Source organism: Cajanus cajan, chromosome 10 (assembly GCF_000230855.2).
Source record: "Cajanus cajan strain Asha chromosome 10, NIPB_CcT2T_4, whole genome shotgun sequence".
Classification (NCBI taxonomy): Eukaryota; Viridiplantae; Streptophyta; class Magnoliopsida; order Fabales; family Fabaceae; genus Cajanus; species Cajanus cajan.
The window spans coordinates 3,412,038-3,556,216 of NC_138526.1; the positions used below are offsets into that span (position 1 = coordinate 3,412,038).

General features: G+C 34.2%; 7 protein-coding genes across 16 annotated transcripts; 3 read left to right on the forward strand and 4 right to left on the reverse strand.

Annotated features, from left to right (window-relative positions):
• The first annotated feature begins 18,522 nt into the window (after window positions 1-18,522).
• Window positions 18,523-27,808, forward strand: LOC109806357 (uncharacterized). Of its 4 annotated transcripts, none has more exons than XM_020368727.3 (13): window positions 18,523-18,680; window positions 20,111-20,312; window positions 21,471-21,540; window positions 22,009-22,205; window positions 22,663-22,738; window positions 23,118-23,201; window positions 23,286-23,365; window positions 23,769-23,895; window positions 24,123-24,182; window positions 24,293-24,343; window positions 24,445-24,603; window positions 26,523-26,655; window positions 27,331-27,808. In XM_020368727.3, exons 2-13 carry the CDS (start codon window positions 20,149-20,151, stop codon window positions 27,495-27,497), a joined length of 1,368 nt encoding a protein of 455 aa, XP_020224316.1. In that variant the 5' UTR covers window positions 18,523-18,680; window positions 20,111-20,148; the 3' UTR covers window positions 27,498-27,808. The 4 variants fall into 4 exon arrangements, with proteins under 4 accessions (XP_020224316.1, XP_020224317.1, XP_029128769.1 ...); XM_020368728.3 differs by lacking the exon at window positions 18,523-18,680 and adding an exon at window positions 18,696-18,868; XM_029272936.2 differs by lacking the exon at window positions 18,523-18,680 and adding an exon at window positions 18,970-19,946.
• A 7,961-nt stretch (window positions 27,809-35,769) lies between these two features.
• LOC109806521 (uncharacterized) lies at window positions 35,770-36,778 on the reverse strand. Its single transcript, XM_020368953.3, has one exon. The coding sequence runs from the start codon at window positions 36,570-36,572 to the stop codon at window positions 36,093-36,095; it is 480 nt and encodes a 159-aa protein (XP_020224542.1). The 5' UTR covers window positions 36,573-36,778; the 3' UTR covers window positions 35,770-36,092.
• An 18,083-nt stretch (window positions 36,779-54,861) lies between these two features.
• LOC145952273 (uncharacterized) lies at window positions 54,862-55,290 on the reverse strand. The gene has a single exon (XM_083064608.1). It carries the CDS (start codon window positions 55,288-55,290, stop codon window positions 54,862-54,864), a length of 429 nt encoding a protein of 142 aa, XP_082920734.1.
• A 15,239-nt stretch (window positions 55,291-70,529) lies between these two features.
• LOC145952274 (uncharacterized) lies at window positions 70,530-72,516 on the forward strand. Its single transcript, XM_083064609.1, has 2 exons — window positions 70,530-71,304; window positions 71,675-72,516. Exons 1-2 carry the CDS (start codon window positions 70,530-70,532, stop codon window positions 72,514-72,516), a joined length of 1,617 nt encoding a protein of 538 aa, XP_082920735.1.
• A 1,734-nt stretch (window positions 72,517-74,250) lies between these two features.
• LOC109806011 (elongation factor 1-delta, putative (DUF936)) lies at window positions 74,251-78,330 on the forward strand. Its single transcript, XM_020368337.3, has 4 exons — window positions 74,251-74,831; window positions 76,418-76,684; window positions 76,778-76,869; window positions 77,243-78,330. The coding sequence occupies exons 1-4, from the start codon at window positions 74,349-74,351 to the stop codon at window positions 78,015-78,017; spliced, it is 1,617 nt and encodes a 538-aa protein (XP_020223926.2). The 5' UTR covers window positions 74,251-74,348; the 3' UTR covers window positions 78,018-78,330.
• Window positions 78,331-78,450: 120 nt separating this feature from the next.
• Window positions 78,451-106,431, reverse strand: LOC109806013 (UPSTREAM OF FLC protein (DUF966)). Of its 7 annotated transcripts, none has more exons than XM_020368340.3 (10): window positions 106,112-106,431; window positions 105,951-106,030; window positions 95,921-96,117; window positions 83,705-83,815; window positions 81,224-81,393; window positions 80,698-80,767; window positions 80,470-80,579; window positions 79,613-80,309; window positions 79,412-79,510; window positions 78,451-78,831 (listed from the first exon to the last, which is right to left on the reverse strand). In XM_020368340.3, the coding sequence occupies exons 4-10, from the start codon at window positions 83,776-83,778 to the stop codon at window positions 78,675-78,677; spliced, it is 1,377 nt and encodes a 458-aa protein (XP_020223929.1). In that variant the 5' UTR covers window positions 83,779-83,815; window positions 95,921-96,117; window positions 105,951-106,030; window positions 106,112-106,431; the 3' UTR covers window positions 78,451-78,674. The 7 variants fall into 7 exon arrangements, with proteins under 7 accessions (XP_020223929.1, XP_082920664.1, XP_029128783.1 ...); XM_083064538.1 differs by having other exon boundaries at window positions 80,470-80,582; window positions 83,705-83,809; window positions 106,112-106,416; XM_029272950.2 differs by having other exon boundaries at window positions 80,470-80,582; window positions 106,112-106,416.
• Window positions 106,432-111,273: 4,842 nt separating this feature from the next.
• On the reverse strand, window positions 111,274-112,153 carry LOC109806402 (uncharacterized). The gene has a single exon (XM_020368793.3). It carries the CDS (start codon window positions 112,059-112,061, stop codon window positions 111,522-111,524), a length of 540 nt encoding a protein of 179 aa, XP_020224382.1. The 5' UTR covers window positions 112,062-112,153; the 3' UTR covers window positions 111,274-111,521.
• Between the last annotated feature and the right edge of the window lie 32,026 nt (window positions 112,154-144,179).

Sequence of the window (144,179 nt, forward strand, 5' to 3'; positions counted from 1 at the left end):
TGCCAACCGCATCCCAGCTAGTAGGGCCTCGTATTCCGCTTGGTTATTGGAGGCACGAAAACCGAACCGAAGGGACTGCTCAATTGTGACGCCTGAGGGACTAGCCAGTATCACTCCTGCTCCGCTGCCTTGGGCGTTAGAAGACCCATCGACATGCAAGGTCCATGATTCGTCTTCAAAACGCCCCGAAGGGGTAAGCTCGTTAACAAAATCAGCCAAGTGCTGCGACTTGATTGGACCTCTCGGCTCAAAGGACAAATCGAACTCTGACAACTCGACCGACCATGCCATCATTCGGCCGGCAATCTCTAGTTTTCTTAATATTTTTGCCACTGGACAATCGGTCCGAATAATTATCTTGTGGCTATGAAAGTATTGTCTCAATCGACGAGCAGTGTAGATGAGTCCTAAGGCTACCTTTTCAATTAACTGGTATCGTCGTTCGGCCTCCTGCAAAGTCCGACTAATGAAATACACTAGTTGTTGCCCTTCTCGGTTTTCTTGTATTAGCGCAGCGCTAATTGAGCTGTCGGAAACCGCTAAGTATATGATCATGTCAACGTTGGCAACTGGTTTGGAAAGGACTGGGGGTGTACTAAGGCGCTCCTTGAAATGTTGGAATGATGTTTCACACTCCTGGGTCCATTGGAATCGCTCGGTCTTCTTGAGCAAAAGGAGGATGGGTCTAGCTATCTCAGCTAGGCAAGGAAGAAAACGGGAGAGCGAAGTGAGCCGGCCTGCCAACTTCTGAACTTCTTTCAGGGTACTTGGGCTTTTCATGCTTAGAATGGCTTGGCACTTGTCAGGATTTGCTTCAATGCCGCGACTGGACAACATAAACCCTAAAAACTTGCCGCCTGAGACCCCGAATACGCACTTGTCGGGGTTGAGTCTCATTTGGTGGTGCCGAAGCGCGTGAAACACATCAGTCAAGTCCTGTGCGTGTACAGATACGCTACTTGACTTTACTACCATGTCATCAACGTACACCTCCATACATCGGCCAATGTGGTCACTGAAAATTTTGTTCATCAACCGTTGGTAAGTGGCTCCGGCATTTTTCAGGCCGAAGGGCATAACTCGGTAACAGTAATTGGCTGTTTCGGTGATGAACGCCGTTTTCTCTTCATCCTGAGGGTGCATTCGGATTTGGTTATATCCGGAATATGCGTCTAGGAATGACAGGAATTTGTGGCCAGATGCCCCATCGACGAGCCGATCAATGTTTGGTAGCGGATAGGCATCCTTCGGACAGGCTTTGTTCAAATTAGTGTAGTCAGTACACATGCGCCATTTCCCATTCGGTTTCTTGACCATTACTACATTAGCTAGCCAAGTTGAGTAGTGTACCTCCCGGATGAACTTGGCTTCTAGCAACTTACTCACTTCGGCCTCTATTGCCGCCTTCCTGTCCTCCCCAGCCTTTCGACGCCGTTGAGCGATCGGTCTTGCTTCTTTGCTTATGGACAATTTGTGACAGAGGAAATTAGGATCAATGCCGGGCATGTCAGAGGGATGCCAAGCAAATAGGTCACTATTTTTGAGGATCACTTGGCTGACAGCCAATTGTTCCTGCTCGGACAGGTTGGCTCCTATATAAGTGACTTGTGACTCCAACACCCCTACTTGGATTGGTTGCTTGTCATCAACAGGTTCGACTCTTTCGTCCTGATCGATCCGGGGATCAAGGTCCACAGTCGAATGATGGGACACCGAGTGAACCCCACTCGGCCTCCTAGGTACCTCGTCTTTTATTCTTGCCAGTCGCAAACTAGCGAAGTAACATTCCCGCGCCGTCTTTTGGTCGGCATGAACCGTGACGACTCTTCCTGACTCGGCCGGAAATTTCATGGCCAAATGAGGGGTAGATACGACTGCTCCGAGCCGATTCAGCGATGGTCGTCCAAGGAGAATGTTGTAAGATGTGCTGGCGTGTACCACCACATATTTAACTGAAACATCTCGGTATTCGGCGCCTTCAAATCCAAACCGAGTCGACAACTTGATGTATCCCTTGGTCTTGACCCGTTCGCCGGAGAACCCGACCAAGGGTTCATCATACGGAACTAGCTCGGACTCCGGGATGCCCAACTGCTTGAACGTATTCCAGTAGAGGATGTCGGCCGAACTTCCTTGGTCGACCAGCGTCTTGCGTACAATACAATTGTGAATTTCGACGCTGATTACCATTGGATCATCCTGGTCCGGATCGATGCCTTTAAAATCAGCTTCTGTGAAAGTTATAGTGGGAAGGCGGCGACGAGCGGATTCGACGGCATGAACATGCCGGACAGCTCGCAGGTGTCTTTTTTGTGCAGATGAAGACGAGCCACCTCCAGCGAATCCCCCGGCAATGGTATTGATGACTCGCCGAGGCTGTGCCGAAGGCTCATCCTCTCTTCTATCTCTAGACCGACTACGTTCTCTACGAGAACGTGTTTCTGTCCTTTGTTCGAGTTGGTCGCGTCTCCGTGGCCGGTCTTCGTATCTCGATCGATTTGGACGCTCAACGAAACCTTGCAGCTGTCCCTGCTTGACTAAGTCTTCAATCTTATCCTTCAGAGCCAAACAATCGTCAGTTGAATGCCCACGGTTGCGATGATATCTGCATGACTTGGTTGTATCGGCCCGGGGAGGGGTTGATGCTCGTTTTGGGATGACCAGTATATCCGAGGCCAGTGCTTGTTCTAATACTGCTGACCGGCTAGTATTGAGGGGTGTGTATTGTGAGTACCTTGGTCCCCGAGGAGGCTTCTCGCGGGGAACCAACTCTTTCGGTCGACTCCGAAAACTCGGCTCGGCCAGCTTGTCAGGTTTAGTTGACACTTCTACTCGAGCTTGGTTCCGGAACTCGGCCAATTCCTCCATCTGCATATACTTGTCGGCTCGCCGACGCAAATCATCCATGTCTGTAGGGGGTTTCTTACAAATGCTGTTGGCAAATGGCCCTGGCTTCAAGGCAGTGGTAAGGTGGTGTAGAGCTACAGCAGGGTTTAAGTCTCGAATTTCGAGCGCCGCTTTGTTGAATCGGCTCATGAATGTCCGAAGAGATTCCTTCTTCTCCTGACGAATGCTGATTAGTGCCAACGAGGTCAATTGGTGAGGCCGACTGGTAGCAAATTGAATTGTGAACTGGGAAGCCAACGTACTGAACGAATCGATAGAGTTGGCCGGAAGCCGAGTAAACCAACTCAGTGCTCGTCCCTTTAAGGATGTTGGGAAGATTCGGCATAGAGCAGCATCATCGTTTGTGCTTAGAGTAACTTGAGTCAAGAACACATCCACGTGTTCGTCTGGATCGGTAGTGCCATCATACTTGTCTAAGGGCAAAGACTTTCAATGGTCAAGGAGTGCCATCTGCATGATGTTCGGGGTAAAAGGATGCCGATGTGCTCCGGCCGGCAAAGGTTGGATCGGTCGACCGACCGAAGCATGCGCAGCTGGAGCGGCGACGGAGGTGCGGGGAAGAGAAGAGTGAGGGCCCTGCGAGTGGAACGACCCCTGTGTGTGAGTTGTCTCAGATGGTTTCCATGTGGGATCCCGGTATTGATTTTTCAGCGCAGCATTCTCTTCTCTCAATGCAGCCATTTCGGCAGCATCTCTCTCTCGCTGTTGTTTCATGGCGATCATTTCTTCCTTCATCTGGCGCACCATATCGGTCAAGTTTGTCTCCTCAACCGTCTCGGCCTCGGACTGATGCTCGTCTTCAGACTGTTGCCCTTCGAAATCAGTATTCCTTGTCTTTACCATGATTCTTTTACTCGTAAACTTTCAGTGCTTCTGCAATGCTATCGGTTCGGCCCCACGGTGGGCGCCAAAATGTACCTGCTCAAGGATACACTCGTAGTCTTCTTGGTAAGAAGGGCCGAACGGATACTTCAAACGGATTCTTCAGAGGGGGGAGGCACCTGCAAAAGGCACTCCAACGCTCAAGTCAGGATAAGCACGATATTCTAGGATAATTAATGAACAGTGACATACCTTGTTACGTGTGACCTATTTATAGCATCTGACATGGGCCTGAGCGTGATGGGCCCTCTCAGATATTTACCAAATTAGGTAATACGGTACTAATTGGTCGTTTAGGCTTTAATCATGTACTTACCTTTCTTGATTGCGATTACTTGTTATGACTTGCTTAACCCTTCGGCAAGAGGCCGAGCCGGCTAATCAATACTAGTCGGAACGGCAAATGAACGAGCCGTCTAGTCCGTATACGGCAGCCTGTATACTTCCGGTATGTTCTATGTCGGAACGGTACCTGACCGAGCCGAATCGATGAGTGATGATGGTCCATATTTGCATTAACCAGACTGATGTCGGTTCTCGGCCTCATGCCGAGCCGACGTTGATGGTGATGCTTGTACGTGGCTATGCATGGGTGTCTGACGAAATGGCACGTGTTGGCCCACGTGACCGATACGGTCTCTCCGGTACAATATATATATATATATATATATATATATATATATATATATATGAGATTGTTAATATATTTTTATTTATACACCAAAATTTTAGGACAAGAAAATTACTCATTTATTTTTTATTTGATTAATTTGTATAAAGAATATTATAGTAATTTAATTTAATTTAAAAAATAAAATAAAATATTTTCTCTCTCTTATTAATTTTATTCTCTATCTCATTTTTCTTTTCTATTAAATTTTTTCTTCAACTCATTTCTCTTTCTTATTAAATTCTTTCTCTAACTCATTTATCTTTCTCCTATTACATTTTTTTTCTAACTCATTTCTCTCTCATCTTCCATGATATCCCTCTTCTCTCTCTGAATAAATAAAAATTAATTAATAAAAAAAGAGAAGGTGAAAATCCGATTCAATCAACCCATATAATCCGAAATTCGACTAATCCAAACTCAAATAATTTAAAGTACTGTCACGATAAAAAAAATGAGCCTATTTTTTCTAAATTGATTTGGGTTTGACCCAACATTTTCAACTAAAACCCGACCTATATTAGTTTTGCCCACCTTTCATTTTGATAAATTAAAACATAATAATGTTTCCTTGGTTTAAGGTATATTCTGCATGGTGTTCTGCAAGTACTAACTACTAAATGCTAACTACTAAATGATGGTTAGTTTAATTATGAATCTTATGATGCATCCACACAGACACAACTTGTAGCTGCACAACATGAAAGTTTGGAATGATACCTATATTCTTTATTTATTTATTTTGCTCAGTCCGTCAGACTCGTGTAATTTAGCATGTTTCAAATGTCTTTTCTGTTAGGGGAATATTCGCTTCATTATTTCAAAAGTTCTTTCATAAAATGGGTAAAAATTAAGCGATTATTTCTTATTTAAACCAAATATGCTAGGGGTGGGCATGGATCGGTTTTTTTTAAAAACCGATCCAAACCGATCCGATCCGCTTTTAAATGGATTGGTTTAATAGATTCCGATCCGATCCGGTTTATTGATCCGATTCTGAACCGAACTTAATTAATGGATCGGATAGTTGATCCAGATTTATGGATTAATCCATTTCCAAAATGGATCGGATAAAAACCGGTTTAAAACTGGTTTAAAACCGGTTTTTTGAAACCAGTTTTTTGAAACAGATTTTTAACCAGAATTTTTTAACCAGATTTTTAACCAGATTTTTTTAACCAGATTTTTAATCAGATTTTTTTAACCAGATTTTTTTTAACCAGATTTTCAACTTGTTATTCCTGCCGATGCAACGACTATTATATGTGGCTTTGAAGATTGTTTTGCTGTCACATTGAACACAAGCAAAATTTCATAGCATATCAAAGGCTAAAAATGTTGGCCCCATGACGCCTCAACCTTGAGATTCACTGATATGGCTATTGCGCATATCCATTTCCATTTTAGCAAGCTTGTTAGAGACAATTTTGAGTTTCAGGGAAATCCCAAGTCTCCAAAATGCTAGTCTTCCCTAGGACTATCCCATGAAACTAGTCAAAGCAGAACCTCAACCATATTTGATCAAATTGTGTTATGTAATACATACGGAAAGATCAGAAAGAAAAAAAGACTATCCCAGTATCTTCCTTGTTCTCCTCAAGATAATTGACAAGCCTCCTAGCACAAGTTGGGCCACGAACTTGTATATATAAATATTGTAAGTTTCTATGAAATCATGTGGCGTAAAATAAGCAATTACTGTAATAGTCATAAAATCAGAAACCAGAGAAAATAGCTACATACTGTTTAGCACGTTTTGTATCAGTTTCAGAGGCAGATATGATCATACCCACACCCTGCACCAAAAAAAATGCATGCAAAACAAAGATATATACTAATATGTAAAATGTATGACAAGAAACCCCTGAATTTTAACAATGAGGCAAACAGATAGAGGGAACGCATCACAAACCCCTTTTGGGAATTAAGGATTTAGCTAATTTTTGCCCTTCAGAATCGCGTGATGGAGTCGTGGACTCAGGGCTGGGTAAGGTAGGAGATTGCGTAACCCTTCACTTCAGAATCGCGTGGTGCCGTGGTGGAGTCGTGGACTCAGGGCTGGCCGGCTGGGTAGGAGATTGCGTAACTTCGTTCCGTGTTTCGGTATTTGGATAAAATGAACTTTCAAAAACCGTTTTTATCCGATCCGTTTTAAACAAAATGGTTCGGTTAATTAATTTTTTTAAAACCGGTTCGGTTCGGATATTTTTTGTTTGGATCGGTTATTTTTTGGATCAGTTCGGTTCAGTTTTAAATGGTTTGGTTTGGTTCAGTTTTTTTGCACACCCCTAAAATATGCAATGGTGAGTAACCGAGCAATGTTTGTTTGAGGAAAGGTGACGCATATTGTTCATTGAAGCCAACAATGGAAAATTCTTTAGCAAATCAACTGCCACACTATGGGATGGAGGTTATAAAAACAAGAATCTGAAGGGAATCTCGCCTTATTTTTTTTTTCATAGTGTGCACCAACATTGTCGCATCACATGCTCTTCTGGCCTAAGACAAGGAAAATACAAAATTAAGTTCGGTATACATGATCTAAGTGTGTTAGTAATAAATTTATAAGGTGGATCATCACTATCTCTACATTTAAAAGAAGTAATAAAGAATATATACATGTTTAAGTTCTTGTAATATTCTAATCCAATTACCAACATTACATAATTTGGATGAGTAAAATGATAGACAGGGAATGACACCTCATAATTATTAAATATGAGTTAATGATATGTTAAAATTTTTTAAATTATACTATTGCCCACTTAGTAATAGTTTGATCGAGAACTTTATTTGTCAAACTAAGAACTAATAAATAGAGACATAGAGAGGGAGACATGAAGGGGTCATCGTCCCTCATTTTTTAAAATTTTTTTATCAAAATTACTTTAAAATATTTTTTTAACCCCCTAATATTTATTAAAAAAAATAGTATAGGTTGATAGATGAAAATTATCATTGCCTTAATTTATACTTATGAAAGAAAAATAGAGAAATATATATATATATATATATATATATATATATATATATAGGGGTCATAATTATACTAGTGTAACTTTTACTATGTATTACACCGCTCAATAACTTTATATTAAATGTGAATTTTGTAAATCCAACTCTTAGATTGAAAGTTCATATCACTTTATATGTGTATATCAAATTTTGTTAAAATTGAACAACAACTTAAACGTAATCAAAGTGTTCATATTTGTATTTTGAAATGAATATATTACGTCAATTTTGTTTTATAAAAATGAAGTATCAAATCATCTTGGATTAATATAAAATTTTTTATATATGATCTAAGAGATATGAACTTTCAATCTAATGGTTGGATTTACAAAATTTATATTTAATGTAAAGTTATTAAGTTGTATAACACTTAGTAAAAGTTACACCGGTGTAATTATAACTCCCTCATATATATATATATATATATATATATATATATATATATATATATATATATATATATATATATATATATATATATATATATATATATATATAGAGTTGATATATAATGTGATGAAAAAAAAATTAAAAAAAAAAACATAAATGATAAAGAACTATTTATCCTTTAAAAAATAATAAACTATTTACAATCTTAAAAGTATTTATATATAAGTGTTAGAAAACAAAATCTTAGGCCCTACAAGACAAATTTCTAACTTCACTCCCACCCATAGAGGCTCACTATAATTTCACCTCTAATACTAAAAAAATTTCATTAATTAAGTATACTCACTAAAATAAAAATTTATGGCCAATAAATATTTTATAATCATAACATAACATATATATAACCGCATAAATTAAATATGTTAACCAATATTTTACGTATTTAAGATAAATATTTATTATATATAATTAAAAAATTTATCAAATAAATCACTTTAAATATATAACTTATATTACAATAAAAATAAAAGGTATTAATAATATGTAAATGTTTTAAATTTATGATAAACAATTGATTTCACAATACATAGTTAAGTTTAGTTAAAATAACTATTAAAAATTTAGAAATATTAAAATTTAATTTAATTCAAAAATAGAAATGAAAATGATAGATTAAAGAATAAAAGATCAAGAAAATTTTCTAAAAACGTTGATGAAATTGAAGATATTGTTACGATACGTTAAAATAAGATGGACTATCAAATTTATAAGCAATAATGCATGTTAAGGATAACAGAAAAAGATTAAAATCTGTTAGTTAGCAACAATTTAGATGGCTTTATAAATAGACTTTTATCATCTTAGATGTAACTTACTGATACAATAATATTTTCTCTTCCATAAGTTTTTCTCTAATCTCTCATTCATACAGAAACTTCAACATGGTATCCAGAGCGTAAACGGTTCAACATGACTTCTGCGACGCAATTCACCCCTCAAACTTTTGCAACGTCAATTGCGATCAAGCTCGACGATGAAAATTTCCTGGTATGGCAGCAACAGGCTCTTACAAGCATTCGTGGATGGAAACTTGAGAAATTTATCCGTGGGAATGAGGTTCCATCGCGATATGCATCCAAAGAAGATGAAGCCAAAGAAATTGAGAATTCAGAATACCTAAATTACGTACAGCAAGATCAATTGCTCGTTGCCTGGTTACTTGCTTCCATGTCTACCCCGATCTTGACGAAAATGGTGGGATTAAAGAACGCACATTAGATTTGGATGCGATTGGAAGTCTATTTTGCATCACATACTCGTGCAACGATCAAGAAACTCAAACTTCAACTCCGAATGATCAAGAAAGATAAAAGGGTAAGAAATAAAGAAAATTGTTGATTCTCTTCGGCTGTAGATACTGTACTCTCTGAGGAAGATCACATTGATGCAATTTTAGATGGTTTACCAGAAGATTTTGATGGATTTGTAACTTCGGTTACATCAAGACTAGACCCATATGATGTCGATGAGATTGAGGCTCTTTTACTAGCTCAAGAAGAAAGGATTGAGAAAAGAAAGCATTCTGATTCAGTTCTGATTCAAGCAAACACTGTTTCTGGACCCTCCCAATGGCAGAATTCAAATCAAAGTCGTGGGAGAAGTGATTCTAATTTTAGAGGAGTTTTTCGTGGTGGTAGATCAAACAACAGAAGTGGAAACTTTCATAATAGGGGTAGATTCACAAATGGTAGAGGCAATGGCAGATCCAACTGGAACGCCACAGGACATAATTCGTGGAACCAAGGTAAAGTTCCTTGTCAAATTTGTGGAAAAACTGGACATATTGCTATTGATTGTTGGCATAGGTACAATCAAGAATATCAGAATCAACCTCAGGCAAACAACACTCAATATACAAATCGTGGCAATGAAGTCTCCGAGTCTTTTTCTCTTGCCACACCCTCAACCGTGTTGGATCCTCTATGGTATCCTGACTCAGGTGCATCCCATCACATCACACATGATGAATCTAATCTTTCTACGAAAAGTACTTATACAGGAGCAAACTTAGTGAATATTGGTAATGGTACAAATTTACAAATTTCTCATGTTGGCCATTCTTATGTTCATACTCCACAATCATCAAAACAGTTTTTTCTGCATAATCTACTGCATGTACCTTCTATAACTAAAAATCTACTTAGTGTCTCAAAGTTTGCCCTTGACAGTGGTGTATTTTTTGAATTCTATCCTCACCATTGTAATGTAAAAACACAGGATACCAAGGAAATAATTCTTCAAGGACAGCTTAGAGGAGGCTTATATGTCTTTCCTCAACTACAAAAAGTTCAGCCAATTTCTGCCCATCCCACTCAAAGATCTTCACAACAACTTTTCCAGCTTTGGCACTCAAGGCTTGGTCACCCATCTCCTAGGATTGTTAGATTAGTTCTAAATAAAAGTAACATCACATGTAATCAAATTCCAGATTCTTTTCTTTGTGATTCCTGTTGTATGAGTAAAGCACATCAACTGCCCTTTACAGATTCAACAACTGAATATAATACACCTTTACAACTTGTTTTTTCTGATATTTGGGGTCCTTCTCCCGTGGCATCTAGTTCTGGTGCTAGATATTATATAATTTTCATTGATGCCTTTTCAAAATATTCTTGGATATTCCTTCTTCATACAAAGTCTCAAGCTTTTGATGCTTTCAATAAATTCAAAACTAATGTTGAATTACAATTAGGCTATAGATTAAAAGCTATTCAAACGGATAATGCAAAAGAATACTTAAAATTTACCAAATATCTCACTGAAAATGGAATACAACACAGGCTGTCTTGTCCTCACACACATGAACAAAATGGCAGACCAGAAAGAAAACATAGACATATAACTGAAACTAGCCTAACCTTACTTGCCAATGCCTCTCTTCCTCTCCATTTTTGGGGTGAAGCTTTTCTCACTGCAACAACTCTCATTAATCTCCTCCCAACACCTTCCTTGCAAAACATAAGCCCTTACCAAATTCTCTTTCATAAACCCCCTGACTACAACTTTTTGAAAACTTTTGGTTGTGGCTGTTATCCCCTTCTTCGACCGTATAACCAACATAAACTTGATTTCAAATCTCATCAATGTCTTTTCTTAGGGTATAGCAACCAACATAAGGGATACAAGTGCTTGTCTCCTACAGGCAAGTGCTATATATCCAGACATGTGAAATTTAATGAATCTTTTTTCCCTTATAAACATTCTCCTAATCCCTTCCTTTCATCTTCTATTTTAGACATATATACTTCTCATCCTAGTCCTCCACTCACTGTGCTCATTCCTACTGTTGACAATAATTCTCATGAAAATTGTAATATTGCTAGTACCACTAATGCTACTATAGTTGTTCCTAATGATGATGCAAATACTATTAATCCAATTGTTCCTGTTTCTAGTTCTATTACTGATACAGGCTCTACAGTTCTACAATCTCGAACTAATGCTCATTCAATGACAACTCACGCTAAGGCAGGCATTTTTAGGCCAAAAATATATACTGCAAAAGCTACAGACCATATATATGATAGCACAATTGAGCCACACACAGTGAAGGAAGCTCTTTCCAAACCAGAATGGTGTCAAGCTATGAAAGAAGAATATGAAGCTCTAATCAAGAACAATACATGGACCCTTGTGGATTTACCTCCTGGATGTAAAGAAATAGGGTGCAAATGGGTCTTTAAAAGCAAATTAATGCAGATGGTAGTTTTCAAAAACACAAAGCACGTCTTGTAGCCAAGGGCTATCATCAAAGAGAGGGTTTTGATTTTACAGACACATTCAGTCCTGTGGTAAAACCTACAACAGTAAGAGTTGTCTTAACCTTAGCTCTTTCAAAACAGTGGCATATGCATCAAATTGACATCAATAATGCATTTCTTCATGGTATTCTTAAAGAGATTGTGTATATGAATCAACCTCCTAGATTTGATTCCAGAGAGAAAGGGAAAGTGTGCAGGTTGCAAAAAGCAATTTATGGCCTTAAGTAGGCTCCGCGATCTTGGTTTCAAACTCTTAGTCACTTTGTCATCACAATGGGTTTTACAGCAGCAAAAAGTGACACTTTTTTATTCATTAAAATCACTCAAACATTCACTCTTTTGGTCCTAGTCTATGTGGATGATATAATAGTCACTGGCAGTTCCAAATCTGAGGTTGTTTCTTTGGTTACTAAACTCAATTCTATGTTTAAGCTTAATGACCTTGGACCTCTACACTATTTTCTGGGAATTGAAGTAAGTAACACTACAGATGGAGGACTCGTTCTTTCACAAGCAAAGTATATTAGAGATCTTCTTCATAGAGTCAAGATGACTGACTCCAAATCACAACCAACACCAATGGTTTCAGGCCTTAAACTTCAAGCAAATGGTTCAGCTGCCGTGACAGATCCAACCTTTTATAGATCAATTGTGGGTGGACTTCAATACATCACTATTACAAGACCTGAACTCTCGTTTTCCATCAATAGGGTCTGTCAATTCATGCACAATCCTCAAGAACATCACTGGAAAACAGTAAAAAGAATACTGAGGTATTTACAAGGAACAATTCACTATGGCCTACACCTCAAGAAATCTTCTCCGCTGAATTTAACTGCATACTCTGATTCAGATTGGGGATCAGATTTGGATGATAGAAAATCCACCACTGGATTTTGTGTTTATCTAGGGCAGAACCTAGTCTCTTGGTGTTCAAGAAAACAACAAGCTATCTCCAGAAGTAGCACTGAAGCAGAATATCGTGGAATCGCAGCTGTCACTACAGAGTTGGTTTGGTTAAAGTCACTACTTAGTGAACTACACATCTTTGTTCCTGTTCCAAAAACATATTGTGATAACCTTGGTGTAGTTCTATTGGCAGCCAATCCTATTTTGCACTCTCGCACCAAACATTTCGAACTTGATTTATATTTTGTTCGAGACAAAGTGATGAAAGGAGAAATTCAAGTCATTCATCTACCAGCAAGGTTTCAAGTTGCTGACATCCTCACAAAGTCTCTCTCCAGTTTCCAGTTTGAAGAATTTCGACACAAACTCATGGTTACCTCCAAGGACAACATGAGTTTGAGGGGGGATGTTAAGGATAACAGAAAAAGATTAAAATCTGTTAGTTAGTTACAGTTTAGATGACTTTATAAATAGACGTTTATCACCTTAGATGTAATTTACTGATACAATAATATTTTCTCTTCCATAAGTTTTTCTCTAATCTCTCATTCATACAGAAACTTCAACAATGCATAAGAATTTCTCAAGTAATAGTCATATCAATCAAGTAATTTCTCAACAAGAGCATGTTTAAGTTGAGAAAATGATTTTTTTAATATTTTAATAATAAAAATCACATTATTATAATTTTATTTGGTATTTCAATATATATACTGAAAATAGTTTATAAAAATAGTATTTTGATGGTATTTTGATATTTCTTTACATAAAATAGTGGTGCAAACGACTGGTGTCAAGGATTGAACCATCAGTACAATTGTTTTGGGCCATGATCTAGGTAGCCCACTCTGTGCTTCAATCCAGGTAGCCATAGTCTTAACTTTTTTTTTTTTTTTTGTAATTAAGTTGAGCCAATATGACTCATTTGGGTTATCCCATTACGGTTGGTGCAAAAAGTAATCTAATCTATTATTAATTAATGGAGATGATGGCCAAAGAAACATCATATGCAGTTTGAGGTACGCTTTTGTCGTATCATTAGTTTCCTTTTCATGGTTATTATTTGCATTTTTACGTCTTTTTCAACTTTCGAAAACTCATCATTTTTAAATTTTTATTTCTAATTTAAAAACTTTTACTGTTGTATCTGTATTTTGTAAATATCTAAATTTTTATCTCTTAGTCTAATTCTTTTGGTGATAAAGTGAAGAGACAAAATGTTAAAAAAAAAAAAATTAGAAGTCAGACAAAAATAAAAATTACTAATTTTAGAAACATGAAAATCATCATTAATACTTTTTTATTAACTTCAAGTTAGAATATCTTTATAAGTACTTTTTTTTTGGCACATGAACTATTCATCCCCATATATATATTTTTTAATACTTCTGCATCGGTTAAATTAAATTGTAACTAATATAAAAGGTGACATTTTTTTTAATATTTTCACCATACTTACTTCAATTTAATCCAAAACCCTCTATCTTAGGTTTTCTAAAGTTCCGTAATCACTTTTTGTCTCTCTTCGTGACATACAAGTCACGCATATTTTACTATTTAAACATTTTGGTACTTAATTTAAGCCTTAATTTTGAAGGCCCAACATGAAATATATTTCAATTGAATAGGCAATCTCCATGTGAATATTAATTTTATTTAATTATAATATAATTAGTTAAAGAGGAAGTTTTTAATTTAATTTTGATATGAAACATGGTAAAAACGCATGTTATAATATGATAAAGACACGTGATTATATAATTTCTAAGCATAAAAACTCAAATTTATAATATATATATATATAATAACTTTTTTTTTCTTTCAAAATGGCCAGATAAAAAAGAAACGTTGCACTCCCAAGTAGGGATGGCAATGGGCCCATAGGAGCGGGTAATAGTAAACTCGTCCCCACCCCGCTGAATGAAAATTGGTCTCATACTCACCTCATATCTGCCCGGGTATCCATTAAGTAGGTATCCATAAATTTCTTAAATACCCACGAATATCCATGGATATTTATAATTTCTTTAAGAAATTAAAAAAATTATATTATAAATAATTTTAAGTTTATATTTAATGTCATTGAAATATTAAAAATAAAAATTCAGTATTAATTTTGAACTTGTATTTAATGTTAATTTTGTTAAAATAATAATAAAAATGCAAGATAATCAATAACTTAAAATATATCAATCTCATGAGTAAGTTAGAGTCTCGTCACAAAGCTACAATAATTCAATCGCATAATTCCAAACAAAAGTAAACAACTTAAAATACATAAATTTTATTGGTCCAATCAAAGCTAGAAAATTAATCAAATTACATCCAACATAATTCTATAACATGCTTAACACATGTTGGTAACTTCATCAACCTCACTTTTGTAAGAAAATAAGATGAGAGAGTGTAGTTTTAGGGTTATGTAGTACAAGGATAATTAGGATATTTAAGAAATATTATTAAATGGATACCTGCGGGTATGAATATCATTATACCCGCCCCCCCCCACCCCGTTTATAAATGAGTAAAAAATTATCTGTTTCCATTATCCACGGGTACCCAATTAACCTATCCATTTATTATCCGTAGTAAATTTTACCCAAAGATAATTACAAGTACAGATATTTTTGTCATCCCTAATATCCATATAAATATATATTACTTTACAAGTACAAAAAGAAGTGATTTCCAACCTTCCTATTATGGCCTTTGTGCAATTTAATCTCCTAACTTCTGAATGTACAAATTTCAATCCCCACTTTCCTAAGCGTAAAAATTGAGTCCTCTAATTATTTGTTATCCAATTATCGACAAAAGGTGTGGATCATGATATGTCAAGTTATTGTCTGATGTGATGTGCAATACATTTAATAATATAAAAACAAAATAAACTAACAAAAATATCTTGCTTTGATAAATTGAAAATACAAATAAAATGTTTGGAGTATCGTAGAGGGAAAAGTTGCACTTGAGAATAGAAAAATAAAGAATATTTAGGGAATCTCTCAATCTCACCACACACACACACAAAAGGGGAATCTTTTGTACTAATAATAATTGATTGTGACGACCAAGTAGTATGAACAACATCAACGGTTTCAACTGTCTTGATCAAACCTTGAAGTAGTAGTATTTTCCCGTGTGATGTTGCACTAATGCGGTTAAGGTGTTTAATGTGGTAATTGACTATATGAATAAAATTCAACAAAAAAAAATATGAACAGTAAGATCCTTTTTTTTTTTTATTAGTGATAAATTATTAATAGTTCATGGAAGTGGATTAATAGTTCTGTTCCTGGTTGTTATTTTAGTTACACAAGTTAGTATTATAACCCGAGTTTGTATTTTTCATAGTTTATATTCTAGCTTTGATTCTAATTATGTCTCTGTGTCTCTTGCAACGGGTTGGAGTACCCCTTGTACTCCCTTTAATTTAAATTTCTTTTGCTTATCAAAAAAAAATTATTAAATTGTATTTTTTATCTGTAATTTTAATTTTTTATTTTAAAATAAAAATATGGCTTAAATATGTTTTTAGTCCCTCAAATTTAGGGTAAATTTGTTTTTGGTCTCTCAAATTTAAAATTGTTGTTTTTAGTCCCTGTAATTTTAAAAAAATATTATTTTAGTCCTTATACTCAAATTTTGTTAAGACATTTAGCAAACATTATTGCATAAAATTTACCTATTAGTAAAAATATCACATTAAATTCAATTAATATTATTTAATCATCTTAATTTGTCACTTTCAAATATGTTATTGGTGATCTAAGAGACTAAAACAAGATTTTTAAAAATTTCAGGAACTAAAAACAATAATTTTTAATTTGAGAGACCAAAAATAAATTTGTCTTAAATTTGAGGGACTAAAAACATATTTAAACCTAAAAATATTTAATCTCTGTATTTTTCAAAAGCAAAATTTTAATTCTATCAATGTTTGTTGGTCATTAAATTTCAATATTATTTGATAATCTATCATCATTTAAATGACTTAATATTTAGTGACATGTCATATAATAATAAAAATTAAAAAATAATGTATAAAAATTTCTTATTTATATCTAATTTTATTAATAAAAATATTATTTACATATTTTTTAATTTTTAAATATTATATTACAAAATATTATATCATTTAAATATGAATAAATATTAAAATTTAACGATTAATAGATATAAATTTAATAAAAGAATCAAAATTTCATAAAATTAAAAAGACTCAATATTTCTATTTTAAAACCAGAAAATTAATATTATAAATTAGTAAAAATAAAAATATAATTTAGCGTAAATTATAATAATCATATATATATAGAGGGAGTTAATCATCCATACATTACTAGCGTAAAGTTTTTTACACTGATAATTAATCAAACTTTTTAAATTATTTTATTTTATTAAATAAGTAACTGATTTGATACTATTAAAAGATATGATTGATTATTCGTGTAAAAAATATTTTATACTGATAGTGTATAAGTAATTAACTTTTATATATATATATATAGGGAGAGATAGATAGAGATGGTTCAAGTGGACTTTATGGTTCAAGTAGACTTTATGTGAATCCCAAGCTGGCTGCCTAGCTTTTTCCTTTCACTCAAAATAAGAAGTCGGTGTCAAACATGTGGATTGAATAAATACAATGGACCATTCATAATTCAGTTATATTTTAATACACTTTATATATTAAGAGTGCACTTTATAAATATCTTACATTACATAGCTACATGCAATTACTGTTATGCAGAGTATCTTCTGAAGTATTTCCAACATTCTAGTTCCAAGACCATACCCTGCTCTTGCCCCCCTCCCAGACTCTGCAAGAAGAAATCTCCATGCTATAAAATAATACTAACAGGGTTTAATTTCTAGATTTTATACTATTAAACTTTTTCTAAATAAATATATAAAATTGTTTTTATATTTTTATTTTAAAATAGGTTAAATTTTATTTTATTACTAATTTCATTAATCACAAATGTCACTCATACATATCAATTTAAAAGTGAAAAACAATAATAATGACTACGTGTCCGTTAAATTAGATTAATAAAATAAAGAATTATAGGTAATTTTTTTTAGAAAAAATAACCAACTATTTATAAAAAAAATTAAAAAATATATATAATTTCTTAAAATAATTATTATAAAATCCTAAATTTATATACGTATTTATTTGTTACCACTTACCATAGATAACAATGTAAAGTGTATAAATTATTTTATCTAATTAATATATATATATATATGTACAGTTTTTATATTTTTATTTAATTTCGAAATATTATATAATAATTAAAAAAAGATTTTTTAAAATTATAAGAATTACAAAAATAACTTTAAATTTAAGAGATTAAAAATAAATTTATCTTAAATTTGAGAAAAGAAAATATTTAAATATGTTTATTAATGTTTATAATAATTACTTTAATATTTATATTAGAGATAATTTCTTATTAGTCAAGGGTTTAATTTCTATCAATATACTTGACTAATTCAATTATCTAATTATATTAGACTTTCAAAGTATAAAGTTAACTTGTTTTATTTTTTTAATGTCTTAAATCCATGAAACTAACGATTTATTGATTTAAAAGAATATCTTGAGATTTTTTTTTGTTCTTGAAGTATTCATGGAAAAGTACTTCAAAAGATGGGATAATTGATCTCAAAATTTAACGTGGCTATGTACATAAAACAAAATTCGAATTCTTAATTTTATTTAAGCGTAATGATCGATGTATTTAGGGTTATATCTTAACATCTTATTTACATGCAAATGAGGCTCAAGTCTCAGCTCCCCGAAGTAGACCGTTAGATGGCACATGTCCTTTCCATGGTGACGTGGCCTTTGGAATTTAGATGAAGTATGTTACACGCCATCATGTTCATGGGGACATTATAGTCATTTCAAATACGTAGGATTTCAGTTCCTAGTTCCCACCAAACTTTGTTTACACACACGCGCACGCACCGTTCAACAGCACACAACAATGTTCAGCAAAGGCTCCTGAACACGACAAACTCCTCTTCACCCTAGCTTTTATCAATATTATATGTTTTTTTCTCCAACTTATATGGTAAGGTTACGTTGTGGATAATGGATATGTATCAAATGTCTTCTTTTAGCGATGTGTACATGTTTTTTTTTTCAAAATCACTATCTGGGGGTTCTTCATTCTGTTTTAGCCAACTTGGGTTGGATTGGAATTGGATCCTGTTGTGTGTCACAATGAAGTGCTTTTGCTAGCGTCACTTTTTGCTTCCTGTATGTGGTCAAAGTTCATCTCATCTCATGGAATTGTTTTCCTCTTTTGCTTTTTTGTTTTTGGTATGTTGTGAATTGTGTGTGGTTGAGTTTGATGGATTCTGGGTATTGGAAAAGGTGGGGTTTTGACTTTTGATGGGGTGTGTGGCTTTTGTTGCTGCTTGATCGCAAGTGGGTTTTTCTGGTGAAATCAGAGTGGTGTGAATGAATTTGATAGCATTGGTTGTGTTGTGTGACTTGGTTTTTTTAAGATATTTTGCTTTTCCCAGTAGAGATTGTTGGGTTGGGTTATGTGGTTCGCTTTCTATGTTTGGAGTTTTCTGCTATAATATGTGATGTGATGTGATGATTATGATCTGTTTCAACGTCTCTGCCATGAAGTGGTTTCTTAATATGTAAGGTGATTTATTTTAATTGATGGAGTGAATTTGGGGCAAAGTCTTCCTGTGATTTCACTGTTTTCTTTTTCGATTGGCCAATATGGCATTAAGAATTTAAGTTTCAACGAATAACTTGATTGAAAAGAAAATTGCTTCTATCTGGCTCAAATTTTAGCACCCTTCACGCATGGTTTCCTTGTCCTTTCTTTGCATTCTTGATTGGGATTCCAATCCATCCTTCTGTTTTTCATCTTGGTGTGATTGATAGCCATGCCCAATTTTGTTATCTTCTTAAAACTCAAATACACTGTATTGCTTGCCACAAGATCAGTGCACATTGTTGATCTGTTGGAAAAAAAAAAAAATAATTAAGCATCCTTTATGGACTGTAATGGCATATGACTTAGGGCTTTGCAGCTTCATGTTTGAAAATTTACTATCTTGTAGAGAAACTCTTTAAACTGTCTAAATTTTGAAAGATCAAATGAAATTTACTGTTAGAAATAGGATTCATTTCCCCATTTATGAGTAGGGAAAATTCCTTATGTAAATAGTATGATCTATCAGTATCATCCTTCCTATTGTGTGTAATGGATGATGTTTTTCTTTTATGCCTGAAACGTAGGTTACTTCGGCTTAGGTTTATCAAAGGGATGTTTTGTTTTGTTATACACTAAAAGAAGGTGGAGTCAAAATGTGTAATTTCCTTTCATTTTCTCCTTCTTGTATCCTTTTTCCCCCCACTTTTTAACTGTTTGGTTTGTGTTTCTACTTGTTCTATAGGAGATAATTTGTAAACAATACGAAATGAGACAAAAACAAAAAGGATTGCAAGCTGAAGTTTTTCATTTATTCTTTGCAGGTTTGTATTTGCTAATAGTTCTCATAAAAGGTGCTTCAATGAGTAATATCAACATCATTGAAGCAGATGACACATATACCAAGATCCTAGGAAGATGGCCAATCTTTTATTATGGCATGGGACACATGCTCAATGACATAACTGCTGCTTGTTGGTTCACCTATTTATTATTGTTCTTGACAGATATCGGACTCTCACCAAGGTGCATTTTATGATTTTATTTTTTCACTTATCAACTAGTTTAGCTAAGTTTTGCTTAATTTCTTGTTGCTTGGCGTAACTGAAAATTGAAAATTAGAAAGAATTGAAATGTCACTAAAGATTTGGTACAAATCCAATTGATATGTTAACTGGAAGCAGCCTGGGATGCTTTGGTCTTACTCGTGTAATAAAGACCTGACATATTTAAACCATTTTACAATATTTAAAAGATTGGTCGATAAGCATGTTATTTTTATAAACTGTAATAGCAATTATTCCACAAAGTAGATAATTTGTATAGATTCTTTAGTTGTGTTCAGTAGTGAATTTGTGAACATACTATGATAGAAACCTTGGGCTGAATTACGTAATAGTCTTGGAGAAGGGGACTAGGAGGAGCTGTGTTAGTAACCTAGTGGTGTGACTGAGAATATCTATGAGGATCTGGGCTTTGGTAAGAGAAATTGACGTTTCTCTGGTTTTTCTTACTATTCAGTATTCAATAATATTTTCCACTACCAATTTCTGTTATCTGCATTCTATAGATTTAGAATTCTACCATACTATGTCATTTTCTTCATATATCCTGCTATAGAAAATATTTTGCATGCTATTTTGTACTGCTAATGGTACAATGTTATGCAACAGAAAACAGAACTACAAACTAAAAGGAGAAAGAACAAGTCACTGGTATTTAACACTAAAACACCTCTGACAGCAAGGTAGTGAAAATACAACTCCAAGATCCCGAGGAGGGTGTCAATACACTATTCTTAAGACTTTAAAAATAACTGATTCTTCTTCTACGCCTCTGCCCCCTTCCTGAAAACCCATATTCCCCAAGACTAGCACCTGAAACAAATCCTAACTAACTTCCCGAGTTATGGATCACATTTTTTCTTCCTCCTCTCATACACCCCCATCCCCTTAGTCATATTTGGATGTACCACAACATTAGAAGGTCCATTTTGTTTAGCCCAACAAATGCCTCAATTTATTTTGGGCAAGCATGCAATAAATGATTTTTGAGTCTAGATATAAAACACATTCAATTTTGTACCACATTATCAAAAGCTTAATATTCTTAGATCTTAAATAAAAAACTGTTGGTTACTTTCACATTTCATGTTTTTGACATTTCTTTGTTCCCATTTCATAGGGATGCAGCTGCTGTAATGCTTTCAGGTCAAGTGGCTGATGGATTTGCCACTGTATTTGTTGGTGAACTGGTATTTAAGCCTTTTTGTCTTTATTTTTTGGGAAATATTTCACATCCATCTTGCCTTCTCTTCGTTTTTCTCCTTCTGTCTCTGTCTCCCTGTGGTGGGGGAGGGGTTGACCTTTGCTGTGTAAAGCTTTAACCTGTGTAATAACTGAGTTAGCAGATCTTTTTGTTTTGGAAACTAATCTGAGTTTACTTGATGGTTTTCTGCATACCTTATATGATCTCATAAACCTTCGTTGTAACATAAAACAGTTAATAAATTCACTTAAATTCTTCAATTATGTCATCCAAAAACCTTTAATCTTCATCTATTTGCTGATTTTATCTAGAAGTAACATGAAGTATAGTATCTAAGAAAATTGAAAATTTTCACTTGTCTTTTTCTTTGGTGCCACTCTTTTCCCTTATCTAATTCTGGGTTTTCAGACCTTATTTTGATTGACATGCTAATTTCTTTCGTCTTGCTTGATAGATAGACAGGTTTGGACACTTCAAGATATGGCATGGTGCCGGATCTTTATTGGTGGCTATTTCATTTTCTTCAGTTTTTGGTGGTTGTCTTCCTTGCAAAATGTTTAGTTCCAATTCATCTACTTTTGAAACTGTGAGTTACAGCGTGTTTGCAGCAATCTTCAATGTGGGCTGGGCTGCTACTCAGGTTTCACACATGTAATAATTTCCTCTTATTCATCTTTCCCATTTGATGCTGAAAAAACAACACTATTAAGATAGAATTTCAAATTGAAGTTGTTGGCTGGTTCAGTCACCTATGCAAAGGTTATCCCAACTTGTGCTCTTGGTAGCTCTTAAAATATAAATTTGAAGTATCTCAACATCATTGCCTTCTTGATAGTTATGTGGTATTTATCTTGGTGATGTTGGTGGAATATTCAATTTAACAATAATGTGTTATTTTTGTTATTTCATCTTTAATTGTTAGTGGTAATTACTACTTCAGTAACTAAGTCTCAAAATGATATGAAGCAATATTCATTTATAAATTAAGTAACACCAATGAACTCTATTTCTGATTTGGATAAAAGGAGAATCAAATGAAAAGACAAAGTTTCCTAGCCCTTCAATTTATATTATGTTTATCAGTATCTTTTTTATGGCTCTCTTGAAGGTCCATGGTGAGTTGCATCACGCTGAACTCTACAAGCAGAGTGGCACTGGCTAGCTGTCGCAATGCTTTTACCATGGTAAGCTTCTAGTGATCTTTCTGTGTAAATCAATAATATTTTTTGTGGAATAGTGAATATATTTCACTGATGAAATGGATACAATCAGGAGGTCTAAATAGGAATAGGAGATTAATTATGCACGCTAATCTAGGCCCAAAAGCCAGGGGAATTATTCTTCCCATAAATTCTATAGCTAAAAAACAGAAAGAAAGAAATACAACAAATTCTAATTACATCAAATCCTAATATTAACTGTTCAAATCAGGTTGTATTAATTCTGATTGATTTTTGTTGATCAAATCCCATGATACTGATTGATTAATTATCAATAATTTCAATTCAATATCCAAGAATTTTATTATGAATAACTAATGTATGTAATTACTTATCTTTAAAGGTTGCCAACCTGAGCCTGTATGCAGTTGCATTGATAATATTCAGTGTCATCTATGGAAAAACACATGCTGACATCGAAAATCAGGTATGTCTGCTAGTAATTATTTGGATCTATTTTAATCTGCTGTTTTTAAGCATAATCACTTTGTTACTCCTCCAAAATGAGCAGTACCGCTGGATTGCATATGTGTCAATTTTTATTGGATGTTGCTTTGTGGGCGTCTTTCATCTCGCAACCAAAGAGCCCAGGTGTGCTTCTAGGCTTACTGCTGTTATTGTCCAAGGATTATAGCTTTTTTTTTTTTTTGTTTGCATAGTACACATACTGTATGTTTGTAAAGATGATCTTGTGCATACTCTTTACAATATGAAGATGCTGTATGTGTCAGTGGTAAATGTGGGGGAAATTAATGTTTGAATAACCCTTCTGTAACCAGATTAAGCAAAAATAGTAAACATCTTGATGCCTACCTTGTAGAGAAATTGTTAAAGAAAATGTCAACTTGGTATAAGAGCGAGCTTATAATTGTAGAACTTAAAATAAACAAAGCGCTTGTCATTGTTCATGCAAGTAAATTATATCTCTCGAAACTATTGAGCAATTTCAGCTGATATTTTAGAAATGAGTGATTTTCTTTTGTTTTCTTCATAGATTGAAGGTGGGTGTGCATGGAAAGGTTCATGCAAGGATTTCATGGGATTACTGGTTCAAGAGAATTCTGTATTATCAGGTTGCTCTTGTTTATGTTCTCACAAGATTGGTTCTCAACGTTTCACAGGTTAGCACACTTGTTTCTTTCTTGCTTATTTGCATTTTTTATGTTGGAAGAGGATATGCTTGATATGTTTGGTTATGCTGTGTTTGACATAGTGCATGAAGAAGACACTCATTCATGAGCATAGTTAAAACTTAATGCTTGCATTTGAATTTCCAATGAAACATAACAATGATATATATGGTATATGAACATTTTTAATACCAAAATCAAAATGGCTTCTTTTTCAGGCATACCTTGCTTTCTTTGTCATCAATGACCTACAAATGGCCCAATCAGCCAAAGCTTTGGTACTTCACAAATTTTGTCCATTTTAATTTCATTGTAGTCCATTGAGCTTTAAATAATTTGAAGTTTGAATAATGGCATGGCTCACACTGTCTGATGATGATTGACATAGGTTCCTGCTCTCATATACATCTGCAGCTTCATTGTATCTGTAGCATTACAGGTTTCCTCCCTATAATTATCCTTGATGGATATCTTTCTATATTACATTTCCATATTTTCCAATCTCTGATTCTCGTCTGTTAAATTATCTAACCTTTGTAGGAGATTGCATGGACTGGCCGACTCCTCAAGGCCTACTACTCTGCTGGATGCATTCTTTGGATTTTTTGTGGTGCAGTGATCCTTCTATTAACCACAAACATGAGTTATGCCATGTACATAGTATCAGTATTTATTGGCATAGCAAATGCTCTCATGATGGTATGATGTCATCTTTACTTGATTAAATTGACAAAAGTAAACGAAATATATATCTTGTTTTCTGTTATTTGAAGCCTATTTCTCTTTGATGACATATTGGACATAGTTGCATTAGTGTATAGTTGTAAAACTATTTTACTTGTTCAATAGGCATGACAACATTAGTTGATAAGAGTAAACAAATGCTTAAATTTAACCCTATTATGTAGATCATCCACAAAAAAGAAAACAAAAAATTTTGAAATTAAGTTGCTTTGTAGTGTCAGTGATGCTTTACAAATAAACTTATGTTTCAATTCATAACACCCAAAATGAACAATATTATTCACAATCCTCCCTACTGGTGGAGACTTAATGCTTTCCCAATTTTCTTCCACACACACACACACACATATATATATATATATATAAATATGACAGAGAGGAGGGATCTACTTACTGTGTTAGTAAGTTTATTTAGATTTATTTCACTCAATAACTCATGTCTTATATCAAATTTTAACAATCTAACCATTGAATTAAAAGTCCTTAATGCATAAATCAAGTTTATAAATTTTTAAAAAATTTGAAAATTATTTGACACTCCATTTCATTAATTCAAATTTACGAATAATCATAAAATTTTCTTATACGTTGATTTGAATTAATGAAATAAAGTATTAAATATTTTTCAAAATTTTTAAAACATTTGCAGACTTGATCTATACCTTAAAATTTTTTAATTCAATAGTTGAATCATTGAAATTTGATGTAGATCATGAGTTATTAAGTGGAGTAAGTTTAGGTAGACTTATTCTTATGCTTTGTTTGAAAGAGAGGGAATAATTGAGGGAAATGGAAGAGAATAGATGAAAATTGATTTGATAGGAAATAGTGTAAAATTTGTAGTTGTTTGGTAGAGTTGAATTAGGTGAGAAATATAGAGAAAATGGCATTTTAAAAATGTATTTTGCATAGTTAAATTTTTATGTGAAAATATATTATTTAAACAATTACATTTTTATCCTTTACTAACTAACTATTTAGACAATAGTGCTGGGGTAGTCTTGTCCATGCATTTTTTTGTGGGAAATTTCACACAAATCCACCTTTAAAAGAGTGGAATTAAATCCACATGGGTCCCATCATAATGTCCTCACAAATCCACTTAAATTATCTTTTCCAAACATATATGTTTTTTTAATTCCTTGATAATCCTTTCCTTTTTGTTCCATTCCCTACTAAATCACATCCCTCAAACACACCATTAGAGTAAGTGGATTCCTCCAAACATACATGAGAGGACCAAAATCCCTTCCCTTCTATGTTTGTCTCCTCTCTAATATTAGGGGGGGAGAGAAGTTATTTATAATTTTTGGACTAAAATATTATTTTAACTCACATTGCCTCCATTAATAATTCTAATGGTATAGTATAATCATATATTATTTATATTTTTCCTTTCTCCCTTCTCCCCTTCCCTCCCTCCCTTCCATTAAAGTCCATCCCTCTCTTCCATACTTTGAACCAAAGACACTGTTAAGTTGATATTTTCTATTTGATGTTGATTTCTTAATACATTTCAAATTCAATTGGTTGAGTACAAGAGATGTGAGATGGTTTCTCAAGTTTTTTAACCTTCTTAACATAGTATTGTAAATTGAGTTAATCACGTATACACTGCCAGTGTAAAGTTTTTTTACACTGGCAACCAATTATATCTTTTAATAGTGTCATGTCAGTTGCTTATTTAATGAAATAAAAATAAAATAAAATAATTAAAAGATTTGATTGGTTGTCAGTGTAAAAAACTTTACACTGGCAGTGTATGAATGATTAACTCTTATAAATTTATCCTTCTTAAATTCCAGCATCTGCAGTTCAAACTACCTTGTATTATTTTTTTAATGTATGTACATATTTATTGGTTTTTACAACAGGTGACTGGAATAAGCATGCAGAATTTCCTCATTGGAGAGAACCTTAATGGGTGTGCATTTGTTGTTGGATCATTGAGCTTTTTGGACAAAATTTCATGCGGGCTTGCCTTATATTTTCTTCAGTCAAACCAAAGTAAGTTTCTTTAATTTCTTTTATCTGATCGTGAAGCTGAACATCGTCATATATCACTGTTGATGAGTGCATAATTTAGCTTTAACGACCAGTTCCTTCTTATATTTGGTTCTGTTCAGAAAGGCTTTCGTAGATTAATTTGTGACTACTCTATGGAATATGGATTATCTTAATATTTTTAATGTTCTAAACTCGTATCAGAACGGAAGTGCACTAAAAGATTCATGTTACACGTTTTCTCAACAAGTACATGGATGTTATTTTCAGTTTCTACTGTTAATTTGCAATCATCTTCTTTTGCTATTGTGACAAATTCTTGTCATGACGGCACAATGTCTCGAGAAAAGATTTGGGGTTGGGGTCTGTTTAGATAAACTTCTTTAGAAATACTATTGAGAGAAAATGAAATAGGTTTCTCTATAAGCTAATTTGTAATATTTTGGTGAAGTTATATGAGAGAACTTTTGCATATTAGTCTATGAATAAGCTAATTTTAGTTCATGGAAAAACTTATATTTCATTTTTCCTTCCTATCTTTTCATTTTAGAAGTGCTTCAAAAGTTTATCCAATGATGTCTTTATTAATAATCACATGGTTAATGAACCTCATTATGCCCTTGATACTAACTACTTCATTTTCATAATTATCTTATATTGTTGAAATCATCAATGCAGATCTCTCTCCACAGCTCCAGGTCCAGGGAACACATTTCCCCTTTTCAGTTACAAGGCTTGGTTTGGGTCTTCTTCCTGCATTTTGTGCACTAGTTGGTGTGGTAGTAACTTGCACCATGGATTTCCACAATCCTTCCAAATCTTTGACGGAACCACTATTAGTCTAGTTGTGTTGTTGAACACAATCATTCTCCTTTCTCTAACACACAAGGTAAAAGATTTTATCATACTTGGAGAAATTCCATTTCTTTTCTGACCCAATGGAAAATTCAAGCAGCAAGTAGTAATGTAGTATAGACAAAATGTTCACTTTATATAATCTTGTATATTTATTGAATTGTTCTTTATATTATAACAAATATCATGTCAAATGTATATAACGTGTCCACATTTTATTGAAATGTTGTACATTCACAGTTTCGGTAACTTCTCGTTGACGATCTGAAATGGAAAATAGTGACTCTGAATTATGTGGTGTGATGTGTTGTACTTAATTTCCTATGAAGTTCTGCATGACTAATTGGATTTATAGGGAAGACAGATTTCTTTCGGCATTATTTAAGTTAGAAGTTTTGGAAATTTTCTTGTTCAGCAAATCTCAATTCAAATTAGGAATATGAAACACATGGGTTTTACCTCTAGGGATGATAATGGGTAGGATTTAGATAGGGTTTCATAGTAATTGTTCTTATATTCGCATTTAAAAATAAAGTAAATAACTACATGAATAGAAATTTTAATTCTCTTTTTTCCTACTTGTTAGGTACTTATGTACTCAAATTTGCATTCACAACTTGCATTTTAGTTACAAATAAAGTAAATAAATTAATAAAAAAGATAGCATTTTACAAAAATAAATATAATATTAATTTATCATGTTTTTAACATTACAAAAATCTAACTTTAATAATTCTTATAAGTAAATATTATAAAAACATTCATTGTAAATAAACTTAAAACAAATTAATATAATTAAATTTGTAATTAAATTTTCAATATCATGATTATGTGTTAATAATATTTTTCAAGATTTATGAAAAAAAATTATATAAAAATTAATTAGATTAAAATTATAGGTTATATTATATATTATAATTTTTAAAAAATAAATATGTAAATATTTAATTCCATCATTAGAATTAACTTTTTCATATTTTTGTAAATGTTTATCTTTCAAGTCTATATATTGTTTTGGTCCAGTAATACTAATAGAAATTAGGGATGGCAAAACGGGCCAGCCCGGCCCGTTTTGGCCCGGCCCGCCATTGGCCCGCCAAAAACGGGGCGGGCCGGCCCGGCCCGCCAATGTAAAACGGGCTAGAGATGCTGGCCCGCCCCGCCTAAGGGTGGGCTGGCGGGCTGGCGGGCCAGCCCGCTTACAAAAATAAAAAATAAAAAAAAATGGAAAAAAAAAATTATTTTATGGTTAAATAAATTTTTTTTTGCTACAAATAAATAAATATAATCATATGAAATTAAAAATGCATACATATTGTACTTAATATATGTTCAACAAAAACAAATTATAAACTTAAAACAAAATCAAATAGAAATTAGTCCATTTACACCAAAATCAAAACTAAATTATAAACTTACAAATCATTTATACACTAAATTTTTTGATAGTCCACAAACAAGTTTAAATACAATTAATTAACTTTAAATTTTTATTCTAAGAATATTAGAAGCTCTCTTGAAAGAAGATGTCTCTACTTTTTTTCTTAATCATCTTCATCCTCATCTTCTACATCAAAATAAAATAAACATAAAAATAATTAAATTAAAAAATATATATATATGCGGGCCGGCGGGTTGTGGCGGGCCGGCCCGCTATTTGGCCCGGCGGGTTGGCGGGCTTGGCGGGGCGGGCTTGGCGGGTTGGCAGGTTGAAATGCTTGGCCCGCGGGCCATGGCCCACTTTGCCATCTCTAATAGAAATTATATAACAAGAAAATTAATGATTAAATAATTTAAATTAATAATTAAAATTAACAATAAAAATAACTTTTATTAAATAAACAAAGTTTAATTATTTATTATCTTATTGTTTGTGTTTTAACCGACTTTATGTCCACATAAGTGCTTCTAGAATGAATTCATGGAGCTTGGAATGCCGTGACTTAAAAATCTAACTCTTGTGCTAAATGTAAATTCTGAAATTATGCTTGAAATTATGATTAGCAAAACATCTTCGGTAATATTTTGTAAAATTGGATACATGATCTCATTTGTTTTTCATCATCCAAAAATGTCAAAAGTAACACCCTAGACAAAAAATTTTCTCTTCCAAGTAGAGTTCTATTTTAGACTTTATTTGTATTTTAATTGTGTCATTCACAAATGAGTCATAATCACTAAAAAAAAGATTATTCAAATTTGATTCATTAATATTTGCTCATGAAGTTGAATTTTTTCACTATTTCTTTAACTTTAATTTGATATTCTTCAAATAATGAATAACATAAATATGATTAAGTTTCCTAGGGGAATGGTTGGAGGGAAATTTTTTCATGCTCAAGAATAAATTTTAAATCCTAAGAATTATGATTTCTAAGAATAATAAAATTTATTTGATTAGTCATAATTTTTTTTAGAAATGTTTATAAATGTTGGAATAATTTTTTTTACTATATTAATTAGGTAAATTAAGCTAATTTGTTAACTTAGGAATCTCCCAATTCCTATAAGAACAATTTGGTGGGAGTATTGTATAAAAACATTTTTGAAAAATTATGTTTCTAGGAAAGCTATTTTTAAAATGAGAAACTTTAACATTTTTAACTTTAAATTTCTAGAAAAGTGAAAATATATCACATATCAAATACTCTCTAAATATAATAAGAAAAAATAGGTGATAAACTTATGTTCATTTAATCACAAATTACTATTTGTGATAATTTCATCGCCGTATCTAGGAATTTGAGGGTTTTAGGCAAAAATTAAGATAAGGACTTATGTTAATATAGCCTAATAATTTTTGTATCGAAAGGGTCTTATCGGTCACGTGGACCGACACGTGATGTCCTATCAGACATCGACACAGATCTCGGACACAGCTATGACCGTAATAACAAACCTACAAAGCCATCAACGGCTTAGTTAGGGCAGTGTTATTGGTTAAATTTCTTACCAGCATCTCGGCCTGGCGAATGGCCGAAACCGAGAGGAGGCCCTAACAAAACACCCCCCGGCATGTCAGCAATCGGTAAGACCGAACATCGACAACATAACAGGCTCTTCTCCTCAGCAACTCCTCGGCTCGGCAGAGGGCCGAGAACGAAGGAAAACCCAACCCTTTATCTATCGGCTCAACCAAAGGACGAGAACGAAGGGTAGTCCAAACCCTTTACCTATTGGCTCGGCCAAAGGCCGATAGAGCCAGGCAGCAGTTAAGATAATGATCATGATTAACAAGGGCAAACACGCGATTAAGGCATAATCAGCCGATTAGCACCGTATTACCTAATTTGGTAAGTGTTAGAAGAGGCCCACCACGTTCAGGGCCCATGACAAGTAGTATAAATAGGTCATATAAAATGAGGTATGTCACTGTTTATTTATTACTCTCGAGAATCGTGCTTGTCCTGACTTGAGCGTCAGAGTGCCTTTTGCAGGTACCTCCCTCCTCTGAAGCATCCACCCGGAGCTCTCGTTCGGCCCTTCAGTTACCAGAAGATTACGAGTGTGCTCTTAGACAGGTACAATTTTTATTTTATTTTTTTTGGCTTTTTGAGCTATAAAATTATTTATTAAAGTTTTATAATCAAGTAATTCTAACATCTAATTCTCAATAGATAATATAGTTAACACATTCAATCTATCTTGTAGCATAGTTGATCTTAAATATGATTTAATTAATTTTAATTTTGAAAAATTTCTTTTACCAGTTACAAGTAATGTTAATAATATTTTATAAGCAATGTATGTATTTGGAAAAGAACATTATCTTTTTATATAGTTCAATATTTTTAATGGTGCATTAATTTCATTTGTTAGAATTTCTTTCAATAACTTTAATTTTGAAAACAAATCAAGACAATCAATATCAGAATGGTCCTCAAAACTCAAAATCTTTTCAAGATTGATATAATATTTTTTCAATTCATCTTCCCTTAAAGTTTTAAATTTATTTGAATCAAATAAAAAACCAAACATGTTTTCATATTCTAAAAATTGTTCAAATCGACTCTCAATAGAAGAAATAGATTGATTTAATATATACAAAAAATAATCAATGCGAAAAAAATCTTCAGCAGAATGAGCTATCTCATCACTATCAATGTCATAAAAATGTTTTTTTCCTATGAATCTTACGTTTTTCACTAAACTTGGGCTCTATATCCATTTCAATAGCCATTTCTTTGGTGGATTCTAATGCAGATGCAAAACCATTTTCCCTTTAAATTTATAAATAAGTTATAAGACCTCTTAAGTGATCTATAGCAACATCTATGTGCATATCTTTAGATTGCATAATCTTACTTACAGAATTAACCGCAAAAAGTATATCATACCAAATATTCATTCCTAATAGAAATTCAAAATTCTCCATCTCATAAGTCGCTAAACACATGGCTTCACTCTTTATCTTAGGATCTTCACTAGTTTTCGATAATTGAACAAATGCATCCCTTACTTTTTGTGCTTGAAACTTTATGACTTTAACGCTTTCAAGTAACTTTAATAATAAAAAAATAAGAGAGAAAAATATAAGATGTGTCTTATAAAATATTGGGCATTATCTCAAATATTATTAATATTTTTTAAAAATTAATTTATATCAATAATACTACTATTAAAAGAATTTGGAGGCCTTATAAGTTTAGGAATTCTAGACATTAGCCTTAATTGCCTTATTGAATATCCGATATTGGATAATTTATTTATTTTTATAATAAATAAGTCATACTAATAATGATATAGTGATATTTGATTGATTTACGGTTGACAATATAAAACTATAACTATTTTATATCATGACTTTATGGCTCATGTACGTAATATAGGTTAAAGTAATTTTAAACTGGTATTTTTATTCTCTCTCAAATGTTTGTGCAATTATAATGCAAATATGAAATCAAGAAAACATTTAAATATTTGTTATTTCTTATACAGTTTGTTTTGATGAGCAGTTAATTACACATTTTTTCATTTATTTAAATTTATGTATTGTGTATTTATAATTGATTTCCTTTTTTAACAAATTATGTTATATTTTTAATTTTGATTTCTATAAAAAAAATTATATTTCTAAAATTTGAAATCATTTATGATTTTGGTAAAATAACTTAAAACTTAAAACTTTTTACATTTTTAAGTCTGAAATTTATCGGGGAAGGGGTGGTGCTATTCTTAACATATTATTTTTGTCTGTATTGGTTGACTAAGAATAATATTAAAGAAACATTTTATTTCAATATACACATAATAAATGAAATATATTATTAATAAAATTATGTAAGATACAAATATAAACCATAAAAAAGCATTGCCTTCTAGAACTTGCATCAAATTTTATTTTACTCTTCACTTACGATCAAGTTAATAGTGGGATTTCACTTTCAACAAGTGTGGTTCTTGTTCTCTCTTTTTTTTTTTTTACTGATAAGTAATATATATAGTGAGAAAGAAAATGACTCAAGTGAAAATATTTGTTAATATAAAAAAATAAAAAATAATTAATAATAATTTTTATATTAAAATAAATAATTTAAATTAAAAGATATTATATTATATATTATTGTCATTGTAGTACTTTTTATCTTTGTTATTTTAATCGTCACAACATCACTTTCACTACATCGCTACTATTTTATCATTGTCATCACTATCAACACTATCATCGTTATTACTATCACTGTTGACACTGTCACCACCGTTTTCATTATAGCTAGTTTTCATTATTACTATTATCACCATTGTTGATATATAGCGATGGTAGCAATGATAATGATAATAATAATAATAATAATAATAATAATAATAATAATAATAATAATAATAATAATAATAATAATAATAATAATAATAATAATAATAATAATAATAATGACAATAATAATAATGATGACATTGATATTGGTGACAACGTCAATGATTGTGATTGTGGTGATGTGGAGAACATGTGATGGAAGTAGAGGTGATGAAGTTAACAACAATATAGATTATAGAAAAAAAGTACAATAGTGATAGTATGTAATAACTTTATATATAATTGTTTAATCTAAATTATTTATTTTAATATAAGAGTTATTATTAGTTGTTTTCATATTCTCAAGTTAATAAGTGTTCTAATTTGAATCATTTGTTTTTTCTCTTTATACATATACACAAAAAAAAATGCACCATCTTTATAATAAGTGGATGGCTTTATTTCTCCTGAAGTTGTTGGAAGTGAAACCTAAAATAAAATTTGAGATAAAATTTTGTATTTAAATAAAAAATAACTATATAGTGGATCTTTTATTGATATATGTGACATTTTCTAGTTAATAAAATTAGTAGCAAATATTTTTTATGAATGTTTTTCAAACTTGAGCTTTAGTAATTTTACTCTTGTACGAACTACAAGAAATATCATATTAAATGATTTCATGGTTCCATCGGAAAATTTCACATTTTATTAAAAATTTAGTGTCAACTAATCATATGTATTTTTATTTGCTCCTTAAGTAAATTTTTTATGTATACTCTCTTTAATAACTTTTTATAAAATAGGAAATTTACAAATTCAACCATGGAATCGTAACATATTGATGATTATATATGTAGAATCTTTGATATATAGAATATTTAACATGTCTCCAAACATAAAACATTTACTTATATTGAAAAACATATTCGTAGGAGAGGCAAATGTAATTAAGTGTATTTTTTTTTCTTTTTAAATACATAATTCATGTAAAATTTTAAAACTATAATTAAAAATTAATTTGTATTTGTGATACGTGATTTTCGATATAATCAAATAATTGGGACAATGGGTTGTATTTTCATGCAATCATGTAATGACTGAAATTTCGTCGTTCTCACATAAATAAATCTAAATGGAAAATCGCAGAAAACATGAGTTGTTACTACGTAAAATCCAACCTAGCTGTCAAAATGTCAGTTTCGTTGCATGACTTATACGTGCATTAGCTATAAATTGATGGTAGCTCAAATGGCCATTTGAAGTCTCGTGGCGGTTGGAAACATTAATCAAAATGTCTTAGTTTCTAAACTTTCGATCTTTTTCCACTCAATTATTTTTGTACAAATAACACTTGTGGCTCTAGTCTTGTGCTCCTATCATCACACTAAACCAATAAACTTACACATCACGAAATGCAAACAAAAATAAATAATGGTGTCCAATTTGGTAAATAATTTGAAGAAAACAAAGGTTTGTGCGGGAAAAAAGGTATAATGACAAATTGGCACCTTAAATTTTAGGAACCACGCTGCAATAAGAAAAAAATTAAAAATAAAAAAGAATATGCTTTTTTTTTTTAAACATATCTATATCTATTATTTATTTTTTTAATAGATCCATTTTAGTTTTATAACAATGTCATTGATTGATAGAAAATATTTATTAATTTTATAGATGACTAATTTTTGTCGGAAAACTTAATTTACCAATTTTTGTGAATTCTTCTATCCAATCATATTATATTCAATTTTCATATAACAAAATACCAAATCTTTACTTGATCCTTGTCAAAATAAAGTTATCTTAGATTGGTACAAATGGTCTGAGATTCGATCCGAGCTTGTATTCTCCATGACGCAGGATCGATATCTCCTATGACCATTAAATTTTTACTTTGGTGGATCATATTTACTCAAGAAAATTCCTTAGCGTCATGGGTTTAATACCCCCATGACCATTAAAATTTCATTTTGTTGGGTCATACTTATTCAAGAAAATTCTTTAACGCCAAAGGTGAAGTTCCTCTAATAAGTATGGTGACTCCCAGTTCAACAAGTAAAGTCTTGAATCAAATTGGGTACTACCATATATCAAATAATCACATAAGTGAACAATGATATTTAATTTGAGAATCTCTAACATGTTATTGGCTTCCTGTCCGATAGTCTTGAGGGTGTCATTCTCTATCTACTATTTCAAACATCTTAAAAAAGTCCTCACCAAAAAATAAAATAAAATAGGGTAATTGATTTTGAGTTTTGGCTATTATGCTCCTTATTTTCTATAGAAAAACGTCTATCAGTCTATCTCTCCCCATTTTCCCTTGTCTTGCTAAATTGTTCTATTGTCACCCTAAATGTTTTTTGCAGCTGAAAAACACATCCAATACAAATCATCCTTCACATTCTAACCGCTAAACTTTTTTTCTAAAAAAATAGACAGTTTCACATTCCATTGAAGCAGATAAGTTGACATACAAATATCAGAGAGCATAAACTCATCATAAACTATGTGAAGGAAATCCATAAAAGAATTGAAAACCAATTACCCTTGTTATACCACAAAATGGAGAAAGAGGCATGAAATTGTTACAAGAAGATACTATGGTACATTGGTACTAATTAGAAACTATCATATTAAGATCATATTTGAATGATACAATTAATACATATTTATATAATATAAACCATATGCATGAATTAATAAGGATACACAAAAGATAAGAATAACATGAGATGGAGAAATTTAAGATATTTTGTTGGCCAAAATATAAGCACATAATAATACATAGAAAGTAGATGAACCAAATTAAATCACCACCATCTAGTAATTAAAACCAAAAATTTTCCTATGCAGATAACTTGAAAACAGGTTTTTTGGCAGAATCACCTAAATGAGGGTCACGCTTAGCCTTCATCAGATGCCCCAAAACCTTTGCATAACGACGCACCAACTTCTTGAATTTCAAACCTTGAAGGTTTTCCTTCTGTTGCATCCGAACCAGCTGAAGATGATCCTCACTGAAATGTTCACCAAGTGAGTTTCTTGATCCTTTGCTTCTCTCATCACTATTACCACCCTTCTTTGCCTCTTGGTCATCATCTCCTATGATGAGTTGCTTCAAGCTTTTGTGATCACTCTCACCACCACCTTTCACCTCAGCAATGGTTTGAGCAGTTTTTTCCACTGTGGCATCCTTTGTTTTTGCATCATGATCCATTGCTGATATGGGTTTGTGATCATTGCCTTGCAGTGGAAACTGTTTCCTTGTTCTTCTTGACATGGTGATGTCATAGTGGCGTTTCACTGAAGGAGATTGAACCTCCATGAATTTGCTATCTTATTCTCTCTCACTAGTTTTTGGCTTGGTGGTGGTGGTGTTGTACAATCTCAAAGGGGAGCCATGGTGCACCTCTTAGAGAGCAAGATCACTCTTGGGAGAAGGGAAATGTTCACTTTCTTAAAGAGCAAACTAAGGGGTTAGTTTAGAGGGCTTTCAAAAAGGTGAAATGTCTGTTTTCTGGCTGTCCGCGTGTGAAAATTGAAAGATTAACCCTCTAATGCCAATGAACCTGAAGAAAATGAAGTGGGGGAAGTCTCACCAAACTTTGGAAAATTCACTATAATCTGAAAAGGTGTTAGTTGAGTGGGCAAGATAGAGTATCGTATCTAATAGGTTTAAGTCTTCGCTTGTTTATTTAGAGTGAGGTAAATTAAAGTACTTCTAATAGGTCGTAGCTGTTAACCTTTACTTATGTTTGATGTGAAAATGAGGAGTGTTACATTAGATTAAAAATGGGTAAGTTAAATATCATATAATAATATAAGATAGATTCAAAAATGTGATGTTGAAAGGTTTTAAATTAAGATTTAGTGTTTATTTGTGTGGAGGAATCCGTTTATTTCAGGTAGACTTACTCCGTTCAATAACTGATGTTTTACATCAAATTTTAATGATTCAACTGTTGAATTTAAATGCATAGATCAAATATGCAAATTGTTAAAAAATTTGAAAATTCTTTGATACTTTGTTTCATTAATTCAAATCAATGTATAAAATGATTTTGTAATTATCCGTCAGTTTGAATTAATGAAATGAAGTATCAAATGATTTTTAAATTTTTTTTAAAATTTGCAGATTTGATCTATGCATTAAAAATTTTAAATTCAACGATTGGATCATTGAAATTTGATGTAGAATATGAGTTATTGAATGAAATATATATATGAGGAGGGTTCAAAGTATTACATCACTTAATAACTTTATATTAAATATGAATTTTGTAAATCTAACCATTGAATTATAACTTCATATCACTTTATATGTTTATATCAAATTTTGTTAAAATTGAACAACAACTTGAAGGTAATCAAAATGTTTATATTTTATTATATTTTAAAATGTATATATCACATCAATTTTATTTTATAAGAATGAAGTATCAAATCATATTGGATTAATATAAAAATTTTGTATATATGATGGAAGAACAAAAAACTTTCAATCTAACGGTTGAATTTATAATTAAAATTTACATTTAATATAAAGTTATTGAACGGTGTAATACTTTGTGAAAGTTACACCAATATTGTTTGAACTTTCTGTCTCTCTCGATATATATATATATATATATATATATATATATATATATATATGTACTATCCGTACCGCTATGCCGAGCTCGAGCTCGACATCTCAGCGCGGAGTGACCTCAGACACGTGCTAGGCCACGTCAGCTTGACATTCCAATAGGTCATAAACTGATCTCAGGCCCAAGGCCCAACGAAATCCTAATTCACACAAAAGTACATGCATTACTTATACGAAACTCATACACTCACAAACACTAACTTTAGTATCGGAGTGGAACAGCAAACGTACCCAATGAAGGAGGCTCACCGATCTTACCCAGCAGATCGTCCCCTACGACCGATCTCTGGTAAGAATATATATATATATATATATATATATATATATATATATATATATATATATATATATATATATATATACACTTAATCACCTTTATATTCCCTAACAAGTATGAGTAGCAAAATTGATGACGGTTCAACTAGATGATTAACTTAAATAAATATTGAGCAATGAAAAATATTGATCCATGTATGAAATAACCTCATGTATCAATCTAACTGACGATGTAATTGGACGTATGATTATCTGAATTATATTAATAACAAATGTTAAAATAAAGTATATAAATAGATAGTAACTATTACATTACAAATTAATTGTGTAAGATTAAGTTAAATCCCAAAACTCACATTCTAATATAGTATTAAAACTTACCATAGATCTATTCAAGAGTTATCCACCATTTATCCAATACAAATTCCAACAATATTTGGTGTATTAAAAAAATCAAACCCCATTTCAATTAGAAATATAGTTAAAATAAAATATATAATTTACATTATAAATTAATTTTATAAAATTAAGTTATGTCGAAAAATTTATAGGATAAATATTTATTTTTAACTAGAAAGCTATCCCTATATATCTTATACCCTTCCTATACTTTTTAATAAAAAAAATATTCACTATATAGTGGGCAAATAAATGCTCCTTGGGCTTAAGTCTAACATCTTAATTAGACTTCTCTACGTAGGAGTAATTTATTTACCCTCTAATTATCTAAAGTGAGTAGGTGGGTTTGCAGCTTTCAGGTTTAGTGGGAGCTAAGGACCCTTCAATCCACATCCATCATATATAGCTCCTCACCTCATGAATTTCTATTTCTCTGACCATATGGTAAGGTAAATGGGACAGGGAAAAACCAGAATTGGAATAAGGTGAAGGGCATTAAATGAACATTGCTTAGTGTGTGCATGTGGTTATGTTATGGGGTTTTTGTTTGTTGTAGTAGCTAGGGTTAGTGAAAAGTCAGCGTTTTGCTAGGTATAGTTAAGTTCGTTACCTTTGAGCTAACTGTCTAATTGCCAAAAACAGATCACACACCCTTTTGTGTGTGAAGGCAATACTCGTGTTTCTTTCCTCTTTTCTAAGTCATTCAATTGAAGGGTACTAGAAGAAGGTATGGTAGGCTTGTACTTCCTGATCTGAAATTCATGATAATATCATCTCTCCAAAGTACTAAATTACGTGGTATGTTATTATGAGAGAGAGGAAAATTAACAAATTTTCATGAAAAAATCAGAATAATTTGTTAAAGCAATTATTCTAGTCTCAAGACAGATGAGAAAGATGCACATATAGAGCATGTTTAGAATTCATCATGAATTCAAAATATCATAAACCCTAAATATTAATTTACAAACTCTAAATTTTCATAAACAAGTATATGTAGTTTCTATATCAATAATAACAATTCACTACAAAGTGACAGAATTTGGATAAAAAATTTGGAAGTGTCAAATTAATATTTTTATATAAATTAATTTTTTTATTAATTAAAAAAATAATTGAATTTCTCATTTTTTTACTCAATTTTTAGTTTTATTATAATTAATAATATGATAATATATAAATATAATATATATATATATATATATATATATATATATGTGAGAGTATATATAAAAAAGAAATTTAAAAGTTTGGGAGAACTATGACTTCCTCTGTCATAACAAAGATCCGCATGTGACAGTGACATACAAAAAATGTCATTATAAATATAATATATGTAAGTATATATCTATTTGACATATAACTATATATAATTTAGGTGTTGATTTTGAAAGTGGTTTAATAACATATTTTATGTGTTATTATAGTCAATATCAACATTTTTTAACAATATATCAACATTTATTATATTTAATATGTAGAAAAAAGTATTTTTAATAACACATATTATATATGTTATTATATGAAAAAAATTTTATAGTAATTTGGCGTAAAATTATATATGAATTGGATTATAAAATCATATATAAACACATTAATAGTGTGGTTGTTTTATTGGAAATACAAATTCCAAAATAATTGAATAGAAAAGTATCTAAGAAAAAGCTTTGGAATAAACGTATATTTGCCCTCTCCAAATTGAAATTCAAATACATCTAATCATCTACAGAATATATTTCTTTTCCTTATTTTTCACATTCTAATGCACGTTGAATATAAATGTGATCTAACACTGTTTTAACGCTCAACAGAGAAATGAACATAATACAAATATACTTATAAATGTTAAAAGACTAAAAATTAACACATCAGAAAAGGTATATACAAGTACAGTAATTGAAGGCAACATATCTCAATATTAAAAAATAATTATCCATCATAAAAATTTACACCACCAATTAATTACAAATTAATATTGGCATCAATTTTTAAATTAATTAATATAAAAAAATAAACAAATTTATCATTTATTTTTATAAATAAATAATAATTTGTGATTAAACGATAATATAAAATTTATTTACACAATTAGTGTATATTTTACTTACTCAATAATAAAAATGGTTGGTTTCTATTTCTACATCCATATTTTCATCAAAACCCATCATAATAGACCCCGCACTAAAGTAGAGACATCAAATCGATCATCATTGGTAAGAAGTTTTGTTTTCTTTTTCTATAACTAATAAAAGACACTTATGGATAATGTACAAAATAAACTTCTACTATTGAAATTAGCATACGTGATAAATTACATATAATTCAGTTGAAAATATGTGTTTACTACATCACCGTTAATTAATTTCACACAATTAACTAATCAAACGTGTATATAAATTCTTTGATTTTATTTTATAGGCTAGAGCCCTAATTTCGTCTCTTATAATATTTTAAAGTTTTAATTTATCTTCACTTTAATTTTTGGGTTCAATTTAGTCTCGCCTATTAAAAATACTAACAATGTTTGCCTTCCATCTAAATTTCTCAAATGCCGTTTAGGAGTATCCACGTGATTGAGAATCACGGATGTGATTCGCACGATTTTTACTCAGCAGATTTTTTTATGTGATCCACACCGTGAGAATCACGGACGTGATTGAAAATCATGAGTCGTGATTCTCACGACTCTTTAATGGCGTTTGAGAAATTTAGACGGAAGACAAATATTGTTAATATTTTTTATGGATGGGACTAAATTGAACCCAAAAATTAAAGTGAGACTAAATTAAAACTTAAAAAATATTATAAGGGAGGGTTTTAACCTATTTTATATTTTTCATATTTCAAATTCCCAAATTTTGAATGATAATTCTGAATTGATCGATTAGCAGGTCCAACACCCACATGCAATTGGGTCTGAAGAGACAAGCCCCAAACAAAGTCCAACCCATATATGCTCAGTTGTTAGCAAGCATGGATGGGCCCATTCATCCCCACCCCTCTCAGACAACGTTAAACACTCACCAATCCTAAACCAAACAACAAATAACAATTAAATTGTTGTAAAATAATTCAAAACTTTACGCTAATAATAAATTTAAATTGTAAACCATATATATATGCTGGAAAACTTTCCATATATCTTTTTGATTTTGAGTATGAACATATATAGGTATAGGAACCAAATCACTTTCATTTTTGTCTCCTATATCTTTTCAAACGAAAAATGTTGCTTTTTCAATTTTAAAATTTAGAAAAACAATGTTATTTAAAAAATAAATTATTTATTACAATGCTATCTTTTAATTGAAGACGGTTACAAATGAATACATTTTTCTTTAAAAGAAAAAATCTCCGTTGGTATTTGGCAAAAGGAAAAATATACATGTTATACTTGGTATTCATTATATAAGGCGTAAATAAATTTATAAATCTCCTAACCCGTAATTATTAGTGGACATGTTAACCTCAAGCGTGTGGTTCAGCGGTAAGGATTGATCCACGCTTAAGCAAGGTCAGGGGTTCGAATCTTACCTTGTGTATGCAGCCGCGTTAAATCTTGGGGTTAACTATTCCACCCTTTGAGATGCCTCCAACGTAGCAAGGACGTACCCAAAAAATTAGTGGACATGTTAGCTTGACACATAAAACTCATATTTAGAGGTAAAATATTATAGGGTAGGGATTAGTTATTAGTTTTGTTAATAATTAAATTCTATATAAAAATAATTGCTCGATTATTTTTAGTGGAAAATTTTAATTATTTATTTATATACAAGATTTAAACTCAGAATTTTATTTTAGAAGATCGAGTTCAATATCATTTAAAGATTACTTATTAATTTTGGAAGTTTGATTTAGGTATACTTTAATTTCTTCAAACAAAATGGAACAATAAGGTTAACATTTGAGATTTTGAATGATTTGTCAATTGCTTCTATAAATACTAGAGGGGTCGAAGCACTTCGTGTCTCTAATAGTTATACATAGATAGAATATTAAAAGATTGTGTGTAATTATTTAAAAAGAATATATAACATTTTTTTTATGTTTAAGGTATATAATGGTCTATTAAAAAGTGAGACCCCTCCCGCTACTCTTTCTTTCCCACTCAACACTCCTCTATTTCACTCTCACTCTCATACTCTCTTCTCCCCCAATTCTCTACTCACTTGTTGATTCTTCTTGGTGATCTCAGGTGCTGAGTAGTGGTGTTGGAGGCTTTAACTGAGGCTCGGATTTCTCTCTTCTTCTCCTCCATTTTCTCTCGTTCTTCCCTCCCGGAGCTCGGAATCTTCTCCATCGAGGTAAGGGATGCTAGGATTTGTGCTGGTTGTTTGTTGAGTGAGTTGGAAACTCACGGATTGTTTGATTCTCGAAGATTGATGAGCTGTTTTGATGAAAATCCATTTTTCGGGGTTTCGGGGTTATGATGAAAATTTGGTGTTTTTCTATGTTTGATGGTTGCATGTGGAAAAAGGGGTGATTTTTGAGCTGTTGGTTGAAAATGTGGTTCTTTGAATGGTTTGCATGTGCTTGGGATGTTTGATTTTGCAGGTTTTGGGGAAAATTTTTGAACTTGGAGAGTTGTTGTTTGGTAGGACATCGGGTGCAATTCTTGGCGTCGGGTGCGTGACCATCAAAGGGTTCTATTGGTCAAGCTCGTCGGGCGCAAGGTTGTGTGTGCCAGGCGAGCTTGAGAATGGAAGCCCCTTGATGGCTCACGCCGGGTGTGGTTGGACTGTGCTGGGTGCGTTATCAGTCAGGGACTCACTTTCTTGGGGTTCTGATACGGCGCTGGCGTGATTTGATCTCGCCGGGAGTGGAGACTCCTTGGGAGTCTCTGCCAGGGGTGGCACTGGGCGCAATTGGTATTGCGCCGGGCGTGAGACCTTGGGGAGGTCTGTGCCTTCCCTGCGCCGAGCGCGGGTTTGGTACGTCGGGCGTGGGAGAATCTTGAGAGTCTCTGCCTTCTAGCACGTTGGGTGCAATTGGAATTGCGCCGGGCGCGTTTGAGCCTTGGAGCTCTCTGGTTGGGCCACGTCGGGCGCAACCATGAGTGCGCTAGGAGTGGATGTGTTCTTTCCTTATATGCTGATATATGTTGATTTAAGCTGTTAATGATGAATGTTATTGAGCTGAGTGATGATTGTGCTGTGTTGTGAGAGATGTTCATGCTGAATTATAATGTTTAAGCTGTATTGTTGTAAAAGTTGAGTTGTGCCGTATGTTGTATGTTGTTATTGTTGTTATGCTGTGCTGTGTTGAATATTGATATAAACTGTTGTAGGTCGTAAGGCTGAGCTGTTGTAGGCCGTAAGGCTGAGTTGTTGTAGGCCGTAAGGCTGAGTTGTTGTAGTTCGTAAGGCTGAGCTGTTGTAGGAGATCTCCGAGATGATATGCGTGACGACGCATTGTTTGTTTAATATTGAATTTGCTGAATGATGTGAGTTGTATATTGATGTGTTGTATGATGATCTTGTTGAACTCAATAATGTGCTGATAAGCTGTAGCTGTTTATAATTTTTGTAATTATATATATATATATATATATATATATATATATATATATATATATATATATATTGATTCTTTTCATTAGCTTACCCTTGTTTCCATGTGGTTTGGACTGCAATGATCATACTATGTATGGGAGCAGAATAGGGATAGGTTGGTGTGTTGAGACAGGTCTGCAGCTGGCAGATGGAGTTGATACTTTTGATATTTTGATGTTTTAGCTACTTAGTGTAGCAATTTGACTGTATTTTGTATATTGATTTTAAGCCTCATACTAGACATATGTGTATATATTCTATTTTATATATTTATGCTCTATTTTAAATAAAAGCTCATTTTTTCCATTTTCCTCTCACCTAACACACTTTTATGTGGTATTTGAAATGGTGGAAAGAAAATTTGAAAATATTACTATATTAAGTTAAAATAAATTTAAAATACAATAGTTTTTTCTATTTTCTTTTAATTTCCTTTATTACTAAAAAAAAAATATTAATACATATTTATTTTTTATCTATTTTTTTTCCTTTCCTCCTAACTTACAATTATGTTCCTTGAGATGATGCTTACGCTTAGGCTATTCTGTAACTACTTGCATTGCAATTAACATTCATATATTATATTAAATTCGATTGTGGGCCCCGTAAGGTTGTTTCTCTAAAATTGGAAGGCAAATTAATAACTTCCATAATAACTATCGTATTGGGTTATTTAACAAAATTATTCTTATAATTAATTTTTTTCTTAAAAACAATGTAATACAAAACTTTTTTTTTTACATAATATTATTAAAAATATAAATAGAAAAGATGTAACTAATATTATATTAAAAAATTAGTATAACATTTATTTTGAGAATTATGTTTCTTAATATGAGACTTATTATCAAGTGATAGATAAGAAATAGGAGAGGTAACAACATGCAATACCACAGCACGAGCAGGGCTACCCATGCCTTTAAAAAGGATAAAATCTCCTGAACAAGCAAATTGCATCAGCTTTCATGATAAGACGACAAAATCTACTGTTGTTTTGGACTTCATATAATCCAAAATTAAGTATTTTTTTTTTCATGTGGTCCATGGTGGACAATGTGGTTTAAATTGTTAGATTTGTGTTGGATTTAATCCATAGTTGATATTAGTCACCGCTTATAAGGAATAGAATTATTTATATATTATTTATTTAATATTTTATTTAATGTAAATGACTGTTTTGTCCAACCATTTATTTTATAACCTTTGTGTTGCAAAATTGACATTTTTTATCATAATGTTGATGTGAGAAATTGATTTTCTTGGCCTTAATTGTTGAAGTGAAACTTTTTCTTTTTTTTTTTCCCCATAATTAAGGTTGACATGGTTGTCGTTTGTGTTGTGAAATTGACAATTTTGATTGGAGTCCTAAATGTGAGAAATTGAATTGTTTGTGTTGTGAAATTGACAATTTTGATTGGAATCCTAAATGTGAGAAATTGAATTTTTTTGGCCTTAGCTGTTGAAGTGAAACTCTTCCCTTTTTTTATCTATGATCAAAGTTGACATGGTTGTCGTTTGTGTTGTGAAATTGATTATCTTGATTGGAACCCTAAATGCTATTGGTTGCCGCTATTTTTCACCACTCTTTCACCTCACAATATTGGTTGCCGCTGGATTTACAAAATTAAATACAATGCTAATGGAATTGTTGAACACTACAAGGCTCGACTTGTCGCTAAAGGTTATACCCAACTTGAAGGTTTGGATTACCTTGATACTTTTTCTCTGGTTGCTAAACTCACCAATGTTTGTCTTGCTCTTGCTCTTGCTACCATTCACAACTGGCATCTTGATGAGGACATGGGCAAGGATTTAGGAGCACTCAAAGGACTTGGAGGACCAATGACTAGGGCGAGGACTAAAAAGGCCAAAGATGCTTTGCAACAAGTTACGGCCCTCATTCTTGAAGAAATGCCTAAAGATGAAAACAAGGCCAAGATGGTGAATTGTATCAAGGATTATGAAGCCTAATTACTCTATGGTGTTCTTAGTAATTGTAATTAGTAAATAAAGGCCTAAAACTCTTGTTAAAGTGGCTGCCAACTCTTTTTGGGCTGCACCACTTATTGGGCTAGTTTTTTAAGCAAGTTATTTTTATCAAATAAGGCCCAAAACCTTTGGGATGAGTCAGCCATGAGGCATACCAGAGGGGTGCACGAATTTAGCATGTGTTTTATTTAATGTTTTAGTGGTCATAATTGTTAGGCTTAGTGGAAGTTCAATAATTGCCCACTAAAGTGTTTTTTTATAATATTTTGTCATTAGTGGTCATAATTCAGGCTTAGTGGAGTCCATTATTTGTCCACTAATGTAAGTGAAGGTTGTTGATTGTAAGCTATATAAGCTGCCCATAGGGATGAATAAAATCATATCAGAATTTGAGTTTTATTTACTGAGAGTAATTCTCTAATTGTTCTTGAGTGATTCAGGAATTTAGGCATATCAAAGGATAATCCACAATTCTTTGTGTGAAGCCTTTCCTTGGGAGAGTGATTCTTCCTTCATTCCTTTTTACTGTTTCCTTACCTCCATTTCTAACATTCTAATTTTCTTACTTTCATTCCAGAAATTAAATCCCAGATTTTTAACCCAAAGGATCCTTCTATACATTCCAGAGAATTAAATCTCAGATTTTTAACCCAAAAGATCCTTCCTTACATTCCAGAAAATTAAGTTCCAGAATTTGAACCCAAAAGATCCTTCTTCATTCCTTGTGCAAATTAGGAATCCTATCACATCTTAAACAATTAGACGTCAATAATGCTTTTCTCCATGGTGAATTACATGAATAAGTCTACATGAAATTACCTCCCTAGTTTTCTCCAACTCATCCCAACCAGGTCTGCAAGTTGCAACTTTCCATTTATGGCTTAAAACAGGCTAGTCGACAATGGTTTACTTGACTCTCCTCCTTTCTTCTCCAGCATGGTTACCATCAATGCTTGTCTGATCATTCTTTGTTTCTCAAGTTCTCCGACTCAATGATTATTGCTCTTTTTGTCTATGTAGATGACATTGTTCTTATAGGAAATAATCTCCTTGAAATCCAACGTATCACTAAGATTCTTAATGACACATTCAAAATCAAGGATTTAGGTGATCTCAAATATTTATTGGGCATTGAAATAGCTCGAAACAAGTTTGGCATACATATCTCTTAAAGGAAATATGTTCTAGGTATTTTATTTGATTGTGGTATGCTTGCTTCTCGTCCAATTTCAACACCAATGGATTATTGCCCTCGTCTTTCATCCACTACCAGCATTCCGCTTCATGATCCATTAGCTTACAGAAGACTTATTGGAAGACTCATATATCTTACTACTACTTGCGGTGATATTACTTATGTTGTTCCCCATCTCAATCAATTTGTTTCTGCTCCTACCATATCCCATTCTCAAACTACTTTTTTGTATACTTTGCTACTTGAAGCAAGAACCTGGTTTTGGGATTTTCTTCTCTACCAACAAATCATCTCAACTCAAAGCTTTTAGTGACTTAGATTAGGTTGGCTGTCCTAATTCTTGATGCTCCATTATCAATTTTTATATTTATCTTGGTGATTCTCTCATATCTTGTCTCTCGCAGCTCTTTTGAGGCTAAATACTGTGCCCTGGCTTCCACCACCTGTGAGTTTCAATGGCTCACTTTTCTTCTTCAAGATTTTAGAGTCTCCTTCACTCGTCCAGTTCTTCTTTATTGTGACAATCAATCCGCTCTTCAAATAGCAACAAATCAAGTTTTCCATGAGCATATTAAACATATAGAGATTGACTGTCATAATGTTTGTGAAAAGTTCAACTCTGATTTGATCAAGCTTCTTCCGGTGCCTTTATCTCTCCAACTTGTGGACATATTCACTAAGGCGCTTTCTCTGACTCTGTTTCAAAGTTTTCGTCAGTGTTTTAAAAACCGAATCGGACCGGTCAATTGGACCGGTTGACCTAGGAACCGTTGGTCTAGTCGGTCCGAATCTTAAGTTGGATCGGTTATACATTTGACCCATTTCAAACCGGATTGAACCGGTCAATTTTCCGGTCCGACTAGTGAATCGGTAGGTCAAACCAGTTCAACCACAAATTTTTTTTTATTTTTTTAAAGGACTACAAACCACAAAAATAACAATGAGATTTAAATATATTAATGAAAGAACAAAGAGTCTTATTAAACATAACAATGACTACTTGTTCTAATGTATTTATTTGTAATATATGCAACTTAAATAACTTTTATAACATATTATTAATTTTAAATTATATATTTAATAATATAATATCTATGTAGATATTACATATTTTATTTTGTGATATCAATTGCAAGCATATTATATATGTACATATTATTTATATTTTTAATTTTTATTAATATATAGTTTAACATGTAATTTTTTATTATGTATTTCTTTATACAAATAAAAATAAAGATAACTTTAAATAAGATGGAAATTGAAATTTAAAATAAGATATGAATTTATTAAAATTTATAAGTATAAAATATATTTAACATGAATAATTTTTTTAAAAAAAATAATAAAAACCGAGTCATGCGATTTAATTAGTGACTCACCGGTTCAACTTTTGACCCATTGACCTAGTACCCTAACCGGTTTGATGACCGGTCCAATTTTTAAAACTATGAATTTCATACCAAGTTGGGCATGTTAAACATCCATTTCTAGCTTAGAGGGAGGGGGTCTCAACAATAATTTCTATTAGCAAAAATAATTTTTGTTACTTTTCTGCTACATCTTTATATGTTAGTTTCTTTGTCCTTTGTGTTATTTCTTTTTCAATTTTCCTTGTATATATCAACTTATCTTTCTGAATAATAGCAAGGTAGTACCTTATTGCTTTCTCTTCCTTTCCGTTTCTCTTAATTTTTCATTCTTGTGAATATAATGAAAATGTCACTCGAAAGAATCAATTCTCAGCTGTTTAATAACAAAGAAATTGGCAAAAAGTTGCACCGTTTTACTTTCGCAAATCAAAGAAGAAAATATACAATAACATGTTTGAGAAAGAAAATAATCGATTAAAGTTAATTTATAACCGATTATGAACTTTTTCTCTCTCAAAAAGTATATATTTTGTTGATTTATTAAATTAAAATCTTAATTTAATAAATTAAATAAAAAATCAATTGATTTTTTTATTTAATCAATTAAATCAAAATGGTAATCAATTATTTAATTTAAAAACAAATTATAATCTAGAGATTTTGTTTGGATAAGTATATTAAAAAATCATTTTAAGTTATTTAATTTTGTTTGCATACAATAAAAAAATAAAAATAAAAAGAATGTTGTACTGCAAATAAACTTTCCGGTTTCTAAAAAATAAACAAAATTTAGGGTAAAACAACTATTAATAATTTAATTCATTCACTCAAATTTACAATTTATTTTTCAAACAATTTCATCTGCTAAAGAAACAATTAAAAACTATAAAATTAATTTTTGCTCGATAAACTCTAAATTTTTAGAGTATTTAGAATAGTTTGTCAACTTTAACATGTGTTGAAATGGATTGATTATGTAACATATAGTTAATAATATGACATAATATTATATTAACAATTAATGCATCACATTAACATCAATGTGTTACACCTGTTCTTTTGTTGATGTTTTACATCAACAACAAAATAATGATATTAGCTCACTACAAGAAAAATTATTATTATTTATGAAATATTATTTATGAAATTTTTTTCGTAGATAATATTTAGTTATCTATGGAATTTTTTTCGTAGATAACTTTTAGTTATCTACGGAATTTTTTTCGTAGATAACTTTTAGTTATCTACGGAATATTACCTACGAAATTATTTTCGTAGATAATATTTAGTTATCTACGAAAATTTCCGTAGATAACTTCACCCATAGATAAATTTTGTAGGTAAAACATTTTATTTGAAACATTAGTTAACATATTTTATTATCTTTTCATTTGAATTTATTGTAAAATAATTAAAATATTTAATTTATCATCATTAAAAAAATAATCATTATAAGATTTAATTTTTTTAATTTAATTATTTATTATAATACTTTTAGTCACCGTATTAACCAAAAAATATATCTTTGATTAAAATATATTTTAAAATTTTAGTTAATTCATTATAATATTTTAAAATAAATATTTTTAAAAATTGTCATTAGATAAGTTATTTTTAAAAATTTTCGTAGATAAGTTATCTATGGAAATTTTCGTAGATAACTTTACCTGTAGATAAATTTCGTAAGTAATACATTTTATTTGAAACATCAATTAACATATTTTATTACTTTTCATTTTAACTTATTGTAAAATAATTAGAATATTTAATTTAGCATCATTAAAAAAATAATCATTATAATATTTAATTTTTTTAATTTAATTATTTATTATAATACTTTTAGTCACTGTATTGACCAAAAAATAAATTTTAGATTAAAATATATTTTAAAATTATTTTTGGCTAAAATATATTCTAAAATTTTAGTTAATTCATTATAATATTTTAAAATAAATATTATTAAAAATTGTCATTAGATAAGTTATCTACGGAAATTTCTGTAGATAAGTTATCTATGGAAATTTTCATAGATAACTTATCTACGAAAAAATCCGTAGATAACTTATCTACGAAAATATCCATAGGTAACTTATTTACGGATTTTTCCGTAGATAAGTTATCTACGAAAATTTTCATAGATAACTTCACCTGTAAATAAATTTCTTAGGTTACATTTTATTTAAAACATCAATTAACATATTTTATTATCTTTTCATTTTAATTTATTGTAAAATAATTAGAATATTTAATTTAGCATCTGTTCTTATTGGAGATCGGTCGTAGGGGACGATCTGCTGGGTAAGATCGGTGAGCCTCCTTCACTAGGTACGCTTGTTGTTCCAAGACGAGGATAGTACCTACAAAAGAGACTCCGATGCTAAAGTTAGTGTTTGTGGGTGTATGAGTCTCGTATAAGTAATGCACGTACCTTTGTGTGAATTAGGGTTTCATTGGGCCTTGGGCCTAAGATCAGTTATGACCTATTTGGATGTCGGGCTGGCGTTGCCTAGCGCGTGTCCGAGGTCACTCCGCGCTGAGATGCCGAGCTCGAGCTCGGCATAGCAGTACGGATAGTACACTAGCCCCCGAGCTCCGAAGACTGTGGGTCGAGGTGTTAATGCCGAGCGTTCTCTGTTGTACTGCCATGTGTCATAACTGTCAGTTCGTGTTCCGAAACGCGGGGGCGGCGCGTTAATGGGAATGACGGTTATGTAATGATGGTAATGCTTCATCATTTTGGGGCCTCATTAATGTGCTGTCAGTCTTGTCCCCTTGTTGACACGTGTTATTGCCGTTTTGAATTTTGAAGGCCCCTTTTCTCTCTCTCGCGCCCTTTCTCCTTTCACTTTACTCTTTTCCATTGTCTTGCTTCCAACGCCTCTTCGTTTTTCTCTGCTTATTCTCCGTCTTTGCTTTCTTTGTCTCCGTTCTCCTCTGTCGACTTCTCCGGCAACCGAGTTTTCATCTTTCGTTATTGTTCTTTCATTTGTCAAAGGAGTACCAGGTACTTCGATTTCCCTATCTTCTTCCTTTTCTCAAATCTTTTCATCTTCTTGATGGTTGGTAACAGTGATGCCGCTCCTTCCGCACCTGCTAAGGGTAAAGGAAAGACGCGCGGTAAGGCGATGGCCGCCGAGACGGCCACGGCCGAAAAGAAAAAGGGGGGAGCCAGCCCAAGGAACCCTTCCCCGTCATCCCTGGCTACGACTGGGTCAGGGGTGACATTGGGGAATTCCAAAGTGTCTTCAAGTCGTTCATGGAGATAAATGTGATGCAGAAATCGCATAGGATCTGTGAACCATCCATTTCTAAGCTTATCCGGCTTGAACCCTGTCAGCCCGATGAGCGTGTATATATGGGGGGTACCTCTAACCCTCCTTTCTTTTACATGTACCAGTGTTTTTTTAGGGACTTAGGCGTATGCCTTCCCTTTACCCAATTTGAGTGTGATTTTTTAAATTTTATCAACTCGGCTCCTTGCCAGTTGCACCCCAATAGTTGGGGTTTTTTGTGGGCCTTCCAGGTCCTGTGCTCGACCCTAGGGATAGAGGTATCTCTCCCTGTTTTTCTTCATTTCTACCAACTGAAACTGGGTTTACCTCCCTATGGTTGGGTGTCGTTGAGTGGTAGTAAGGATGGAGGACTATTTTCTCTCTACTCCCAGTCTTACAAGAATTTCAAACAAGAGTTCTTACGGGTTTTGCTCAAGGAGGTCGACCAGCTGAAAGATGAGGTGTTCTACTTCGGCGGGTTGTCGAAGTTCCCTCTTTAATGGAGGCAGGCTCCGGCCAGGTTTAATGGGTCGGCCAATCTGCAATTGACGGCCTCAGACGTTGCTGCCATTAAAGACCTAGAAGCACTTCCTCGTCCCTTGGATTGCAAGCTCGTTTTGTCGCTTGCTAACTCGACGTACAAGGAAAGGGGTCTAGAGAGTGAGTACCTTGTCTTTGTTAGCTGTTAGGGTTTGTAAAATTTTCTTTTATTGATGTATCTGATTCTTGTATTTGCAGGCATAATGGGCAAAAGCAAGTGGCGCGAGCTAAAGTCTCGCTACAACGTTGCCGAGATCGAGGTTCCTGAGCCTCAGGAGGAGGAGGTTGCCCCCCTGGAGACCCGCAGGAAAAGAAAGAGGGGGGAGAAGAAGGTCGGGGGGATATCTGCCTCTCGTGATGCTAAAGAGGTGACGTCGAATGCCGCTGATGCCAGCGCAGTCGACCTCACCGGGAGTCCTCTGCCCGAGGGAGCTCCCCAAGTGGTCGTTGAAGAGGTTGCCTAGTCCGCCGAGGTTTGTGCCTTTCTTTGTGATTTCCCCTCTATACTTCCCTTTTCTTATTTTCTGACTTAGGAGAAAATTTTTGTCTTTTGTAGGCAAGGCCTGAGCCAGATGCTGTCGAGGTTCGGGTGGTGTCGAGCTCGGAGGCGCCAGGGAAGACCACCCATGTTGCTGCGCAGGCGGCCTCTGCCCCAACATCCACCGAGGTCCACAAAGAGGGGCTGAGCTCCGAGGTCCCAACACCTAATCCTGCTGCCTTGACACCACCTTCTGGTTCGTCGCAGGGGGCCCTAGGAGCAAATACCTCGCTCAACGCTTTGAGAAAGGTCGCCCTCTGTCACGGTTGGATCACGTGAGCACCTCGGCGGATATAGACTCTTTGTGGAGTGCGGGGGTGACCATAGAGACCTTCTACCCCAAGGGCTCGCTGCGCTCTGCTGATGAGGCTATGATCGAGAAGGTCGGGCCAGTGGACGACCTTGACTCCATTGAGGTCTTCCTGTAGAGGGTGATGGCGATTGTGGACCATTGGAAGCATAGGTGGTCCAAGCAGCAGGGGGACCTGGAGAAGATGAAGGGTCGAGTCTGGCCTCTGGAAGAGGAGAATCGGGCGAGGTGAAGAAGCAGAACGAGGCCGAGCTCCAAGCCATGAGGTGAGATCTCGCGAGGACTTAGAAATCTTTGGAGATCACCTTGAAGGCTAATGAGGTCTACGCCACGCAAGTTGGCGAGCTGCGGGAGCTCTCCACCTTCTCTCGGAGCCGAGTGCGTTCACTTGAGGACGAGGTCTCGACGTTGAAGACCGAATTAGGGGACGCTGCTGAGAGGCGCCTCTTTGACGAGGTGCTTCTTAGTGGCAAGGAGGAGGAGGCCTCCGCTCTAAGGGTTGATCTTGACAAGATGGCCGCGACGAAGGCGGAGCTGGAGAGGCGACTCGTCGAGACCGCGCGGCACATTTTGGTGGAGCACAAGAAGGGTTTCGTGAAGGAAGCTCGGCAGGCGAGACTACTTGCTCCTGGAATCGACCTCTCGACCATGCATGTGGAGAAGGAGGTGCGCTTTGGGAGGCTAGTAAAGGAAGACGACCTCCCCGACAGCTCGAGTGATGATGCCTCTGCTTAGGCCATTTTGGGCTTTGTAATAGCTTAGTTCATTTCATGTATTTTCTTTTCGGATTTATGCTTTTGAACTCATAAACCTTGTTGTGTATATATCATTTTTCTGAGATTTCGTCTTTGCATTTTTGATGGTTCTATTTTGACCTCTGACTTTTGTGCTCATGTGTTAGGCTTAGATTTTGCCTGTATTTGTGGTTTGAGAACACGCTTAAACGTGGCTTGGTTTAAAGTGGTTTGCCCTAAGGTTCGAACTCGACCTCGAGTAGGATAGAGTAATTTATGCTAGGGTTCGAAATCAACCTCAACCTGAGATAGAATAATTCACACCAAGGTTTGAATTCGACTTTGGTTTAAGATAAGGTAATTTGCATCAAGGCTCGAATTCGGCCTTGGATGAAGTTTTGACCACGAGGTTCGGGCTCGATCTCAGTGTTAGATAATTCGTACCAATGTTCGAACTCGACCTCGGCCTAAGGTAAAATGGATCGTACCAAGGTTCGAACTCGACCTCGGCTTAGATTAGAATGAATCGTACCAAGGTTCGAACTCGACCTCAGCTTAAAGTAAAATGAATCGTACCAAGGTTCGAACTCGACCTCGGCTTAACATAAAGCATCTTATGGTAAAATGATGTAGAGTTAAGAGACTATGAATAGAAAAAGAATGAGTCATTTTATTAATGTTGTGGGTGTGCCTCGTTAAAAACCCTCTCAGCCAAAACCCATCTTTCTGCTTTTTGGGACAAAAGACTGAGGCGGGAAAAGAGTGCACAACTCATTCTTACAATTTCAACTGAAGTAGAACTTGAGATGCGTGGCATTCCAAGTTCTTGGGATGGTTTTGCCGCTAAGCTCTTCTAGACGATACGCCCCATTTTCTAGGTTTTCTGTGATCCGGAATGGGTCATCCCAGTTCGGTGCAAGTTTTCCTTTTGATGAATCTCTACGGGCATCTCCTAGTAGTCGCCAGACCAAGTCGCCAGCCCTGAAAGAGCGAGGTCGGACTCGTGTGTTGTACCTCCTGGAGGCTCGAAGCTTGCAGGCCTCTTCATGAATCCGAGCTTCGTCTATGAGCTCTTCGATTAGGCCAAGGTTGGCTGCCATCTCTTGAGCGCTCTGCTCGCTGTCAAAAACTTGGCGTCGATGAGATGCCTCCCCGACTTCCACTGGGATCATGGCGTCAGCTCCATAAGTTAGCCTGTAAGGCATTTCCTGCATCGTAGATTGGGGGGTGCGCCTAGAGGATGCTGGGGAGCTCGTCGACCCATTGTCCTTTGGCGCTTCCTAGCCGCTTCTTGAGTTCTCGGAGGATCACTTTGTTTGTGGCTTCGCCTTGGCCATTAGTTTGGGGGTGCTCCACCGAGGTCGGGAGGTGTTTCACACCGAGCTTGCGGAGGAAGTCTTCGAAGCTCTGTGCAATGAACTATCTGCCGTTATCAGTAACGAGGGAATGCGGGATGCCAAACCTGCACACGATATTCTTCCAGGTGAACTTCTGTATGTTTTTGGTGGTGATCTTGGCGAGAGGGAATGCCTCGATCCACTTGGTGAAGTAGTCGATTGCCACCAAGAGGAATTTTAGTTGGCCCTTTACAGGGGGGAATGGTCCTAGGATGTCCATTCCCCACTGGGCGAAAGGCCATGGCAACATCATCTAGTGGAGAGCTTCGGGCGGTTGCCGATGTGCGTTGCCGAACTGCTGGCACTCCTTGGAATTTTGTACGTAGGCTTGGCAGTCTGACTTCAATGTGGGCCAGTAATACCTAGCTCGGAGTACTATGGTTGCCATTGAGCGTGCTCCGGAGTGCATGCCACATATCCGTCGATGTATCTCCTCGATGACATACATAACTTGAGGCTCGGCCAGGCATTTGAGCAATGGGGCGGAGATGCCGCGTTTGAACAGTTCGTCTATGACAATGACGAACTTAGCTGACCGTACCCTCATCTTCCGAGCTTCATCTTTATCCTAGGGTAAAGTTCCCTCCTTTAAGTAATTCCAAATACCTGTCATCCATCTGAGGTCTCCGTTGTCACTGGTGTTGACGACCTTGTCGTCTAAGCTGGGTGAATGCAGGGTCTCCTAGATGATGGTTCGATGTTGCCCAGGGTGTTTGGTGCTGGCGAGCTTCGCTAGGAGGTTGGCTTTGGCATTTTGCTCTCGTGGTACATGATGTATGGTGAACTCATCGAAGGACGAGATCTACTGTGATGCCACATGGAAGTACCTTTGGAGAAGAGTGTCCTTGGTCTGGTATGCCCCGCTGAGCTGCTCTACCATGAGCTTCGAGTCGCTGTTGCAACTCACCCTCTATGCTCCGAGGTCGTGAGCTAACCTTAGCCCTGCGAGAAGTGCTTCGTATTCTGCTTGGTTGTTTGTCACTTTGAAGCCAAACTTGAGAGATTGCTCCAAGGTGACCTGATTTGGCCCTTCCAAAATAATACATGCACCACCACCCTTAGAGTTGGAGGATCCGTCAATATGTAAAATCCATACCTGTTGTTCGTCGGCGGAGGTTGGAGTTAATTCGGCCACAAAGTCTGCCAGGCATTAGGCTTTTAGGGCGTCGCGGCTTTCATACTTGATGCCGAACTCAGACAGTTCTACCGACCATGATATTATCCGTCCGGCCAGCTCCGGCTTTCTCAAGATTTGTTTGACTGGGTAGTCAGTTTTGACGACCACCTGGTGGCTTTGAAAGTAAGGTCGGAGATGCCGAGCTGCGGTGACCAGCACTAGTGCGAGTTTCTCAATCATCTGATATCGTTTCTCTGTGTCTTGGAGAACTCGGCTGATAAAATAGATCGGCGTTTGCACTTTCTGGTGCTCTTGTACTATAACTGCACTGATTGCGCCTTCTGCCATGGCCAAGTAGAAGAGGAGGTCGGCATGGTGATCCGGCCTCTAGAGGATTGGCGGAGTCATGAGGAAGGCTTTGAAGCTCTTGAAAGCCTCTTCGCACTGGTCCGTCCACTCAAAATTCTTCAGCTTCCGCAGTAGGGTGAAAATGGGCCCTGCTTTCTCTACCAACCTGGGGATGAAACGTGAAAGACAGACCAACCTTCTTGCCAGGCGTTGGACGTCTTTCACGGTCTATGGGCTCTGCATCTGGATGATGGCTTTGCATTTCTCCGGGTTGGCCTCAATGCCCCTGCTGGTGATTATGAAACCAAGGAATTTACCTCCCTGGACATCAAAGACACACTTCTCTAGGTTGAGACGCATGTTGTGCTTCCTGATCTAACTGAACACCTCGGCTAAGTCGGCAGTATGACCTTCGGCAGAGGTGGTTTTGACCACCATGTCGTCAATGTAGACCTCCATATTCCGCCTAATCTGTTGGTGGAAAACCTTGTTCATCAGTCGTTGGTAAGTGACCCCTGCGTTTTTGAGACCGAATGGCATTACTCGGTAGCAAAAATTGGCGTGGTTAGTGATGAATGACATGTGCACTTCGTCTGGTGGGTACATCATGATCTGGTTGTACCCGGAGTAGGCATCTAGGAAGATAAGGAGGGCGTGCCCGGATGCTCCATCGACCAGTCTGTCGATGCTCGGTAAGGGGTACGAGTCCTTGGGGCATGCTTTATTCAAGCCGGTGTAGTCGACGCACATACGTCACTTCCCCGAGCTCTTCTTCACCAGTACCATGTTTGCCAGCCACGTGGTGTACCTGACTTCGATGGATGAAGCCCGCATTCAACAATTTTTGTGTCTCGGTGATGATAGCTTCTCGTCTTTCGCCATCAAACTTCTTCTTTCTCTGGGCCACTGGTTTTGCCTCCTTGTGGATTGCCAGCCTGTGACAGATAAAGTTAGCGTCGATACCTAGCATGTCGGCGCTGGACCAAGTAAAGAGGTCGGCGTTCTTGGAAATTTCGGCCTCGATTTGCCGTCGCAACTCTGGGTTTAGTTGCTTGCTTATGTTGGTGTATTGCCCAGGAAGCTTTCCAATCTGGAGGTCATCGAGCTCGTCGATGGGACTCGGCCGTTCATCATAGGAGTCCTACCTCAGATCTAGGTCAGTGATGTCCACGTGGGTGATATGAGCCACTGTGGGAGGGTCACTTTTGCGACGCTCTTCGGATGGCGAGACTTTCATACTTTCGGCGTAACACTGCCGAGCTGTCTTCTGGTTTGCTCGGACGGAGACAATCTTGCCACCATTCCTTGGGAATTTCATGGTGAGGTGTGGGGTAGACACCACTGCTCCTAGTTGGTTGAGGGTAGGCATGTCGATGATGATGTTATACGACGTATTGGCCTCGACGAGGAGGTAGCGGACCATGATCCTCCATGAATCGAGAGAAGTTCCGAAGGTTGTCAAAAGATCCACGTACCCTCGAGTGTGAACCCGTTCTCCTGCAAAACCAACTAGCGGTTCTATGTGAGGTTGGATAAGGGAGTGAGGGATGTCTAACTTGAGGAACGTCGGTCAGTATAGGACGTTAGCCGAGCTTCCTTGGTCGATCAGCGTCTTGTGGACCTCCCAATTGGCTACCTCTATGGTGATGACCATTGGATCATCCTGGTTGGGGCAGACGCCAGTATAGTCGTCGTCGGTGAAGGTTATCGGTGGTGTGCTTTGGTGCGGGACCGAGGTAGCGGAGTGAACATTGTTGATACTGCGTAAGTGTCGTTTTCGCGCTGAGCTGCTAGAGCCTCCCCCTGCGAAGCCACCTGCAATTGTGTTGATAACTCCCTGCAAGGGGGCTGATCCTGTTTCTTGGCTTACCTCGGCCTACACCGCGCCACCCGCATTTTGTTGCGATCTGGAGGGTTGGTCTGTGCGAGTGCCTGAACCGCGACCTCGCCCCCACCCTCGTTCGTTGTAGCCCCCTCAGTGAGCTTGCTGCCGTTGGACGTATTGTCCGAGGAGTCCCGCCTAGACGAGCTCCTCTATACGATCTCGGAGTGTACGACATTCCTCGGTTGTGTGACTGTGATTTCTGTGGTACTGACAGTATTTCGATTTGTCCGCGCTGTTGGGGCTGTGTCCCGACGGTGGCAAGGTGAGCAGGTTACTGTTGCTGGCCTCTTCCAGGATGTGTACTCGAGGTGCATTCAGGGGAGTGTAGAAGTCATACCTCCCCCCTTTGCTTTCCCGAGCAGTCTTCTTGAACTGACTGTCGTTAGTAACCTTCACTTTATCCTTGTGGCCTTGGTCCGACTTCGCCTGCGACTTTTCGCGAACCTGGTCACGAAAAGCAGAGTGCTTTCCATTTGGATGTAGCCTGAAGCTCGGGCATGGAGTTTGTCCATGTCCGTGGGGGTCACCGACACAGGCTGTCGACAAACGGTCCTAGCTTAAGTGCCATGAGCATGGCGTGTAGGGCAACCTCGGGATTCAAATTTCGAATCTTAATCGAGATGTTGGCAAAGCTCTATGAATGTCCTCAATGGTTCGTCATCGCTCTGTTTGAGACTGGCCAAAGCGGCTGACGTAATGTGATGAGGCCGACTCATTGCATACTGTGCCGCAAACCGTCTGACCAGGGTGTCAAAGCTGTCAATTGATCCTGCCGGTAGTTGGGCATACCAGGCGAGCGCTGCACCCTTGTGGGAGGTTGGAAAAACCCTACACAGAACATCATCGCCATTAGTGTATAGGTTTACCTGCGTGACGTATAGGTCGATGTGCTCGTCTGTATCCGTCGTGCCGTCGTAGCGGTCGAGGTGGAGGGGCTTCCAGCCAAAAGGTAGAGGCGTCTCCATGATGCCGTCCACAAAGGGATGGCGACGAATGCTCGCCCGATTTCCAGGGGCCTGGGCAGGAGCATTGCTGACTTCATGGGCCGACCTATTCGTTGGTGCGTGCGATCGATGTGGGGCAAGCTGGGGAGTCGGTGCCCTAGGTGCAGTTGGGGGTTGAGAGACCGAGTGCCCCTCCTCTTCATGTTGACTACTCGGTGGAGGGGACTGATCAGAGGGCACCGAGGAAGCTGGGCGCGAATACGCTCATTCTCGACGCGCAGCGCCGCTAGGTTAGCCTTGTTCGCGGTACGCAGCGCTGCTAGGTCAGTTTCGTGCTTGGCACGAATGTTTTGTAGATCGCGGTGTGTTGCTGCCGCATTTGTTCGACCTACTCGATCAACCTTCTCAATGTTGCTTCGTTGTCCATGCTTGTCATGCGATCTACGTCGTCTGTTACTCGTCTACTATGGCTTCGGGTGAAAACCATAAGCGTGGCCAATAAGAGCTGTCTTGATCGCTCCACGGTGGGCACTAAATGTTCTTACTGGAGATCGGTCATAAGGGACGATTTGCTGGGTAAGATCGTTGAGCCTCCTTCACTGGGTACGCTTGCTGTTCCAAGGCGGGGATGGTACCTGCAAAAGAGACTCCGATGCTAAAGTTAGTGTTTGTGGGTGTATGAGTCTCGTATAAGTAATGCACGTACCTTTGTGTGAATTAGGGTTTCATTGGGCCTTGGGCCTTGGATCAGTTATGACCTATTTGGATGTCGGGCTAACGTCGCCTAGCGCGTGTCCAAGGTCACTCCACGCTGAGATGCCGAGCTCGAGCTCGGCATAGCAGTACGGATAGTACAACATCATTAAAAAAATAATCATTATAAGATTTAATTTTTTTAATTTAATTATTTATCATAATATTTTTAGTCACCGTATTGACCAAAAAATATATTTTTAATTAAAATATATTTTAAAATTATTTATGATTAAAATATATTTTAAAATTTTAGTTAATTCATTATAATATTTTAAAATAAATATTACTAAAAATTGTCATCTTAAATTTATTATTTTTATAAATTAATTGATGATAAAAAAAATAACATACTAATATATGGTTTTAAATTTAATATGAAAATATTACGATGTAATTAGATAAAATTTTAAATTAGTATTTTATTAATGATTGATAATTAGAAAATAAAACAAGAATAAATACATTTTTTGAATTTTATATCTTAGATTTAAGATGAATAAATATATTAATTTAATTAATAATTTATTTAAAATACTAAAATTTAATTTATAAAAATAATATTTTATAAGAGAAGGGTTATAATAACACCAATGTAACTTTTATTAAATGTGAATTTTATAAATTCAATCGTTAGATTAAAAGTTTTCTACTCTTAGCTCATATATACAAAATTTTATATTAATTCAAGATGATTTGATACTTCATTCTTGTAAAATAAAATTGACGTAATATATATATTTCAAAATATACTAAAATATGAATACTTTGAGTACCTTCAAGTTGTTGTTCAATTTTAACAAAATTTGATATAAACATATAAAGTGATATGAACTTTTAATCTACGGTTGAATTTACAAAATTCACATTTAATATAACATTATTGAGCGGTGTAATACTTAGTAAAAGTTACACTAGTGTTATTCCAGTCCTTATCATTTTAAAATATATAAATTATTATTTAAACTTTTAAATTTATAATAATTAATTCAAATTGTATCATAATACTAATTTTAAATAGAAATAATTAGATTGTTAATTATATAAGTAAGTATATATATATATATATAAATAAATATTAATTAAATATAATATTATTATTATTATTGGTAATATATTTTTATATTTTTATAGCGGTCTGGACATACCAAAATGAGAGGGATCCAAAAATAGTATAAGTATGAGATTGTACTTAAATGAATTAATTTGTACTACTTATACTGATAACATGCATTAGCTTTTCTGTAACCTATCTCATTAGAACTCCAGCGTACTTGACCTGGAGTAGTATAGGGATGGGTGACCTTCTGGGAAGTTTCCCAGAAAATGTGCAATAAGGACAAAACATGTTGAAAAGTGAAGTGTAATGAAATAACATCTTTGTGAGGCCAAATATGAGGGTTATTACATTAATAAATTTATTAAAATTAAATAAAAAATTCCTTAAAGTTATCTACGGATAAAATCCGTAGATAATAACTTTCGTGAGTTATCTACAGAAAATTTCGTAGATAACGTTATCTACGAAAAGTTCCATAGATAACGTTATCTACGACCTTATTATTTACGGATTTTTTTCGTAGATAATTGACACTTATCTACGGATTTTCATGTTTATCTTCGAATTTTTCGTAGATAATCTTGATTTTTCTTGTAGTGACTTGATTTTGATAAAGAGAAAAGATATCAAGTAAAAAATAGAGCAGAAAAATATAAAGAGTATAAAAAATAAAGTGAAAATAATTATCATTTAGTAAGAGAGAAATAGAGTATAAATGTAATAGAAGTTGATTTTTTTTATAAATAATTTTATTTACATGTATATTTTTAAAATAAATAAATAAATAAATTTTGGTAAATAATTTATTTTAACACAATGAATATTTTTATTTATTTATTTATTATTGTTTTCAAATAAATAAATTTATAATACTAATAAATAATTTTATTTAAAGCATAAAAGAATTTTTTTTCATGTTATTATTATTATTATTAAAAATTATATTATTTATTAATTTAATTTAAATGATATATATTTATTATTTTTGTATACACAAATTTTAAGGCGTTTTTATTCTTTATTTATTATGAAAATTGTACTATTTCTTTTTTAATAGATGATAATTTAATAATTTTATTTAATTAATTTAAATAAAAATTATTAATTCCCAATAAAAGAACTATAATATAACTACTTTATAACTTTCACATCTCACAATATTAACAAGACACAAAGTGAAATAATTTCTTATTTTCGTGTATATAATTTTTAAACTATTTTATTTTTAAATTTTTAAATAATAAAAAATAATATTAAAAACTAACTATTCATACAAATCTAAAACTCAAATTCGAGAATTCAAAGTTTAAATATTAAATATAACATCAATGAATTTAATAAAAATTAATAATTTTTAAGTATATTTAAATAAATATAAAGATATAAAATAATTCGACTTCATTATATATATATATATATATATATATATATATATATATATATATATATATATATATATACCAATAATGACAGAAGCATGAATATAACTATTGACATGATAAAGAAAAGTAAGATCATAATGAAACACTTACAAAGAGAAAGAGAAAGGTAGCAAGAAGAATTGAAGACGGTGAAATAGCAAAACAAGCTTTTTTATTATCTTATAACACTCGATGCCATGACATACATCGAAGAGTCCTTTTTATAGCAAACCATACATGTCTAATTTACATATAAGGGTATTGAATACCCTGAATTATTAAGGGCATAGCTAGAAAATGAAATATAGTATAAACATCATTACAAAGAAACCTAGTATATAGTTATAGATAAGCAAATGACAAAAGCATCTTTTGAAATGGCAGTGGCATCTTCTTTATCTCTTGTCTATGGCAGAAGGATTTTTGAAACACTTCTTATCTTCGAGAGAAAAATCTTGTCCTTTAAAGAATTTTGAATAATTTGGTCTAGGCATCTTATCTCTTGAGAATCTTGGTCTGAGCATCTTATCTTTTGAGAATCTTGGTCTGAATATCTTATCTCATGAAATCTTATCTGTTATCCTTTTGAAATCTTAAAGTCTTCAATCAAACATGTTGTAGGGATTAGCAGAAATGGAGTCAGATGATCTAGTTTCTTCCTTTTGAGATGGATCTTGCATTGCTTGAATTAATTTTAATCTTTCCTCAAATTCATCTTGTGATGCGGCTAATGCTAATTCGGCCATAATCTTACTCTTTTCATCTAATTGAATTTTTAAAAACCTTTTCTTTTTCCAATGTTTTGAGTAAAACATTGGTGGCGACTCCAAGAACTTATTTTCAAAACCATTAATTAAGGATTAGTCTGGTGTCCGGGCATTCCTTAATTGATGGAATTTTCAAAAGGATTTCTAAACCATAGGTCGCAAGATCGGAAATTTTTGGGTTGCGACAGGCATCCACATAATCATAATAGGAATATTGTTGGGGCTCAAAGGTTCTTGAAAAGTTATTAGTTTTATAAAGAGGTTGAATTTGAGGAAAGATTAAAATTAATTCAAGTTATTGGCTTTATAAGGAGGTTCTTGAAAATTTATTGGTTGTAGCTGAAAAGAGTAAGATTATGGCCGAATTAGCATTAGCCACATCACAAGATGAATTTGAGGAAAGATTAAAATTAATTCAAGCAATGCAAGATCCATTTCAAAAGGAAGAAACTGGATCATCTGACTCCGTTTCTACTAATCCCTACAACATGTTTGATTGAAGACTTTAAGATTTCAAAAGGATAATAGATAAGATTTTAAGAGATAAGATGTTCAGACCAAGATTCTCAAGAGATAAGATGCTCAGACCAAGATTCTCAAGAGATAAGATGCTTAGACCAAGATTCTCAAGAGATAGGATACCTAGATCAAATTATTCAAAATGCTTTAAAGGACAAGATTTTTCTCTCGAAGATAAGAAATGTTTCAAAAATCCTTCTGCCATAGACAAGACATAAAGAAGATGCCCCTGCCATTTCAAAAGATGCTTTTGTCATTTCCTTATCTATAACTATATACTAGGTTTCTTTGTAATGATGTTTATACTATATTTCATTTTCTAGCTATGCCCTTAATAATTCAGGGTATTCAATACCCTTATATGTAAATTAGACATGTATGATTTGCTATAAAAAAGACTCTTCAATGTATGTTGTAACACCCCAATTTCCTTAAAAGGATATTTTTTATTAATAATGGCATTTTCGTAATTATTGATGGCATTTTCGTAATTTTATAAAGGTATTAGGGGTATTTGAGTAACTCGGAACGGGCTGTTCCGAAAGTGGAACGGGCCGTTCTGAGCATTTAAAATAAGCTAAAATTTTAGGTTGGGAACGGGCCCAGAACGGGCCGTTCCAACAAGGAGAACGAGACGTTCCGGAGGGAGAACGGGCCGTTCTGCTGAGTTTGAGAACGGGCCGTTCTGGTTTCAGAACGGGCCGTTCTGCTTTTTGAGAACGGGGCGTTCCGATTTTGGAACGGGTCGTTCCAGTTGAGAAATTTGCCCACGTTTGAAGGATCCGGAACGGGCCGTTCCGAAATCAGTACGGCCGTTCCGGTTGCGCCAGGAGGCCTATAAATAGGGCAAGGGGGGTGAAAAATTTATATTGAGCAAGAAGTGGTAATCTTAGAGAGAGAAAGAGGAGAGAGAGAGAGAGAGAGAGAAAGAAAAAGAGAGAGAGGGAAAGCAAAAAAAGGGGATCCAGAGGAGGAGATCCTGCCCAAGTTCCAACTCCGCCTATCCAGGTAAGGGGGGGAGTGAGAACCTCGCTCAAGGGTGTGGGGATAATTGTTGGATAGTTGTTTGTCGGATTGGCTCCCAATCCTTTGTCGTTATTCTGTTTAATTTCTATTTACTCTACTTTGCTTTTTGTTGAAGGTGCCGTTGTTCTGTCTAAATTTCTATTTACTCTACTTTGCTTTTTGTTGAAGGTGTCGTTGTTCTGTCCGATTTTCTATTTATTCTACTTTGTTTTTGTTGAAAGTGCCGTTGTTCTGTCTGATTTTCTATTTACTCTACCTTTTTCTTTGTTGAAGTAATAAATGAATATGAAATTAATGTTAATAATACATGAGTTTTAATATGAATAAGAATGCTCTCTGAATCTCTGTGAATACCTATGCGGACCTTATGAGGAGTATTGATGACACGACCTTGTGAAATATGGACAAATGACATGAGACATATGAATGGACTATTGAGACATGTGATTATGAGACTATGACAAATGAGGACATGATGTAATAAATGAAATTATGTAACAAGTTAAATATTGAGTCAATGAGATTATGATGGTATGGCATGCATCATACGCATATATTATTCCAGGTGTGCCGCTGAGGCCGCATACCAGTGATGTAACTTGCTAACGAGGTGTACCTTGGGGTCACCAGTGATGTAACTTGCTAACGAGGTGTACCTTGGGGTCACCAGTGATGTAACATGCTAACAAGGTGTACCTTAGGGTCACCAGTGATGTAACATGCTAACAAGGTGTACCTTAGGGTCACCAGTGATGTAACTTGTAACCAGGTGTACCTTAGGGTCACCAGTGATGTAACCAGGTGTACCTTTGGGTCACCAGTGATGATATGTGAAACTTCCGTATGGCGCCACATGCATGCATTTATAAGATGAGTCCATGACATCATTGCATGATAAATGAATGTATTTGTAATATTGATGATGTATGTGTATTGTTTACATGCGAATTATATTTGTTGTGTGTGTGTGGGTGCTATCTAACCTTTATTCTTCACCTGAAACTGAGTGAGATGTTTCTCACTCCCTTGTTGTTTTTGTATATGTTTTAAATTATGTTGCAGATGATCAACATCATGGGGATGTTGGTGATGAGGCTTAAGGCTTCAGTGGGGCATGCTCTGATAGGATGTGACATCGGGCATAGCTAGGCTTGTTTTTTTTATGGATGTTATTGTTTTAAAAGCTTTAATTTTCTCTTCTTATGTAATTTTGAACGTTCTTGAGAAAAGACCAAAATGTACATCTTTGTTATATTTATTATTATATGATTTGGGAGTATAAATTAATCCCTAACTAGGAGGCACTGCCACCTTTACTGGAGTTAATTTATATTTCCTTTATTATTATTTGTATATATATGATTTCTTGTTTTTCACTAAATTGTATTGAAAATCTTAACTTCTTCTCTTTTATAATTTCTACACTGGAGTTATGATTTATGAGTTACGAATGTGAATCTTCTACCTTGTGATATTTGAAATATTTGTCAACTATGAAAGATTTTATTTACCCAAAAAGAAGAAAAGAAATATTTTATTGTTACATTTGTTGTATATTAATAATGGGGTAGAGGGTGTCACATATGTCAGGGCATCGAGTGTTCTAAGATAATAAAAAAGCTTGTTTTACTATTTCACCGTCTTCAATTCCTCTTGCTACCTTTCTCTTTCTCTTTGTAAGTGTTTCATTATGATCTTACTTTTCTTTATCATGTTAATAGTTATATTCATGCTTCCATCATTAATGGTATCAGAGCCTAGTTAAGGGTTTAGGGTTTTGAGTTTTGGGTATATATATATGCTAGCCAAGACTTGAGAAGGAAAATTTCGTGTACATCCCTTCATATTTAAGGTGAGATTTTTGATAGTAAATCCTACGTGAATTCATGTTTTCTTCCCTCATCTTATCTTATATCAAACACAACTCTAATTTTTAACTTAAGTCTTCTTCTTCACATTTCTCTCCCTTCTTTTTCATTTTCTTCTTCCCAACACACCCAAAATAACCAAGCACCAGGATAATAAAATTCTAAAAATTTAGTGATAGAATACGTAATTTTAATGTTGCATGATATTTTCATTTCTGAAAGCAGCATGATAAAATTTATAATATTATAAAATATATAATTTCAAAATTTATAAAATGATAAAAGATGACTGTAAAAAATTATAATTAAATATATTTATTTTGAAGAGAATCGAGTTTATGTGAAACTTTGGACTTTTTTTTTTAATATATCATTTTTCTTTTTTATTTTTCTAAATAACCTGACCCTCATTTTATTTATCAAAATGACCCATTTACTATTTAATGTGAGAAAGCAGTTACCATCTATTTTTATAAATCATACATAAGCCGTATGAGAAATCGGTTTGTTAACAACCGATTTCTCAACCGGTTGACACCTTTTTTTTTTTCGTTTTCGTTTTTTGTTTTTTTTGTTTTTGTTTTTATTTTTTGTTTTTTGTTTTTTTTTTTATTTTTGGTTTTTGGTTTTGGTTTTTTTTTTGTTTTTGTTTTTTATTTTTTGTTTTTTGTTTTTATTTTTGATTTTTTTCCAGATTTTTAATTTTCTTATTTTCGTATTTTAATTTTAAATTTTAAGTTTTTTAAAAAAAATTAGTATTTTTAAATAAAATAATTTAGTTAAGTTTTTAGAATAAAAATAAATAATGAAATAATTATTAAATAAATAAATAATGAAATAAATATTAATTACTTTTATTTTTTGATTTTTTTCTAGATTTGTTATTTATTTTGTTTTTCAGTTTATAAAATTTAGATTTAAAAAAAAATTATAATGAAATTTTAAAAAATTTATTTACCTATTTTTTGTTGTTTTATTTTGATTTTTAAATTTTTTATTTTCAGATTTGTTAATTTTTTTCTTTTTCAGTTTTTAATATTCAAATTTTTTAAAAAATTATAATGAAATTTTAAATAATTAATTTAGTTATTTTAATTTTAGATTATAAAAATGTATTTAAAATTAAATTTAAAGAATAAAATTAAATAAAATTAATTTTAAATAGAATATTTAAAAAAGAAAATATTATGATAAATAACAACTTTAAATAAAAATAACATTAATTGAGATGAACAACTTGAAATAAAAACAAAATACAACAACAAAATAGGAGATCGAATAAAAAAGAACAACAACAAAATTACAATCCAGGAAATTACAATCCAACTTTAATGATGTCTATGCCCACCCGTTCCACATCTCGGAGGTTGTCGATTCCTTGTTGGGTTTCGACGACCTCGTCATGTTTTATATTAACAGTATCGGTGACTGGATTTGATGAACCACTTCCACCGACCTCAGAGTGATAAGAAGAAAATGAAGGGAAATTCATGCTTTGCATGTAATTATATGCACTTTGTGGCGTGTGTACGTCGACGCCGAAAAGATTGCTCATGAAGTCCCCCGTTGGAGTTGTTGTTGATGGTGGTGTGTACATGAATTGTTCATGGTGTGTATGAAATGATGGATAAGACTGAGGATGTTGTTTCACACTATAAGGTGGGTGATTATCTCCAGCTATTGGGAATGCTGTTGCAGTTGTTGTTGGGAGTTGCGTACTAGAAGTGGATGCATGAGATGAAGAATACTGGCTACAAAGAAATAATTTAGAATTAGTACGAAACCATTGTAAATACTCCGGAGTGTGTTGGAGAGGCCCCTGAAGTGGTTCCCCAAAAATAACATGTTTGCGTCTGTCTTTCCAAATGGAAATCCAGTCTGCATGTTGTTGAGCCCAGTTGGTGTCGCTATGTCTTTTCATGTCTATGTCGTGCATTTTATCAAGATTATGAGCTTCGTTGGGGATTGGTTTCCATAAGCCAAATTGCAATTGGACTCTATCAGTTTGATGCCAGACTACAACTGCAAATGAAGTTAAAGCAGTATAAGCAGTCCATATTCTAGAATCCTTTAAGCACCTGCTGGCAGTGAGGACTGAAATTCCCTATATGGCATCCATAGAAACTGTAAAAGAAAAAGGTTTAAGGTATGAATGAATTGAGTATAAGAGAGTATGCTTGAGAGAAGTTTACATTGTATTACATCGTTATGGTTCATGTTGTCATATCTTAATCTGTAGCCAAGTAAGTCTCCATAGGGCGTCCCTGAAAATCTTAGCCCTCTTCCTGACCACCTAAAACATTTGTACATTTATAAAATTTTAGGTTTAATATTTTACTTGTTCAATGCTTTGTCCCAGAGCATCAAAAAAATTAATGCTTTGTGCAGAGTCATGAATGCATTGTTTAGGGTTGTTGAGTGTAATTGATTGACTCGTATCTCCACCTTCTATTTAAATGATACGAATGTTGGGTTCAAATGCAAAGTGCAATTGAGCTAAGCTTTCTTGTTTCTGTGTGTTAGTCTTTGTCTACAACAATGTCTTCCTCTTCTTTCAATGTGTTAGTCTTTTTCAATGGTGAAATCACTCAAACAAATAAAGGGGATACTTTTGTATCCTCTGACCCAATATTTTTATCAATTAGATCACGTATCACACTTGATGCGTTGAAAGCTAAGATCCAAAGAAGAATTTTATTACCACAACCAAATTCAGTTGATCAACTTTACTTTCGATATCCACAAGTGGTAGGCGAAGGAATGCTTCATTTACGGGCTGTTAAGCTTACCGACGATGAAGACGTTCATGGTATGATTCAAATGATTCGTTCCCTTAAACATCTAACTTCTGCTCAACTATATGCAGATCTCACACCAATTATTTCTGAAGAAGAAAACCAACCTTCTACCTATGAAAACCAACCTTCTATCTATCAAAACCAACCTTCTTCTTCCTATCAAAACCAACTTTCTTCCTATCACAACCAACTTTCTTCGTATGAAAACCAACCTTCTTTCTATGAAACCCAACCTTCTTCATATCACAACCAACCTTCTTCCTATCACAACGAACCTTCTTCCCATCAAAACCAACCTTTTTATCTTGAAAACCAACCATCATTAGACGATTTTCATACACATGGATCATTTACCAACCTCCTTACATCTGGAGTCCAACAAGAAGAAAAATAGGAAGGAGTCCCTGAAGTTGGAGTTCCTGAAGAAGAAGTTGGTCCTTTCAGTGAGGGGGAAGATGATGCAAGACTCCAACAAGACGATGAACAAGATGAATAAGATCGTGTTGTACAACAATCTCAGCACGTAAGCACATTCAGTTTCCCTTCACACATGCATAATGTTGATTTGCAAACAGATTTCACCGACTCAGAGTATAGACATGCACTTGACCATGTTGACGTCGAGTACTCTTGTGACAACCTATTTGAAGGCATGACTTTCAACACAAAGGAGGAAGTCCAACATGTTCTAAATGCATACCATATAAAGAAAGGTTTGTATTATAGGGTGGAGAAATCGTCACCAACATTAATTGTTGCACGCTGTGTTAACAGTACATGTGATTGGAGGTGCAGAGCGGCTTTTATTACTAAAAGCCAAAAATGGGAGCTTCGTAAGCTATCAGGTGAACATTCTTGTTCATCACCTATTATTACACAAGATCATGTTAACCTTGGCTATGTATATATTAGCAAAAGTATTATTCCTTTGGTGGAGAGTGATCCATCCATTTCTATTCCAACAATAATAACACACATCAAAAGTGCTGAAGGGGACACGATCTCATGCTGCAAAGCTTGGATGGCAAAGCAAAAGCCAATTGAAGACTTACATGGTAACTGGGAACAATCTTACCGTGATTTACCCAAGTTGCTCAGTGCCATGAGCGGATTTCTTAATGGATTTGTTGTTGAGAAGCAAACAAGGCCACTATACAACCAACAAGGTGAGATGGTTCATCATTATGTTCAATTCCATAGAGTATTTTGGACATTTAAACCTTGTATCAATGGGTTCAAATACTGCAAGCCCATTGTTCAAGTTGATGGCACATTCTTGTATGGCAAATACAAAGGAACTCTCCTTGTGGCCGTGGCTCAAGACGGTAACATCAAAATCTTTCCAATTGCCTTTGCAATTGTTGAGGGTGAAACAACAGAAGCATGGTTTTTCTTTCTACATTATCTCAAAAGACATGTTTGCCCTCAAGATGGCCTTTGCTTAATTTCGGACAGACACGAGTCTATCAAAAATGCCTACGCTAGATAGGGCAGTGGTTGGACACCCGGGAATTCAGTGCATGTGTTCTGTATTCGCCATATAGCTCAAAACTTCATGAGACATTTCAAGAATATAGAACGAAAAAAATTAATCATCAATATGAGTATGTACTTAGCATCATTAATTACTTTTATTTGTTTCACCATATTTCAACATTACTAAATTGTTCATTTTTTGCTAATCTGATTTCACAGCATATGGGATGACTGAGCCAAGATTCAATTACTACTACAACACGCTAAGGAGCGAACCAGAAACCGAAGGTGTAATTGAATGGCTCAACACCATACCAAAAGAACAATGGACTCTTGCATGGGACGGTGGCCGACGATGGGGACACATGACTACCAACTTGGTTGAGGCAATTAACTCCATTTTTAAAAAAATAAGAAATTTTCCAATTTCTACAATCATCATGTCGACTTATAAGAGATGTAATGCCTTATTCATCCAAAGGGGGAATGAAGTCGATGCTAAACTTAGGGCTGACAAAGTTTATACGGAAATAATGAATAGGGCCATGAGAGATGCAGAATCAAAGGCTAATAGTCATCATGTCCTAGAATTTGATCGTCACAGTACACGTTTCCTGGTGCAAGAGACCAATAACCCAAGGGAAACACGACCTACTGGAACTTTCACGGTTAGACTACATGACAAGTGGTGTGACTGTGAGAAATTTCAAAAGCTACACATGCCATGCTCCCATGTTGTTGCTGCATGTAAGCATGTTCACCACGATTATAAATCTTACATAGATCCGGTATACACATTACAATATGTTTCAAATGTGTATAACGAATTATTTGGTGAACTGCCCAATGAATCTTATTGGCCGGATTGTGAAGAACCGCAAATCATACCAAATTTGGAAAAGATTAGAAATAAAAAAGGTCGTCCAAAGTCATCCAGAATACGCACTGAAATGGATATGGTTGAACCAGGACAACCAAAAAGATGTTCTCTCTTCAAAAATGTAGGTCACTCAAAGAAGAAATGTCCTTACCGTCAAGAGAGTTCAAGTCACAAAGCTTAAAATGTGATAAATCTTCCAAATATTGTATTTTTTTTCTATTATTTTATATAAATATTTTATCTTTTTAAAATATTTTAATTAATATTTATTTCATTATTTATTTAATTAATAATTATTTCATTATTTATTTTTATTCTAAAAACTTAACTAAATTATTTTATTTAAAAATACTAAAAAATTTTAAAAAACTAAAAATTTAAAATTAAAATACGAAAATAAGAAAATTAAAAATCTGAAAAAAGAAAAACAAAAACAAAAAAAAACAAAAACCAAAAAAAAAAAACAAAAACCAAAAAAAAGAAACAAAAAAAAAACAAAATAAAAAAACGGTGTCAGCCTGTTCAGAAATCGGTTGTTAACAAACCGATTTCTCATACGGCTTATGCATGAAGAAACTGATTCTCCCAACCAATTTATCATCTTAAATAGTAAATGAGTCATTTTAATAAATAAAATGAAATAAAATAATTTAGAAAAGTAAAAAAAAATATTAAATAAAAAAAGTCGAAACTCTGTGATTCTCGTAGGAAGAATCATTAAATAATGTCACACCTAGGAGCGCTTGCCAAACGTGAAAGTGATTCACCAAAACCCAAAAAGTGTTTCCCCACACCACTGCCAGTGCCACTAGCTGAGTTCAGTTCACCTCAGCTTGGGGGACCACGAATGAAACAAGACCCTTGTGCTCATTCAATTCTCTTGCTCACGCAACAAGCAACAACATTAATTATTCTTCTTTATTCCTTGCCTCTCATCTTTAATTTATTCTATGAATCATCTTAATTGCCAGTAGTATTTATATCACAGTAGCATATTTACTTATTTATGTTATTTGTAGTATAATAAAGATAAAAAGTATTATAAAGATAATTTTAATAATAATTAATTATTTTAATTTCTCTCTATTCAATCATTAGAATAATTATTTGTAATCTTTTGATTAAGTGTGTATGGATTTCAATTAAGCTGATGTCAACTAGAATTAAAAAAAAGTTCTATTTATAAACTTCTGTTTTTTCTTCTTTTATTTATTAGAACACATTTTTTATTACTACTAACTTTGTGGGGATTAACCTAGGAAGCTGAATCCTGAAACAGAGTTCTGTGGTGTGGACTGTACCACCCTATCACTTTTCTCTCAAATCTCAAAAAACAGTGACATCTCCATTTGCCATCTGTATCCTCCCCTGCCATACCTGCGCCTTCTCCCATGTCGCTTTGAAATCACCGCATCCATCATTAAAAATAAATTAAGTCTCACATTCTTTAAAAATAAAAAAGTTAAAAAATATATAAGTAAAAAATAATTTTTATTTATAAAATTAATTTAGACTTAACTTATTATTATAAAATAATATTAGAAATATCTTAGATTATTAAAAAAAGGATTGTCTATTCTAAATTATTAAACAAAATTACTTATTATTTATTTATATATTAAATTCAATAATATTAAAAAATAATGTACGGAAGAAAATTGAAATTTTAAATTAATTAAAAATAAAATAATTAAAAATATATAAATAAAAATAATTTATATTTTATAAAATTGAGTTAAATTAAGATTCGTGCATCCATCCCTTATCAATCCTTTTATAATTATTTGTTTGTCTCTTTATTTAAAAATAATAATAATCAGGATTTTGTCTTTACAGAACATTTTCTCCCATATTTTATTTTATCCGTACTTAAAATAAAATATTTTAAAGTACAGCAAAAAAAAAAAGAAAAAGAAGAGAAAAGTTGGTGAAAACAGGGAGAGAAGAGAAAGTGTGCGAAGAAAACATAGGCAGAGGAAGAGAAGTGGCACATACCTGGCGTGGCGACTGGCGATGGCCTCGCTGACCCCTGGCGTGCTGTCGAAGCTTCTAGAGAACGCGGGAAGCAAGGTGACGCCGTCGCACCGGCAGGCCCTCCTGCAGGTCACGGAGATCGTGCCGCGGGTGTCGCCGCACTCGCCGCTCCACACGCGCGGCTACTTCCTGAAGCTCTCCGACTCCCTCCACGCGGCCTTCGTCTCGGTCTCGGACGCCGACGCCGACCTCATCTGCTCCGACAAGCTCCAGCTAGGCCAGTTCGTGTACGTGAGCCGCCTCGACCACGCCCACCCCCTCCCCCTCGTCCGCGGCCTCAACCCCCTCCCCCGCCGCCGCCCCTGCGTCGGAAACCCCACATTGCTCCTCCAACCCACGCTCCAACACGAGCTTCAATCTAACAACAACGAGGCTGAGGCTAAAAGGGCTTGGGATCACACTCCTCCTTCCGTCAACAAACCCAAACCTGCTTCTGCTAGACTCAAGCCCTACAAATCTAACGTTTGTTACTCTTCTCTTCTTCTCTTCTTCCCCTTTCTGCTACTCTTCTTACTTCTTATATGCTGCATCCCACACGCTTTTCTTGCCGCCTTTCGCTTTTCATAATCTCACTAATTGTTGCTTTTTTATTTTTTTTTTAATTTTTTCTTCGGGTGACTCCTGGACCACTAATCTCTTCTTCTATTAACTTCCATTTAAGGGGCTGGAACCTGTAATTCGTTCTTTTCTTATTTTGTATCAGATACATGGTTTTTTTATTATTATTATTTTTTTATTTTTATAAAATAATTTACACCCACCTTAATAAGGAGGAAGTTAGTTATAACTTGGTAGTATACTCTATTGAAAAAGAAGTGGGTGGGGATTAGTAAATTCTACGAGTATGTGTTAACTTGCTTCCATTTGGATTTTCTTAGGAGTAAGTTAACAAAGTATTTTAAATGAAATTGTAGTTTTTGGTTACTAACTTTTTTTTTTTTTTTGAAAAAATTAAGTGGATGGAAATCAACAGTATTTTGGTTTTTTTTAGAGGTTTGTCTCCTGAGTATTTCACATACAGAAGAAAACTAGAAGATTATTTATTTATTTTTCGGTTCTTATAATACTTGTTTTAGAAATAATTTTTAAAATGTTGGAAATGGGTAGAATACTTTTAAAAAAGAGAAATGATATTAGATTAGGTGCCAAACTCGCGAAATTTGTGATTTGTTTGAAAGAGAATAATGCTGAAACTTCTTTTGAAAAATAGTTTTCGAACGAAATTGGGGAAAAAAGAAGTAGGATGACCTGAAAACTTTTTTTGAGTTTCCTTTTTTGGGGGAAGGTTTTGCCTCTTGACTGCACTTGTTTGTAGTTTTCTTAATTTGCATGTTATTTTCTGTGCGGAGGTTTTGTTGAGGGAAAAGGATATTTTACTTCTATAACTTTTTTTTTTTATTTGTTAAAAAAAACTTTTTCTCTTTTTTCCTTTTTTTATTTGAGGGAATGAGTGTGTTCTTTTATGTGATATTTGATGGGGGCCACGTTTTTAGAAGGGAAAAATTTCACCTTTAGACATTAGAATCGCGAATGTAAGTGTGATGCAACTTGCAAGTCGTATTTAGCGACTAATCTATGTTCCCGTGTTTAAGTTTGTGAATTTTAAGGAAACGTGAAATTGTCGTCCCACATCTGAGTTTTGTTTTTATTTTTTAAAAATCACTGTTTCGGATAAAGTTAATGTTGAATGAGGGGGCCCTCTTGGCTTCTTAAGTCTTTTGCGTTTTTAAAAGGTTTTTATTTCTTTTGGTTTGGACCACCAGGTCAACAGTGTTTTCTTTTATAAGCTTTGAAATGCTGTTGATGTGTTAGGGTTTTGGTTAGGCTTTTTTTAATTGAGTTTCGTGAATGTTTGAGGTCAGTGTTGGTAGGGCCTTCGCTTTAATGGGCTTTTGAGGATTCTGCATACTCTGTCTGCACTGCATGTGGGTAGAGAAAACACTTAACACTGATATGTTGTATGAGACAAAAGGTTGATTTTCATGTGTCGTTTCTTGTGTTTAACTGTTTTGAAGCTTATTGTGGGTTGATGGTGTATGATGCTGTAGGTGTTAGACAAGAAGGTTTCTGTTAAAGCTGTTTCTCCTCTAAAATCTCCAACATCAAGTGTCTCACCCTTGAAGAACAAAAACGAGAACTTGTGTCCAAAATCATTGGCAAGCACACCCCCGAGGAAAAATACTAGTGCTAGGTCACCCTCTGGTGGCACTGTTCCTAGCCAACTTGTTAAGGTACCCCTCAATTTCAAGACTTGGTGTTACGACACACCCGCATGTTGGGCTGATCTCTCACCCTCCTTGTGTGATCATGGAAAGGTATTGAACTTGACTTGTGTCTGGCTAATATTCACACTTGCATGCCATCATCACATTCCAATTTTTGAATGTTGTAGTGTCACTCTTTTGCAGCAAGTTGTAGCTCACAGAAATGCTGCTTTTTTGGCGGCTGTGCGGTATCTTGAAGAAGCATCTGCTACAGATACTTTGATCCAATGCATGCGGTAACAATACCGTTCTTTTGTTACCATTTTCTTTTTCCCTTCCTGCTTGTTGTATTGGAATTGGCCATACTTATTTCTAACCGATGATATTATCTGTTAATTCAGTATTGTTAATAATGCATTTAATAATATAATGAACCTGAACTTGTTTTTTCCAGAAAACATTTATAATTATTGAAGTACAGAAATGATTTTATTCCAGAAATTCTGTGCTTTTCAGTTGTTCATGTACAAGAATGGATAATTTTATTTCAAGGGAAATGATTGTTTATTTTTGAAAAGCCCTCTTTAAGTGATTATTTTTTTAGAATAAGATAAATACAACTGCATGTGCTTCATAATTACATTGACTAAGATGAATATTCTCCTTCAGCATGTATGCAGAACTTTGCCAGTCTTGTCAAACATATTCTGCTGGATCACTTGTGAAGCAGTTTCTGGAGCTTCACCTGAGTTTGCAGAGAGTAACACTGGTATTTGATTCCTTACTTGCCCAGCCACCTGAAACAAAGCCAAGCAATCTCCTTACCCTACAGTGTCTAACAGAAGATGCATGCAAAGTTCCCACTCGGAAGAATGCTATATCTTGGGTACAAGCTGCCATAGTTACCGATCTTTCCAAATTCAATCTATACGAAACACAGGAGAAAAGTGGGGTTCCAAGTGGTGAGAAATGTCATTATGTTGTCATTGAGAATTCTTCTGAGGACAACAATACGGAGAATTCGCCTGCTCAGAACAAACAAAATCGTGTAAATCAAGCAAACCACTTGCCAAACTCAACTGCAAAAAGATTTCCTTCTTCGAAGCGGAATCTCTTGGCAGCCAAGGGCAAGGATGCTATCAAACAGGATCAATCAAAACAAACTGAATTAAAAGAGACTGCAAGTTTGGCCAAACAACTGCTTGAGGCATCTAGTGATTGGTTCCTGAAGTATTTGGAAGAATCTCTTAATAATGAATTTGGGTTGAAAAATGAAGCAAGCACTGAGATTGCATGTCTTCTTGGACAGCTCAAACAGGTGAATCAGTGGTTAGATAATTTGGTTGGTGGAGATAAGGTTGATCACAGGGTAGAGAAACTAAGGAAAAGAATGTATCGGTTTGTACTTGAGCATGTTAATTCTGCCGTTGCTTCTAATCAGTAAATGTAGAACCACGAGAACTAACAGAATTGACAAATTGGAGAATACTATCCTCAACTGACTCTGCATTGGATAGCTGACAGTGGTATTACAGAGAACATTTAAAGTTTAAACAGCTCGTGTTAGTCTTGGTACCGTATAATGACCACTTAACTTAGAATCATGTACCTTGTTGTATAATTTAATCTAACTTTGTCGCTGAACGAAGTTATGCCCAATATTATGCAATTTTGAGCTGTATTCTATCGATATGGATGCTACTATTGGCTGAAAACTTATATTATAATTAATTTATTTTGGATTAATGTTTTGGTCATTTGCTTTCAAACAATGTTTAGCTAACCTAGGAGATCTCAGTTCAACAATCGTGCATTCTTAATTTTTAGTTCTGATTCATTGGCTATAAATTGTTGGGTTTTGCTTTCAAGTATTGTGTAAAAAAGTTGACTGCTCAACTTAGCAGGCTAGTTTCTTCTGCGGTGCAGAATGTTTTGGTAACATTAAGCTCCTTAAGTTTTCAGTTTAAAGACAGAATGAGGAATCATGCTATAAAGAAAGACATTTTAAAAGGACACTGAGACCAAGTGAGAAGTTACATCAAAACTTAAAAGCCAAATGCCTTGTGGTGTGAAGCCAAGCATTTAACCTTAGTATTCATATTTAGTTTGTCAAAAAGTAATCTGTGTCGGATGAGGTTGATGATGTCTGAAGTTGTGACTCCTCAACGATTGTAGTTGACTTTCCCAAAGCTTTCATTCCTTTACAAGACTTCATGTGTTTGTGCATTTTCTCAGGCTTAAACGACTTCCCACATTGCCTGCATCACCAAGTCTTATTTATGGTCTCAAAATTCATGATTATGATAAAGACGTGAAATAGAAAGTGTCTCGAAACATGGGCATCGAGTACTTAGCTCATACTACCATAATCACATTTAATTAAGATGCATGAAACATACTTAAACACTAGACCCCGCAGCCAAAAGTTGTTAAACATCACAATCTGCTAATTAATGTCATCCTTTTTATATTTTATATTTTTTTGTTACAAAAATTAAAATTATTAATTCTGGCTATATTAATCCAACCATCCGAATCTTCACTCGGTTGGTCTTTTTGTTGGAAACTTTTGCCACTTGTCGTTTCAGTAGTACGTCACACATTTTGATTGTTTATGCTTATTAAGACTAATAAACAGTCAAGTGCAGCCACTGGTCACCATGCACCTCCATCAATCAGGCCATGATAAGTCCTAATGCTGTATCCTATTGATCTTCAATCACTGTGCTAAAATATCCTCCACAAACATGACCATGATATTTCATGCACAATTTCTCCTCTCACCATATTGCTGAACTAACAATTGAAATTACTCAGGTGACATGTTCAGTCACTTACGAGCAAATTGGTCCACCAAATGGTTTGCTAGAAGTTTGATTTATCAACTCCCCTAACTTTTTCCTTCTCCCGGTTGTTTCTTCTCCATCAAAGCTTTTTCTGCAAGAGAGGGTAAAATAAATAAAACAGAACTAAAGAAACCAAGCAAATATAATATTAGGATCACAATTTAGAATATTCAAAGCTCAATTTATAACTGACCTTGCCCCATATTGTTGTTTCTGGTGATGAGTACTCCAAGAAGTCCCAAAACACCTGGCTGATCCTCCCAATTTGTCACCCTTACAAATCTCACCCTTTATTTCAGGTATGTTGTCAAGCTCCTTGGAGAATTTTTTTTGAGCAGGGTTCATCAGGACCAGGGCTGCATCATTTGTTTCCACCGTGCCACAAGTAATCCAATTGCGGAACACACTAGAAACTCTAGTGGAATTGCTTCTGGTCTTGGTAAAGGAAGATTGAGATGATGATGATGATACAGTGGACAAGGATGAATCAGGCGAGTTAGTTTTGTTCTGGTCATCTTTACGGCTACCCTTCTTACTCAACAGATTGTGATACAAGGAAGGCAATGTGCTAGTCTCTAACTTCTCTTGCTTAATTTCATTCAAACCAACTTTGCCTGTTAGCTCTAAATGCTTCTCTTCTTCAACCTTAGAAGAATCATCATCAGTCACAGATGACCTGTCTGAGCTGAAAACCAATGAGTCCTGGCTGATTTCTGATGACCCTTTTGTTGGAGTATCCGTTTTCAAATCCGGGTCGGGTTGAATTTGAGGTTTTTCTGCTAAAGATGGCTGCTGTTGTTTGTCCTCTACAACTTGTACTTGAGGACATTTCCTCTCAGCATGGATGTCACAAACAGTAGTTTTCTTTTCATCATGTGGAGTTGTTGTTGCTGCATTGTCCAAAAGTAGAAAAAATTAATGAGGCTTTTAACATTCTTGGAAAAGTGTACATGCTTTGGAAATGTCCATGGATGGAAATTATGGGTGGCCATACCCAAATATTAATGTTAACAACAAAAGTGGGAACAGTGATTATCCCTGAGTACATACCGAATGGGGTAGGGTGGATTTGTGATCCTTTGAGGACGTATTCATTGTCAGAGATGGGGGTTATGAGGTCGTCATCCAACAAGTCTTGCCACACATATCCACTCTTGTACCTTCTGCCATTCAATAATTGTTAGTTACAAATTCATCATACTCACATATTTAGTTAAAGGCTAAAAAAATGGGGTAGAGAAATGGACCAAAGCAAGGATTAGAAGGGTATGACTCAACCTCTTGTAGGACCAAGCAAAAGCCTCAGGCAAGTCTTTTCCTCTCAATTCCCCAAGCCATCTCTTTACATCTTTCAAATAGATAAAAGACAATACAGTTAGATAGTAAAAATCACATTAGTCACAATTGAAATGAATCAATGATCCATGGACACCAAGAACTCATATACCACCTTGAGAGAAAAGATAGAAGATTGTAGATGTGATAGATAATATGATGTGACAAGAGAAAAAAAGAGAGAAAAAAAAGAAGAAATGTCAATTAAGTGTCTGTCCTATAACTGGTGTTCATATATCACTATGTGCAGAAAGAACAAGAGGTAGTATAGTCAGAGCCAGATGCATAATAGGCTGACATAGTCGGTGTTAAAATAATGTTTGGCCGGTAAAAATTATATCCTATCGGTACAAATTAGTTTTTATCGTCAACTTTGGAATATTACGCGAATGATGTCCATGGACAACAAAGATGCTGAAGAGGCTAAACTAGAAGAATGAGAATGAAGTAAAGAACATAGACAACTTACCTCTTAGATAAACCCCATTACGAGCAAGATGAAGAACACGAATTAGATGAGGATGATCTGAACGACCACCTATGTGACTAAGGAAGTAAATGATGTGAAGCCTTCTTACTTCTCCTCCACCTCTAGCTTCCATTCCAATTTCTCTAGATTTGTTGTTCTTGTTGCCTTTGCTGCAATAAGCACCACCAAACAAGTACTCTTCTTTTGAGGCACAACACAAACAACCCTCTATTGTTAACTATGCTATCTTATACTATGATTCAAAATATTATATAAAACGAAGAAAAAAGCAGATAACATGGGAAAACCCACAAGAGATCTTTGTCTCTCTGCCGGCCTGCTACACAAGGAACTGACATAACAACAAATAAACCTTTGTGTCTAATAAAATATTCATGATTTCATATCATTATCATATAATATAAGGTTTATATAATGCAGGCCTGCTAGGTAGCTACATGAGCATACATGGATTGGTTATTTTTTAACAAGAGAACAAAAACTTTTTATCTCGCAAACATAAATAAAAGAATGAGAAACATCGAGACTAGAGAATACGAAGCAAGTGATTGGTTTGTGCAGTAGAATGCAGTTACCTTTACCTCTTGTCTCTAACAGAGAGAGAGAGAGAGAGAGAGAGAGTGAGAGAGAGAATGTGTGAGAAAATTGACCAGGTTTTCAGATATATAAAGATTTAGTTACGGAGTGGAACCAGCTTCAGGGATCATCTGATTTCTCGCGATGTAACGAATGGATAATAAATGTGTAATAGTCAGCTTTTGACTCAACATCATTGTTCCCCAAAATGTTCATTTCTGTTTTTTTTTTTTTTACTATAACCTTTTAAGGATTTTGTTCATATATTTAATATTTTTTTCTCTCTACAACTTGTTATTATTGTTTTATTTGGATCATCACAGATAATATTGTTTTGGAATATGGGAACTAACTGCAAATGTTTTCTATCATATTGTTTCTTTTTCTTTCTAACAGAAATGTTGTGTATTAAAATATATACTTAATTACTTGGTCAATACTGCATGGATTTACCATTCTTGCCTATAGATATTTTCTTTTAATCGGAAAACTTCTTTTTATGTACTTGAGTAATTTTGGTCATATAATAATTATTATTGTTGACTTTCTAAAATTCAACAAACAAAAATCAGGGTAAACCAATTGGAATTATCTCACTGAGATGTCCTAATCAATTATAATTAATGGTTAAAATTCTGAAGTCTATGGGAATGATTTAAGAAAGCATATCACTTTGCCTTGGTCAAATAATAAAATTAAATGACATCTAGAAAATATGTTATTAAGAAAACAATTAGTTTTTGCACACTATTTTATTAAGTAAGCATAGAAAAAACATTATTAAAAACAAGAGTTTCATACCCATGTGCTTGTAGTGAGTCAACTAATAAAAATATTTTTTTATACGAATTTTAAGATAATTATTTAACAGTCAATAAACTTATATTATCGATAGATGTATTATTTATTCAAAAGATTTGAACATGAAAGAGTTATTTACAATTTTTTAATATAAGAGACGTGTATTTCAAAGGATAAAATCTAGAATTATAAAATCAATTTGATATTTTAATAATTTTATACTTCCTGCTCCCTTTATCTCAAATCTTTAGTCATTAAAACTTTTTTGTCTCAAAATAATTGACTTTTAAAATTTTAAAGATTAATTAATACAATTTATTTTCTTGATTATATATTTATTTAATACATAATGTCCTTCAATTATTTACTTTATTTGTTTACAACAATGATGATATTGAGATATTAATCAGATATTAAATAAGGGTTTTTTTTTTTTAAATATATTTAGTCAATATATTACACTTTAGTTTAGGAAATCCTATATTTCTTAAGATTGAGATTATTATTATTATTTTTTTATCTACAAGAATTATAATGATAGCAACAAGTTTAAAATTTGAATTTTATGCATACTATTTTACCTACACACCATTATGTTGATTTTAGTGGTTAAGAGCTAGACCTAAGTTTTCTTATACACATACCCTTTTTTTTTTTTTTTTTTAGGAAAAGACATCCATTGCAAAAACACACCCAACTTTAGATCTAAACCTAAAATTACTAGTTACAAATTACAAATAAATATATAACAAATACAGGGAAAAGGATATAAAACACTCCGATCATTTATGTTTTGCTGACAGCCTAACGCAGATGCAACAAAAAAGAAAAGCAAACCATTGAACAAAAACCAAGTTGACTTAATTCGAAAGAAAAAAAAAATGATGAAGACAAATAGATGACAAAAAAGACACTAAAAGTGGGTAATGAAAAAATTTGACAATTTGAAAATACCAAATGGCAATATTGGCCAGCAAGTACATTATTCTACAGAAATCATATAAACAGAAGGGAGGAAAATCGTGAAAGAAAAATTGCAAACATAATGGTCCAAAAAACAAAGCATTTTCTTGAGATATTGACCTTTTCATGATGTGGAGATCATCCTTTGTATAGTGTGGGTAGCCTTGTGGTGATTCCATAGCAATTGAATCCATGACACACAAGTTTTGTTTTATCCCTTTTGTCCTTCTCCTTCAACATCACATTGCAATTTTCATCAAGAGGAGCCATAAATAAGTAGTTGAAATACAAACTAGGAAACTAATTATTCTTTGAAAACAATTCAATTAGAGATTGTCACCTTCAATGAAAAGGAATGGTTCTACCATGTAATTCTAAACATGCATTAATTACATCTTTATCTTTATATCATTATGTTTTATGTGGCAAATAATTTCTTCATTGCAAATAAAATCGAAACATGAAACATTTTCTTACTTACTTATCTTAAACTTATTTAAAATTTGTGCGTATTTATTGTTCTCTGATTTTATCTCTTCCCTTTGAGAAACGGTGCACAATTTTCTGTTGTTGTTTTTCATTTTTTTTTATCAAACTTTTGCTGTCATATTTTTCTCTTTTTAAAATTTCTAATATAATAGCTGGCATGATCTCTTATTTTGCCGAAAAAAGAAAATTGGGACCATATAGTTTAATATAACCAATTGCATGAGCATCTTATGAAAATAAGGAAAGAAAACTGTTGGATGAATATTTATTAAATCATGTGATTGTGAACCTAGCTTGCCAATGGAATTTAACAATCATATGAGGAGGGTCAGCGAAATAATGGAAATATTGCTGCTTAACTAATAAACAGGAGCCGTAGACAATGCAACAACCTACTAATTCATTAAGACATAGGTCAATTTAAAGAAACAAAATATTCTTAATGAAAGACATTGCAAATAAATAAATTAAATGGGTCACCAAAATCTTGTACTCCTGTGTTTATTTCTTCTGCTTTTTATTTAATAAGATATATCTAACTCTTTTTTACTGGGTCAATTTATATAAAATTAAAGTGATATCTTTTGTCGTGATTGTATGTCTAAGTTTGATATCAAACTCCAATTTTTAGTTAAAAAATATAAGTGTATATATTTTGGTACTCTTTTGTGATTTGATTAATTAAATATATTTATGCATTCTCAAACTCAAAAATTACTCTATCGAAAAAACTCTACTTCATCAGTTCTTGAGTAATAAAAATAATTCTCAAAAAATTCTATAAGAAATATAATATATTGTAATATATAAAAATGTCACTATATGTATAAAATATCGATCTAGACATAAATCTATTTAACATATAATTAGACACAATTTTAATTTTAAATAAAATTTGACAACATATATTATGTGTCATTATAATATATCTATACTTATTCTTTTTAATAATATATCAACATGTATTGTATTTATAGTATAATGATAAAAATAATTTTTAATAACAAATATCATGTTACTATAAAATATGTATCATCATATGATAATTTTTTTTAATAGTAAAAACACTTATTGAATGAAATTTAATTAACATTTTAACCTAATTTGCACATTATATACTTTAATTTCATCAATTTTCTAGTGGTGGATACAAATTAAAAAGGTGAATCAAATTTCATACCATCACAGTTTAGTCCAAAAATACTTTATAATTATGCTATGAAATTTAATTTGACATTTTTATCTTTCTATTTTTTAAAATGTTAACACACATAGGTACATATTTATCCATTTTTCTAACTAATATTATATTAAAATTTCCGAGAAAAGGATCTTCTGTAACTCAATTTTTTTAATAATGAATTACATTTTAATTAAGTCCAACGAGTTTAGTTAAAAAATGTTCCATCTATTATATATGTTATAAAATTTTGATATTTTACTTTTTGATTTTTACACTGTTCTCAGACGTAGATTATTGACATAATTTTTATCCGTTTCTCAAACAAGGAAATTATATTAATACTTCCGAGAGAAAAGCTTCTTCTAACTCAATGATCACGTGTGATACACAAATATTCGAAGAGTTTATAAGTTTATTTGACAATTTATAAGCTAATTTTACTAAAATAAATTTGTTTAATATAAAATTTATAATTTATTTTTATAAACTAATTGAAGTGACAACTTATGATTCTCTCTTCAAAAATAAAGGAGAAGGCACTATAGGAAAAGGAAAGCATTAATTTCAAACCTCTAATTTTGTACCGGATAAATTAATGCTATAAATATCCTCCATTTAAAAAAGAAAAAGAAAAAGTTATTTTTTACACAAAAAACATGTAATCAATCACAATTTTGGTATTAAATTAAGGAATTAATGAAAAAAGTAACAATAAAATATACATAATATTTTTGGGATACATTACTTATAGGGAAAATAATATTTTTTTTTCACAAAATATTATTAAAATGAATAATTATTTCTTTAAAACAAGTTAAATCAACCATGTAGTATTTAAGACTTCTTTTTAGGGCGAATAAACAGAAGGCAAGAGAAAATTGAAAGATCACTTGTGTTCAGGTACTGCAAATGGATACATTTAATGACAACCATGATATATAAAAGATAATAAGAAAATATAAATATAAGAACCATAATTAAAAAAGAATTAATGAAAAAGATAAATCTGTTACCTCTTTCCTTTCTTGAAAATAATATATAATATTATTCAAGTGATAGAAGCATTGTTTTAAAATCGGACTGGTTGAGCTAGAATCGGTGGTCCAGTTGGTTCGAACCTTGAGTTGGATCAATTATGTATTTGACCCGTTTTAAATTGGAGTGAACCTGTCAATTTTTCAGTTCGACTAGTGAACCGGTGGGTCAAACCAGTTCAACCACACATTTTTTTTTTAATTTTTTTAAGGGATCACAAACCACAAAAATAATAATGGGAATTGGATCCTATTAATGAATGAGCAAAAATTCTTATTAAACATAACAATGACTACTTGTTCTAATATATTTGTTTGTAATAAATGCAACCTAAATAACTTTTATAGTATATTATTAATTTTAAATTATATATTTAATAATATAATATCTATGTAGATATTACATATATTATTTTGTGACATGAATTGCAAGTATATTATATATGTACATATTATTTATATTTTTAATTTGCATTAGTATATAGTTTAACGTATTTTTTATGTATTTCTTTATGTAAAATAAAAATAAAGATAATTTTAAATAAGATGGAAATTAAAATTTAAAATAGGATATGAATTTATTGAATTTTTTAAGTATAAAATATATTTAACATGGATATTTTTTTTTAAAATTAATAAAACTGGGTCATGTGGTGTAATTAGTGACCCACATGTTCAACCTTTGACCCACTAATCCAATATCCTAATCGGTTTGATGACCGGTCCAGTTTTTAAAACTATGGATAGAAGGAAAACGAAGCAAGTGTTTATATTAACATACCCTAGTGCGAAAACAACACATTACATCATGCTTCTACATAAGAAGAAGAATTTCGATGACAATTTCGTACATATTGTCAACTTTATTTATAACGTTATAGTTTTCTTAATTATGTATATGTCTGTAATTAAGATTGATGTTTTATATCATTTTATAGGTTACTACGAGTTGTTCTATGCTATTTTGTCTAAGTTAGGACGAGAGTTAGAGTTGAGATGACTCTCGGCATAAGTTATAGAAGATATAACTTGAGTGTTTGAAAATGATGGAATAACACTAAGACCAAGAAGACCAAGAGGTGAAATATTGAAGGAGGCAAGAGGAATGTGTTAGTGTTGAAAAACCATAGGAGGAGTGGGCCTACTTTTGGGCCTTAGCTCCTACGTTTTCATTAACATAGAATTTATTCTTATTTCCAATTTTATCCTTGTCTTTAATTTTCTAATTTTACCCTTGTATTTTGGGGTATCTTAGTCATAGGATTTATTTTCATTTGTATTTTCCATTTTACCCTTGTATTATGGGGTGCTTTAGATCATAGGATTTTATTTTTGGGTTAAGGTATTTGATTAGGGTGAGAAAAGGGCTAGACGCATTTTTGGTGGTTTTTGGACCTATTTTTGGACTTGGAAAGGCTTAGGCCCAAGTGGAGAGCACTAGATTGCATGGTCTTATCATGCACCTAGATGTAACCTAACCAAACCCAAAGATTCCATCCTTGGCCACCAAGTTGCATCTAGGGTTAATTTGGGTTTCATTTGGTGTGCATTTGGCATTGCAAATTTCGGCCATGCAACCCTAAATGCAACCCTAGATGCCTCCCACTCTTATAAATATCCTAGGCATCACACCTTGTAAATACTTTGGATGTTGAATATAGAGAGCCTTTGTGCCTTTATATCATTCCTTAGTCACCCTTAGCTAATTCGGCCACCTCCCTCCCATCTCTACCTTGAGAGAAACAACCCTAGAAGTGACCTTCATCATCATGAAGTGAGCCAACCCTAGAGTACCTTCCTCAAGCATTTCCTCAAACACCTTCTACCCAACCTCCAAACATTTCCATTTCCGCCTCATTCCTCCATTAAAACGTCCCTTGAGGAACTTTGATCCAAGGAGTTCAAGCATCCCTTGCCATTGTTCAACATTCCTTCTTCAATGGAAGCAAGGATGCCATCATGTGGTATCTAGAGCCTTGGTTCTTCAAGGGTAACATCTTTGTCTCTTTAAATTCGGTCATGTCTACTTTGAGTCTCCTTGTTGTCTTCTAAAGTTGTGCGTCATTGAGTCATCATCTTACCTTATGTTCATGATTCATATTGTTTCTTTCATGTGTTGATTCATGCCTTCATCATTCTTGTGAATCATCTTGGTGCTTTAGGCTTCCTTGCTAGGGTTTCTACCAATTTTTCTTTAAATTTAAGTTGTTGGAAAATTTTGTGCTGCATGATATAATTGTTGTGATGCAAGCAAAGTCCCACATCATTCAAAAAAAAGATGGACATGGGTTTATATACACACATTGTCTCCATTGGTTGAGAGGCCTTTTGGGTGATGTCCAAAAGCAAATCCGTGAGGGCTTGGGCCCAAAGCGGATAATAGCTCACTAATATGGAGACATGTGTATATGTGTGGTAACCCCTTCCGTGCACAACAAGTGGTATCAGAGCCGATGGTCTAATCAGGTGACGGACTCGACGAGTATGATGGCTGGCAGGTGGATCCAAGTTTGGGATCCCTTGTGTCGAAAGTCTTCCTAACGGTGGGTTCATGTGGAAGAGAGACTTCCTGGTAACATGGAGGGTTAAGAGGCGTGTCCCGCTATCATGAGGGAGGTCATGATGGAGTGACGGTGCAAAAACTCTAAGCGTGAGTGAGCTCTGTGGGGCCACCATCGGATAATACTCGTAGTTTCCGTTGCAGGGGAGGGTTAAACCGTGGTCCTTTATTTGAGGGGAGGATTGTTGGGATGCAAGCAAAGTCCCACATCATTCAAACAAAAGGATGAACATGGGTTTACATACACACAGTTGTCTCCATTGGTTGAGAAGCCTTTTGGGTGATGTCCAAAAGCAAAACCGTGAGGGCTTGGGTCCAAAACGGACAATATCTCACCAATGTGGAGACATGTGTATATGTGTGGTAACCCCCCATGCACAACAATAATGATTTTTTTTATTTTTTTAATCTATCCAGTTTTGTCATAAACTTGTTTCCTTTGAACTACCTTGAAAAAAAATTCCAAGTTTTTATGCTTAGCCATGGAAATGAGTAAAATGTGACATGCATGCCACTTGTTTGATGAAATGGCCACGAGTCCTTGATGTGCTTTAGATAGTCAATCATGCATGCTAATTAGTTCTAGCATGTTCTACATTCCTAAAATATCATGTGTGATTAATTTCTTTGCACATATTTGATCAAAAAAATTTGGCCACTTTGTGTATTCCTTTGTGCACTTGACATGCCTATGTATTGTTTGATGTTTGAGTATGAAAATGAATTTTATGTGCATATTCTTGTTGCTGGACATTTCACATTAAAAACCTTAAGAAAACACTCAAACTTGTCTCATTAAGCCTTTGTAAGTGACTAAGAGAATACTCCAAAAAGTTGCTAACCAAATCAACTTTCACAAGTGTAAAACCCAAGTAAAGGAGAACTATAAATTAAAAAAAAAAGAAGAGAATTCGCTGGACTTTTTGGACCTCAAAATCGTGACCTAGTGAAGTATTAAAAAAAAAGGAACAATGGAAACCAAGGACAAAAGAAAAAGGGAACCTTTGCTAGACTTGTGGAGTTTTGGACCAAATGTCATACCTTAGCACTTGGAGTTATTTTTGGACTATTGGACAAAGCTTAATGGCCAAATGAGACATTAAATCAAACATGTTAAGTGCATCATTTTTCCTTTAAGCCTACTTCATAAATTCTATTCTAGTGCCATTCTAGGACTTATTCTCTTGTGTTCTTGCCTTTCTTAATATGCCTTAATTTTAGTTTTGTGTCTTCTTTCTACTCTTAAGTTTGTCTCATCAATTCCACTTGAGTTTAACCTTTTTAATTGCCTTTTTAGTTTTTATTTCTTGGCCTCTTGTACTCTTGGGTTTTGGTTCCTTCTTGACCTAGGTGAGGAAAACTTCTAAACACCACACACTCTCTTGGTGGATTGAGTGGAGGGGCTGTCCGATTTGAGTTCAAGGAGCTTTGGAGGATTACACCAAATCAAAGAGTGCAAACACCATTGAAAGGCTAACCTTGGGTGTTCCATGTTAAGGGGTGGAGAATTGAAGACTTGAAGAGTTGCAATTTTCTTTCTTACTTGTTCTTTCTTGTTAAATTTTCAGCCTTTTTTTATTTCGGGCCTTTGCTTTCATTCAATTTGGGTTGTAATTGGCCATTTTAAACCTCTTAGTCTTAGGGTAATTCGATTAGTGCTTGTGGGAGTGGCTTGAATACCACCATGGTCACTTCAAGCTCCCACCCTAGGGAATCCGACTAGCACATGCTTTAATTGCTTTCTTTGCATGTTTTATAGCTTTGGTAGTATAACTTCTTAGGTTCTTTTACCTTGCTTGTTTCGTTTTAGAAGGCTACAATTTGCCTACTAGGGGGGCATGCACACACACACACTTAAATTTTGTGCAAAAAAAAATTGTTTTGTGAGAAAAGTGTGAAATGACTTAGTGATTCTTACTTGAAAAGGCTTGGTTTTTAAGTGATTCCTTGTAGTCCACCTCCCTTGATAGTTCACTTTGTACACTTAGGCCTTTTCATACCAATCTTGCACCTTGAAAACCTTTTGTGAAAACCTTTTTACCACTCACTCTTTGTGAAAACTTTTTGTACGAATCTTTTTACAACATATTGTGAAAACCTTTTCTTGATCAAAGATGAGTGATCACTCTAGTATACATGGTCATAATTCCTATAGTAATAGACTTAGTGTTAGGGATGAGATTAGGGAATTGAAGGAGTACATAAGAAAAAAAGAAGAGGAAAACATAAAGAGAGAGGAAGACATTAGAAAAAGAGAAAAAGAAAATGCAAAGAATAATAAGGAAATAAGGAATTTACTTGCAAAGTTGGTAGAAACTAGTGGATCCCAACCTAGGATTGTTCCAACTAGATCTCAAAAAGCCAAAGAATTTAGAGTTCCTAAGAGTATGAATGAGAAAGAAAATACAAAAAGAGAGGAAGAACTTAGAAGAAAATAAAAAGAAAAGAAAGAAAAAAAGAAGAAAAGTATAGAGAGGGTTAAAGAGTGGTTAGAACAAGAAAAACAACAACCAACACTCTTAGAGAAGAGTAAGGAGGATAATGTTTCTTCCAAAGGGCTTATGCTTGAAGAGAGTCACTTTCCCATTGAAAATGATTTAAAAAAAACTCTCTTCATTCATCAAGACCTTATCACTTTCTCTCACGTTGCCGCTAGTCATGAAGTGGAGATTCAAAAACAAATCATTTTTAAAGAAAAAAAATCTCAACTTCAAGATTTAGTGAAGAAGAAGTGGACTTCACTTAGTCCCACTTCTTGTGCTACTTCCTTGGTGGTACCCAAGGAAGATAAGCCTTCTTTCTTTAAGACTCTTTCTACTTTAGTTATCTTCATAAAGCACCCAACTTTTGGTTTGTATGGTTTGTTGGATACATCTCATGGTGTTGTATCTTCTATTTTTGATCTTCAAGGAAGTTCACACTTATTTGAACTTAACTCGGTTACTTCCCTACAAGACAAACTTAGATTATATGAGTTTTCTAGACTCCTCTTAACATTTTTTTCTCATATGTATCTAACAAATTATGCAATAAAAAGTTGTTTAGGTAATTTTTTAGTTAAATTTTCTTTATTTTCCAATACATACCTAGGTCACTACATTGGGTACCTCCAACAAGATATTTTAGTTTTTAGGACTAATGCATTAGTGTGCTATAGATTTAATCTTTTTACCTTTCTAGGTTTTAGTTATACACCTAGACTTCACCATGGGGAGGATCCTATCCTTAGCATTAGAGAGTCTAGTCATTTTAGTTTAGACAATCTTTTTAGCATTTTTAGTGGAACTCCTCTTAGGATACACTTTCCATTTCTATCATATACTATTGCCTTTAATGCCTATTTTTATGTTTTTGTTGGTCATGATACCCACCATGAAGAACCTCTTGATTTGAGGTCAAATCCTTTTCAAGAGGGAGGGAATGATGGAATAACACTAAGGCCAAGAAGACCAAGAGGTGATATATTGAAGGAGGCAAGAGGAATGGGTTAGTATTAAAAAACCATAGGAGGAGTGGGCCTACTTTTGGGCCTTAGCTCCTACGTTTTTATTAGCATAGAATTTATTCTTATTTCCAATTTTACCCTTGTCTTTAATTTTCCAATTTTACCCTTGTATTTTGGGGTATCTTAGTCATAGGATTTATTTTCTTTTGTATTTCCCATTTTACCCTTGTATTATGGGGTGCTTTAGATCATAGGATTTTATTTCTGGGCTAAGGTATTTGATTAGGGTGAGAAAAGGGCTAGACACATTTTTGGTGGTTTTTGGACCTATTTTTGGACTTGGAAAGACTTAGGCCCAAGTGGAGAGCACTAGGTTGCATGGTCTTATCATGTACCTAGATGTAGCCTAACCAAACCCAAAGATTCCATCCTTGGCCACCAAGTTGCATCTAGGGTTAATTTGGGTTTCATTTGGTGTGCATTTGGCATTGCAAATTTCGGCCATGCAACCTTAGATGTCTCCCACTCCTATAAATACCCTAGGCATCACACCTTGTAAATACTTTGGATGTTGAATATATAGAGAGCCTTTGTGCCTTTATATCATTCCTTAGTTACCCTTGGCTAATTCGGCCACCTCCCTCCCATCTCCACCTTGAGAGAAACAACCCTAGAAGTGACCTTCATCATCATGAAGTGAGCCAACCCTAGAGTACCCTCCTCAAGCATTTCCTCAAACACCTTCTACCCAACCTCCAAACACTTCCATTTTTGCCCCATTCCTCCATTAAAACATCCCTTGAGGAACTTTGATCCAAGGAGTTCAAGCATCCCTTTCCATTGTTCAACATTCCTTCTTCAATGGAAGCAAGGATGCCATCATGTGGTATCTAGAGCCTTGGTTCTTCAAGGGTAACATCTTTGTCTCTTTAAATTCGGTCATGTCTACTTTGAGTCTTCTTGTTGTCTTCTAAAGTTGTGCGTGATTAAGTCATCATTTTACCATATGTTCATGATTCATATTGTTTCTTTCCCAAGCTTGTAGGAGGAGAAGCAATTTTCGGCCAAGGAGGAACAAGGCTAGCTAGGCGGATTTGGCTCATTTTGGCTCCTTGAATTAATTCTAAAAATGTTTGGTTTGGTCTAGTTAGGTCCATTCAAAAATGATGAGACCTAGCTAGATCAAACCTATGAAAAATTAGGAGCAAAATGAGTCCAATATGTAAAATTTTGCCTAGGCCCAATTCTGGCCCAATTACTAGTCACACCGTCAAGCATTGCTAAATGCCACCCCACTTCTACTACTGAAAAAATAAAAAAAAGAGTGTACTTCAAAATTAGGTTAAATGGAGTCAAAGTCTCCAAGTAACCTACCCTAGAAATAATATACAATGATCTATAAAATGAAATAAAGTGCCTCACAAATACAAAGGCAAAAATAAACCTATACAAGAAACTACTATATTTACAAACATAGAAAAAGGTCTTCAAAATCATCCCATTCCTCTTGGTTCCTTTAATGTATCACCTCTTGGATTTCTTAGCCTTGACATATTTCCATCATACATACTAGCTTTTGAATGGTTGTGTTTGTGTTCCTTGGACCTTGATGTTGAGTTCACACGTAAGTCGTGGGTGGGTCATTTAGTGCACCCTTACCTAGTGCTGGAATGATGCATGGTATCTTGAAATTAAGGAGAGAGCTAATTACATAGTGAGTTTGGTTGTTGCAAACCAATGTTATGGGAGGCTTATATATACCCAATTGTTCTATCCCAATGGTGATATTGAACCTTTTGGGTTTATGTTGATGATACTTCAGTTACTAAGATAGTTACTATCTGATAGGGTTGATTTGAGTAGATTGCTCATATAGGAGATTTCCATTAATTGTGTGTGATGTTGCATAATGCAAGTAGGCACATTGATGTTAAGTATGTTAAAATTATATATCGGATCAATACTAGAATTTAGAACATCATATCAATGTTTGTCAATTGCTATAAATCATTTACCTCTTATAGACTTCTTCATAGTGAATCTGTTATTGTCTATGCACTCACTTGTGTTCGTGAAAAATAACTTTTCTACCAGACTCTTCTCTACTACAACTGCCTCTTGAATGATGCAAAAATGATAGTCATAAACTTAAAGAGTCTAGTGGGATTTTGTCCTTTCAATTTTTGAAACCGTAACTTAATATCTATCCATCACAAATATTAAATTAATTAAACTGCATATAAAAAACTTAACACACTTACCTATTAGGCTTGACCGAATAATTATATATATACTTACATAGTGATTCCTAAATCCAAAATTAATTTTCACATAATAAAAATTAGCTTACTAGGAAAATATATGCCAAGTAACATTTAAGCCATTTTCATAAAATAAAATTACACCAATTAATAACAGCCAGATAAATAAAACATCTAACATAGTATACAAGATGTAGGATATGATGATGAGTTGTGTTTTGATTGTGCATGAATTCCCAATGGCAGGATATGATGTTGTTTTGGGTAGTTTGAGGCTCGTAGTTGTATGCTATATTTATTTTTATATGTATTTCTATATTATTATATCTTTTGTTATTGTTTATTAAACTTATTCTGTTCTTTGTTGTGTTGACTACAATGATTATATCTTGATATATGAGTAAATCGAGTTTAGTTGAAGGATAGCTTGGAACTATTGTAATCATTTATATGATGGTAGAATTCTAATATAAAAAACAAGTACTATTAAATGATGTGACAAACAAATATAAATATCTATATATTATTGAACAATGAAATAAAAGACATTGAAATATGTTAGTTATAACATATACTAAAAGAATAACCTTCATTTTATGTGAGTAGTATATTTGAGATGATTGGTCTTTGAAACTTAATTAAGTGAGGTGTTGGGCATTGGTTTAGTTCTTAAGGTCGGGAAGATTTCTCTATTTTTCTTCTTCTTCTTAGTTATAGTAGTCTTAGAATCATGTATCTTGATTTATGGGGCCGCGCAAAAACCAGCCACAAGATGATGTTTGTGAGTTTGAGTATACTTCATAAATTTACTTTTAATTTATTTCTTTTACCTATATAAAAATTTCTATTAAAAAGTTTACACAAAACATATTAAATGTCACTTTATCTTGTTTCTATTTTACTAATACTAGAAAACTATTAACACACATATATATATAACACATGGAAGTGTTTTTAAACTAAATCATATGGGATAAAAAGTTTACCCATTAAATGTGTGTCTAGCTACTCTTAAATGGATGAAGAATATATCAAGGTGTCTATGCGGTAGCATGCACAATATAGAGAGTAAAAACATCAAATTTCACAACAAAGAAGTAAAAAAAATGCTTTTGGATTAATTCACAGAAGAGTACATTATAGCGTCAAATTTCATATTGCATGCGATTAAGTGTTTTTGAACCAAACCACTTGAAAGTAAAGTACAATTAATTGGCCAAAGAAAAATGATTTCATATGCAAGAAAATGATACAATTCTTCAAAACCACGAAAAAAATTACCATAACCAAATGAATTAGAGCTAGGCATACATTGCATATGATAAACATCAAGAAATAAGGAAAGAAAGAAATGTAATGCTCACCTGATTGATGGACAAACCCACAGGAAATTTTAATGTGTGTGGTTTTCCTTTTTGTTAAAGTGGCTTAGACAACTCTCCATTGTTGAGTGTGTTTATAAGAAGATTCAACAACATTATTTTATGGAGATTTATATGACTATTGTATAAAATCGAAGCAGTGTAGTTTACAAGTAGCACGTTCCTCTCATGAATAATAGCTGCAAATTTTCATAATAATAATTAAGTTAGCTATAGTAACGTAGAAGAAAATACTTCAAACATTCTCCACTTTGACTTAAAGATATATATAGTTAGTAGTTGATCAATGTACATTCACCTTCCTATTGGGGATTCAAACATTCTAAAACATTGTGGCCTTAATTAAGAGTGAATCCTTTAGATAAAAGCTTATGAATGCGTTTGCCTTTCCTTGGAGAGAAACTTTGTAGAGTGATAGGGGCAAGACGAGTAGTGTCCCCACTTTTATTAATTATAGAAGAATGTACATGATTTTCTTTAACTTGAGAAAAAAGTTTCCCTTCTAGATGACGTATAACCAAAAGAGATGAAGACCAAGAAAATAATAATATAATAAAATCACTCCTAATTTTGTAATTATCTAAAAGCTATAACAAATTAAATGTGTAACAACAACCATTTTTATTTATTAACTTGTTAGGAACAACTAATACAAAATCAACATATAATTTTGAAATAGTATGGATGTGATTACACAAAAATTACCCACTTGAAGAAATGGTCCAATTTCGAAAAAAAAATTATTCATTAACATTTCATACACTCAACACACAATCCAATATATATATTTATCCATACTTCAAACCCATTATCCTCAAATAATAAACAAAAAAAAATTCTTTTATAGTTAATAAACCAACATTATACAATCCATATAAATAAAACAACAATATAACTTATAGGTCTTTTAAATTCAGTGACTTAGGGACACTGAACTTATTTTCCACACCTTTCAAATTTATCATTTGAGGGGCTATAGTTTGTTTGAATAAATAGATGGACAATAAGCATGTTTTCCTTTTAGACTTGATAGAGAGTTGTGACCGTTAGATTGAGGTCTCTTAGGATGGGTGGTCATCTAATTATTGGGTTCATTAACACGTACGTGTGACTCTCTTGATCATATAAGATAATGAGCACAAAGTTTGATAAAGGTTTTAATTGATTTTAATTAAGACTCTCTAATGTGTCTGTTCTCTAACATCAAAATCAAAAACTCGATAAAAGGATTAAAAGATGTTGAGACAAGTGGATTAGTACTTATATTTCTTAATTAAAAATTGATCTTTAATATGTATTTTGAACATAAATCACAATAAAATATCACTTTATTTTTAAATAAAGAAAGAAAAAGAAATATAATCTCGAACTAATAATAATACAAGTAAATCAAGTAAGAAACTAATAAAAGTTGGTCCAATTGGTAAGGAATGAATTCATATCTTAAAAGGATGGGAATTTGTTTCCTGCTACCGTAAAGATCTTGTTGATCGGTAACTTATAAATACATTTATAAGTGTTTATGTTATGATGCTTAATTTGCAAAGATTTATTAATGTATTAATATAAGTAATGGCTAAAGCAACCGCAATTGAGGCCGTAAAAACCTTAATATATTGCAAGTCAATCACTCCCCAAAACTCAAACTGATAAGAGTCAAAGTCTACTAGTATAGGATTAGTCCAAATGGACACCAACATGAGTTTAGGATCACATATAGTAAACCTTTCAATACCAAAAAACTCTAAAGTAGCCAAGCCGAAAAGAAATGTACCAAGACCCCAATTGTAAACTATATCGCCAACAGTTCCTATATGCTTGGATCATTGTGATAATTAACAAAAACCCCACAACATAATAACTTATCACTGCTTTATATAGTTTTATAAATAGTTGAATTTGGTCAACGTATTATTGAAGTCTTTGTCTTGTCCCTTTAATTTGTCATCACCAACATTACACTGCCGTTTTAATTAGAAAACACAGACTTATATATAAGTAGTCAACTAGCTTTACTCCTTCGTTGTTTACTGCTTGATGAATATAATATTAATTATTATATAAATAGAATATGAATATTCTTAATTAGTTATTTATCCATTATTAGAACATTATAAAGTAAATATTTACTTACAAATACTATTATGTACATCAATAAATTTTGTTAACATTCATTCAAATGTTATTATGGTATTGGTTGAAAAATCTACCATGGGGTGATCGTCATTTATTAAGACGAATTAATTAAAATGAATTTTATCATAATTATTTATTATGAAAACTACTACGATTCTCATGTAACATCACCGAAGAAGACCCTACGAACCAATCCTAACACTGCTATTTTTTGTCCTACTATGAGTTTTTCTAATCTAATGGATTAAAGATTAATCTTGTAGTATTGTGATTGTCACTTAACTTAACAAGTTTTTGCACATGGTTAGAATCAAATAAGAGATTCTCAATTAAATAAATCCACCTCCAATAACTAGTATGCCAATTCACTGGGTTACTAATGATGTGTTCTATAAGGGAAAAGAAATAGAGGAAAAAAGAAAAGAGGGGAGAAGGAATGGTAAGAAATAGATGAAAAATAAAATTTATTTGGTAAAAGAAAAATATAATGAAAGTTAATATTTTAAGAGATTAATAATTTAAAAAATAAAAACATTTTGATTATATTAATTTATTTATTTTATCATTCTCTTCACCCTTGTTTCTCTACTCCTCTCTTGGTCAACTTAGAGTTGAGGTAATGAAATCTATAACTCAAATTGTTGTTATATTTTGAGTTGCATGTGATTATGTGGTTGAGTTTTGGATTTACATAAATTCTATGTTGTGAAATTGGAATTTCTTATGAAGGTAAACTCAAAACCCAAAGTCGTTGACCTCTCATTATTACGGGCATGCATGTTGTATTTGAATTGCTTTGAATTGCTTTTCATGTTTTATAAGTTGTTTAGAATCATTTTGATGGGATGCATGTGAGTTTGATAGTTTTGTTTTGATTTTGGGGCTTATAGATGAGTTTGAGGTGGTTTGGAACTTATTGGAGAATCTATTGAGGGGTTCATGTTCGTAATTCCATGTCTGAGAATCGTAATGGGTGTGACTCGGTGGTCATGACTATGATTGGCATTGTTTGAGTTGGAAAATGTTATAAGTTTCATAACAGAGTCGGTCACGAGCGTGGTCACGATCGAAAAATATGTGTAGTAGCAAAACGAAGTCTCTCATAAGCGTGACAAAATTGTCACCATTGTGATTGCTTTGGGAGTCCCTATATTAATTGAATTATTTGTTGAGGTCTTCATAAAAGTTGTAGCATGTTAGCTTTCCTATGGTCTTGGAATCACTTAAAAATGAGGTCTAGTCTCAAGTTGTGACCTTTTTTAGTGAGCATAGGTCAAATTGTCAACATTAGTAAAACATGTTTCATTCTTTTTTATTTTTATTTTTATTTTTATTTTATTTTTATTTTGTTTTTTATTTTATAATTTTCAATATATTAGATGATGGGGTTAGAACCACTACAAGAAAGACGAATTTTACCGACGAAAAATAATAAAGATGATTAAAATTAACAATCATATATTAAAAAATATCAATAAAATTTTAAATATCATATATTATGATATAATTAGGTAAAATTTTAAATTAGTATTTTATTAATGGTTGATAATTAGAAAATAAAACAAGGATAAATACATTTTTCTAATTTTATATCTTAGATATAAGATAAATAAATATATTAAGTTAATTAATAATTTATTTAAAATTTTAAAATTTAATTTATAAGTATGTAATAATAAATATTTATAATTTTATAAATTACAGTATCATTATAAATTATAAAAATAATATTTTAAAATATATAAATTATTATTTAAACTTTTAAAATTTTGTCATAATATTAATTTTAAATAGAAATAACTAGATTATTAATTATAAAAGTAAGTATATATACAAATAAAGATTAATTAAATATAATATAATTATTATTATTGGTTAATATAATTATTATATATATCATTATATTTTTATAATAGTTCAGACACACCAGAATGAGAGGGATCTAGAGATAGTATTTCATGAGATTGTATAGTTGAGGATGACTTAAATGAATTAATTTGTACAACTTATACTATCAAAATGCATCTACTTTTCGGTAGCTTATCTCATTAGAACTCCATAGTTAAGTGTGCTTGACTTAGAGTAATTTAGGGATAGATGACCTTTTGGGAAATGGAGTCTTTGAGAGGTCAAATATGAGGGGTGTTACATTAATAAATTTATTAACATTAAATTTTTTTTTTGACGAATTTATCCGTTGGAATCACATAAAGATTTTTAAACAATACCATTCCGTCAGTAATTTTCGACGAATAATTACTGATGGATATATCTGTCAGAAATTTTTGATGGATTAAATTATTTTTGATGTTTTTTTTTCGACACTCCTTTTCTCGACAGATTTGTATCTGTCAGAAATTTGTCGAAAATTCTCTTTTTCTGATGTACATTCCTTTTTACCGACGAATTATGTCCATCGAAAATTTGCGTTTTTCTTGTAGTGAACTTGAGATCTTCATAAGAGTTTTAGAAAATCTTCTTATATATATTTCATGAGATAAGGATGAGTTTGGTAAATGTTGTATAACTCTATGTGATATTTTATGTGAAAGTTGTCATTGTACGATAGTTGATTGTAATAAGTTGTATGTTGATACATATTGTATGATGGGTGAACATGGTGAACATGAATATAATACTTGTGTCCACTGCATGTTGTATGATGCATGATGATGATAAGCACTGGTAAGCTATACTTGTATTGTTGAAATTGGTGATGAGCATTGATATATTATGTATGATTGGGATGTTATACTTGTATGGTTGAACTATTGATAGGCATTGGTATGTTATTCTTGAATGAGTTGTTAAACATTTGTGTGCTATATATAATTGGTGTGATTTAATCTCTATATACGTTGACTTGGGGTAATGTATATAGATGATGTATGTTGAGTTGTTGATGCTAAGAATGTTGTGGGCATTCAAACATGTTGATTGACATAGGATTAGAGAAGATGATGTTTTGTTGAAAGTTGAAAATCTCATGTAGGAAATCTTGTTATGCATTTTGAGAGACCAGTTGTTGAAAACCCTCATTGAGTAAGTGTGAAACTCTTAGAGTGGATTTGTTGAGTCACTTCTACGTCCTTAGTTAATGTGGTGTAAAGTATGATGTCAAGGGCTACAACCCTTAATTGATTATTGTAAAGGTTGTATGGTTCCTTGAGGATAATTAGTAGACTAATTTCATAAGTGACTTGGTAATGCATGTCAAGTTCGTAGTACACCTACTAAATTATACTAGTCCTAATGGTGGAACTAGTCTTTTTTAGTATAAGTGACAACACTTGAGAAATCAGATGAAGGATTGGTATTCCATTTTAGTTGTCGATCTAGTCAACACATTAAGCGTGAAAACGATTGACTTGATTCGGTAGGGTTAAACCACTTAAACTACTTAGGTGTGTTATGAGATCTTCATAAGTGAATGTGTAAGGACACATTACTTGAGGTGTTTTCATATTATGTGTTGTTGATTGGTGTTGTTTATATGCATTGGGTGAATATCTTATTGTATGATATGGTTGTGGTGTGAGTTTAAATGTTTGGAGTGTAGCTTTCAAACATGTTGACTACTGTATAATGTGAACCATGAACTGTTGTGTGTCTTGTTTACATGTTGATGTATAGTACAAATATTTTCTTCCATATTTATAAGTTTTTGAAATCTATCTTACCCTTACTTGTTTTGATGGTGGTGGGACTATGATGATCATGATTTTCATGAGAGGAGGCTAGGGTTAGCTAAAGATGAAGGATGTCATGTGGAGCCATGTTGATGGCATGTAGATTGATGTAGTTACTACTTTTGGAGTGATCTTATATAGACGTCGCTTGACTGATGACTTAGGATTTTTATTTTCACACACACACACAGACACACACACACACACACACACACATATATATATATATATATATTTGTGCATATATATATATATATTTGTGCATATATCTAGGTGATGTGAATATGTTAACCACACACACACACACACACACACACATATATATATATATATATATATATTTGTGCATATATCTAGGTGATGTGAATATGTTAACCTTAGATGTTTGAGGTGATTGATCCATAAATATAGTGACCAAGATAGGTTGTTACACATAAAAGATTAGAATGAGAGACTAAATTTATCAATTAACTAATCAAAGTGCACGATGACAAGGAAAGGCGCAAAGAAGATGAGGGAGGGGATGAGGAGGAGGGATAAATGTGTATCATAATATATTTTGAAAAAAGAATTTAATTTGGAAAAAAACTATTAAAGGAGCTACACTTACTAATTAAGTGAGATGTAATTAACACTTTCCAAGAAAAAAATATTTCATCTAGAGAAGTCATTAGCCAACTCAACGTAGAATGCTTAACTGATGCAATACACCCCATGAACTAGTAAGTTAACTTTACCCTTATCAATATTTAAGTGATTTTGGTCGAAACCTAAATTTTTATATATATATATATTTTTTATATTTTTTTTTTTACAAAGAATCCTTGAGTTAATTTCATGAAGAGGCAAGTAAAAGATTACTTTAGTAGAGCTTGAAAAGGTTTGGGGAAAAAATACTTATAACTTGAAAAATTATAGTAGAACTTGGTGGCAAAAAATTATATGTAGCTTCTCAAGGTAGAAATGAACCAATACAAATTAAAGAAATTCTACAGTACCCTTATATATTTAAAGGATTTTGGAACTTTAAAAAAAAAAAATTGACCATTTGATTTAATTGTTTTAATTTTTAACATGTTTATATTTTTCATTTCAATATATATTTTCTAAAAATTCTTAATATATATACAAAATGTTTGGATTTAGTAAATACATTTTTGATTATTGTGAGTCATTATAAATTGAAATTTTTTTATACTTGCATATAAATTATAAGGAGAAAATTGAATAAAAAATTTACAAAATCTCCCTCAAATTCACAAAATAAAATCTTATTGGTTCTTCTCAAAGTTATTTTAATTTTTACAAAACGATTTAAAACACTTAGACCAATATTTGATGAAAGGAAATAGTAAGTTAATTATATAGATCATGTGTTTGTTAAGAACACATCACTTAATGTAGAAGGAAAAAAATGAAAGTGAAAAAAAAATATTTTATATCATTTTTATTAATTTTAAAAATTAGTTGTACTAAAACATTCTAATTTACAAAGATATCGTAGTAACTCCTTACAAATTATTGTATGTTTTATCTTTGTACTTTATCTTCATATACCAACTGACATTGTGTCTCAACCATTTGTCTTTATAAAAATGTTTGATAAAAAAAAACTAAAACAATTTTAATTTGAGGTTTTGGGATCATATGATGAGAGAAGAAATATTGTCTTTCAAGAAGGATTTGTGAGAACCTTCTAAACTACAATTCAACCACATTTCTTGTATTACATTGTGTTTATAGTTTGATAATAGATCATAGTCTCCAAAGGTTTAGCATCCAACAAATGATAGAGAAATAAGATTCACATTAAATATCTAGGAGAATTTATCCTTGAGGTAGCCTTAAATTAAGAAGAAAAATATAAAAATACTAAATATCATTATCACTAGTGCAAAAATCAAGTTTAAAATTGAGATTTTAAGATCAGTTAAGAGAGAATCGATCTTAAAAGTAACGCGGTAATATTTTTGTAAATAATATTACCATTTTTAAGATTGGTTAAATTTTAACCGATCTTAAGATCAATTTTTATATACTCGATCTTAAAAGGTCTGTCTCATACTACTTTTAAGAATAATTATTTAAGAGTCAATGGTCTAACTAGGTAACTGACTTAGTGAGTATAATAGAGTTGACAGGTGGATATGTGTATAAGATTCTTTATATTGAAAGTCTTCCTAAAGGTGTAGATCCATATATGGAGAAGAGTCCTCTTGGTAACATGGATGGTTAGGAAGCGTGTCTTACTATTGTGAGTTCTCGATGGAACGGTGGTACAAGTAAAATCTCACATTATTCAAATAAGAAGATGAATAAATTTATATACATATAATTGTCTCCATTGATTAGAGGTCTTTTGAATGATGTCTAAATACAATAATATCTCACCATTGTGAAAAATGTGTGTGCTAAGAACCACCCAGATGCCCAACATATTTCTCACTTTACAAACACTCTAAGTAAACATTGAATTTATTATCAAAGTCCCAACGCGAAGGTCATGAGAATCGCCACTTCTCGTCCGACATCACAGCAATATCTATATGATTCATAAGTTGAAATATAAATCTTGTAACATCACATAATTGGCCTAATTGTGTTAACTTATGATCTGCTAAGAGGTCCCTTATTTGAGCAAGCCTCAAAACTGAAAACGTTAGAAACATAGCTTAGTACCAACTGGGAATAAATAATCGAGGTATTTGGTTAGGAAACAAAGATGGACATAGGCTAAGGATGTCTTGAGATGCATGTATTTGGCTTTATTCCTACCGTACCAATGCCGTAGTCCTATTGCACAAAAGTCCCAAGATATGTAACATGCATGGAAGCAAACTAAGGAAACATAATTGGACCTACTTGATTCTGTTATTTGGTTTCTTCTTCTTGGAACTGATCAACTCAATAATCGATTTTCTGTATCCCCTTAATGGACAGCCTGTTTTGACATTACAACTACATGTCACCATGTTCCAATCAGTGAACCATTAGTTCACCAAGACACCCTATTTCTCACATTCTCTGCATCCTCTAACTCAAGATATCAAACGCCAACCATTAGGGTCAGCTCAGTAGTAAAGTGTTTGAATATTATGTACAGTCTCAAATTTTAATCTTGCTGTCGTTATTGTTTTTAAAAAAATCATATGTCAATCAGTAGATTATATGTTATTTTATAAATTGCTAATGTAACCAACTTATTAACAGTTGGGTTCTTTGGTTGTCACTATTTTAATGTTTGGTTATATTTGTTTTTCTTTCTTGAATGAAAGCAGTGGAATAATTGATGGCATGCCAAGTTCAAAACATATTCCATGTATACTGGTGATACACCATCATGTCATCATCAATTGACACAACTATGAAAGGAATATTTGACAACCCTGACTTCCTAGCTTTTTTATTGGCTAAAATAAAATCTTAATAACCTTGGACTAAGCAAAGTTTCATGTCAATATCTGCTTCTAAAAGGTAAAATAGAAAGTAGATTCTTTCGATATTCCTATGAAGACAATACTTTGTTTGACAAATATTCCTTCCATAGCTTTGGTGGTTTGATGATCTGACAAGTAGAGATGAAGTTATTCAATTTCTGATACATTTTGGGTTTCTAACATTTTCTTTCCTTTCTAAGAGATTTCAAAACATTAGGGTGAGCCAAAGCAAAGCCGAACAGAGAGCTATTCACTTTGATCAATTTGGTTATTTAATTTTTAGTAGGTTTCTTCACCTTAAGAATAGCCAAAGAAAATGGAGAAGAAAAACTCCACTTAATCACAGAATTTCTACCATGGAGAAATTCAAATGCAAAAAGGAAATAAGAAAATAGATTGGCTGCAGAGATTATGCAGCATCAAGTTTAGAAGCGACAGTTTGGTTGGCTAAGAAGTATGATCGAAGGCTATGCATTGCTTAAACATTTCATTTTCCACTCATTTTATCTGAATCTTAAATTCTTAAAGATTTTGATTTAGAGAAACCATCACTATGATCCAATTGAGACAAGTATTATCCCAATAACATGTATTCTACATGAACTAAGCAAAAAAGAAGAGACCAAAACCAAGCCTCACACATGTAACTTCACTTTTGAACAACGCCCAATAGAAACACATTTTCTGTGAATCCTTCATACCTTCAAGAGAATAAAAAATATATCAGGAGAGTAAGAAAGAAACAGATACCTCTTTTTTCCCAATGGAGGAAGAAACTCTACCATAAAGTGAGGAACTACAATGGAACTTCTGCTTAGGCCACCAAAAAGCTGAGAAAAGAAGCAACACTAGAGCATTTAAATTACAATCTCATCAACGAAAACAAAAAAAGAAAAAGCCAGAATCCATACCAAAGTGGTGAATATTTCATTTTCCTCTGTCACTCTTTCTCGTAGTTCTCTGTTGAGCAGAAAGGTGCAGCTCTTATTTGAACTTCCTTCACCCACTTAGGAAGCAGAAAAAGGAATGAGAAAATCACCAAACATGCTTGTACAAATAACAAAAAAGTTGAGTTTTGTATGGTCAACTTGTCTACCCTGGTCAGAAATAATAATTTCACAATAATGCCCCTAATTTCAGAATAATAAACACACACAAAAAAAAAATCTGAAGGGCAAATTGATAATTCAAATTGCAGTTTTAGTGCCAAAATTGTTTGGCTATTGGAGAAAATAAATTCAATAAATCAAAGTTATGTATAGGTTAGGACTCTGTCTTGCAAAGAATTTTATCATATTTGTCATTTAGTCCTTCATGAAATATTAATTTCATGATATATCTGGTGTATAATACTTGACTGGGAAATCAAAGTCATAAAAATCGGTTGAACTCACAGACTAAGGATCAGAAATGAGAGAAATCGAGGAAAAATGTGTAAACATTGAACTGGATATTGATTGAGTCATTATTAACGGTGACATTGTTAGCTAGTTGCATCTCAATGGAAAGGGAAATGTTATGGCAGTGCATTTGCCTTAGCGTGCAAGTTTAGAAATTGTGAAAGGTCCAAAATTTATTGTGGCCTTAATTAGTACAGTGTAGCGTCATCTTCATGAATATATATAGCTAACAGATGCAACAAATATGAATTTGTGAAAATACTTGACCTTGATCTTGATCATCATATTCCTCCTCCAATTAAGAAGAATGGACAATACAGAAAGGTTCTGGGATCCCATTATTGCCACGTATGTTTAAATAAAAGCCAAATAGTTTTACAATTATGCATCGTTGATTTTCATAATTTCATTACTTCTATGTTCTTGGTGGCTCTTAAATGTATCAATAAAAAATATAATAATATAGAGTCCTCTTGGATCCTAATATATATGAAGCCTCAGTATTCCTAAAACTCGTACAGTGGATACGTATCCGTACTCCATATACCTTATATATGTACGGCAGGTTGCCCGTCCTCAGGATATTAAGAGGGTCCAATTTCTTTTAAAAAATTATATAATTTTGAGATATTTTTTATATTACTTTTAAAAAAAATTATCTCTTATATATTTCTTTTTTACATCTAAATATAAATTTACATATGATTTTAAACACCTGTTTTTTTATCATTATTTTTTTTATGTATTATATTTATTAAAGAGTAAAATATATTTTTAGTCTCTATAATTTTTTTTAAGTTTGATTCTATTCCTTCAAAATTTTATCCTATTTTAATCATTTTAATTTGGAGATGAATCATTTTTTATCTTCAAATTTATTTATATAATGTTTTATAATAAAAAATAATATAAAAATAATTTGAAGTAAAAAAATATAATATATTTCTTTTATATTTATTAACGTTGTGTTGTTTATTTCATGTAACAAAATATGTTATTTTTAATTAAATCATGCATCTGTTTTTATGCTATAAATGTTTATATATAAGAGTTCAAATCAACAAATTGTAGATTGATGATACTGGACATGGTCTTTCTAAATAAGGTATCGGGAAATCAATTAGGTTTTGTAATAAAACAGATAAATATACCAATAATATTGTTATCAAAAAAATATATAAAGTTTCATATTTATCATTTTGCTTAGGGCTTATAAAATATCAAGATTGACCCTGTGTACTGCGTACAGTACTCATGTTAGATATTTGTGGACACTATTGGGATATGTATTAAGCCTTTATCCTTGATTTGATAAATAAAATTATTGTCTTTTAATAACAAAATATAAAAAGAGAGATTTTTCTTTTAATCTTGCCATATTATTTATGGGTCCTTGCTTGTGTATAGGATAAGAGACCACAAGCTTGTTTGAAGACAAGTTAGAAGTGCTTTTAAAATTAAGCTTCTTTATAAAAAATAAAGAACGATTTCTATTAGGTATTCTTAAAAATATTTTTAAATTTGTATCCAAATAGACTCTATTTCTTCTTGATTTCTTAAATCTATTCCTGAGAATACAAAATATAATTCATTTCAAATTCATCATTGTGAATCCTTTTTTTTTTTTTTTTTAACTATAGTATTGGTACTAAGTATCTATTATTATAAGTATCTACTATTAAAAGTGGTGATTAGTCTTTGTCGAAAACTGTCGATCATTTAAAGATAAATGAGATTCATTATAATTAAGGACCCACCTTCTGAAAAGTTCTACTCTTTCTCTTGATGGAATAAATTTAGAGATGATTATTTTCATAATATTAATTGATGAAAAGAAACAATAAGGAGGGTGTATTGGATTAGGATTTTAAAGGACTTTTTTAGTTAAAAAATATCCTGCGGATTTTAAAAGACTTTGCAGTAGGCATGGCAACGGGGCGGGGCGGGGGCAGGTTTTATGTTCCCCGCCCCCGCCCCCGCTTTTATTTTTTTTCTTCTTTTTTTCTTTTAAATAAATATGAACAATTTAAAAAAAATAAAAGAAAAATAAAATAATATAAATTTTTACATATAAATATTTATAATTTTGGTTTATATATATAAAAATAATTTTTTAATCATATTATTAAGCGGGGCGGGGGTGGGGGCGGGTATGGGGACGGGGGCGGGGTGGGTATTAACATCCCCGCCCCCGCCCCCGCCCCCGATTTTATCAATCGGGGAAAACCCGAACCCGAACCTGAACCCGATAAACACGACTTTTCCCCATCCAAATCGGGGCGGGTTCGGGCGGGTACCAACGGGCGCGGGTTAGATTGCCATGCCTACTTTGCAGGATTTTCATGACTTTTAAGATTTTGTAGGATTCCATAAGACTTAAAATCAAGATTTTAATGGATTCTGCAAGACTTTTAAATCAGAATTTTAATGGATTCTGTGGAATTTTGTGGAGTTTTGACATTTGATAAGATTTAAAAAAAATGCATACATTCAAATTTAAAAATAGTCAAAGACAAAAATAATAATAATAAAAAATAATGTCTAGATAAATAATAATGATAATTCTCCATAATATCCTATCCTCTTTTTATAGCATCCACTATCAATTGTAACAATTCATCAGAATCCTCCTTGGTCCAAGCTTCATAGTTTTATTTCTCTTTTCCTTTTTCTTTATTATTTCCTCGTGAATCTCCCATTTGAATTACTAAAACAATATATGTTGAAAACTAGTTATATAAATAATTATGGATAAGAGACAAAATTAATAAAATTATATTATTATTTTTAGAAGCACACCAATCATACAAGATCGAATATATCTTGACTATCCAAATGGATCAAATACCTCAGTCATTATAAAAAAAATATGTAAAAATGGAAATATAGAAACATAAGATAATTTTTTATATAAAAAAGAAATTAGTATATTCGATACTGAGAAAATATTTAAATATATAATTTTTTTTTATATAAACGGAAGTATTTAGATATAGAGAATATATATATATATATATATATATATATATATATATATATATATATTATTTTAGTTATATATTATATAATAATTTTTAACGATATTTATAAATGTAAATTATTCTAACAAATATTTTAACAATATTTTCTTTTTTAAAAAATAAGCTAATGAAGGCATAAATCTTAAATCTTAAAAAATTAGATACTGCAATGTCTTATGTTAATTTTCTTTTTTTAAAATATAAAAAAAATCTTAATTTCACAGTATAAAAATAAAAAATAAAAATTCATAGTAAAAAAAATAAAATAATTGTTGAGTCATAAAAGGAAGAGGGATAAGAGTAACAAATTCAAGGGAAGGAGAGAGTTCGCAGTTTTTATGTTGAGAGGGTTCTTCTCCCAACTAAGATCCATTTTCATCTCATTCTACTCACAGAAACCCTAACAAATTCATCTTATATATATATATATATATATATATATATATTATAGAGATTATGATATCAATTTCATCTTTCACTTTTTTCTTTTCTTGATGTGTGTTATAAAAAAAATTACCACTTAAAATTTGAAATTTCAAGCATTTTTTTGTGTTATATAAAGGAACAAATTCAACTACATAGAATAAATAAAGCAAGTCAATTAAAGAGAACGAACAAAAAAATAGAGCAAGTCAATGACACTATCATTTACATATCAGAGTTTCACAAAATAGAGGAATGAGATGAGAATAGTACTACAATATTATATATGAGCAATGAACAATAATGTAGTATTATTAGTAGAGAAAAAATGGAGAAGACAGGAGCATAGAAAAAAAAAATGAAAAACTCACTTGAAAATTCTTGAAACACTTGAAAAATAACTTCAAACAATCCTTCAAAATCCGATGGGTTTGGATGTGATTGTTTTATGAATCTGGTATTTATAGATAACACTAAAAAGTCCTTCAAAATCCCTCTCACACAACAATCCTTTAAAATCCTTATATTTTTGAATACCAATGGATTGTTTTTAAGTTGTAAAAAATCTCAAATGAATACCAGTGGATTTTAATGGACTCTTTAAAAAATATTGAAAATCCAGATTGAATATCACTGGATTATTTTTAAGTGACATAAAATCCTGATTGAATACCAAGGGACTTTTTTACTCAAAAAAAGTCTTTTAAAATCCTACGAAATCTTAAACCAATACATCCCCTAAGATTGAAATGGTTAACCCGTGATATCATAATCATACTTTAAGTGTTATAATATTGATCAACTTTTTATGATATTTGTTTTTCATTTTGAAGAATTTAACTATTTTATGTTATAAATTATGCTTATTTGTGTTTCTTTATTATTCACCGAATTTAATCATGTATATATATAATTATTTTTTTAATATATGTATATTTTTTAAAATTTAGATTAACGTACACATACCCCTTTTGAAAAATCTCGTATACGCGTGGTACAGGATCCATGCAACGTAGTGTCTCCTAATCATGTTATGAATCAATATGTCATACGTGTCATCATCATTATTACTCGTGAAAAGCAGAAAACCACTTTCTTTATACTTCTCTTATGAACAAGTGCAGTTGCTCGAGGCATAACAGTAACCATCTTTAGTTATACGATCCCCTAATCACAGTCTCCTTTGCTTGCAGAAAGCATCATTTGTCAATGGAAATTGGGTAGCTCAAATTGGAGTAGAAAGTACACAATCTTATTAAAATCACAACATTTAACTCGTACATGAAGGATAATGTCTATCAGTATGTAGTAGTATAACAATAATCAACTATAAACATAACTTCTAACTTAACGTACACTAAAGTTCAAAATATAGTAAACTAAGATAATCACTCTCAAGGACCAGCAGCATATTATAGTATTATACACTAACACAAGTGCAAATTATCATATGCTAACTCATATCACATCCATGAAACTCAAGGATTGGTGGTAGGAAATACTTTAGGAACTTGAGGAACTTTAGGGAACTCAGGTTCAGGTACTTTAGGGAACTCAGGTACTTTAGGCAACTCAGGTTCAGGTACTTTAGGCAACTCAGGTACTTTAGGCAATTCAGGCACTTTAGGCAGCTCAGGAACTTGAGGCAATTCAGGAACTTTAGGTAACTCTGGTTTAGGCAATTCAGGCACTTTAGGCAGCTCAGGAACTTGAGGCAATTCAGGAACTTTAGGTAACTCTGGTTTAGGCAATTCAGGAACTTTAGGTAACTCTGGTTTTGGCAACTCAGGAACTTTAGGAACCTCAGGCTTAGGAAATTCAGGAACCTTAGGAATCTCTGGTTTAGGTAACTCAGGCTTTGGTAATTCAGGAAGAGGTGGTAACTCAGGTTTATCAAGTTGTGGAATTTCTGGCTTAGGCAATGTTGATTCCTCAAGATTTCGTGCTCCACTGCTTGCTGACAATAGCATTAGAATCATAGATGAAAAAATCACTAATGAAAATCTGCAATTAGCCATGGTACAACACAAGAACTTGTTGATAGGAGTTGGAGATCTTTGCAAGTGTTTAGATATGTTTTGTGAGTGTGCACTAAAGGTGTTGTGTGTGTGTGGTCTTTTATAGAGGAAACTTTGTAACTAAATGATTGAGGTGAGTTGGTGGGATGGTGCAACTGTAAGAACTGTTAGCTCAACTTCCTTTAATTGTTGGTTAACTGATTTATTTGCATTGCAAAGGAATGAAGACATTTTTGTCACCTTTGATTTGAAGTGTTAAATAATTCTCTTTGTCTTTATCCCTCCAAAGTCAATGTTCTTCATGAGAAAACGAGAGATCTTTGCCAATGAAAATTGTTCCTTGCAAGTTTTCTACGCCTTTAACAAATCAGACTCGATTTCAACCCTAACAAACTGTAATAAATTATTGTTATTATTATCTTTGAAATGAGCACAAGTGGATAACCAGACGAAATCAATCTCATAAAAATTAGATGACCAACAATTAACCATTTCGGTACACGTTTCACATCTCTAAACCCTAAATCTTGTGTAACTCAGCTTCTAAAATGCTTCTCTTGCAATTTGAAGCAAAACAATTTTTTTTTTCTTCATATTTCTGCCTTAGCCTTTTTGTTCTAATTCTTTAATATCTAATTTGCTAAAGTCATGGCCTATGTCATTTTTCTTTTTATAGTTCAGTTCGTGTTATGTTTTTTTTTCTCGGGTCTAGCCAGCAACAAGCACCTTAGAGCCGGTACTAGCATTTTACGAATCTTAGGTATAACGATAAATAAGGATCCTCGAATATAAATATTTTAATTTTAATATAAAATAAATATAATTTAATTAAAAATAACATGTTTTATTATATTAAATAAATAAAATAATGTTAACAAATCTTAAAAAGTTAGACATATACAACATCACTATAGGACAGAGATATTCTAATAACATTGACACCTCAAAAACTTATCATTCATTTGCAGCACACCCAAATATATAAAATAAAAATAGAAAAATAATACAAAGTGCATAGGAGGGTCATATCAAAACCCATGAGAGAAAATTAACAAAATCTAAAAGGAAGATCACAATGATTAAAAAAAACCTCCAATCAAATAGACGACAACAAAGTGTCCCACCAAATAATAAAATTACTCCTATGAGCTAAACTATAAGCTACGTACCAATCTATTAGCACATTGATTACCTTCTTTGAAGATGTGAGAAACTTGAAACTGCATTGGAGCACAAAAGCAAACAATGCTTATATCTACTACAATGGACCAAGGTACCAAGATAGGATATATTCACTAGTGGAAAATTAGCATATTACGTCACCTCTTTTACGTCAGAAATACTTAAATCCGACGTAAAAAAAACGCGGTGGAATTTTTGTAATTTTTGCGAACTTTTTTACGTCGGACCTGGTAGGGTCCGACGTAAAAAGTCCAATTTACGTCGGAGGTGTGTTGTGTCCGACGTAGATTGGACTTTTTACGTCAGACCCTACCAGGTCCGACGTAAAAAAGGACGCAAATTTGAATAAAAGAGCATGAGGCACACCGCGCGCATTCACTCTTCCTCACTTTTCATTTTTTTCTCTCTAAACTCTCTCCTTCTCCTTTGTTACTGAATCATTTTTTTTGTCTTTTGCAGAGGGATAAACCCTTTGTTACTCATTTGCACATTGTTGCTGCTCCTCAGGTATGAATCAAGGTTTCCTTAACACTTTTCTACTTCGCATTGCTACTCTGGCTATTTGTTTTATTTGATTTTTTGGTTGTTTTATTTGTATAGGTAGTGGGCGTTTTCTTTTAAGTTGTTATACGAAGCTGAATGGCTTGTTCTAGAAGCAGAACGGCCCGTTCTCCAAGCAGAACGGGCCGTTCTCCAAGCAGAACGGCCTGTTCTGCTTGGAGAATGGGCCGTTCTGCTGGCATTTTTATGTTTTTTTTATATTTTTTTTCCTACTTTTTTACGTCGGATGTCGTAATGTCTGACGTAAATTTACGTCAGTTTTGTGAATCCGACATAAAATTTACATCTCCCGCTTCTACGTCGGTATGTTTTCTGACGTAAAAAGCTGAAAATGTCCGACGTAGTACACCTCTTTTGTACTAGTGATTATGAAAAACTTTTAAAACCAACCATGAATCACGTTTTAACTATAACCCGTGCCACCCTATAGAAGAGACATATTGAATTGCCACTATAGTAACAACCAACTCCTCTCTTAGAGCATCAGCAACAGCAATGTATGAAGCAAACCCACCTAAGAAAGCCCCACTACTATCCTTAAATAAGCCCCCACTATTAGCAGGCCTTAGAGAACTGCTCGCACTACCATCTGTGTTACATTTTATGAAGCCATAAGATGGGGATGCCAATCCACTTGAGTTACCTAAGCAAGCCTAGGGAGATGAATAGAAAACAGAATATACTTCAAAATACGAAACTCAACTATGAAGTGAGAAGCTCAACCATCAGAGAGCAAGCCAAAGATAATACCAAAGTTACCATAGAAACTTCAAAAAGAGAAAGGATTCTAATATATAATAGATAATGATTTTAAAAATAATATAAAAAAACTTATTATAATTTTAAAAAAAATTGACTCCTTTTTAATCATGGCCCCTTTTATGGTCTGTTTTAATCATGGATATGTTGGGTTTTAGACTCTCTTCCTTTAAGGAGAATAAGTCTAAATATAAGTCCACGATATTTTACTTAACCAAGAAAAAAATGAGTTAGATCATTGAGAAAAAGAGACTCACTTAATTGTTGTTGATTTGTTGAAGACAGGTTCACAAGACATGATTATTTGTTTATCAATAGTTGGATCATCGAAAGAAGGTATAAAGTGGGAGAAAAATATTTCTTAGTAAATAATTCTGTTTTTGAGATTTTTCATTTTGTTTCTTATTTGGGAACATTGTTGCTTGGTTTGCTTTGGGTGATTTATAAGCACTATTTTGGTGCACTAATTAAAGACTTTTTTGTATCCTATTGATTAGAGTGAAGCTATTTCTTTGGTCTTGATGACCCATATTTTTACCTTTATATTGAAGTTTTTTTTTACATTAAACTTTTTTTGTATCTCTTGTGTGTTTGAGTTTTCTTTAATTTTCTATTTTTTTTTATATTTCTTATTGAGTTTTGCAAGTTGAAGATTTTATTTTTATCACTTATTATTCTTTTATTGAGTCGTTATTGTGTTAAGTTTTTTCCATGTTGGTAAGTCTAAGACTGGCCTATTGCTCGTGTGGATTGCACATATTCTGTTAGAAATTAGTATTTTTTAATTTAATATATATATATATATATATATATATATATATATTTAATAAGACCTATAATGGAAACGAACTTTTGGGGATCAGTTTATACTACCGTTTTGCTTTATAGCTAGGGATGACAAAAATACCCGTACCCGCGGGTATTTGTGGGTAAAATCCACTACAAATAATAAATGGATAGGCTAATTAGGTACCCGCAGATAATGGGGCCGGATAATTTTTTACCCGTTTATAAATGGGGCGGGGTCGGGTATGATGATATCCATACCGCGGGTACCTGTTTAATAATATTTATTAAATATCCTAATTATCACATAACCCTAAAACTATACTCTCATCTTATTTTCTTTCCATAGAATTATGTTGGATGTAATTTGATTAATTTTCTAGCTTTGATTGGACCAATAAGATTTATGTATTTTAAGTTGTTTACTTACGTTTTTAATTATGAGATTGAATTACTATAGCTTTGTGATATGAGACTTTCACTTACTTGTGTAAGATTGATGTATTTTAAGCTATTGATTATCTTGCATCTTTATTATTATTTCAACAAAATTAACATTAAATAAAAATTCAAAATTAACATTGATTTTTTATTTTTAATATTTCAATGACATTAAATATAAATTTAAAATTATTTGTAATATAATTTTTTTAATTTTTTAAAAAATTTATAAATATCCATGGATATCTATGGATATCCGTGGGTATTCAAGAAATTTACGAATACCCGCTTAATGGATACCCGCGTGGATATGTGGTGGGTATGGGGCCAATTTTCATACAGCAGGGCGGGGGCGAGTTTACTATTACCCACCCCCATGGGGTCCTATTGCCATCCCTATTTATAACACCATATCCTTTTGTTATTTCCTTCCAACGACATGAATAAGGACGTTGCATTTTCCGAAGAGTGTGCTGCACATTGAGCACCTTTCTCTTGGCCTCCAAGATTAAATTAATTAATAATATTTTCTAAACAACTACGAGTGACTGCTGGTATATATATATATATATATATATATATAGAAGGCCTAGTAAAAGACAGACACATAGCAAGTTCATTTGTACCTCTCCCTCAATATTATTTCTACTGCAAAATTATAATTTTGGAGCGGTGTTCTTTGGTTCGGGGATCTTTCGCTGCACTCAAACGGTCTAACGGGTTGACGTATCTTGGGAGAGGAGCGCACTATAAGACTCTAAATTACCAGTGCAGTGAGGGCGTTTTCCCTCTAAGGATAGCGCTATACGTGCTTCAATTCAGGCTACTCTAAACCTATTATTTAATATTCTAAGTTGCTCTTTGTGTTTAATTAGTTGTTACTGATTATTTTGTTTTTAATTTTATAGTATGCATTGTGTTGTTGATATTGGTTTTATTGATTAATCTAAATATTTATTTTTTCTTGTGCTCTATTAAATTTATTTTTCTAACAATATTAGAGAGAAAAACTTTTCTTTTCTTGTTCAATATCAACATGTCTGCAATGGATATTTTAAAGTCTTTGAGTAGTAAGCCAGAAAAATTTAATGGTGAAAATTTTTTATGTTGGTAACAACAGATGAAATTTTGGCTTACAGAGTTGAGTTTATTTTCTTTTATTTTAAATGAAAAATATGAAAATTGTCCTGATTGTGCCTTGGTTGAAGCTAGTTCTTCTAGTGATAAAGATATTTTGTGTCATGGTCGTATTTTGAGTGCTCTATCTAATAATATTTATAAAATATTTTGTAATACAAAAACTTCTTTGGAGTTATGGGACGCTCTTGAACTAAAGTATGGTTCTGATGAAAAGGATTTAAGAAAATACTCTTGTGAAAGAATGATTTATTTTCAAATGGAAGATGGAAAACCTTTCTCTGACCAAGTTCATGAATTTGAAAATATTATTTATGATATGAAAATGAAAGAAATTACTTTTCCTGACATAATGCTTATTAGTTTGTTAATTTCTAAATTGTCTCCTTCTTGGTCTGAAATTGCAAGAAGCCTTAAGCATAAACCTGATCATTTCACTTTATCTAATTTATTGGTTACCTTGCGAATTGAAGATAAACATCGTATTTCACAAAAGGATTCTAATAAAACCCCTTTTCAGGCTAAGGGTCATTTAGTGGAAAACGCTAATAAGTCTAAACAAAAAATTTTCAAAAAATATGATTTTTCCAATAATAATAAATTTGGTCAAAGCTCTTATTTCTCCAAAAATAAAAAAAAAGCTTTTAATAACAACTACAAACCAAAGAGTAAAATTCAAGGAAATGAGTCCTTCTGCTTTGTTTGTGGAAGAAACAATCATTTTGCTAAGGATTGTTTTCATCGTCGTCGTCAACCAAAAGACATTACATCTGATCCCAAATCATCGTCTCAGCCTCAAGATAATGTTATTACCGCTAATGCTAGCTCGGATTCCCCATCTAACAGGTATCATGTCACTAGCCCAGAGTTAAATTTTATTTATAACTCAAATGATTGGTGGATTGATTCTGGAGCTAATGTTCATGTGTGTGCTGATAAAAAATTATTTTCTTCATATCAGGAATGTGGCACACGTACTGTAAGCATGGGAAATGGGAGCCTAGCACGCGTCATTGGTCTAGGCCGAGTAGAATTAGAATTATCTTCTAGAAATTGTCTTGTTTTAGATGAAGTCTTTCATGTTTCTGAAATTAGAAAAAATTTGATTAGTGTTGCTTTGTTAGTTCAACAAGGTTTTAAAGTTGTTTTTGAATCCAATAGAGTTGTAATTTCTCAACATGGTTTTTTTGTTGGAAAAGGATATATTTGTGATGGCTTGTTTAAACTTAATATCATGTCTTCCTTTATTAATAAAAATTCTAGCATTTCTTCATCTTCTATTTCAAATGTTGAATGTTGTGACATTTGGCATGGTAGACTTGGACATCTTAATTTGAATTCTATTAAAAGAATGATGACTCTTGATCTTATTCATAAATCTTTTAATAAATTGAAACAAAAATGTGAAGTTTGTGTTCAAGCCAAACAACCTAGAATATCTTTTGAAAATTCTATCCAAAAAGAAACTTGTGTGCTTGAACTCATTCATAGTGATATATGTGATAGTAATGGTGTTATTACTCGTGGTGGAAAGAAATACTTTATTACCTTCATTGATGACTTCTCAAAATATTGCTATGTATACTTGATTATTCATAAAAGTGAGTTATTTGAAAAATTCAAGGTTTATAAAGCAGAAGTTGAAAATCAATTAGAAATGAGTGTTAAAGTTCTTCGCTCTAATAGAGGTGGAAATATTCTTCTAATGAAATGAGTGAATTTTTTTGAAACACATGGCATTATTCATGAAGTCACTCCTCCTTATGCTCCTCAATCTAATAGAATTGCTGAAAGAAAAAATCGTACTTTATTAGACATGATAAACGCTATGCTTATAAGTTTTGGTTTGCCTGATAATTTGTGAGGGGAAGCTTTGTTTACTGCATGTCACATTTTGAATAGAATTCCTTATAAAAATTCTGATAAAACCCCTTATGAACTTTGGAAAAATAGAAAACCAAATTTGAAATATCTCAAAGTGTGGGGGTATCTTGCAAAGGTGAATATTCCTATTAATAAGAAAAGAAAAATTGGTCCCAAGACAGTTGATTGTGTTTTTTTGGGATATTCTTTACATAGTACTTCTTATAGATTTTTAGATATTAATTCTGAAGCTGCTGAAATTTCTAATAATATAAAAATTTCTAATAATATAATTATGGAATCTAGAGATGTTGTTTTCTTTGAAACATTTTTCCTTTGAAGAATAAATTGTCTAAACCTGTTTATGATACTTCTAGCTCTATTTTACCTTCTAATAGTATTGTTAACAAGGATTTTGAACCTAGAATTAGTAAAAGAATTAGAAAAGCTAAAGATTTTGGTCCTGAATTTTTATTCTTTTTTACTTGAAAATGATCATAAAATTTATAGTGAAGCTATGAGATCTGTTGATGCACCTTTTTGGAAAGAAGCTATTAATGATGAAATAGATTCTCTTAAAATCAATAAAACTTGGTTTTTGACTGAACTTCCTCCTGGTTGTAAGAGTATAGGTTGTAAATGGGTTTTTCGAAAAAAAATTAAGAACAGATGGTTCCATAGATAAGTTTAAGGCAAGACTTGTTGTTATTGGTTATAAACAAGTAGAAGGTGTAGATTTCTTTGATACATATTCTCCTGTTTCTAAAGTTACTACTATTAGAGTTCTAATTGCACTTGCATATGTTTTAATTTGGAAATTCATCAAATGGATGTAAAAACTGCCTTCTTAAATGGTGACTTGGAAGAAGAAATTTACATGAATCAACCTGAAGGTTTTATAGAACCTGGAATGGAAAATAAAGTTTGCAAACTTGTTAAATCCTTGTATGGTTTAAAACAGGCTCCTAAACAATGGCATGATAAACTTGATCAAGTTGTTTCTTCATATGGATTTCAGTTTAATAATAGTGATAAATGTGTTTATGTGAAACAATTTGATGATAATTCATGTGTTAGTTTATGTCTCTATGTGGATGATATTTTAATCTTTGGTAGTAATCTACATGTTATAAATGATGTGAAGTCTTTCTTCTCTAGTAATTTTGAAATGAAGGATCTTGATCTTGTTGATGTTATTTTAGGTATTAAGTTGATTAAGAATCAAAATGGTATTGTTTTGATACAATCACATTATATTGAAAAATATTAAAAAAGTTTAATTATTTTGATGTGAATCTAGTTTCTACCCCTTTTGATCCTAGTATTAAATTGAAGAAAAATATTGGTGAAAGTGTCTCTCCTCTTAAATATTCTCAAATTATTGGTTCCTTGTTGTATTTGTCTAATTTCTCGAGACCGGACATTGCATATGTTGTTGGTAGGTTAGGAAGATATACTCATAATGTTGATCATTCACATTGGCTTGCTCTAGAAAGGTTATTTAGATATCTTAAAGGAACTATTAATTATGACATTCACTATGCATGTTATCCTGCTGTAATTGAAGGTTTTTGTGATGCAAATTGGATTTCTGACTCTAATGAAACTAAATCTACTAGTGGTTATGTATTTACTTTAGCTGGAGGTGCAATAGCTTGGAAATTTGCAAAATAAACTATTATTTCTCGTTCTACTATGGAAGCTGAAATAATTGTCTTAGATACTGCTAGTAGTGAAGCTGAATTTCTTAAAAATTTATTATATGACTTGCCATTACTAAATAAACCTATACCTCCAATCTCAATGCATTGTGATAGTCAAGTTGCCATTGCTAAAGTAACTAGCAAAAAATTTAATGAAAAAAGAAGGCACTTGAGAATAAGACACAAATCTATTAGAAATTTGATAACTCATGGTGTTATTTCTGTTGATTTTATCAGGTCTGAAAATAATCTTGCGGATCCACTCACAAAAGGGCTGACGCGTTAACAAGTACTTGAATCGTCGAGGGGAATGGGACTAAAGTCCATCAACTAGTTGCAACAATGGACACCCGTTTCCACATAAATGGCGATCCCATAAATGGAGTTCAATGGGTAATAACGTTAACTAGGTACACCATTGTAAATTGAAAAATTATTGCATGTTCCATTCCAATGGTGAGGTGTACTCTAAAGTAAACTGTGACAGTAATAAGGTTGAGGTATTCAAATATTTATATTTATTGTGTTAAAATTAAAAATACCTTTTAATGGGCCCAATGACAATTGTTGCAGGGATGGGTGTCACAGACCACCCTTGGAAGGGTTCACCTAGTGAGTGTGGTGGTGGGGCCGCCACTATGAGATATGGACAATCTCTAAATGACACTCACGAAACAAGATACATGTGCAGGACCGTAATGTGCTCCACTGATTAGAACTCAAATGAAGACCTTTATTATACGTGTTATGTTCTAAAATTTAGCCAAAGAGATATGGCTCAAGACAATTATGTCTCCATATTCTCTCAGATGGAAGTTCATATGCACTACATATAAGGCTCTGTCGCAACCCGAAAATTTCCGATCTCGCGACCTATGGTTTAGACATCCTTTTAAAGATCTCATCAATTAAGGAATGCTCGGACACCAGACTAATCCTTAATTAATGGTTTTGAAAATAGGTTCATGGAGTCGCCACCAATATTTTACTCAAAAAATTGGAAAAAGAAAAGATTTTTAAAGATCCAATAATGGCCTTGATAACCAGAATTGGGTTCGGGGGTCGGTTACGTATAGGGAAGGTATTAAGCACCCCTAAAGTGACCTCAATCGGTACCCTATGATGAAGTTAACGTGATAAGAAATAATAAATTAAATATTAGATCCCCTTTATTAATAATTATTTACATACTTGAAATTTAAATAATACAGTTAACCCTAAAATGTCTACATGATTATTTTTATTATAACGACAATTATTATAGATAAGAAATAAAAATAAAGAGAAAGAAATTAACTGAAATACCTCTTGAATGAGCTCGATTGGATCTTCAAAATAGGGAGATTTTAGGTGCTTTGTGGCAACCTTTCACACTACAATTGCCTCACAATACTCAAGAAATACAATAGGAGAGAGAGAGAGAAAAAAAGAGTGAAATTTCGAGCTCTAAGGAGTGCTGGACAAAATTTTTTGAGTCTCTAGAACTATGGCCGAGATTTCTATTTATAGGCATCAGATGTGGGTCGGAACGGCCCGTTCTGGATTCGCAACGGGCCGTTCTGAATCCGAACGTTATGTATCATTTTTATACCCTAGAACGGCCCGTTCTTAAATCAGAACGGCCCGTTCCGGGGTACAATATTTAGTCCTTTTGATTGGTTTAGAACCGCCCGTTTTGGTCCAGAACGGCCCGTTCCAACCTACAATTTTTAGGGCTTTTAGAAGCCTCGGAACGACCCGTTCCAATTCGAGAACGGCCCGTTCCGGACTTGGGAACGGCCCGTTCCGATTTTGGAACAGCCCATTCCAGGCCACTAAAAAAAAGTTGATTTGGGCTTTTGGGCCCTCTAATGTCCTATTTTGTTGTTTGTATGCCCCCCGGACGAAATTGGGTGTCTATAGCTGCCCCTCTTTACTTGTCCTTTGGAATAGCTGTGTTGCTTTTCCAAAGACAAGTAAAGACGTAGACATTTCGTCTGGGTCCTCTTCTCGTCTCTGTGTTAATGCTTCTATGTTGCTTCCCTTGGACAAGTGTATTTGCTCGTATCCTCACCCTTTAGAGTAGCTGAGCATTGATTGCATACTCTATTGGGTAACAAGGTTGACAAACTGTACACCTAATCTTCAGTCTTCGAGTAGAAGCTCCATTGTTTCTCTTGTGATGATGTGTCCCTTTATTTGTAGCTTGTTGAAGAGGGAGTATATTCTGAGCTCAGCCTCTCCAAGCTGGACTGATATTTAGGGCTTCAGCCGGCTCACAGGTAAGAGCTCGACGGCAATCCCGATTTTGACTTTGAAGAACTCGGCGGTACCCTCATTGTCATTCACTAATTTGAGAGGCTCGACGGCGGCTCTTGATCAAGCTGTGCTAATTTTTAAGGCTTCAACAGACCTATGGTGGGAGCTCGACGGTGATCCCGATTTTGACTTCGAGGAACTCGGCGGTACCCTCGTTGTCATTCATTGTTTTGAGTGGCTCGATGGCGGCTCTTGATCAAGCTTGGCTGATTTTAAGGCTTTAACCGACCAACAGTGGGAGCTCGGCGGCAGTCCCGATTTTGATTTCGAGGAACTTGGCGGTACCCTCGTTGTCATTCATTGATTTGAGCGTCTCGATGGCAGCTGGATGGTTGTTGATATCCTTTGAAGGAGGACCTTTGAAATCTTGGGTGGATACTTGATGGTGATTCCTTTTTGATTTGAGGTACTCGACGGTACCCTCGTTGTTGACTTGTGATGGAAAATGCCCCAAGGAGGATGGGCAAGATGTACTTGATGTGCCCCTATGTTGATGGGCGATAGATGGGTGATAGGGATTCTGATGTTTCCCCTGCCATGTGAGTATTGTGATGCTTCTCCAGGCGTCTGCTTGTGGTAGGTTTTTTATATCTTTGTTTAGCTTCGGCTTTTTCATATTTAAAGCTTGCCTTTTTCTGTTATTTTTCTAAATGCTTCGGCTTTTTCAACATGTATGAAGCTTGCCTTTTTCTCATGTTTTTTTTTTTTTTTATTATTGTCATCATTGGTGGAGGGATCTATTCCCATGATGTTATTTGCTGAATCTTTATTGGTGAGTATTATTTTGGAAGCCACTCCTGGCTTTGGTTAGGAAGTCATTCCTGATCTTGGCATTTTTTGGATCATCCTTCATTTAGTTGAGGAGTAAGGCGCGATGGCCTCTTCATGTTTTTTGTTCTACCTCGTCCGGTTCTATCTCGTCTTGCTATTGATGTATCTTTCTTTTCTTGGTGGCTATATGAAACCACTTGTATGGAATGCCCTTGTTGGGGCTATGCTTTTTGACATGATCTTGGCTCTTATGGCACTGTCTAGCTGTTGATCTTTTTTACGAGTGCTTCGGCCTCTTGAATCCTCCGACAAGTGATGGATAGACACACACAAAGAATGCATAAATGCAAAAGAAAATGCGAAGCAAGAATGGATTGGACTTTTTCAAAAAAAAAAATTTAACTTATACCCTTTTGTGCACACTTGTGCCATATGCCTGTTATGTAATGATGCTTCTATGCTAATGCTTAAAATGCAAATTTATTCTTACTTTCAAGAAATTAATCTATGCGCATTGATCAATGACATGGATTGTTAGCCTTTAGCCGTGTTGAATTCATTCCAAGTGTTGCTTCCTGAACCTGAGGTTCAATGCTGCTTCTTGAACCTGAGGTTTGTTTAGTTTAGCCCTCTCGCTTGTACCAGATATGATATGTTAGCCCTTAGATCAGGTGTACCTAGACTCTGTTCTAGGACACCTCCATCTTTTCCTTGTGAGTGTTCACTGTGCATACTCCGTGTATCTCTCAAATTTATCTTAATGCCATATAGGTCAAGAGGAAAGAGAGGAAGAGGATATATATATATATATATTTTTTGCAGAAGTTTTGTTAGGATTTTGCAAAAATGATTTTTAGAAGAATGGCTGGCCGAGGTAGGCTGGTGGTTTAGGCTAATGAATAAGCACGTTTAAAGTGAGGAAATCATTTTCTACAATAGTTCATTATTTCTTTCAAAGTTAAGCAATGACTTAGGATTGCAAATTTGATTAAATGATCTTCCCGAGCCGCCTTTCAGTTTTCAGCTCGGGATGCTGCTTTGTCCTAACTTTTGCCTAGGGTACTTGAGGTGTGTTCCCTAGCGGACGTTTTCTTTTTGATCCTCACTTTTGCCTAGGCTACCCTTTTGTTTGTGGGTCTCCTAGCGGACCTTGCCCTAATTTTTGCACTGCCCCTCAATGAGTTTCTTGTAGGGCTTTTGTCTTTGCAGCATTTGTGATCATCTTTCATTCCTTCATTAAAAGGCGATGCCCCTTGCACTGATCTCGTTTGGACTTTTATCCACAAGTTATGCCAAGTTTGATTGATCTTTATGTGTTCTTTTATTGCATATTAAGCCATTGTTTCTAATGACGTCCTTATTTCAAATGTACTTGTTCATTTAAGGTTTGTTGACGAGGCTTAGAGTAGATAAAAGGGAGAAGAGAAATGACGTAGAAAAATGTATGGCATTAAAAAAAGAATTTTTAATCTACACGTGCCCATTTAATGTAGCTTGAGGGCCCGGGCATGCCCCGAGTTCGTGATTCATACACAGAGAAGTAGAAGGAGGTTGCCCCTGTAGACCCCTAAAATTGTCCGGGTCGGAAATAAAGCTTGAAGACTCTCGAAGACTGAAGGATAATCAGCCAGAAGGACTCCTGGAAAGCCCTAGGAGGGTTCTCTGTAGGTCTAGAGGTCTTAGAATAGCTAAAAATAAGGAAGTGGAGGGAAAAAGCCCAATACGGCTGTACTGAACTTAATACGGCCGTATTGAAGCTTCAATACGGCCGTACTGAAGTCAGTACGACCGTATTGACACTTCAATACGACCGCTGCGAACTCAATACGGGCGTATTGAAATTTCTGACTTTCAATACGACCGTATTGAACTCCAATACGACCGTATTGAAGTTCAAAAATTTCAATACGGCCGTATTGGCCCTATAGGCCGTACTGCGCCTATTCCCTATAAATATGACGTCAATTGGACGTCATTCCACACTTTTTCACACAATTTTGACTCCCTCCTTGGGTATTCTGGGGTTTTTGAGCAGTGTTCTGCCCTAGAAATCTCTCTGGGAGTCGATCCGACGAAGTTCTTGAGCCCCGAGCCATTTTGCTTGAGGATCGAACCTAGTCGAGGGGAAATCTCTTTGATTCCCTTAGTTAAAATTTTGTTCTAGGAGAGCGAGGAGCGGGCTTGTAGAGCGAGGGAACGCCAAAACGCTTCCCAGTTCATTTTTATAAAAGCACGCTTCAAGAGGTTTCCCTTCAATCCTTCCTTTTACTGCTTTCTGTGTGAATATTTAAACTGTCATCATGTAGATAGTCAATTTATAATTGCTTAGAATAAATAGGGGTAATTTAGTAATTTTATACTGTTCTGTTAAAAATAATCTGTCATAGGGAACCCGAAAGGGGCGCTGTGGGGTGCTAACACCTTCCCCACGCGTAACCGACTCCCTTACCCAACTCTGGTTGTAGTGGCCAAAGTTGATTTTTAAATCAATTGCCTTATCCCTTTTTCCAATGTTTTGAGTAAAACATTGGTGGCGACTCCACGAACCCTCCTTTTATGAAAACCACTAATCCATGGAGGGTCCCGCTTGGGATTAATATGGATTAGTGAGCCTTTTAATACAATTGCTCGTTTGACGAGGTCTCAGTTTGAGAATAAGTCATTCTAGCAATCCACATTTTTCAAACAAATAAACGAGTCCAACCATCCCTCGCGAATGCCGAAAGCCCGTTTCGGGCCGGTGGCGACAGATGGCGACTCCACTGGGGAAGCCTCGAGAGTCAGTCCCATTTAGTGACAGATTATTTTTAACAAATAATAGTTAAAATTACTTCATTACCCCTCACTTGTATGATAACATGTTTATCTATTTGGCTTTAATAACTGTTGTATTTTTAAATTTACGCAATTGTTTGAAATAAAAATTGTACACAAACCTTTGCACACAACAGTTCCCTCTATACCCGGGGGCATGAGTGATTAACCATAGGGAGTGGATGTTAGTACGGCCGGTTGTCGAATGGGTCTATAGGTGCCCGTAGACCGTTGTCGGAAAGCATCACTCAAGGTGATAACCATGAACTTAAGTCCGACGGTGCGTTGGAACTTTCCATCGACCTACGACGAGAGGAATTGGGTCCCTATAATGGGGGCACCTTGGGGGCCTTTGACCAAGTGAGAACAGTTAGATCCTCCTTGAATATGCACTTTTCTGCAGGAGACCCCTACCTCGTGATTCGCTCGTGACTGTTCGCGGATGAGTGAATTGTTTGTGTAAAATGCTTATGTGCAATTGTTTGTGCATTAATAACCTCGTGATAAGGTCTAAAAATAATCCCCATGCATAAAAAACCATGACATGAGAGGAAAGACCATGTGTGAAAATATAATAAAAGTGAGGAGCATGTACATCATTACCAATAAGACATCATGCGTCCTCATGAAAACATACATTTTAGGATCACCAATACCTCTTGACATGAGTGAAAGAGACCCATGACTATAGAGATTCTCCGTTGGGGAGAAATCATAGATAAAGAAGGGTGGTAAACTTCCGTCTTAAAAAGGCAGCGCCTTAAAGATGGAGGTTTATCAAGCTCATGTTAAAGAGTGTATTCATTCCATAAAATAAACTAACTAAACATTCATTTTAGAAAGTGGCTGGTCATCTCTCTGTCCTTACGCGCGCACGGAAAATCAAGAAAATGGAAGCATTGGAGGAGCAAAACAAAAAGCTCACAACCGAGCTTTCACAGCTTAAGGAGCAGATGGCGCAAATGATGGAGCTCATGCGTCATCACAACATCCATGATTCTCATCATAGTGATCATGGGTCCCATCATGAGGGAGAGGAGGAGGAGCATGAAAAAGATCCTCCAAACGCCGTACCCCTTGGGGCAGGAATTATAATAAAAGAGCCCGAGGTCTCAAAGGAACAATTCCATGCCCTCGAGGATCGGCTAAGGGCTATGGAGGGGCATGACTTTGACATTAAGGATGCCGCCGACATGTGTTTAGTGAGGGACATTCAATTCCCTCCCAAATTTAAAGTGCCAGATTTCCCAAAGTACGTGGGATCGACTTGCCCTAAAAGTCATCTCACCATGTACTGTCGCAAGATGGCTGCGTATGCCACAAATGAAAAGCTCTTGATCCACTGTTTCCAAGAGAGCTTAGCTGAAACCGCGCTCAACTGGTATATGCAGCTAGACGGAAATCTAGTACGTACATGGAGGCAGTTGGCCGACGCCTTTCTCAAGCGCTACAAATACAACATCGACCTAACACCCGATAGGTCTGATCTTCAAGCCTTGAGTAAAAAGAACGATGAATCCTTCAAGGCGTACGCCCAACGTTGGAGGGAGTTGGCGGCACAGATAGAGCCCCCGCTGTCGGATAAGGAGACGGTGTCCTTATTCATCAACTCGTTGACTGGTCCCTATTACGATAAAATGATAGGGAACACAACGACACTCTTCTCGGACATCATCACCATAGGAGAAAGGGTGGAACAAGGACTCAAAAGTGGGAAGCTGGCTAAGCCTTCCCAATCATATGAAGCTAAGAAGGCCTTCGGGAAGAAGAAAGAAGGAGGAGTCAACGCTGTAACCATTGCTCCGTCTTCTTCCGCTTCGAAGTCAGGAAAATCGCAAAACAACGCTGTGAAGAAGTTTGATAGACTTCCGACCACTTATAGCGATCTCCTGCCGAAGCTAGTGGAGGCACGTCTTATAGCTTACATTCCACCAAAGAAGGTGAATCCACCCTACCCCGATTGGTACAATCCACAAGACAAATGTCTATACCACTCGGGGGCACAAGGGCATTCAACGGAGAACTGCCGAGCTCTCAAGTATAAGGTCCAAGACCTTATCGACGCTGGGTGGGTCACTTTCGATTCGACGGCGCCCGACGTGAGCAAGAATCCTCTACCGCAGCAGGAGTAGAGAGAAGGGCAAGCCATGATAGGGCCCCTCCACATTTTTTCTTTTAGGGACTCATGATCAGTACCCGAGATCATGAGGGCCTTTTTCATGTAAATAAAGGGTTTTGTATAGTTTTACACTCATATATCAATAAAGAGGCATTTTCACATTATTCTCGCATTTTTGTTCTATTCTCTCTCTCTCATTTATATTAATAAACTCTAAACCTAAACAGAACCAATAAATAATTATGTCTGTGATTGCTCGCTCTGACCGGGATCCGAAAGCCGAGGGTGAATGGGTTGAGTTGGACAGTGATGAGGAGACCATCTCTCCGGATCTGCAAAGACTGCTAGATCAAGAAGCTCGTCTACTCCAACCGAATCAAGAAGAATTGGAGACCGTGAATTTGGGGCAGGGTCAAGAGTTGAAAGAGGTCAACATTGGGATCCGTATCAGTGATGGAATAAAAACGCAATTAATTCAATTATTGAGGGAATACAAGGACGTATTTGCATGGTCGTACCATGATATGCCCGGGTTGGACTCCAACATTGTCGAACACAAGTTGCCCTTAAAAGAGGGGTTTCGACCTATTAAGCAAAAGCTTCGACGAATCAAGCCCGAGTGGTCGTTAAAGATTAAGGAGGAGGTAGAAAAACAATTGGACGCGGGATTCTTGGTTGTATCCCAGTATCCCGAATGGCTGGCTAACATTGTGCCAGTCGTCAAAAAGAATGGGAAGGTTAGAGTGTGTGTTGATTATAGGGATTTGAATCGTGCCAGCCCAAAGGACGATTTTCCCTTGCCACATATTGATACACTCGTGGATCACACCGCCACAAACACACTCTATTCCTTCATGGATGGATACTCGGGGTATAATCAAATCAAGATGAATATAGAAGACCGTGAGAAAACTTCTTTCATTACACCCTGGGGAACTTTCTGCTACAGGGTGATGCCCTTTGGACTTAAAAATGCGGGTGCCACCTACCAACGAGCGATGGTGACTCTATTCCACGATATGATCCACAAAGAAATAGAAGTATACGTGGATGACATGATCGCAAAGTCAAAAGACGAAATGGACCACATCCAATATTTGAGAAAATTATTCAATCGGCTTCGTAAGTATCAGCTTAAGCTAAACCCGGCTAAGTGTACTTTCGGAGTTCGGTCGGGTAAGCTTCTTGGGTTCATCGTCAGTGAAAAAGGCATAGAGGTGGACCCCGATAAAGTAAAGGCAATAATGGAAATGCCTCCTCCTAAAACTGAGAAAGAAATTAGAGGATTCCTCGGCAGGGTGAACTACGTCGCAAGGTTCATCGCACAGTTGACTGACACGTGCAAACCGATATTCAAGCTGTTGCGCAAGAATCATTCCGAAACTTGGGATGAGAATTGTCAACGAGCTTTTGACAAGGTCAAACAGTGCTTGGCCAATCCACCAATATTGGTGCCACCTGTCGAGGGAAGGCCATTAATCCTCTATCTGACAGTGCTTGATGAGTCCATGGGAGCCGTGCTAGGGCAACAGGACGAAACTGGAAAGAAAGAACGAGCCATCTACTACCTGAGCAAAAAGTTCCTTGATTATGAAACCCGCTACACGCCATTAGAAAAGACTTGTTGTGCGTTAGCGTGGGCAACACAAAGGCTCAGGCAGTACATGATAAGGCATACTACTTGGTTGGTCTCCAAAATGGACCCAATTAAGTACGTGTTCGACAAGCCAATAATCACTGGGAAAATCGCCCGATGGCAAGTACAATTATCAGAATTCGACATCATACATGTCACACAAAAAGCCATCAAAGGCAGTACCCTAGCTGATTATCTAGCACATGGGCCGACCAATGATTATCAATCCCTTCAGGATGATTTCCCCGATGAACATGTAATGAGTATACAACATGAAGATCCTAAGGACGATGCGTGGACCATGTATTTTGATGGAGCCTCCAACATGCTTGGACAGGGGATCGGGACAGTGTTAATCTCCCCACAAGGAAAGCATATCCCTCTAACAGCAAGACTCAATTTCGACTGTACAAATAATATGGCCGAATACGAGGCTTGCGCGTTAGGAATCCAAGCGGCTATCAATAATGGTATCCTCAAACTCAAAGTATTTGGAGATTCGGCTTTAGTCATCCATCAGCTACGAGGAGACTGGGAAGTCCGAAATCCTAAACTGATACCATATGTTGAGCATATCAAAGATTTGACACAATTCTTCCAAAGTGTCATCTTTGAATACATTCCAAGGGAGGAGAATCAGTTCGCTGACGCCCTTGCTACACTATCATCGATGTTCGCCTTGGATAAGGAGCATGAAATGCCCATCATCAATATCCGGCGGCACGATAAGCAAGCGTTCTGCCTACTGATAGATGAAGCTGTTGATGATCATCCATGGTTCCATGACATCAAACAATATCTGTCAAAAGGGGAATATCCTGATATGGCTAGTGATAATGATAAAAAGCATATCCGAAGGAGGGCCATGGGATTTCTGTTGATTGGAGAAACCCTCTACAAAAAAAATTATGACTCGGTCTTGTTGAGATGTATAGACCAAGTCGAAGCTCAAAATGTAATCAAAGAAATACATGAGGGGGTTTTCGGTACCCATATTCCCGGGCCTGCAATGGCTAAGAAAATTCTCAGAGCAGGATATTACTGGTCGACCATTGAAAGGGATTGTTACCAATACGTCCGGAAATGCCACAAGTGTCAAGCATATGCCGACAATATTCATGTCCCACCAACGCCACTCAATGTTTTGGCTTCACCATGGCCATTCGCAATGTGGGGCATGGATGTTATTGGACCCATCGAGCCAAAAGCATCCAATGGACATAGGTTCATCCTTGTGGCCATTGACTATTTCACTAAATGGGTAGAAGCGGCATCGTATGCTCATGTGACCCGAAAGGTGGTAACATCCTTCATAAGGAAGAACATCATATGCAGATACGGTATTCCCGATAAGATCATCACTGATAATGGATCCAATTTGAACAATAAGATGGTGGAAGAATTGTGCAAAGAGTTCAAAATTCAGCACCATAACTCTTCCCCATATCGACCAAGGATGAATGGGGCAGTTGAGGCAGCCAATAAGAATATCAAGAAGATAGTACAAAAGATGGTTGTCTCATTCAAAGACTGGCATGAGATGTTACCCTTCGCTCTCCATGGTTATAGGACTTCAGTACGTACATCCACAGGAGCTACTCCATTCTCCCTTGTTTATGGAATGGAGGCAGTTCTGCCGGTTGAAGTCGAGATACCGTCTCTGAGAGTAATCATGGAAGCAAAACTTTCCGAGGCAGAATGGGTTCAAAGTCGATACAACCAATTGAACCTTATCGAAGAAAAACGACTGAACGCCATATGCCATGGTCAAGCCTACCAAAGGAAGATTAAAAAGGCTTTCGACAAAAAAGTCCATCCTCGAACCTACCATGAGGGAGAGCTGGTAATGAAGAAATTGCTACCAGCTCAAAAGGACAAGATCGGAAAGTGGGCCCCAAATTACGAAGGACCATATGTGGTGAAGCGAGCTTTCTCCGGAGGAGCATTGATTCTCACAGACATGGACGGAGAAGAACTTCGATACCCAGTCAACGCTGACGTGGTAAAGAAGTATTATGCTTGAAGACGTTGCTTGCATCAGCCCGTTAGGATGAAAACCCAAAAAGGGCATCCTAGGCAAAAGTTAGGGCAAAACAAAAAGCCCGCCAGTACAAGGGTACTAGGCAAAACAAAGGCAAAATTATCCCCGCTAGGACACGTCCTAGGCAAAAATTAGGGGCAAAAGAATAAGATGCAAAAAGTAAAGCAAGCAACGATCACTTGAACTGAAAACCGAAAGGCGGTTCAAGTGATAATCTTCTAGAAGCAAGTGTCTTGCAGTATCTACACTCCTGGCTCAGGCATCTCACCCAAAACGATTAGGGGAACGAGAAAAGCGGCAATTACAGATATAATTGTTTAAGCCAAAAATGTATAGCCTACCTTGGCCAGCCATTCTTCAGAAATTCCTTTCGTAAATCTTTCTGTATGAACATTTGTGAATATCAATAAAATATCCATTTGTTTCTTTTCTCTCTTGACCATGTGATTATGCCTTTGAGTTGGTTTTTCTAAAAATTGTACGAAACTCTTAATAATCGCCAATAAAAGAAAATTGGAGGGGTTCCCGTAAAATCCATAATCTCCTGCATAAAGGCTCACAAAAAATACTCCCTCGCGTCAATGACAGAAAGTCCTCCAAGAAGAAGAGGATAGGGAGAGCCACTCACTTTTCTAAATAAATGAACAAAAATAAAAAATTGAATTGCATTTGTGCATCACACACACATTAGTTGCACATTCGAAGACCTTATCATGAGGCAACTGCATAAAATAGGAAAATAGAAAATTGCTTGTGTATGACAGCAGCAAGCAAAATACAAAGATTCAGAAAATCCAACAATCAGTTTGCACAGAATAACTGAGCCTGGAGAGGCTTGCCGAAACAATACTCCTCATCCCCCGCATCAAAGGATAACTGAGCCTGGAGAGGCTCGCAGAAATAATACTCCCCAGAGAAACCTCAACTCACGCTCTTGGACTCAAAATCCCCAACAAGAGCTATCAAAGCAAGATCGACGACATTCTCAATGGAAGTACGATCACCCAAGCAGAATATCCAAGTCAAAGGACTTAAACTTCCTCAGTGAAGATAGCTCTCCAACTCAAGTGTCGAGTGAGGCTAAGCCTGTAGAGGCTTCCTAAATAATACTCTGGGATACATAAGATCCCCAAATCCCCAGTCGCCTACTCAAGAGGCATCCCTACAGAAGGAGAAGAAAATAAAAATCAATAATCATTCCCCAAGTGGAATCTGGCTCTCAGCCAATCATTGAACGTCAAGCTGATATGCCTAACAGAAGAGGCTAATCAAAATCAACGACAATATCCCCCAGTGGATAACAGCCTACACAGAGGCAACAAAATCAGAAAACCGAAAGAGACACCCGAACAAGGATAACCGGGATACTCCACCAACGTCGAAAGGACGTCAGCCAATCATAAGGCACCGCTCACATCAGAAAGAGCATCTTTGTGTCTGCACCCAAAGGAATCAGAAATTCCCCAGTGGGAACCAACTACGCAATGGAAAGTTGGGACACAAGAACCTATGAGTAACTGCACATCCCCTAGACGGATCCCTGCGTTATCCAGCCCTTAGTGGCACAAAATCAAAAAAAAAACAACCGTCGAAGCAGCATCGTGGACTGTGGAGACAAAATCATCACGAATCCCTGGAAAGGAGATATTCACGCTACCCCGTCGTCACAAACACGGAGGTATGCAGCTTCCGGCTCGGGCAATGAGCGAAGCTATCTCTGGAAAAGGGGTACACACTACTTACCGTTGTCACAAGGGTACTTAGCTTCCGGCTCGAACAAAGAGTGAAGTTAAGCCTGGAGAGACGGTACTTACAGCTTCCAGCTTGGGCAACAAGCAAAGCAAGGCCTGGAGAGGCAAAACTCACACTGCTTACCGTTGTCACAAGGGTACTTAGCTTCCGGCTCGAACAAAGAGTGAAGCTAAGCCAGGAGAGACGGTACTTACAGCTTCCAGCTTGGGCAACAAGCAAAGCAAGGCCTGGAGAGGCAAAACTCACACTGCTTACCGTTGTCACAAGGGTACTTAGCTTCCGGCTCGAACAAAGAGTGAAGTTAAGCCTGGAGAGACGGTACTTACAGCTTCCAGCTTGGGCAACAAGCAAAGCAAGGCCTGGAGAGGCAAAACTCACACTACTTACCGTTGTCACAAGGGTACTTAGCTTCCGGCTCGAACAAAGAGTGAAGTTAAGCCTGGAGAGACGGTACTTACAGCTTCCAGCTTGGGCAACAAGCAAAGCAAGGCCTGGAGAGGCAAAACTCACACTGCTCACTGTCGTCCCAAAGGTGCTTGGTTTCCGGCTCGAACAAAGAGCGAGACTAGGCCTGGAGAGGCAAAACTCACACTACTTACCGTTGTCACAAGGGTACTTAGCTTCCGGCTCGAACAAAGAGTGAAGTTAAGCCTGGAGAGACGGTACTTACAGCTTCCAGCTTGGGCAACAAGCAAAGCAAGGCCTGGAGAGGCAAAACTCACACTGCTCACTGTCGTCCCAAAGGTGCTTGGTTTCCGGCTCGAACAAAGAGCGAGACTAGGCCTGGAGAGGCAAAACTCACACTACTTACCGTTGTCACAAGGGTACTTAGCTTTCGGCTCGAACAAAGAGTGAAGTTAAGCCTGGAGAGACGGTACTTACAGCTTCCAGCTTGGGCAACAAGCAAAGCAAGGCCTGGAGAGGCAAAACTCACACTGCTCACTGTCGTCCCAAAGGTGCTTGGTTTCCGGCTCGAACAAAGAGCGAGACTAAGCCTGGAGAGGCGAAACTCACACCGCTCACCGTCGTCACAAAGGTACTTAGCTTCCGGTTCGAACAAAGAGTGAAGCTAAGCCTAGAGAGGCGGTACTCAACCATCAGCGTCATCAGAGGCGCGTTGATGTCCAACTTCCAGCTCGAGCGTCGAGTGAAGTTGACCTTAGAGAAGGTAAACTCAGCTACCGAGGATGTCAAAAGCGCCGAGGTATGCACCCACCTGGAGAGGCTACTCAACATTTTTCCACCGGAAGACGCTACAAGTCAGAAGGTCGGCACAATACCCGGACAATGGGGTCAACTCCTTTACTTGTCAGCCGATACACCAAAAGGCCGTCCGACTAAGTAAAGGGGGGGCAGCTGTAGACCCCTAAAATTGTCCGGGTCGGAAATAAAGCTTGAAGACTCTCGAAGACTGAAGGATAATCAGCCAGAAGGACTCCTGGAAAGCCCTAGGAGGGTTCTCTGTAGGTCTAGAGGTCTTAGAATAGCTAAAAATAAGGAAGTGGAGGGAAAAAGCCCAATACGGCCGTACTGAACTTAATACGGCCGTATTGAAGCTTCAATACGGCCGTACTGAAGTCAGTACGACCGTATTGACACTTCAATACGACCGCTGCGAACTCAATACGGGCGTATTGAAATTTCTGACTTTCAATACGACCGTATTGAACTCCAATACGACCGTATTGAAGTTCAAAAATTTCAATACGGCCGTATTGGCCCTATAGGCCGTACTGCGCCTATTCCCTATAAATATGACGTCAATTGGACGTCATTCCACACTTTTTCACACAATTTTGACTCCCTCCTTGGGTATTCTGGGGTTTTTGAGCAGTGTTCTGCCCTAGAAATCTCTCTAGGAGTCGATCCGACGAAGTTCTTGAGCCCCGAGCCATTTTGCTTGAGGATCGAACCTAGTCGAGGGGAAATCTCTTTGATTCCCTTAGTTAAAATTTTGTTCTAGGAGAGCGAGGAGCGGGCTTGTAGAGCGAGGGAACGCCAAAACGCTTCCCAGTTCATTTTTATAAAAGCACGCTTCAAGAGGTTTCCCTTCAATCCTTCCTTTTACTGCTTTCTGTGTGAATATTTAAACTGTCATCATGTAGATAGTCAATTTATAATTGCTTAGAATAAATAGGGGTAATTTAGTAATTTTATACTGTTCTGTTAAAAATAATCTGTCATAGGGAACCCGAAAGGGGCGCTGTGGGGTGCTAACACCTTCCCCACGCGTAACCGACTCCCTTACCCAACTCTGGTTGTAGTGGCCAAAGTTGATTTTTAAATCAATTGCCTTATCCCTTTTTCCAATGTTTTGAGTAAAACATTGGTGGCGACTCCACGAACCCTCCTTTTATGAAAACCGCTAATCCATGGAGGGTCCCGCTTGGGATTAATATGGATTAGTGAGCCTTTTAATACAATTGCTCGTTTGACGAGGTCTCAGTTTGAGAATAAGTCATTCTAGCAATCCACATTTTTCAAACAAATAAACGAGTCCAACCATCCCTCGCGAATGCCGAAAGCCCGTTTCGGGCCGGTGGCGACAGCCCCTTAGAGAGACCTAGGTCATCTGACTGTAGAGCTAGTCCTCCACTTGCTTGGATGTAGCACTTTAGAAGATCTTGTGTAGAGGGAGGTCCTTTGGCTTCTTCTCTCATGAAGGTGTTGTCAACCCATATCCTGAGCCTTTCCTAAGTAGGAATGGGTAGAAGCGATGATAGAGCTTTCCATGGAGTCTTGCTTTTCAAGAAGAACATTCAAGTTGTCTCTCGATTTTCAGCTTGAACAAACATTACTCTTTTTTTTTTCAAATTTTTTTTTACTAGAATTCCCTTTGCGGGTTTTCATTCTAGCAGCTTCTTGATAAGCAATGCTTCTCTCTTGTTGAAATCATCTTTCAAGAAAGCTCTATTCACTTTGCCTTAGTGTTTGAGGGATTCGCCCTCCTCAGGTTCTCTTTACTAGCGTGCAACTCATTACGAGTGTGGATCCATCCATTCCTAGTCATCTTTCCATTCCACTTGGATTTCATGGTTGCATGACACAACTTTATCTTCTTAGGGCAAGAGTTGGCGTCTTAATGATTGTGGAGTTCTTTACCCTCAACTCCTTATGCATGGCTTGCTTCCATTACTTTCGATTAACACATATAGATTAATTTCCCTTTTTATTCTCATTTATTCTTTTACAAGGAGGGATATGTTCTAAATGAATGTAATGCAGAATGTAGAGAAAGTTGAGAATAATAAATATCAATCTCATTGATTTGTTTATTTGTGAATGCTCAAATAGATTTCGACAGTATTAAGCAAAAATCTATATTAGATTCTAAGAAGACTTACTTCAACAAACATATCAAAGCAAGGGCCCAACCATAGTATTTTTAAAAAAAAATTGATTTGGGCTTCTCTTTAGAGAAGCAGATATTGTCGTATATTAGAGCATTCACTTTTCTTAACTTTCTATACGTATTCCAACCTAACCCTCCTTAGCTAATAAAATAAAATGAATGAAATTAATGAGCTAATCTAGAATGCATGTCATTTTTTTGCCTAGTCTTTATCATGTTTCTATTATCTAAAGAGAAATGATGCATGGTAAAGATGAGAATATTTTTTTTTTAAAAAAAAGAAAACTATCTATATGATGTTAATGAAATGATGACCTAAGAATGTACAAAGGGGAATAAAAAAAATTTTAATTTTTTTTCTTTATTGTTTGCGTATTTTAAAATTCCAATCCATCTTATTAGAACAAAATAATACAAACAAATGCACACACATATGCTCAATCAACGTGCACCCACGAACGATCATGATCAAATCCTTGGTCTGTGGTCCCTGTCAAGAAAAGCGCGTTGTATAGGACGGTTCTAATCTCTCTGGTCTTAAGGCCCCAAAGGTGCCCCCATTATAGGGACCCAGTATCTCTGTCACCGTCACCTGGCAAACTCTAAGGTCTGTCGCAGTATTTCGGGCTAGAGAAACCGGTTATCACCTTGAGTGTGATTTCTGACAAGGCTCGCAGGCTCCAAGGCCAAACTTGGGCCGGTCGTACGTCAACCACTCCCTATGTTTAATACTCTCATGCCCCCGGGTGTAGGGGGAACTATTGTGTGAAAAGGATTGTGTACAATTTTATTCAAACAGGTACTGAATTTAAACAGGCAAACAGATATGAAAGCCAAACAAATAAAACAAACAAAATAAAGGGGAAAATATTTAAATTATAATTTTTATTTTATTAACTTCATCAATTAAATGGGTCTGACCCTCTTTAAACTTCCCCAGTGGAGTCGCCATCTGTTGCAACCCAAAAATTTCCGATCTCGCGACCTATGGTTTAGACATCCTTTTAAAGATCTCATCAATTAAGGAATGCCCGGACACCAGACTAATCCTTATTAATTAATGGTTTTGAAAATAGGTTCATGGAGTCGCCACCAATATTTTACTCAAAACATTGGAAAAAGAAAAGATTTTTAAAGATCCAATAATGGCCTTGATAACCAGAATTGGGTTCGGGGGTCGGTTACGTGTAAGGAAGGTATTAAGCACCCCTACAACGCCCTCAATCGGTACCCTATGATGAAGTTAACGTGATAAGAAATAATAAATTAAATATTAGATCCCCTTTATTAATAATTATTTACATACTTGAAATTTAAATAATACAGTTAACCTTAAAATGTCTACATGATTATTTTTATTATAACGATAATTATTATAGATAAGAAATAAAAATAAAGAGAAAGAAATTAACTGAAATACCTCTTGAATGAGCTCTATTGGATCTTCAAAATAGGGAGATTTTAGGTGCTTTGTGGCAACCTTTCGCACTACAATTGCCTCACAATACTCAAGAAATACAATAGGAGAGAGAGAGAGAAAAAAAAGAGTGAAATTTCGAGCTCTAAGGAGTGCTGGACGAAATTTTTTGGGTCTCTAAAATTGTGGCCGAGATTTCTATTTATAGGCATCAGATGTGGGTCGAAACGACCCGTTCTTGATTCGGAACGGGCCGTCCCAAATCCGAACGTTATGTATCATTTTTGTACCCTAGAACGGCCCGTTCTGAAATCAGAACGGTCCGTTTCGAGGAACCAGAACGGCCCGTTCTGAAATGAGAACGGCCCTTTCCGGGGCACAATATTTAGTCCTTTTGATTGGTTTAGAACCGCCCGTTCTGGTCTAGAACGGACCGTTCCAACCTACAATTTTTAGGGCATTTAGAAGCCTCGGAACGGCGCATTCTAATTCGAGAACGGCCCGTTCCGGACTTGGGAACGACCTGTTCCGATTTTGGAACGGCCCGTTCCGGGCCACTAAAAAAAAGTTGATTTGGGCTTTTGGGCCTTCTGATGTCCTATTTTGTTGTTTGTATGCCCCCCGGATGAAATTGGGTGTCTACAGGCTCAAACCCGGAAGGTTCGTTGTACTGAAAATATAATATATCATGCTCCATTAAAATGTTTAAATTTATATATATATATATATCATCATCATTATTATTTTTTAATTTAATATTTAAAATATATATATATATATATATATATATATATATATATATATATTTAATAAGACCTATAATGGAAACGAGCTTTTGGGGATCAGTTTATACTACCGTTTTGCTTTACAACACCTTATCCTTTTGTTATTTCCTTCCAACGGCATGAATAGCGATGTTGCATTTTCCAAAGAGTGTGCTGCACGTTGAGCACCTTTCTCTTGGCCTCCAAGATTAAATTAATTAAAAATATTTTCTAAACAACTACGAGGGACTACTGGTATATATATATATATATATATATATAAAAGGCCTAGTAGACAGACACATAGCAAGTTCATTTTTATCTCTCCCTCAATATTATTTCTACTACAAAATTATAATTTTGGAGTGGTGTTCTTTGGTTCGGGGATCTTTCGCTGCACTTGAATGGTCTAACGAGTTAACGTATCTTGGGAGAGGAGCGCACTATATGACTCTAAATTACTAGTGCAGTGGGGGCATTTTCTCTCTAAGGATAGCGCTCTGCGTGCTTCAACTCAAGTTACTCTAAACCTATTATTTAATATTCTAAGTTGCTCTTTGTGTTTAATTAGTTGTTACTGATTGTTTTGTTTTTAATTTTATAGTATTCATTGTTTTGTTGATATTGGTTTTATTGATTAATCTAAATATTTATTTTTTCTTGTGCTCTATTAAATTTTTTTCTAACAATCTTAGAGAGAAAAACTTTTCTTTTCTTGGTCAATACACTAGTGGAAAATTAGCATATTACGTCACCTCTTTTATGTCAGAAATACTTAATTCGACGTAAAAAAATGCGGTGGCATTTTTGTAATTTTTGCAAACTTTTTTACGTCGGACCTGGTAGGGTCCGACGTAAAAAGTCCAATCTACGTCGGAGGTGTGTCGTAAAAAGTCCAGGTCCGACGTAAAAAAGTTTGCAAATTTGAATAAGAGAGCGCGAGGCACACCGCGCGCATTCACTCTTCCTCACTTTTCATTTTTTTCTCTCTAAACCCTCTCCCTCTCCTTTGTTACTGAATCGTTTTTTTTGTCTTTTGCAGAGGGATGAACCCTTTGTTACTCATTTGCACATTGTTGATGCTCCTCAGGTATGAATCAAGATTTCCTTAACACTTTTTTTTAATTTTTTTCCTTACTTTTTTACGTTGGATGTCGTAATGTCCGACGTAAATTTACGTCGGTTTTGCGAATTCGACGTAAAATTTACGTCTCCCGCTTCTACGTCGGTATGTTTTCTGACGTAAAAAGCTGAAAATGTTCGACGTAGTACACCTCTTTTGTACTAGTGATATCAACATGTCTGTAATGGATATTTTAAAGTCTTTGAGTAGTAAGCCAGAAAAATTTAATGGTGAAAATTTTTTATGTTGGCAACAATAGATGAAATTTTGGCTTACAGAATTGAGTTTATTTTCTGTTATTTTAAATGGAAAATCTGAAAATTGTCCTAATTGTGCCTTGGTTGAAGCTAGTTCTTCTAGTGATAAAGATATTTTGTTCATGGTTGTATTTTGAATGGTCTATCTAATAATATTTATTAAATATTTTGTCATACAAAAACTTCTTTGGAGTTATGAGACGCTCTTGAACTAAAGTATGGTTCTGCTGAAAAGGATTTAAGAAAATACTCTTGTGAAAGAATGATTTATTTTCAAATGGAAGATGGAAAACCTTTCTCTGACCAAGTTCATGAATTTGAAAATATTATTTATGATATGAAAATGAAAGAAATTACTTTGCCTGACATAATGCTTGTTAGTTTGTTAATTTCTAAATTGTCTCCTTCTTGGTCTGAATTTGCAAGAAGCCTTAAGCATAAACCCGATCATTTCACTTTATCTGATTTATTGGTTACCTTGTGAATTGAAGATAAACATCGTATTTCACAAAAGGATTCTAATAAAACCCCTTTTCTTCAGAAAACTCATCTCATAATTGAATTGTGATCTCTATAAAGAATTCAATCAATATTGTACAAGAGTGCTCAATTATATCAAATTTGATGGTGGTAATAAATTGATCAACACATATTTCACTTAAAGAGATCATTTCATGAATAATTAAATAAAAAAGAACTAAAATAAATAAAAGTAGAACTATATTATATTTAAGAAACGAAAAAGTGATACAGAAAAATATACACAAATTTCTTGAAACCAAAAGCCATTAATAAGAGTATTGATATACAAAGGGTGTTTGTGTAATGCTTTTGATGCTTAACAATAACCGTTATTCGAGTATTTAAAAACATACTACAACGAATACAAAATGTAAACTATACACATGCACAACTGCCCAATAACTACTTAAAGATTGTTAGTACTTTAGTTTTAACCCCCTATTTTTTAAATAATCAAAAAATTCAACTTTGTTATCCCAATCTTCTAAGCTCTCTTCTTCACTTTCATCAATCAATAAATCTTTGATTCTTTTTCTTTTGAGTAAGTCGAAAATAAAATATAACAACCATACAAAAAAGAAAAAGAAAAAGAAAAAAAAAAGCCTTTTGCCTTCAACACCGTGACTTACAAAAATGAAGATGATCAGATACACACAACTACACCAAAAATACCATAATCCCATCAAAACATCTTACACAAGTTATGAACCCTTTTTAGGATTTTTTTTATGCATTCTAAAGGATTATAGATCCATGTAGTCGATCGAAGAGTAATGAAATATATTTTTCCATGCTTTAAGCCATTTCCGCAAATGAATCTTAACATCCTCCAAAAACTCAGATGCTTTCTTCTGCTGGTTTTTGAAGATACTACTATTTCGGTTCAACCAAATAGATCTTAAGACTACAAATACCAACAATTGACATCAATAACATTCTTTCCAATTAGACCATGAAACGACTTGATATGCTCTTGTACTTCACCATGCATTCCTATTTGAAAACCAAACCATCGTAAGAATTAATACCAAACCAAGGAAAATAACTTACATTTAGAGAAAAAATATTAGTATCCTTTGTATCATCCTAAGCTTTTAAAATAAATTAAAAATTGTTTTAATTAATTAAAGGAGTTTTTATTAGTTAACGTAGAGGCTTTTAAAATAATAATGAGTATTTTTAATTAAATAAAGAAATGTTTGTGAAATTATTTTGTTATAATAAGTATTTGGAAGAAAATGTATGTTTTAATTAATTTTATAATTAAGTGTATCGGGAAATATCCGATTTAGGTTGTAGGTTATTTAAAATATATTTTATTTTATTTGAAAGAAAATAAGGGTAGAGTAGTTTTATAAATTAGGGTTTTTAGCTTAAGGGGCCTATGCTTCTTATTTTTCATGTTTATGCTCTTCTCTTCATGCTTTGAAGAAACTGAGGAATTGCCTAAAGATTTGAAAGGCATACACCCTAGATGTTTGTGTTTGATTGAGATTGCTCATCAAGATAAGGGGGAGTGAGTAGTCTTGCTCTAGGTGTGTGATATATGTTGGGTAGTGAGATTGGACCCTAATATCTTTTCTATTCTTGTATATGATGAAGGATAAATTTGAATTTTTTAGTGTAAATTGTGAATTTTTATTTCATATTATTCTTATGTGCGTTATTTGTGATAATTGAGATATATGTGTAATCAATTTTATGTGAATTGAAGTATATTTCAATTTGTGAGTGTTTATAGTTCCTGTAAGAAACCCATGATTTATACAACAAAGTGAAGATTGATGTTAATTTCATGAATATGAAAAATTGATGTTGAACTTGAGTAATTAATGGTATAATAGAGTAGTTCTAGACATTAATCTATGTCTTTATCGATTGGATTGAAAGAAGTGAATTTGGGTGTGAGTTTTGCATGCAAAATTTCCAGTATTAGCATACCTTAATATTTATGTGATTTCTCTATGTGTGATTAACCAAATTAAGTTTCAATTGTTGGATTAGAAAGTAGACATTTGGGTCTATAGTTTAGACTCCAAAATCACATAAAAATATTAATGAATGATCAAAATATGTGAGTTAAAAGACGAGTCTTATGTTTTATGTGTGAAATGTAACCTCTATATGTTGTTAGTCTCTCGAGGGGACTTAAATGGCTTAATTAAATTTGGTAATTTTCATAAGAGGTTTATCGCTAGATATTAACTTTGCAATACCGTTGGAATCACCCAAAAAAGACATTTAGAACTAAAGTTATGATTAAATTAGTGAGCGGGGTCAAGTTTCCATATTTTGGCTAAAATGTTGCAGTTTTGTAATTTTGAAAAATAGTAAATAGAAAAATTAACTCTTGAGGTCAGCAAAGAACTTGAAGATAATTTTCTTAACTTTTTAAAGATTCAATTATTGTTGGAATTTTGCAGCAAGAGAACCAAGTTTACTATAATATAGACTTTAAGTACCGGTTGTCAATCCACAAAGACTTATAAGATATTTTGTAATTTATGTTATCGTAATCAAAACTTGAAAAAGAAAGATTTACAGTTGAATATGAACACATTGTTTTTCATTTCAATATTGGCTAAGTAAAGGAAATAACAATAATCAACAAGTATAAAGTTAAAATATAACAATGCAAGAAGCTGTTGAGATTGGATTTCACTTATCCTATTCCTAAGATTATCTATATATGATTTCAATCACTCAATGTTATTGAATTCTTTAAATTCATTCTAAATCAATTCCTTACATTTTGAAATTCTAAAGATTCCAATTTAATAAATGATTCCACAGTTTACTTTCAGAATCCTTGCATTAAGT

Excerpts from the sequence above, each read along its gene's own strand:
- LOC109806357 (XM_029272936.2), top strand. Across the intron at positions 22,206-22,662 it reads GCTACTCAGGTTTCACACAT|GTCCATGGTGAGTTGCATCA; the intron begins GTAATAATTTCC and ends GCTCTCTTGAAG. Across the intron at positions 24,344-24,444 it reads TTGTATCTGTAGCATTACAG|GAGATTGCATGGACTGGCCG; the intron begins GTTTCCTCCCTA and ends TAACCTTTGTAG.
- LOC109806521 (XM_020368953.3), bottom strand. The coding sequence starts at position 36,572 with ATGGAGGTTCAATCTCCTTCAGTGAAACGCCACTATGACATCACCATG.
- LOC145952273 (XM_083064608.1), bottom strand. The coding sequence starts at position 55,290 with ATGCAGGAAATGCCTTACAGGCTAACTTATGGAGCTGACGCCATGATC.
- LOC145952274 (XM_083064609.1), top strand. The coding sequence starts at position 70,530 with ATGCATAATGTTGATTTGCAAACAGATTTCACCGACTCAGAGTATAGA. Across the intron at positions 71,305-71,674 it reads TGTGGCCGTGGCTCAAGACG|CATATGGGATGACTGAGCCA; the intron begins GTAACATCAAAA and ends CTGATTTCACAG.
- LOC109806011 (XM_020368337.3), top strand. The coding sequence starts at position 74,349 with ATGGCCTCGCTGACCCCTGGCGTGCTGTCGAAGCTTCTAGAGAACGCG. Across the intron at positions 74,832-76,417 it reads TCAAGCCCTACAAATCTAAC|GTGTTAGACAAGAAGGTTTC; the intron begins GTTTGTTACTCT and ends ATGATGCTGTAG. Across the intron at positions 76,685-76,777 it reads CCTTGTGTGATCATGGAAAG|CAAGTTGTAGCTCACAGAAA; the intron begins GTATTGAACTTG and ends ACTCTTTTGCAG.
- LOC109806013 (XM_083064538.1), bottom strand. The coding sequence starts at position 83,778 with ATGGATTCAATTGCTATGGAATCACCACAAGGCTACCCACACTATACA. Across the intron at positions 80,768-81,223 it reads TAATGGGGTTTATCTAAGAG|ATGTAAAGAGATGGCTTGGG; the intron begins GTAAGTTGTCTA and ends TCTATTTGAAAG. Across the intron at positions 79,511-79,612 it reads AAACAACAATATGGGGCAAG|AAAAAGCTTTGATGGAGAAG; the intron begins GTCAGTTATAAA and ends CCTCTCTTGCAG.
- LOC109806402 (XM_020368793.3), bottom strand. The coding sequence starts at position 112,061 with ATGGCTAATTGCAGATTTTCATTAGTGATTTTTTCATCTATGATTCTA.